Genomic DNA, 144179 nt, shown 5'->3' on the forward strand with positions numbered 1-144179 from the left:
TTTGACACGGAACAAATCCAAAAGCCTATGCCATGTCTATAAGTATGAGCTGTGAAAGCATCAATGGCGATATGAGAATAGATTCTTTATTTATTCCTAAAAATTACTATTCTTTTCTTATTCATCGTTATCTGGCCGATTAGATTAGCAGTTTGTCTTTTTCTACCACTGCAGGTGCTAATGTGAGTCAATGCAGAGTTTCACTTAATCCCTTATAACTACGTTCACTGGATATTTTTCTAAAAAATCAAAATATGCCTGAGGTATTAAACCAAGGAATACATTGCAGAAAGAATTATGTAAATGAGTTCATTCGGCTAGGATTTGAATCAAAAAGAAAACAAGTAAAGAAACAAGTGATTTTAGGGTGCTTTTCCGCAACGGCATTTAGGCCAGAAGTGATTTTCAAAATTTGTCTTTTTCAGTTTGACAGAGCTATCCAAGGCTCACAATTTGAAACCTTTCTGGGTCCTTTAGCCCTTTAACTTTCTGCACAGTTGAGGAAATTGCTCAATATTAAGTTTTTCATAGTATGGCGACTCCTACTTTGTCTGCTAAGAAATGCTTTCAACATTAAAAAGTAAGTAACGATGAATCTGAATGAATAAATGGCAGAAAATGTATTCCTTATGCTTTGTATGCTTTGTTGATAATTTTAAATTTTAAAAATTTATTTTCATTTCTGGTATATTGGAGTTCAGCTTGGAATGAGTGTCAGCTTAGAATAAAATAAATATGGTACTTGAAATGATCAGCCTGTACCAGTTTTGTATTTCCTATTTGAAGTTCAATCCTCTGGGTTTTTCCCTACTGACATCACTTTAATCGTGGAAATGCTAATTTTCATATTATACTTGCTGCAAGATATCAGATTACAGCCTTTCAGTACATTCTGGCATCAAGACCAAGACCAGGGTATCTGTGTTTCTTCCCATCTTCTGTTTTACATACAGTACAGGATTGTGGGCAACTTCAGAAAGGCCTTGATAATGTTGTCAGATGGACCTACCTTCTAAATTTTCACCCACTTTGTTATTTCATAGCTCTCACTAAATGGTCCAGAATATATAATGATTGTTTGGTTTTTTTTTTTTTCAGCAACAATGCTATGCATCAGAAGGATTCTTCCCTGTTTTGGGCCAGTGTGGTAGTTTCTTAGAATGCCATAACTATCATGCAGAAGTGCATTCCTGTTCCTCTGGACTTCACTTCAATTTTCTCCTCCATACATGTGATGTTCCAACCACGCCAGCATGCCATCTGACAGTGAGTACTTTTTTTGAAATCATTTTGAGAAAAAGAGATTACTTTCTTAATTCCAGGTGCGCAAATTGACAAACCAGCCATATTTGCTGTGCCAGGGCACAAGCCACTGCCGTGCTTCAGGGAAGAGAAGGGAAGGGTGGAAAGGTGGGGTGTATGATGGAGACAGAAATAAAGTAAAACCTCGTTAATTCAAAGTCGTTGGGACTCAGAAATAGGACTTCGAATTACGTGATTTCGAATTAACCGCCAATTTGTAATTCAGAAGTGCCAACCCTTGCTGCATTATAAAATATTCTAAGGCCTGTTACTGCATGCAGTTAATCTTGATTCACAGTTTAAACCTTTCAAATGCCATGGAAAAAACTATTTCCAAAATGCATCCAAGAAAGTGCATTTTGAGTATTTTTTTTTTCTTTCTTTTCTTTTTTTTTTTTTTTTGTAGTTGCTTTACGTCGCACCGACACAGATAGGTCTTATGGCGACGATGGGACAGGGAAGGGCTAGGAGTGGTAAGGAAGCGGCCGTGGCCTTAATTAAGGTACAGCCCCAGCATTTGCCTGGTGTGAAAATGGGAAACCACGGAAAACCATTTTCAGGGCTGCCGACAGTGGGGTTCGAACCTACTATCTCCCGAATACTGGATACTGGCCGCACTTAAGCGACTACAGCTATCGAGCTCGGTCATTTCGAGTATTCAAATAGTGGACTTGTATAACTTACTGACAAACATAACCTCTCGCAATGAAAGAAAGAAACAAAGAAAAAAGAAAAAAAAAAGCACGATTCAAAGACGAGGAGAAATCTATGCTGGCTCCCATGTGCAAGTGCTTTATTCATTGGATTACCATACTGTATGCATTTTAGATGCCCTGTACTTGCACAGAAATTATCCGATGCCCTTAAAACATCGTGGGTAGTTAAACTTTCCTATGACGAGGGGAGAAAGTCTTTCACTTCCTTCTGTCTGACAACACAATAAAGTCATTCTATGCTTGTATGATTTCCCGCTATGGCACTTCTCTCGTACTTCAGAAATGTAAACAGTTGCCGCGCCACGAAATATTCTAAGACCCATTAATGCATACAGTCATCTTGATTCACAGTTTAAACTTTTCAAATGCCATGAAAAAAAACTATTTCCGAAATGTATCCAACAAGTTGCATTTACAGTGTTCAACTTGGATAAATCACTTACAAACATAACCTCATGCAATGAAAGAAAAATATCACACGATTCAAAGACAAGGAGAAATTATGCTGGTTCCCCTGTGCAAATGCATTACTTTTTGGATTACTCTACCGTTTGCATTTTTATATGTGCTGTACTTGCACGGAAAGTGCCCGATGCCCTTAAAACATTATGGCTTATCAAACTTTCCTATGATGAGGGGAGGAATTATCTCGTTTCCGTGTGCATTGCAACACAGAGTTCAGAATTGCACAATCCGGAAGACGTATTTCGAATTAAAAAATTTAAATAACATACAGAACCATATTTCACATTTCCACAAATGAGAACTGCTTCGAATTAGGTGGCACCCTTGGAAGATTTCCCAGCTGGCACTTTCTCCTTTAAAACCATAAGACCATTTGGGCTCAGCATTAGAAGAAAGCAATGCAGTTTCATTGGCAATGACGATATTGTTCAGTGCCTACGAATTGATTATATGAGCCACGCTTTTTCGTCAACTGTCGGCATCGCCAGTGTTTGCGGATTCTGTTTCTCCACACACTGCCTGCTGCTTGATATTACGGCGTTCCTTAAAACGCTGAATACAAAAGAATTCCGATTTCACTCGAACTTAGCAATTATGAAGCACACTGTAGTGTGTCTAAGTGCAGAAAGCTACCCCTGCACGTTCCGGAAGATGCGTTTTATCATGATGCAGATAAATTTTGAATTTAAATTACTCTGTAACATACTATTGTTTTAAAATGTAAAGGCAGTTTCAAATTAAAAGTCTGAATTTTGGTAATGGGGCCGACATTGTACTTTGAATTACGAATTATCCGTATTTTGAATAAAACAATTTAAATAACATACAAAACCGTATCTCATGTTTTGGGAATGAGAGCTTCTTTGAATTAGGCGGCATTTCGAATTAATCGATTTCGAATTATCGAGGTTCTACCGTAGTGTTCTGTGCGTATGCACAAGTTTCCTCATTCGACTCGCACAGACTTGCCCTTGTCTCGTACAGGCAATATCCACAGTTAGTTTATTAAACAACCATAATTGCACACACATTACAAGAACACACTGTAATAAGACACACTTGTCAGTCAAGGAATACAGCAATCATTTCTCCTCTCGTCTGTTGGTCGCAGTAACGTTCTTTATTATTTAACATGCTCGAAGGTGCAACGCTGCCACTCCTCGATTGTGTATACCTTCATTCACAACATTGTAAATGGAATGACATATGAACGAAGTAAACAATACTCCGTGTTCATTATGTGTGGTGTGTTGCGAACGATCTGGAAAGCTGCCTGTGTTCTTGATGCAAGTTCATCTTCTCTTTCTATGGAGTGTGCATATTAGTTAATTTGTGCAGAATAAATTGTACACTGCCTACTGGAGCTGGGAAGCCGCCATGTAAAACGAACTAGAAACTTGTGCATTCGCACCAAGCATCACCTCTGTCTCCCAATCCCCCCCTGCCTCCTTCCTCCCCTTCCCTCCTCTGACACATAGCAACAGGCAGCAGCTGGTTCTCTGGTATATCAAATATGTCAAGTTTGTCAATTTGAATCGCACACCTGGAAGTAACAAAGCAACGTCATTTTCTCAAAAAGAAAAATTTTCTCTGCCAATCAGATTGCACCATTGTTCTTAACATACCACAAAGAGTATCCCTGATTTTTTCGTTGGTAGAGTTCTGATACATCTTGTGTTACTAGCTTCTTACCTAGATGGCACTTTGAGTTTCATTTGATTAAAATGATATCCATTGTTGGATTAACACGTTCAGTACCTGTTTCTGAGCGGGACACTTGAATGCCTGGACCAGCCATTTTCATGCCCAGCCCTCTTGATGTGCATCACTTAATACAATTTACAATTACTCCTAAACTATAAATTTTAGAAAAATGATACTTTGTGCTTAGCTCTAGTAAATATTTAGGGTGTGATATCTGGTGTCACAGGTTTCAAAATACGTCTAATTTTATACAGCCTATCTATATTTTCAGCATAATGATTACTGTCACCGAAGTGAAGAAATGAAATAATGTGAAGGAAACGTATTCGGAACATTGTATTAGAAAATATCGGAATGAAAAACAGGGTCTTCGGTCCAGTACATTTTTATATCAGGATTTTGGACTGATCAGTTTCCACTATTGCATGATCGAATTCTTTGTGAAAGGCCGGGGCACCGCACTTATCACTTGACTCACATATAGATTAGTCTGCTCACACACATACTGATAAAATTCGTCATTCATGAAAATACTCACGTAACTCAAAATATCCTGCTTATTTTCTATTTGAATGTTTATACCAGAATTCTCTGTAACTGGTGGAACGGGTGGACAATAACTAGGATGATAATGTATCGGGCACTTCACTTTTCTCTATAGGCCTATCGGATTCGGGAATCGGAATTTCCTCGTCACTCTCACTTTCACTATCTGAGTCTATTTTAGGAATAAGTTCATCACCAGAATAACCATTGTGAACAATATCTAATAATTAATCTTCTGTAAGAAACTTTGTTTTATAAGCCATTATACTACACTCGGTAAGAACGACACGCACTGCATTGGAATCTCAAGTACCGTCTTGACGCGCGAGGAAGTGCTGAGATATTCCCGCTAAAACAGCTAAGATAAACATGAGCCCACTCATCGCGAGGGTAATCTCAAAAAGGTCAACCAACTTCCTGCTACGACCAGTAACGCTGACTAAGGTGTAAGAATGCATAGATGACGAATATAAACAGCATTGCTTCGCGCAGAACATTAAACGTCTTACGCCGACCACGGTCTGCAATGAGTTAATATAACCCAATAATATTAGTTCATAGAATAGCTGCCTCTGTGGATCAGCGGTAGAGTGTCGGCCTCCAGATCCCAAGATAGCGGGTTCAAACCCGGCAGAGGTAGTTGGATTTTTGAAGGGCGGAAAAAAGTCCATTCGACACTCCATGTCGTACGATGTCGGCATGTAAAAGATCTCTGGTGACACATTTGGTGTTTACCCGACAAAATTCATTAAATCTCAGCCATAGACGCCCAAGAGAGTTTCGGTTTACTCGGCCTGCCATCTAGTGGGGGCCTAGAGTAAAACGGAACGTCGAAATTGACGAGCAAACAGCCAGATGGCGTCAAATTGAAATGTCTGCACACGGTAGCTGAGGTCATACGATTATTATTATTATAGAATGTTAATAAGATCTTATAAATAGGTACTCATAGAATAGAGTTCTCTTAGTGGATAATAAATGTGTGTTGTGATGGTTAATTGTCTAGAACTGTGGTGAATCATAACTTTTTGTCGATACTCCATAATGCTTAAAATACACAAAAATTATGCTTATAACAACAAATATTATAGAAAATAAGTAACCCACTGCTATTCATCATCAATTCCCTAACTGACAAACATGTTTTAGCAGGTTCACTTTTAAAAATTCAAAATGGAGGGATGAACTACAGCCCTGATGAGCTTTGGTTTACCAAGCAACCGCTGATCAACCTGGAGGCCTGGAGTTTATGAGTTTATGAGGTTATGCTTGGTCTATGTGATGAATCCCCTTGCCAGTTGTTCTCGGCTTTCTAGATTGAGGTTACTATCTCACCATCAGATAGTCCCTCAATTGTTTTCACTTTGGTTGAGTGGATCTTCAATCAGTTGTTAGATCCTCATAAAAATTCCTCTCCTGACCGAGAATCAAAAGAGGCAGGCTGTCTAGTCCTAGACTATGAGCAGCTACAGTAAAACCTCGATGCATGGTTTTTCAAGGGGGGAGATGACGAAGGATGTGGAAAATGATAAATGTGGGTGACATAAAATAGGGAGAAAGGAAAATAATAAAATATGGGTACTGTATTTGGGAATTTTTTGTCATCTAAATAATAATAATAATAATAATAATAATAATTGTACCGGGCGGTACACCTCTACTCTGTTTATTTAAAAGTTGCGCCAGTTGAAACTCCTCTTCTGGAGGAAGGTTGAACTTTATCTATTCTATTAATTCTCTACTTTCTCAGAAGATGTCACCACGTGGAAAATTTTGAGTTTTTGAACTGTGTCACTTTTGATGTGTTTTTGTTTCGCTTGAAGTAAGAAGTGTGAACTTTCTCTTCTAGAGGACACTACTGAAGAATTACAATAGTGCAACCTAGTGCGAAATCAAAGAACTATTTTGTTGGAGAAATTTTTATTTCAAAAGTTTGTTTCTTGTTAAATTTCTTTCTGTTATTGTTTAAGTTGGCTGTATACCCCTCTTTTTCCCCTTAGTTTGGATCTAGCCAATCCCGAATTTCTTTAATTAATTTTCCACCAATAATGTGTTTCTTTTTCCTCTATGTAGGGGTTTCTTTTCCCGAACCAATAAAGATTTTGTGGGAGGGTGTTTTATTTCCCCTAACGCCTAGAATCTTCCGCGAGAGGATATAAACTGCTGATTTTGGGGTCTCCGGGCCTTTTCTGTTCCATCTTTCAGTGTATTAAGTACATAGCAGGAGGCGGGAAGCGCCTCTTTCTTCGGCGGCGTCTACAACAAGGTAATGGCCAAGTAATAACTTCTTTCTTTGCTTGCTCAGCAGTTTAATCTTCGGGGCGGGTTCTAGGCCTTCCACCATGTAACCTTCCTTTAAAATGTAAAGACTACTGGTACCTATCCTATCTTCTAAACCACATATTGGGATAGAGAGTGCTAACCCTCTCGAGTTCCCACTCATATTGTTTTGAGGTGGACTTATTTTTCAAACCAATTCTTCCGTGATGTAATGTAAATTGTTATTTTCTGAAGTCACCTCTGTAGTATGGGATTAGCCCTTGCGTTAGCGGCCCAGAGCCAGATTAGGTTTTAAAAGCAAAGTGTATTAGGAGTGCAAGTTCGCCTCCTCTCAAGTTGTATTTTAGAGGTCATGTATTAATCTTTTCTCACCTAATAGACCTCAGTAGGTTGGGTATTTTACCCCTGTGTATATGTCCTTTGAGGACAACTTGAAAGTTGAGTTTGGTGTGGCCTGGGAGAGGCTTAACTTTAAGAGCGAGTGGCTCTTTTCTAAAACTGAGAGTTGTATGCCTCGAGGAGGCTTTGCTGTGTAATTTGGAGCAAGGGCTCCAGGGTTTGAGTGGGGTCTTCTGCCCCTTTGGTTGAAATTGGTATATCGTAAAGGTGAGCTAGTTGCTCAAGAATTGTGTTTTCAGGGCTCGAAGCCCAAATTCTTTAATCCCTGTAATTGTACATTTCAAGTTGTATTTCGGCTACTAAGTACCTGTTCTATTTGTTGTTACCTAATTTTGAAAAGAAAATATAACCTTGTTAAATTTTAAAATTTAATTTCTCTTTAGTAGCTTGAGACCTATTCACCACCCAGCACCTTCTTTCATGCTTAACTACCACAAAAACTCGGTAACAATAATAATAATAATAATAATAATAATAATAATAATAATAATAATAAAGTTGCCACGTGGTAGACGATCTGCACGCTCTTGAAAATATGGCTCTACCTAAGATGAATCCTAATGCAGAAGTCGACGCACACACACACAGCTCCTGAACTGTCGGACTTAACCAACGAAAGTTAAAATCCCCAATCCGATCGTGACCCCTTGAACTGAAGGCCAACATGTGCTAACCATTTAGCTATGCTCATACTATACATAACAGTATCAAAATATTACAATCATGATATACGCGATGAAAATAAAAAGTGTGACTTTAACGGTGTTTCGTTTCACTTTTCCTTACATCTCGTAGTAATTGGGAAACCTTCAAGGTTGTAACAAGACAACTGGGCAGGGGGCAACAAAGTGGTCAACAGGCCTCTAGTATCCCACACACATCACAAGGTACGACACGATTAATAACACTGTGACTAATTAAAATGTACCCAGTGCACGCTGTGACTACTTTTAACTGCGCAATTTTCTCAATAGCAACACAGAAAATGGTGGCAAATTTGAGTTTTACAGTGCCTCCGTTTTAATTCTTGTAAATAAGAATACTTCTAGGAGCCGGCCGGTTAGTGGGTCGAGGAGAAGCGTTGGCGGCAGAAGCTCATAGCGATGTTGCGTGTGAATAACTTGCGCACAGCACTCCAGCCTACGAGATCTTTGCTCAAGAGTAGCAACTCGTAATCGCTCGTACATTCTTGCGTAATAGGTTGCTGCTAATATATGCTAGAGTATTCAGTTGTCTCTTTAGATTCAAAAAACTTTTGCATATATTTTTCTTATGCACGATTGATCCATGCAAGGAAATTGTAGCCGAGGACAAATATTTTTTTGATGATAAAACGATAGATGCAGGGAAATTTAACATTGGTTTATATGGGACATTTTTGGGATCGAAGAAATTGAATGATGGGTATGGGAAAATGACAGTTCTGGGAACGATGAGTCGAGGTTCTACTGTATTGGTTTGTTCATTTCCAGTATTCAGAAGCAGTGTCTGTGTCATCTGCAGACCTGAGGTGCCGTTGCTGTGTTTCTTCCCATCTTCTGTTTTACATACATTACAGGATTGTGAGCAACTTCAAAAGGGCCTTGACAATGTTGTCTGATGGACACCAGATAATGGTAAGATGGTCCGGTCATTACGGATGAGTTGATCCACACACTGCAATGTGGTTGCAGTTGACACCTCCGCAGGATGACCAGGACACTCCCCATCTCTGATGCTTTTCTTTCCATGGTGAAACTTCTGGATCCAATTGAACACAGCTTTCCGTGAGAAACACTTTTTACCATAGACGGGATGCATTTTGTGATGCACTTCTTCTGTGGACAGTCCTTTGGCCCACAAAAAACGCACAACGGCACGCTGTTCTTCTCGTGTAGAGTCATGCAACACATGTGCCATCATGCACCAACAGCCTCTGACTGACTGAGTGCCTGCGAGATGTCGAATGACAAGCATACATATACTGCCATCTGCTGGCAAAACTTGTGTGCGTAATTTCAAATGGTATAAGGCACACGCATGTTTGTGACTTATTTATTGACTCACCCTCATATGAATAACTGGAGGCTTAATGTCCATTAATATAACCCAATAATATTAGTTCATAGAATGTTCATCAAATATCAGTACTCATAGAAAAGAGTTCACTCAGTGGAAAATAAATGTGAGTTGTGATGGCTAGTACTGACACAATAGTAATAATTGTTCCACGGTTTCTGCAGCGGGATAAGTAGCGCCTGAGGTGAATGGGTGGACAAGGAATTAACGAGAGCAGAACTTAACACAACAGATTTTAAAATTTTATTTCTTTCCTTTTATTTTTCTAATTTAAAATTGATAAATAGAAACTCTGAATGAATAACAATATTAATGAGCTCATCAGCGCTAGCAATAATAAGGACTTAAAATTCCGAAAATCAGGTACAAAATTTACAGTATCTAACAGTTTGGTTGATTTACATAGAAAAGAATGTTATTGCCCTTGACAGGAACAATATTTTACAAAGAGCATGTTTAGTAATGATAATAACAATGTTATTTGCTTTACATCCCACTAACTACTTTACATGGCAGTAAATCTGCTGACATGAGGCTGACGTATTTGAGCACCTTCTAATACTACCGGACTGAGCCAGAATCGAACCTGTCATGTTGGGGTCAGAAGACCAGCGCCTCAACCGTGTGAGCCACTCAACCCAGCAAAGAGCATGTTTTGCTCTGATCATTTATATGACATAGGAGTTTGCACTCCAAAAGGTATCATAGTCCTCGCAGAGGCATCAATTTCTTGTGGCTTACTTAAGTTATACCTGACAACCTATCGTTTGTCCTCAATTAAAGTATCACTCAGTCCACCCCCCACATAAATAGAGGTAGCAAAGTGACGCAGAGGGACGATGAAAGTAGATCGTGATTGAAACTGACAGGAAACAGTCAGTAGCTGAACTTGGCTTCTGAGAACAATAGACCAGTAGACAATAGTATAGCAAGTAATACTAAAATTGATACACATAATTATATTAAGACAGTGATAATCTTAAATAAAAGGGAGTTTATTCAAGTGAAAAGGAAACACATAATAAAAATTGCCTTATCCTCATAAGAGAGAAGAAAAGAATACAATGGGATACGTTACTTATGTATAACATGCAGGTACATCAGAATATGTATGATTGACCCACGTTAGGGTCTCTCTTTCGTTTTCTTTTTTTTTACACTATCATCAGAATGAAATTAGAATGCCATCGAATTAGGAAGTTGTCTCTCTCTCATGCAGAAAAAGGCTATTACAACAGCGTATTAGAGTATTACCCTTTTATATTTTGGGTCAGTGAAGTGACCTCGAATCAAAATGTCTTCCTCCTTTTTACCACATTACTTCCCCCCCCTTTTTATGGTGACAACATTTCCCAAAGAAAAAGAATCTATTATCCTTCAGGCACGAAGAAAACATTATCAAATAAGAAGTAAGGTGTGGGCAGGTGGGGAGGCAAGGAAGTATGCATAGAATACATACATGGAGAAAACATAACAAATATGAAATTTCCATGGTTACTTTCAAAATACAAAAATGAAGTTAAAAGATGGCAGGGCCAAAAATAAAATGAAAGAATGGCTGGGGAAGCCAGAAACAAGAATGAAATTTTAAAAAAGATACTGAAAATAGGAAACCTGGGGAAAAAAAACCAATGTAGATCCAGATATCAAACTCATTCACACAAACACACATAGAGACCAACACACAGAAGCGTAGGGTGGAGGGACAAGAAGGTAAAGCATATCGTAATAGTTCACAAATATAATCAAAACAATCAATTTGCTCGTGAATCCAGTCTGGTAAAACAATCACAGAACCAGGCCAATAGGGAAAATATGCACCAAACGAGTAACAACATATCACGCAGTCAAAACCCTCGTTATCAGTACACATCCATACCACACACCAAGATTGGACATGAATAGTACAGAGTGGATGAGCAAGAAAACACCAAAGGGTGTCAGAATCGAGAAAAATATAGAATGCCCATGCGTACACAAAATAGGTCTCCTTACGTGTATACATACACACGAACCAATCAAATTGAGCAGGAAACATAATGGGATTTACACTACATAATGGCAGACATACGAGAATATAAGATCAATGAGAAAAAGTCTGCAATAAAATTAAAGTAGAACCAATACGTAACCCCAGAAAACATGTAAAGACAACCATGGCAACTCTTGGAAGGACCAAAAGTAGCAAAATAATAAGTAAAAGAAAATAATTACCTGATGGATAATAAGAACAAGAAGACTCAAAAGAACCGTGAGTTTCACAATACCACATTTAAAATGGTTAAAGTATCCATTTCCTTTTTCAAAACTGAACAAGAATAAACAAGAGGGCAGATAAAAAGGACAAGACTATGCAGAAATAAAGAATGATGAATCTGGGAGCAAGAGTGCCATCCGTCTACATAGAGATGAGTTGTTCGATAATGCAGACATACTCTTTGGATGATCAGCCATATTGTCTTGCCAATACAATAAATCAGAAGGCGCGATACATGTCAAAGAAGGGAAATAGTATAATGAATAGTAAGGTGTGGTTGAAGTATTTACACCAAGTAACCCCGATATGGGCTTATCTATTGGTCGACAGTTTATAACTCGCTGTTCCTAAAGGGAACTAACACCAGAAACAATTATCAAATAAACAGGGGCATGATTGCCAATACTAACTGGCCTTAATGTAAAAAGGAAAGGTTGAACATGACTGGCCATAAAACAACAGGCTAGAAGGCGAAACACTTGCACTCCTTAGAGAAATAGTTAAAACCCTAAGTGGGCTTATGGCCCAATGATTCAGAGGCTAAACCTATTCTACACTGGAGTGACTAAGTAAGAAATATTAAAGCCAAATATGATTAAAGAAATTTAGAGGTTTTGATAACTGTAGTCACCCCATGCAGGCCCCGATGTACAAATGGGCGGACTGGGCCATTTGCCCAGGGCGCCAGTTTTTGAGGGGCGGCGGCTGGCGGATCGAGTAATTATGGCCTGCGTGAATTACGTCTTAAATTCATTACACTCAAATTAATTTTACATTCCACAAATTATTCCAATTATTTTATTAGCCTATATAAAACACTTTAAACTATTCTAACTTTAAAACCTGAATTTAATCTATGTATTTAAATTTTATGAAGGAAATGTGTCTTGTTTCTAAAATTATTTACTTACATACAAACCAACAGCTTTTTAAATAAAAATAAAAACAGCCTGATTCTTATTTGGCTGTTACCTTTATTTGGCTTGAAAAGTTTAATTATGAGAATTAACTGTATTTGCATAATGTGCTGTTTTAAAACTCATAATCTTGAAAACTGTAATATTTAATTTGTAAACAATTATTTTTTTAGAGGAACAGGAAAACGAGCAGGGGGTGGGGGGCGACTAAATATAGTTTGCCCAGGGTGCTAACTACTTGAAATCGGGCCTTGACCCTATGCCAAGTTGAATGGGAACCGACAGAGGTTAATGACTCTTTGTTCCCGTACATTACATATTTCCCAATAGGGAGTAGGCCAGAGTCCTCAGACTTGCCAAAAATTCTAAATTTAAACCACCAAATTTAGAAATCCACATAAATAAAAGAGGATGAAACCTTCCCCTCAAGCTATCTTCAGGAGCTATCACATAGCCATGAGAATTCTGCCATTACCTTGAGTTGCTGAGCCTTCCTAATGCCGCCCATGACCCTGCCTCCTGGTTCACATCAATTCACCCTCCTCACACTGGAACAATTCAGACAATACAGTCCTAAAGCGCCCGGCTTTTATAGTATGTTTGAAATGAAGCTTCCAGAACTCTTTACTGATAGGCTGAAGTCCCGCACACACCCCCAATTTTAATTGGCTAGAAAAAATATTTACAAGTTTCTGATAGATTGATTACTTTTGAAGAAGGGACCAGCTGAAGTGTTGACTACTTTGATACATAAACAAAACAATTCTCATAACATAAGGTTTGCCAACTGCAAAAATAAACATTCTTTTATAAAATACTTAGAGTTCATGCTGCTAGACGGAGCAATTAAAGCGATGATAGAGACATCTAGCAGTTGAATACCAAAGTATATTGTAGTACAGCAGTTCAAGTTTGTTTACATAAATGGCCTTATAGAAGGCACGCAGTTTAACTGGCTGAAGAAGGAGTACCTCCGGTGCAACAACAACAACAGTAATAATAATAATAATAATAATAATAATAATAATAATAATAATAATAATAATAATAATAATAATAATAATAATACACAAAGACCTTATACCATCCAGTTTTACCAAGTGTCACTGCAGAGGGCACTCAAAACTACAAGGGAAGTTCTGGAGCGCTTCATAAGAGTCAACTTATGGAGGAGTTAATAGTGATTTGTTCACAGTTTATTGTCCATCTGCTCATTCTTCCCATCATTGTTCTTCATCTTGTCTTTTCTGAGTTTCATCTAGAGTTATTTCAGCAAAGATAATTAAACATTTTTGAGAAAAGTATGCATTAAAAATGTACAGAAAGGTGGAAACAGGATGACCAAGATAAAGCTATCTAATACCCTTTCAACCTTAGAATCTTCAGTTGCAGTAATTTATTGCCCAACTCATTCATTCCAAATACTTAAATCTTGAAATTTGCCCTGTGTGTTAGAGAATGCAGTATTACTGGTATATGGTGGTGTTGGTAACCTCAGTATCTCATTTTTATGTTCTGTTGCAGTGTAAGGAACCTAATGGTTTCTTCCCATTTCCTGGAGTATGTGCTTTCTACATCAGGTGCATCAAAGGTATCCCTTCCCTGCATAAGTGTCCAGGTGAATTAGAATTCAACGAAGTGCTTGGCCACTGTGACGTTACTCCTCAAAACCACTGCAAACCTCAGGTAAAATTTTCAGAACCATATTGACCTTGAAAATACATGTTGACTGTTATGAAAATATAATATCCTCTTTCTTCTCTCATACAAGAAATGAATTCAGACTCATGAAAACATGTTCTTCTTCATCATCATCATCATCATCATCATCATCATCATCATATTCTTCTCTTCTTCTTCTTCTTCTTCTTCTTCTTCTTCTTCTTCTTCTTCTTCTTCTTCTTCTTCTTCTTCTTCTTCTTCTCTCATACAAGAAATTACAAGAATTTAATATATACTATGGAAACTTCTACATAATCCAATTGTAAGAAGGAATAGAAATGCATATTACAGAGTGGAATGTGCAATTAGAAATAGAGCACAGCATATCATTTATAATAGGTATATCTTTTACCATGTTATGTAATGAGGTCACAATAGTGTTGATATTAAGTGTTACAAATCACAGGAGATGAGAAGATAGCTGAGGAAACTGGAAATAGATTACAACAAGCAAATGGCTTCTAACAGATTATGAGGAATATACTGTGGAACCAATAAATTCCAAAGAAATGCAAAGAAGTTTTGTATATTTCCTTTTATGCACTGATGTTAGAATAGAATAGAATTTATTGTCATTAAACAATGTACATTGTATTAGACAAAAGTCCAACAATCCATAAAATGTATGTTCTTAAAAATCATGAATATACTATACTATTAAACATTGTTCATTCCCTTGGAATATGTACTGTACTAACTATTTTAAGCTATACTACAAGTAATATATCTACATATTCATATATTTACTAATTTATATGGAGCTGCACCGATTTTTCATCAAATTCATGTATACTGCAAATGCTGTTTCCCATTTGCCAGTTTTTTTAGTCTTTTGAAGAAAGAATTTCCTACCAAATCGTACAAAAAAGAGCCATCAAAATCATGTATGGATTCCCCTTCCTCAAGCCGTCACATTAAGTTTTTTAGAGTAAAATATTCTACCCCATAAGCAAATTTTCATCATCAGTCTTTATGTATAAGCTAGACAGGAAGTTAACCCACTCTGCTGTTATCTTCTTCCATTTTAGTGAAATTCACAGATATGAAACTGAAGGATCATTAAGGATGTATCCCTCTCACTCCAATTCAGTCAAGTACGGAGTGAAAGGCATAGAATTGTCAGTGTTTAGGGAATATAATGTATTGCCTCCTGTTATAAAGAACTGTCAATTGGTTAAATGTTTTAAGAAAAAACTGAAGGAATATTATTCCTATACAGATACAGTGAAACCTTGTTAGTGTGTTCCTCATTAACACGTTTTTCCGCTTAGCACGTTGTAAAATCGAAGTCCCGATTCTCATCGTATTAAATCTGTATAAAAATACCTCACTTATCGCGTCACAAATTTTTGCTATTACCACTTTTAATGCTAATTTTAAGGACACTTTCTCTCAAAGCACTGATACTTTGTCAACATATGAATTTTTCATCTAAACAGTGTTATGTGGCTGAAGATGTTAATAATATACGAAAAATGTACCACTTTTAACCAATAAGTTGCCTTAAGCAACTAATGTATCGACAAGGTGGAAAATAAAAAATACTTAGTTGTGAAAGTGCGAAGTGTACGCAGTTATTCGGTTTTTGAATGCAAAAGATACTGAACCGATTGAAATCCATGCTAGTTGACGGAAGTGTATGGTGAGTCGTGCATGGATGTCAAGAATGTTCATAAGTGGTGTAGAGAGTTTGCAGCCAGTCGGACTGAAATTTACGACGAACAGGACAATTTTTGGGCTCATTTGTCACGGGTGACGAAATCTGGGCATTCCATTTTACACCTGAGACCAAGCAACAATCATGCTAGTGGCGGCATCCCTCTTTGCCAAAGCCGCGGAAATTCAAGCAAACGACACTCTGCCGGTAAAGTCTGCTGGCAGCGAGCTGGTATGACATGGGCATACAAAAACTGTCACTGCGTCTACAAAAATGCATCGACCGAAATGGTGATTATGTAGAAAAATAGCTAAATGTTAAAGCTGTAAAATGATGTAAGCCATTGTAGAAATAAACAGGTTTATGTATATACAAAAAAATAGGAGACCTTATTTTTGGGATTACCTTCGTATAAATAAACAAATAAATGTCTCCTAATTCCAATGGGAGCTTGTTAAGGAGTGTCACTCCTTTGTTATGATATTTGTGCATTTTCTTTAATCTAACATGATGAGTATCTATATCATTTCTGCTTCTTGTATATGCTGATGTATCTCCTTCCTTTATGGGTAATTAATCAGGTTTTCTTTAATGTCCATTGTTCATTGGTAAGTATATACTGAAGGAAAGGGTCATTATTCCCAGTTCTTAGAAAATGGCCCTACATGATTGCTTGTCTGAAATTCCCTGTATGCACCTAATTGCTGTCTTTTGCCATATAAAGATTTCCTGAACACCGGTGGAATTCCCCTGCATAATTGTCCCATACTGTAGATGTGAATGAAAGAAAGCATAGTAAGCAGATATTATTTGACGTCTGCTAACACATTTCTTCAGTTTTTTGCAATAAAAATATCACTCAGAACAGTTTCTTACATAATTGTTGTGTATGAACATTCCAGCTCAATTTTGAGTCTAAATGGAATTATAACATTTTCACTGACTTGATAGAGGCAGCAGGTGAACACACAACAACAAAACAATATAAGAGTAGAGTTCTAGTGGCTGAGATGAAATTCCTTAGAGGAATCATAGGGAAGACAAGAAAAGTAGAAACAGAAATGAAGAAATTAGAAAGAGAATTAGAGTTTCAAGACTACAGGACATGATACAAACAAGTAAACTGAAATGGTATGGATACATTGATGTGATGGGAGTTCCAAAGAAAGTATTTGCACTTAAAACCAACAGGAAACCTTCTACTGAATGTTGTAGAAGGCAGTGAAATACCAGCAATTGCATGTTACTGTGTTTTAACCAAGATATGCCAAAGTCATTAGTTTTATTGCTAATGTAATGTTAACCTTCAGGGAACAACATACTACTTTGATTTTCAAATCGGTAGCCCCCAGAGTATTAGGGAATTGGGGTCCCATTACAATATTTTCAATACTAAGAAGGATCTGAGAGAGGACACTTGTGAAGAAGCTTAGACCATCTGGTAGATGAATCTCCATCAACAGCATCAGTGCCATCACTTCCTGTGAACATTGTGAACAAGTTTAGATTTGAATCCAGTCTTCTGGGATGGAATCTAGTGATTAGAAATTGTACTCCACCACTTCTCCTACCCTTCCAGCCAACATTCTTAGGATGAAATATATCTTTTTCCAACCGATGGGTCTAGAACCGGCTAACCCTGCTGTGAGACCATAGAAACATGACGCCTTAATGATCATGACCACCAGGTGGAATATGATGATGGTAGCAGGTTTTTAGTTAAATGAGCTCTTGTGCCTTTCAGCTTTTGCCCTAAGATTCTTTAGGCTCTCTTCCTCTATCCTCACTTCACATCAATCATCATTATTTCTTGAAAATAAAAATGATCTGCTTTTCTTTACATTGTCTGTATCCCTTTCAGACTTGAAAGAAAACTGGCAGTGTGAATTTTTGTTTGTACGTCAAACACTGACTAAAATCCTCTTAAATAGATATATTTTTAGTTTATTCTACAAAATAAAAATTAACATCTGAGAAAAAGCACCCACACAATTGTGCGTGTCAGGACTTAATTCACTACTTACAAAAAGAAAAATTACCTCAATGCATGTGAATATACATATGTACAGGATCAGATGTTCTATTTTACAGTGGGGAATAATTTAAAACAATTAAATCTTCGTTCAAACACAAGTAAATATTACATTTTCTACACTGACGACTAGTTTTGCTTTTACTGCCCTTTTAGCAGCAGCACCTTGTCGTCGTATCTGAAAGAAAACTGGCGGTGTGAGTTTTTGTTTGTACATCAAAAACTTACTACAATGCTCTCAAATACATGTTTTTACAGTTTATTTTACAAAATGAGAACTTTCAGCTAAAAAAGAAGGAATCCACACAATTGTGCTTGTCAGGACTTAATTCACTACTTACAATAAATAAAAAATTTAAAAATTCAGCTCAGTACATGTGAATATACACATGTACATGATCAAATGTTCTATTTTACAGCATGGAACAATGTATTTTAAACAATTAAAATCTTATACATTACATTTCTCACGTAGAGTACGAGTTCTGCTTTCACACTCCTTTTGGTGGCAGCACCCAGCACTCTTGCATGCATTGCCTGTAGGGAAACCTAGCCCACACACTTGTGCATATCAACATTCAGAACCTCATGGTATTACGTACGATGTTGTAAGTTCACAATTTACGTTCGCTAAACAATTTACACACTTCATTGATTATATTCTGATATTCAGTAGAGCTTCTAGATGGATGTGAATGCAATAAATAAATACTTATTTTAGGCATTACTGCTTCCCGCCATCTTGTCGATGAACTGTATTTTTAAACTCTTCTTCCTGCCCCCTGGTGGTTAAGCGCTAAATAAAAACAACTGAAATACATGCTGCGTGTCCCGCACAAGCATTGCAGTCCAGTCTAGCGCCAAGAAAGCGTCAAATAAGCTCAGACATAAATAAAATATGAACCCGCACAATTGTGCGTACATGGTCTGAAAGGGTTATGTTATTCGTGATGAACTAATTTACCATAATTTTCTAAAAATAAAAATTAATTAATTAATTTTATTTATTTATTTATTTATTTATTTATTTATTTATTTATTTATTTATTTATTTATTTATTTATCATATGATGAATCAAAGTTATTTACATACACATTTTAATACAAAGTTTGTGGACAAATGTGCACAGTCACAAGCTCGTACAATCTTACAATTCTAGATGTAGTTCTCTGACCCATTCTATTGCTTCAACTGATATTTGATGGATGTCCATTAAAGTTCCTCTGAAAGCACGAAGAGGGAAGTCAGTGACAATGTGGTGGGAAGTCTGCAAGGTGGCACCACAGTCACAATTGGAGAGGTGGCCCATCCCCATTTGTGTAGCAGATGTCCACATCTGCCTTGTCCGGTTTGGATCCAGTTGATGATCCTCCACTGACGTTTGGGAAGGTCAAATCCTTGTATTCACTTAGCAGGGTCTTCCACTAGATGTACTTGATTACTGAAGACTGCTTCCACTGGATTTTCCATGAGCTGGTAAGTTTGAAGGAGGTTCTTTCAAGGTTAACTGCTGTGCACCACAGTGGTTTCCTTGATTTCAAGCGTTGATGTTCTGTTTATGCAATATCTTGGTGAATGACTAGCTCTGGATTCTGTTGAATGTTTTCCTTTACCTTTAGAAATGCTTCTGATCTTCTTAGGGCTGGAGGTGGAATATTGCTGAGAACAGGTAGCCATGGTGTGCTCATACTCCGAATATATTCTGTGATTATTTGCACAGCTTGGTTGAGTTGTACATCTATTTTCTTAGTGTGAGCATTATTGATCAGGTTGGGCAGCAGAATATGATAGGGCTAAGGCTGTGGATCGTAGGATATAAGTATCAGTTCCCCATGATGTACCAGTAAGTTTTTGTAGAATATTATTTCTAGTTTTGATTTTAGCAGCCACATTAGAGAGATGTTGCTTGAAGGTCAGACTTTGATCTAGTGTTATTCCCAAGTATTTTGGTGTACTACAATATGGGAGTACTTGGTTTCTGAACTTATCTTCTGGTTTGACAGTCTGTTGTGTAGGTAAAATACAGATACCACTGTTTTCTGGGGATTTAGGTGGTGGCACCATTTCTTAAAATATACATCCATGGCATTGAGATCTGTGGATAAAATAGTTTCAGTGTGAGGAAAGTTGGAGCACTGAATCAACAAACAAATGTCAGCATAAATTAATTTTATTTGAAGTTGTTTCCGGTAAATCATGTATGTATAGATTGATAAGGAGGGGAGCCAGGACAGATCCTTGAGATAAACCATCATTTAGTTTAAACATTCTACTTCTGTCATTACTGAAGTAGATCTGGAAGTATCTATTAAAATTAAAAGTATATATCTAAAGTTCATACATGGAATCTGTGAAGCGGCAGTGAGAAAACAATACTCCTTCACAGGCAGCATTATAGATAGCTGGTTCAATGGGAGTTGGTGGAAAATAGAGTGGGAGATGGAACATAACATGTTAATGCTACACATTTGACTGTTGGTATTGAAGCAGTGAACATGTCAAAATGCATCGATAAAATATGCTGAAAATAGAAAGCTGTGCACTAACATTTTTTCAATAGTGGTAACCTAAGAAAAGTCAGGTGCATCACACCAGAGTTACGAAGGTTATGCCGAAAGTATTTAGCAGCGCATAAACCGTAATTCTGAGGACAATGCGAATATTTTCATTTGAAAGAGCGATGTTTTTCGACCTTGAAACATGCACGCGCAACCCCTCCTAGCGGTAGTTCCTCCACAGTGAGGGAAGAAAGTACAGGCAGTGCTGAGTTAGACACGGTGCAAGATGGATCTGTCGCGCCACAATTTTCGAGCAATGATTTTTTATGATTATAAAAAGAAATTAAGTGCTGAAGAATACCATTCTTCAATGCTGCACGTTTTTGGTGAGGCTGCCCATTCTAGAGCCACAGTTGGAAATTGGTTTCGCGAGTTTTCAAGGGGTCGGCAGTCAATTGAAGGTGAACCTCGTCCCGGCCGCCCAGCAACAGCTGTGACTCAAGAAAACATTGATGCTTTGAGGGAAATGATCAAAGCAGATCCACATCTTACATTTTGTGACATTGAAGGGACCTTAAATACTGGGTCAAGAGCAGCGCAGACCATTGTTCACGATTATTTAGGCCTTACGAAGAGATGAGCCCGTTGGGTGCCACATTCCCTGTCAGAAAGCCAAAAGGAGGAGAGGGTGGACTGGTGTCATTTCATGCTAGAAAAATTCAATGGAGGGGAGTCCGAAGACACCTATAATTTAAACATAGGAATTTCATTTTGTCCGTATTGAACTGAGAAAGGATGTTAGGAAAAACTTAAAACGGTCCACCTTTTCAATACAAAAATGTTATATTTATTTATAACATGTATTTGCACTTGGAACTAGTTTCGACGCTGTGTTTGCGTCATCATCAGCCAAAATGTGGGAAATAGGCAAGATGTAGGCATTTATATTACACAAGGCGTTACATTAAACAATACACATCTTATAAGGAGATAAAAACAGGGATGAATATAGAAACAAAAGAATCGTTGAGAAAACAAAAGTTATACATATTAAAAATAACCTTAACTACATATCTTGCAGTGCGAAAGTGTTCTTCTTGAATGATTCCTGAATATAAAAAAACACACGCGCACACATTTCTGGAGAGCCAGCAGGCAGGACAAAGTAAAGTGAAACCTTAAGAGTTCTTCTGAGAAGAGTTCCTCATTTTTTCTATGTTCCGACTAACCATTTAGCCATGGAGCTGGACACAGAATCTGTGAAATACAGTTACACTTAACATCACACAGGAAAGGGCAGAGCCTGACAGTGCATGCTCCCTTCACTTTCTTGCAGCTAGTCTCAAGAAGGAAGCAGGCAAGGTAAGGTGCCTTTGAGGGTCCCAAATACCATTTTACTTGATAACACAGATCTGCACAGCATGTACGAGGAGTGAAGGAGAATTTCCTGTTATGTATGTTTATCAGGAACTCAAGGGAGACTTCATTAGTTAGTCGGAACATAGAAAAAATGAGGAACTCTTCTCAGAAGAACTCTTAAGGTTTCACTTTACTTTGTCCTGCCTGCTGGCTCTCCAGAAATGTGTGCGCGTGTGTTTTTTTTATATTCAGGAATCATTCAAGAAGAACACTTTCGCACTGCAAGATATGTAGTTAAGGTTATTTTTAATATGTATAACTTTTGTTTTCTCAACGATTCATTTGTTTCTATATTTGTCCCTGTTTTTATCTCCTTATAAGATGTGTATTGTTTAATGTAACGCCTTGTGTAATATAAATGCCTACATCTTGCCTATTTCCCACATTTTGGCTGATGTTGACGCAAACACTGCGTCGAAACTAGTTCCAAGTGCAAATACATGTTATAAATAAATATAACATTTTTGTATTGAAAAGGTGGACCGTTTTAAGTTTTTCCTGACACCTACAATATCGTCACAGGTGATGAAACATGGGTCTACCATTATAACCCTGAAACAAAGAGACAGTCTTCTGTGTGGTGCTTTCCAGGGGAGGAACCACCCACAAAAGTTCGACGAAGTCGGAGTTCCGGAAAGAAGATGATGGCAACTTTTTTTTACGAAAATGGGACATCTCACCTCTGTGACCTTGGACACACGTCATAGAGTCAATGCTGAATGGTATGTGAATGACTGTCTTCCCAAAGTCCTCGCCACTTGGAGGTCACAGCACCCAAAGTCCAAGAGTGGGCACCTTCTGCTGCATCACGACAATTCATCTGCACACAGGGCTGCCAGAACAATGGACTTTTTGGAAAGGGTAAAAGTGCGAGTGTTACCTCATATCCCCTATTCACCTGACCTGGCCCCATGTGACTTCTTTGTGTTCCCTAAGACCAAGGAAAAAATACATGGGCAGCGGTTTTCGTCAGATGAAGAGGCCATTGCAGTGTACGAGAGTGCACTAAGTGACATCCCGAAAGAAGCTTGGACTGAAACGTTTTCTAAGTGGTTTCAGAGAATGGAAAAATGTATACGTGCTAACGGAAAGTATTTTGAAAAGTTGTAATTGTAGTTTTGCAAATAATTCTTTTTCTCACACTCTGCTAAAAACTTTCGGCATAGCCCTCGTACATGCTGTGCAGATCTGTGTTATCAAGTAAAATGGTATTTGGGACCCTCAAAGGCACCTCACCTTGCCTGCTTCCTTCTTGAGACTAGCTGCAAGAAAGTGAAGGGAGCATGCACTGTCAGGCTCTGCCCTTTCCTGTGTGATGTTAAGTGTAACTGTATTTCACAGATTCTGTGTCCAGCTCCATGGCTAAATGGTTAGCATGCTGGCCTTTGGTCACAGGGGTACCGGGTTCGATTCCTGGCAGGGTTGGAAATTTTAACCATGATTGGTTCATTTTGCTGGCACAAGGGCTGTGTATATGTTGTCGTCATCATCATTTCATCCTCATCGTGACGCACAGGTCACCCATGGGTGTCAAATCGAAAGACCTGCACCTGGCGAGCCGAACATGCCCTTGGACACTCCCGGCACTAAAAGCCATATGCCATTTCATGTTTGGTTTTTTTTTTTTTTTTCCACAGATTCTGTGCTCAGACTTGAATAGTTTGAATAATAAAGCAAATTTCTTTAATCATGCTCTTTCTTTTGTTCAGTGTCCAAAGGAGGATGGTGCCTTCCCAGTCCCAAATCACTGTGGTATATTCCTACAGTGCAATAGAGGAGTACCCTCTGTGAAGCGCTGTTCTCCCAACATGCACTTCAATGGAATAACTGGGCGATGTGATACACCAGAACGAGCCAAATGCATGCCTGCGGTGAGTCGTAGTGTTCTATTTCCTTCCATAAGGTTTCTTTATTTACCTGGCTAACACCTGACTCCAACCAGGTCTTTCTCTTTATGACTGGGTTCAACTAAATCCAAGGAAACAAACATGAACCAGTGAACAATGTTACATTCCATATAAAATAAGGGAGAATATGAGGAGAGGAGGACTGTAACATGATTAGCGACTCGACCTTGTATCAGGAGAGGTGAGTGTCGCCTTCCACTCCTATTTTTGGGGGAAGGTAAGTAACTTGTCAGTCATGCTGCTGACCGTTTTACAGAGGACATATTGGGATAAATATGCATTTATAGGAAATAAGTGAGGCATAAGTATGGTTAATGTGTCCATTATAATGCACATTTATCTGAAATGTGCAGCCTGGAATTTATTAGTGACTGAGGAATTTTCTTTTCTTATATCCATGTTTTGTTTTTATTTCATTAGTGCGAACACTCTTCTGGGGTATTTCCTTTCCCCGGCAGGTGTGGCATGTACTACCGTTGTGACGACTATGTTGCAACTGTCCTCAGCTGTATTAAAGGACTACATTTCAATGCCCGCACACTGGTCTGCGACTGGCCAGAGTCAGCCCATTGTGAGCTGGAGGTAGGTAAACTGCTAGCATCAAAACTATGTGTTAAATGGTATTTTTTGTTTATGAGGTCATCAGTCTGAAGGGTGGTTGGATTAGTTACAAAAGTACTACTTTCAGTTATGTGGATAGAGAAAGGAAAAAAATTTAACAATCTTTGGCAACACTGTACTGTCATTGTAAATAATGGAAAGGAACAAACAAGTGAGAAATCAAGTAATATAGAAAGTCACAAACTTGAAAAGGAACATATACGGTGAAACCTTGTTAGTGCGCTCCTCATTAACATGTTTTCCCACTTAGCACATCATAAATTCGAAGTCCCGATTCTCATCAAATTAAATTTATATAAAAATAGTCGCTTATCGCGTCACGAATTTTCGCTATTACCGCTTCGTACAATCACAATTTTCCTAGACCTGTAACTGTATTCGTCATCCCTTCTGAAAGAAACTTGTTTTCCAACTTCGGTAAGAGTCGTCACCACAGCTGCGTAATTGTGGGAAAAGGCCTTTCTGAACTTCAAAGGATAAGTTGCCCCAGAAATGTTCAGTTTTGCTTGCTGGTTAGCAGCGAGATTGCTGAATAGCAGAGTGAGCCTGTTTGTGCCTGTATTTCGTATTCCATTCAGAAGGTAGAAATGTATCTTGTGCTGAGTGAAGTGTAGCTAATATTTGTTGCATGATGCGGTAGCCTATATATGGATTAGGAACATAATCATGTGAAATTGACTAGTGTGGTGCGCATTTGTCTTGTGATAGCCTAGTTATGGACATGGAAAATGTGAAATTCCTTAATAACTTAATAAAGACAAAATTAAAATCTCATCAGAAAGTGGACTGGCATAAGCGCGAACCTCACACCTTCGAGTTTCGACTTGATCACTCAAGTTGGTTGAAGTTTGGTTCAATTCAAAATGGCAGTCAAAGTCATTCCTCGCAGTTGCACATGGTCAAATGTAACCTCCAATTCATTGTCTCAGAATGTGACCAGAAAATAATGTTTAATAACCCACTGTTCCGAAATAAAAGGTTTCTACTGACATTTGTTGTAGAAAGAGTGTGGTACACAATAATACTACTACATTTTTGTTGGCCCCTGTGCACATGTTTCCATATTTGTTGTCTGGTGTTTTTCCCACCTTTCGATATTTCCCTCTTATCTTTAGAAATAGTACATATGCCTATAGTTTTCACTGTACCTGTAGATACACAAAATAAAATGCCCTCGTGTCGGAAAGAATTGTATCTGGTGTTTCCATATCCCTGTTGGATAGTTTCTACTCATATATTCATTGTTATATTTTCTCACTCAACACGTTCTTTTTCCTTGTCTCCTGCAGAAACGTCTTAACGAGGTTTCCTGTAATGAGTTAAACATGATGACAGGTCAGCATCAGAAGAGTATATAGACCTGTAGGATTCTTTTCTCTCTTATGTGTCTGTCTTGTGTTCCTACTCATTTACTCTCTGTATTCATCTTTATTGTTGTCTCTTCCCTCTTCCTGTCTTTCTCCTACACTTCCCACAACAAGATGAAGTACACTGACTGACAGAGCAAATGCAACACCAAGAAGGAGTGGTCAGAACTTTATGCCAATTGCAGGGTAGACTGACGTCACTGAGGTATGCTCATGATGTGAAATGCGCCGCTGTGCTGCGCACGTAGCGAACGATAAATGGGACACGGCGTTGGCGAATGGCCCGCTTCGTACCGTGATTTCTCAGCCGACAGTCATTGTAGAACGTGTTGTCGTGTGCCACAGGACACGTGTATAGCTAAGAATGCCAGGCCGCCATCAATGGAGGCATTTCCAGCAGACAGACGACTTTACGAGGGGTATGGTGATCGGGCTGAGAAGGGCAGGTTGGTCGCTTCGTCAAATCGCAGCCGATACCCATAGGGATGTGTCCACAGTGCAGCGCCTGTGGCGAAGATGGTTGGCGCAGGGACATGTGGCACGTGCGAGGGGTCCAGGCGCAGCTCGAGTGACGTCAGCACGCGAGGATCGGTGCATCCGCCGCCAAGCGGTGGCAGCCCCGCACGCCACGTCAACCGCCATTCTTCAGCATGTGCAAGACACCCTGGCTGTTCCAATATCGACCAGAACAATTTCCCGTCGATTGGTTGAAGGAGGCCTGCACTCCCGGCGCCCGCTCAGAAGACTACCATTGACTCCACAGCATAGACGTGCACGCCTGGCATGGTGCCGGGCTAGAGCGACTTGGATGAGGGAATGGCGGAACGTCGTGTTCTCCGATGAGTCACGCTTCTGTTCTGTCAGTGATAGTCACCGCAGACGAGTGTGGCGTCGGCGTGGAGAAAGGTCAAATCCGGCAGTAACTGTGGAGCGCCCTACCGCTAGACAACGCGGCATCATGGTTTGGGGCGCTATTGCGTATGATTCCACGTCACCTCTAGTGCGTATTCAAGGCACGTTAAATGCCCACTGCTACGTGCAGCATGTGCTGCGGCCGGTGGCACTCCCGTACCTTCAGGGGCTGCCCAATGCTCTGTTTCAGCAGGATAATGCCCGCCTACACACTGCTCGCATCTCCCAACAGGCTCTACGAGGTGTACAGATGCTTCCGTGGCCAGCGTACTCTCCAGATCTCTCACCAATCGAACACGTGTGGGATCTCATTGGACGCCGTTTGCAAACTCTGCCCCAGCCTCGTACAGACGACCAACTGTGGCAAATGGTTGACAGAGAATGGAGAACCATCCCTCAGGACACCATCCGCACTCTTATCGACTCGGTACCTCGACGTGTTTCTGCGTGCATCGCCGCTCGCAGTGGTCCTACATCCTACTGAGTCGATGCCGTGCGCATTGTGTAACCTGCATATCGGTTTGAAATAAACATCAATTATTCGTCCGTGCCGTCTCTGTTTTTTCCCCAACTTTCATCCCTTTTGAACCACTCCTTCTTGGTGTTGCATTTGCTCTGTCAGTCAGTGTATATCTGATAAGATGGCTCCTAAATGAGTGTTTAAGTCTGACCTCTTGAAGCTGAAACAGGCTCATCAGAGGCTGAGAAGAAATGGATGTATGGTTGGTGATGAGAGAACTCATCTGTTTGAAGACAGCAGTGTATTAAGATATGATGATTTTTGTGTTTTCATGTTTATCCTTGTCTCCTCTTTTCTTGTTGCTTCCTCATCCTACATTAGATCTGTCATTGTTTTCATGATATTATGTGTTCCTTTCATTCTATATGCAACTACAGGGTGAGCAAGAAGTTCCTGTACGCCTGTAACTGTTTAGTATCAAATGTTATTTATGCAGATTTGTACCTATATTACGTTTGTTATTTACACAGGTTGGTAGTTATATTACTTGTTATTAATTGTTGGAATACATATTGTCTCAGTTGAGTGTTAGTGTGAAGTCATGGCAGATGTGAGCGTTAAAGGGTTACCCTATTGAGAAGCGGTTAATGGCAAGTATGTGGGTACCTAAATTAAAACACATAGGACAGGCAATGAGACAGATTATGGGAGCATTCCAGGAAAGATTTAATGAGGCTCCACTGTGAAAAGCAACACTTATCGATTGGGACAGATGTGCTTTTGCCTCAGGCAGTGTTAAAGACAGGCCTTGGAGTGGAAGGAAGAAGATAGGAGAAAAAATCATGTGCTGGAGTCTGTGCTTTGATTGAACAATCTCTTATGAAGGTGATGTGTAAACGGGCTTCGAAACTCAGTATACTGAGGACAACAATGTGAGATTACATTAAAAAAGATCTTAAGTTCAGACCTCATCGACCGTTGTTCGTAAATGAGTTATCGGATAGAGACCGGAATGGGCATGTTTTAGCATGCCATATTTTGTTAACTAAATTCCCAAATGCAGTGAGCCATGCCAAGGTTATATTTTCAGATGAATGTGCTATTTATTGCAGCTCACGTGCTAGAAATGTTGTGTGGGCCAAAGAGAATCCTCATTACAGAGTTGTGTTAGAAAGAAACCCACCTCACGTAATGATATGGGCAGCGATGACATCACAACATCTGCTTGGACCATGCTTTTTTGAAGGGACTGTCAATGGCGAAAAATATTTATACATGTTACAAACATGGTTAATACTCTAGCTTGTGGAAAGGGGCCTCACAGAACACATATGGTTTCAGCAAGATGTACTCACTACGCTCTTGCAGTGCGCAAGTTCCTAAACAAATATTTCCGAGGACGGTGAATAGGTTGTGGTTCACTAGTAACACCAGCTCCCTTGAAATGGCCACCAAGAAGTCCTGACCTCACCACATGTGACAACTCGTTATGGGGAGTCACATGTCGTTATGCTACAAACAAAGAACTGTGCAATGCTGTTGAGGATGCATTTCGCACTGTAACAGTGAACATGCTCAGAAATACAGTATGTCAAGAAGAACATAGAGGCGTATAGAACTGTGTTTATGGCATGATGGGGAACAGACAGATATATTGGAGACTTAATACATAAGTAACATGACCCAAATAACATTTGATACTAAACAGTTATAGGGGTACGGGGACTTCTTGCCCATCCTGTAGATTTGTCACTTGTTTGTTCCTTTTCTTTACTTATAAAGAAATGCCATGTATATATGATTTTTCAAATGGAAAATTCTAAATTCCTTTGGGGGGAATTAGATATTTTTCACCAATAGAGCATGTCAAAAACATATCAGATGTAAGGCTTTTCAGGCGTTTGCTCTATATACCAGCGTTTCGTCTTAGGTCTGACACTAGACTCGTCAGAGTGGGATGTGACAGACCCTACCCACTGTCGCTGGGTGTATGCAGGTGAGCTATCAGAAGCCTATATATGAGGCACAGTCTGATAACTGCATATGGGAGATAAATCTCCACAATGGAATTATTGCCCGCCTAGCAATTCTGAATGGAAAATTCTAAATTCCCATGGAGGGAATTAGATAGTTTTCACCAATAGAGCATGTCAAAAACATATCAGATGTAAGGCTTTTCAGGCGTTTGCTCTATATACCAGCGTATGGGTCTGACACATCCCACTCTGATGAGTCTAGTGTCAGACCTAAGATGAAACGCTGGTATATAGAGCAAACGCCTGAAAAGCCTTACATCTGATATATGATTTTTCAGCACAGAGCACTCAGTTTAATGGACACATTTGGTGTTTACCTGACAAAATTCATTAAATCTCAGCCATGGATGTCCAAGAGAGTTTCGGTTTACTTGGTCTGCCATATAATGGGCCTAAAGTGAAACGGAATGTCAAAATTGATGAGCACACATCCAGATGGCATCAAATTGAAATGTCTGCACACGGTAGCTGAGGCCATACTATTATTATTATTATTATTATTATTATTATTATTATTATTATTATTATTATTTAGGAGCTAAAGTTTGCCCATAAAATTGAAAGATCAATAAATCACCTCTCTTAGGAGTTCCTTTGACAATAAAAGACTTTCATTAGTATTGATATACAGTAGACGTCCGCTATAGCGAGTACAGCATATAACGAGAACTCAGTAGTAACGGCAGCCTTTTCCTGTTCCTTGAAAATTCCTATGTTAAACTGTGCGTTATCCTTCAATTACAGTGAGAACCCTATCACTGAAGCACCCATTATTATGAGCAATTTAGCATGCGTTATTTTTTCCGTTTCTCAATATTTATGCACTCCAGCAATTATATTGAGTGTGATCGATCATCTTTGGTTTTTTTTTTTACGCTATGTGCACTAGCGAGCTCTCTCATTAATATTCAAACACTTCTAACACAGCTTAGAGCACTCGCAATAGGAGGGCAGTCACAGAAAGTTGCGCAAAAATGAGAAATGGCCTTGAATTCCTGAACTTTACAGGGTAAACAAGTTGTTAGCCTCAGGAAAGTTCAGTTTTGCTCTCTGATTTTCATCAATATTGCTGAATAACCCAGAAAGCCTGTTTGTGCTTGTATTTTGCATTCTATTCAGAAATTAGAAATTTATTCTGTGTTGAGTGATACAGTGAAGGGTAGTGAATATTTTTGATATTTTTCAACTGATAGCCTACGTACAGATTAGGAACATAATCGTGTGAAGATAACTGGTGTGGTGCATATTTGTGTAGCCCAGTTATGAATATTGGAAAAATTGTGATATTGCTTACTAATAAAGACAAAATTAAAATGTAGGAACTAGACAGGCATCCGCATCTTTCAATGGTGGTGCATATGTTGAAACTCCGTAACTCGAGTCGGTCAAAGTATTTTCGCATTTGAGATCACGGTCGAAGTAATCCTCTTGCACATGACTGGGTTTAACCTCCAAATAATTCATGGTCGAAGAGTGTGACCAGAAAGCAGTGTTCCTTTCACAAGGGATGACAAAGACATTTTTGGTGCTAGGAAAAATGTGAATCTATTACAGAACTATTTAAAATAGTTTTACTTGAGCCCGCTTTGTCAATACACCTTATAATGATAGAAAATTATTTATTTTACCATACATGTTTTGGGAAATCATCCATTCTCTTCACCAGTAATGAATCACGATTATGGTTAAGTTTATCAACAGGAAAAATGTGATTGTACTAAGGGATAACAGTGAAAATTTTGACCCGATAAGTGAGGCATTTTTATATAAATTTAAGATGACATGAACCGGGACTTTGAATTTACGATGTGCTAAGCGAGAATTCGTCTTTATGAGGAAATCCACTGAGGAGGTTTCAGTGTATTTTCTCGTGTCTACTTAAAGTTTGGCAAGGCTATTCGCATGTAAATTCATAGCAAAATGTTTATCATTACTCTACTGGCGCTCTAAATATGTAAGTTAAGTTAGGTTAGATAATGATATTTGAATGTCTGACTCGTTGGCTGAATGGTCAGCGTACTGGCCTTCAGTTCAGAGGGTCCCAGGTTTGATTCCCGGCCGGGTCGGGGATTTTAACCTTAATTGGTTAATTCCAGTGGCCCAGGGGCTGGGTGTTTGTGCTGTCCCCAACATTCCTGCAACTCACACACCGCACATAACACTATCCTCCACCACAATAACACGCAGTTACCAACACATGGCAGATGCCGCCCACCCTCATTGGAGGGTCTGCCTTACAAGGGCTGCACTTGGTTAGAATTAGCCACACGAAATTATTATTATTATGATATTTGAATAAGAAAACTAAAACGTTTGCCTCAGAAGCCACTGGAATGATACTGCTCCAATTTTACAGAATGAAATTGAACATACGCATTCACATTTTCTCGGAATTAGAAAAATAAGTAACAAGTAAGTCGTTGTATGGAAATCTGCAAAAATGTAAGTTTTGAACAAACTGATTGCCGTTTCATACCGAATTTGGTGTGTATGTGGTTCTCCCTACCCCCCCTCCCCATGAAAAATTGGATTTAACGACAATCCGATATAGCGAATAAATTTTTCGCCGTTATGGATTCTTGCTATAGCAGACTTCTACTGTAATTTATGGGATCGATTTTATATATTCATACATACCCCTTTTACAGTGGATTCAGCTTAAAAGGAACATCAAGTTGTAGTTGCTTACCACTTTATACCTTTCCTTTGTAAGTATTGATCAAAATTACATAAAATATTTGTAAAAAAGCAATTACTCTGGATCTGATCAGGCACCTTTGAATGAGACAACCATAGAGTTAGTAAATGATTCACTGGTGGTAGCATTGGCGCCACTGTCTACGAGAGAAACAGTATAGCGAGCGGAGCATGTTGAAATCGGAGCTGTTTGGCAAAAAGCTCATTCCGCCGTACTCATCAATGTAAATAGGGGCCTTTCAAAACTGTGTGGATATACATAAGGTTTAAAATTCTTACATGTAAATATTTTCAGATACTACAGTATACTTGTGATGCTTCTCTCCAGTAAAAAAGAAAGCCCTAAAAGCATGAATACAGGATTAAATGCTTAATAAAAGAGGACAGTGTTCAGGTGCAGTTAAGTAACAAAAATCAATTTACTGTTCATATTAAGTCTTGTAGCAACATACATTTAGAAGGAGGGCTCGTATATTCCGCTATTTTTTTGTGTAAATGACCAGAAATTTGGTATAATTCTGCCCAACGACCGAAAATGTCCTCTCTCGTACGAAGCGGATAGCGAGATTTTAGGCCTAAAAACGCTGGCGAGATTTTGGGGTAAAGTAGACAAAATGTTATCATTGCCGGTTTACACCCTAGCTTTCTGAGCCCAAGTTGACAGGTTCGAGCCTGGCTCAATCCGGTGATACTTGAAGGTGCTCAAAATTCTTTTAAATAGATAGATTTAGCAGCACATGAAAGAACTCCAGTGGGAAAAAATTCTGACGCCTCAGCGTCTCCGAAAACCGTGCAAGTACTTAGTGGGACGTAAAGCCATTTTTATTATTATTATTATTATTATTATTATTATTATTATTATTATTGGTGTTTTCTAAACATGATTAAAAGTGAAAATATGACACTCGGTTGTGGTTTCGGCCTATTATGGAGTTTTTATTTAGCTTTCCTGAAATGTATGATTTGTTTTAAGATTTTCACTTGTAAAATGATTTCCGTTAATGGAAAGGGAGCGTGGTAAGTTATATGATTGAGAGAATTGAAAACATACTTACAATAATTTTTACAATTTGATTTACATCGCACTGACACAGATAGGCCTTACGGCGATGATGGGTTAGGAAAGGGAAGGAAGCGCCCGTGTGCGTAATCAAGGTACTGCCCCAGCATTTGCCTGGTGTAAAAATGGGAAACCACTGAAAACCATCTTTGGGGCTGCCGAGAGTGGGGTTTGAACCCACTATTTCCCGAAAGCAAGCTTACAGCTTCGTGGCCCTAACCGCACCGCCAACTCGTTCAGTCAATAATACATTATGCTTGTATATAGTCCTATCTGACATTTAAAGGACGACAAAAGTAAAGGACTCAGATGTTCACACGGTGTGGCACATCTAGTCTCTAAATTGTAAAATGTGGTAAGGTCTGAATGGGGATTGCTACACGTATTATATGAAGGTAAAGCGACAAACTGTATATATAGAAAATATATCCAATAGATTTTAATAGGCTTACTATAAATACACACAAAACGTGAAAAACGGACCACAATTCCAGGCTATCATGCACATCTTTTCTTATTTTCTTTTTTGTATCAATTTGCTTATGTCGCACCGACACGCATAGGTCTTGCGATAACTACAGTAGAGTCTCGATTATCCGACTTAAACGGGACCTGGAGTACGTCGGATCACCGAAAATGTCGGATAATACGGAGTAACTTTGAAAATGGACAGAAACAAACAGGAAGGCTATACTGTATTATGTATTACGGGACTCTATTTATTGACTTATTAATTCAATTGTACAGTAGATGCAGTACTCTTTTCTTACTACGCCTGTAGCCAGGTGCAGACGTCTTGGCTTGGGCTGCAAGAGTTTTGATGTCATCATCTTGAAATTCAGCCCAGTCTCATCACAATTAAAACTCTGATCACCAGTTAATCCTTCAGCAAGAATTATTTCTTGAAATTGTCTTTTAAATTTCACAACCTCATCGGATTTAGCTGACAGTTTTTCTCCACAGATATTAAGCTGCCCAATGCCGTACCGTTTTTTCCACCGATCAAGCCACCCAGCACTGGCAGTAAAATTAGGGTCCCTTTATTAAACTCCTTCTGGATATACACCGCCATTTCTTGCAGAATGGGGCCAGATATTGACAAGCCCTTTTCCTGGGTTTTAGTGAACCAGAGAAATAGTGCTACACTTACTTTTTCGTACTCACATTTTTCATTGTTTTTTTCTCCTAATTTTCAGTGCATCACTTGTTGCTCTGGTAGAGCACCACTTTTCAATTTATTCCCTCGTATGTTTCCAGTCTCCCACTGTAACACGTCCAACAGCATAATCTGAAGCCATTTTTTGGAGAGTTTCCCCTTTGTCCAGTCTCTTTAACCCACTCTACTTGTCTTCCACAGATACAATCACTTTCTTACGTTTACTCGCCATACTCACAGAGGATATGAAAACTATAACATCCGCACCCAACCAATACTACATTGAACAATCCTACCGCATGACTGCCACTGCTTGTCCCACAGTCGCACCCTCCACACCCCGTGTCCCAGAATTGCATCCATCTAAAGTTCAAATTAAGACTACCAGTGTCGGATAACACGGAGTGTCGGATAAGCGAAGGTCGGTTGAGCGAGACTCTACTGTATAGGACAGGAAAAGGCTAGGAGTGCGAAGAAAACTACTGTGGCCTTAATTGAGGTACAGCTCCAGCATTTGCCTGGTGTGAGAATTGGAAACCATCTTTAGGGCTACCGACAGTGGGGTCTAAACCCACTATGTCCTGAATGAAAACTGACAGCTACGTGACCTAAAGCCTGCAGCCACTCGCTCGGTATCATGCACATGGCCATTCAGTGAAAGGAAAATGTCATCCCTGATATTTCGTAAAACATTAATTTCAGTCTTTAAGGTAAGATCTAAAGAATCTCATTCACGCCGACAAGGGAATCAGTCGTGAAGTCAGCCCAAATAGGCCAATTCACATGACAATGAGTGTCATGCAAAGTATTATTTTATACGTATGGAACTTAATTTCAAAGAAAATACCTGTGAAATGATATGCTATGGCTCTTTGTGAACCTCTCTATGCAGCCATAAGCTGCACAGGAGACTGACATTTTCCTTCAATGAAGTATATACTTCAATTTATCAGGAAGCTCCAGTAGTGACAGTGCCAAACAATCAAGCTTTTGCCAAACAGCGTGCTCGTTCAACTTCGCACGCGACTTAAGCGCCAATGCTACCTCTAGTGTTTCATTTATTAACTCTATGGAGACAACGCCATCCATGATTGTGTTCTCTAACCAACAATAGTTTCAGACTAGCTGGAACCACTTCTAGTTCTTCTTCTTTATGATTGCTGCATAGAACATCTTCACCAGTTTCTTCTTAACTTTGAATTTGGTGGCCTGGGTCATCTTCTTCTGTGTCTAATTGTTTCTACAGTTAAATTGAAATAAGTATGGTAGTTCAACCTATTCAATACAAGTAAATAAGAGATGTAGAGATTACATTCTTATTTAATTAAAAATGGGAATGGTACCGTTTTTGACCCCAGTCTGGGTCATCATCAGCCGATTATAACTCGAAAAACAATGCATAAGTAAGAAAGAAGTTAAAGGTCAAGTCCACACAATATCAGTTGAAGCGGCGATATAAAAATGACGGGGGTAGGCACTGTTCAATTTAGACGAAGTTTCTAGTCGACGTTGACAGCAGTGCTGGGTGCACCACTGTAACCTCGAAGGATATCCCCCTATTAATGCCCTTATGAACGGATACACTTACTTTAATAACACCGGGATATCCTTCATTTATTGTTACAAAGGAAGATTGTTCCTTCTGTGATACGACGTTGACAGGCACATCAACAATTAATCAATTTTGTTTGCATCAGTACTGTGATATTTTCTTGTAATGCGTATTTTACTATGATCCATGATGGGACTACTAACAGGCAATGGCTTTTTTTATGTCATCTTTTGTTTGACACAAGTGCAGTTTCAAAATTGTTTTTAAGTGCCATTAATCTTGTGACCTACTAGTTTTTATTCAAATCCTCTTGACCAATTATCAAATGACTAATGTGTGGACTTTTAATGTGTACATTAGTGTATTTTATGCATTTGTATTTGTAGCCTTAACTCAGGAGGATCAATCCCTACCATTTTGTTTAATACGTCACTATGTTCTTGTCTAAACGGTGTACCTGCAAACAAGATGTTGATAAAAGAACTGGGGCTGCTCATGCAGCATTTGGACGGTTAATGCACAGAGTCTTCATGAATAATGACCTAAAACTGCATACCAAACTCATGATGTACAAAGCTGTTGTCATTTCCACGCTGCTGTATGGCTGTGAAACTTGGACACTATCGCCGTGATATAAAAAAAAACTGAGCGCTTCCACCAACAGAAAATGAGATACATCTTGAATATTAAGTGGTAGGAGTACGTAACCAGCATGGCAGTTCTCGACAAAACGCAGCTGAATAGCATTGAGGCAACAATCATCGCTCATCAACTGAGATGATTAGGCTATGTTCACCGCATGAGTGATACCAGGCTTCTCCGCTGAATTCTTTATGGTGAACTTTGCTCTGGCAGTAGACCTCATGGAGCCTCTCTTAAGCATTTTAAGGACCAGCTGAAACACATCATGAAGACAACTGGTATAGATATACAGACATGGGAAGAACGTGCTGTGGACCGTTCACTCTGGTGGAACTTTATATCCACCGCTGTCAACTTGTTCGAAAGAGAATGCCGCAGACATCAAGAGGCTAAGCGGCAAGCAAGAAAACTCCGTCAATTACAACCCCACCCTCCTGCATCCATTCAGTGTGATTTGTGTGGGCATATGTTTTATGCCAGGATTGGTCTGTTTAGTCATCGCAAACACATCCATAAACTGGTTGACCTGCTCAATGTATGCAGGAAGAAGTTATATATACTCGGATCAAGTTACAGCTGATGATGATGATCCTAATTCTAATTTTATGATTAATAGCTGAGGATGACCGCTATGTACGATCGAAACTAGTACTGTTTGACAGTAAACTGTATTGATTAGGTGGATAATAAACTAAAATTTTTGTAAAAAGTAAGGTCCGTGACTCGCTTCCATATGTAGGAATAGGATTTTAAGAATTTCTTCTCAGATTCTTATTTGTTAGTACCAGGTTAATTTCTTGGAATAAAGGGATCTGTTTATGTTGAACCTGACAGACAGATTTCAATGGAACATGACTGAGTCATCAATTAACATATCAATTAACAATTTTTCCATAAAATTGATAGTAGGGTTATATTTAATTGTGGAAAAATTGCTGGATGACTTGGAGTGGTTAGCTGATGTTGGTGTAGGATGCTTTGCATATAATTCCATTTTAAATTTACATAAAACATCTTATCCCAAAATGAGATTTCTGATGATACAAACAGAATTCCACACTCCACAAACCTATTTTGCTACCACGTACACTATATGAATATCTATACTAATATATAAAGAGAGACCGTGAGTTTGTTAGTATGTAATGGGTAGGGCCTGGATTCTTATGCAATTACATATTCCATTCCTGTATTTGTAGATGACTGAAAACAAAAACTGTCAGCAAATTGTGTTTCTGATGTGTTTCCTTTTACATTGTTTTACATATTCTTAGTAATATAACATATTATGTGAAGAATGTAACGGTTTTGTATATAAGTAATTAATTATTTAAAAATGTTTAAAAATTGTGCCAACTCATTTAATTTTCAGACTACAGTAAATAAAATAAAATAAAATAAAATAAAATAAAATAAAATAAAATAAAATAAAATAGAATAAAATAAAATAAATAAGATCAAATCAAATCCTGTTCTAAACTTGACTTCCGCAGCCTGGACGTTGACTAAGTGGAACCAAAGTAAGACACAACCACTTGAAATGAGGTTCTTGAGCAGCATACAGGGAAAGACAAGACAAGATAGAATATGAAATGAGGAAATAAGGAGAAGTGTGGGAATGTGTAAACTTCAAGAAGAGATTGATATAGCAGAGCTAAAATGGTTTGGACACATGATGAGAATGCCAGGAGAGAGAATACCACAGAGAACATTCATGGATAGAGAGACTGGAAAGAGGCCTAGGGGACGGCCTAGAATGAGATAGAGGAGTTCTGTTGTGGACTGTATTGCAAATAGAGGAGTTGATAGCAATAAAGTACTAGAAAAGGAGTGGTGGAAAGATAGAGTAAAGTGGAGGGTTTTGGTACACTACCCTACCCAGAGAGAATCTGGAAAAAGGGAATGGATGAAGAAGAAGTAAAATAATTGGCAAATTTAATCTCAGATAGAATTGCTTGGCTTTAAAATTACTTTAAAATTGGGATTTCTAACCCTTTGTCTGTTAAATACAGTAGGTCCAAGGGCCTCAACTGCATACAACAGCAGCAATCCTTTCTCAGAATCTGGGATGGCTAGGTGCCTTTCGTTGGTCAAAATTTCTAATAAACTCCTTGCAGCCTTGATTATTCAAGCTCTTTAACTGTTTGCAAGATTAGTAAAAGAGTCCTCTGAAAACATTCAACCCAGCTAGTTTTTTTTCTCTTTTAAGCATCGGTGACCTCCTGCAATGTTGAACGGTCCTTCTCAGCCTACAAGTGAATTCTATCAGATCAGTGCCAAAACATCAAAATGAAAAACAAAGAGAAGTAGTTGTCACACTGCACATCACAATAAAAAATGACCATGTAATAGGGGTTCAAGACCGATTCTGTATTACCTTTATTTAGTAACATTTTTTATTTCATTTTCAGGGTATGAAGGCATCAGGAAGTTAGATACAACGATTTAGTGTGTAATATAGTCCATGATTTACAGTGCATAACATTATTTTTAAATATGTTTAAAGTATTTTGATTATGCCTGTAATTCGATTTAAATTAATAAATGAATAATATTAAACAATGACTTTGTCATAAAATTTGGATGTTTAAAATAATTTTATTGTCTTATATCATAACCATGAGTCATAATAAAAGGAATATATGGACATTTTCATAAATTTAGTGCATTAATACTATTACATATTTAATGAATATTACTTAACTTATTTAATTACATATTTCACTCATATTTACTACATTGTTATGTATATATTTTGATATTAAATAAAATCTGCACGCTAGTAGTGGGTAATCTCAGAAACTATTGGACCGATTTTGAAATTGATTTCACTATTTGAAAGATAATGTCATTTCGGGTAACATAGGCAGTGTATCATCCTGGAATATCAAAGTGTTCCTGCAAGAACTGTTATTGAAGGAAAAAATATCAGCAATAATAAATCTTAAGTTTGCATGTTTGCCTGTCTGTGCTTTTTTTTTTTTCCCCCCACATAAACACTACTTGACTGATAGAGCTCAAATTTGACAAACTTATAGCTGATACCTTTGACTACTTACTATCTTTTAAGTGTGCTATGTCTATATAGCCGAAGAAAATGTAAAGCAAGTCGGAAGAAAACTCATGCTTGAGACCCTTAAAATTGAATATGCTGCCTAAACAGTTAGTCGTATTGAAAAATGGAGCATACCAAGTGAACTTGAAATTTGATTTCTCACAAAAATATTTATATGAATTTTCTTCATATCTCTAATAGTTTCATAATAAAAGGAATATACAAACATTTTAATTTTCATTTTGGTGTATACAACTGATTTTGCTTCAGTTTGAGGACAGTGTACGAGTGCCATGTATGAGTCTATCTCTTTTTAAATGCCTTTGATGGGCAAAGAATATAAATAGATTAAACAAACGATGAAACAAAAACACAAACGCACTCAGTCAGCTATCACGGCATGGAGGTTCACTGCAAAATACTGCACTAACATAACAGCAATCATTTTAACCTCTCACTCTGTCACAGCCTTCCTGTTTCTGAACATCCTCCAAGTTGTTTTGACTAATTTTAGCGATATGCCTTGGAAACATACTGTTTTTTTAGGGAACCATTTTACACAATATCTGTACTCTGAACAATTATCCGAAATGTATTCCAATAATAAAATATTAATCATTACAATTCTTTGTTTCGATTTGTACTTATGTGGTTGCATACTAAAAAGCTTCTTTATTTCATTAATGTTGCTATCATGCTGGTTTTCTGTCGATTGGCAAATCCTTTAGGACTTGGAAAAACCATAGAGACAGTCTTTCTGAGGATGTACAAAGAGCAAGTGTCTGCCATTAAAATGACAACTGTTGAACTTGATTGTGAAGGGGGCCTGCCATTATAATAAACTCTATTATGACTGGCAGTAAGCAAGAGAGCCTGCCGTTACAATGAAAACTCCCTAATATTGTCTTCACGTGAGAAACAACATATGGCGACCTCCCCATTGTGTTTCTCGGATAACACTAAGAAAATAAAATCCTACTCACAGTGTGTACACTACTTCAACTAGAATTCTGTGTACAATGTAGAATTCCATAGTGAAGCACAGATACATCAGCTAGTATCAAAATATTAGGGTTATAATACTTCTGTATCATTTATAATTTAAGCTAAAATATTATGCAGTATAAAATCTTGGCCATCTATGTATAAACGTGCATGGTATTAATATACTGTATTTCTCTGAATCCAAGATGATGGGTTTTTCCTCAGAATCTCATGTGAAAAAGCAAGCGCTGTCTTGCATTCGCGACCTAACAGTAATGAACATCACTGGCAGCTACCACAAGAACCATGCTGCTTACCTTCACCCCCCGAGTGCGCATGAAACTCAACCTTCAAAATTTGCGTCTTTATTAGGTCTATAGGCCACATCGCTAGACGCAGCAACCGGTTGTACGGTGCCTCTGTGTAACGTCATTGGTTCTCAGAAAATAGTGAAGAAGGAATGACATTCCACTTGGCGGAAGACAGGCTTGCAGCGTGGGTGACCGGGCGAGTGACAGTCCCATGAATAGATTTTAAAATGTCCCTGTATTAGCCTCCACAAAAACGTTTCTCAAATCAGCAGAATGGCATCAAAACATGCGAACCTTCGAATGCTTAGAAAGCCCATGGCTACTCAGTAACATATTTGCTGTACCTGACACTTAGTAAAATTAACAGTTTTACAGACTGCTGGAATATTTTCCCGATGGATCTTTGTATTGTAGAGACGTAGGTATTGCCGGCAAATTTTCAATGGGTTCTCTTTGATATTGTGATGCCAATTTTAATTTAATGAAATAAAGAATAATTGTACAGGCGCAAGAAAATACAGCACAGTTAAAGTCAATGTTCGACGTTGGCGTGAAGACAAAGGTAGTCTAAAAATGCGTACTGTGTAAGAAAAGAATTAATGTGATTTCACAAAGCACTTTTTTAAGCCTGATTTAATTTTTTTGAAGCAAAAAGTGGGGGTCGTCTTGCATTCAGGATTACCTTGGATTCAGAGAAATACAGTACTTTTTAGCACAAATGAAGAAACTGTCAGATTCCTGTTCAGAATCACTCATTTTGTTATGCTGTGGACAACATACAAGACAATGCCAGGTGTGTAGCAGTGTTCGGATGTCTTAATTGATAATTCTACGTAGTTTCACTGCAATGGATGCCTTTGATAAACCATATTTGATTTTTTCTTTTGTAAGTGCTGATATATAAACAATATTTTAATGCAGAATGACTCTTCTTCTCCTTCCTAGTATTTCCCGCTGGTGCAGGGTCCGTTGTTCTAATCTTGGCTCACCAATTTGCACGGTCTTAGGCATCGTGTGGTCTTAAGTCCAGAGTCTTCATATCAGCGTTCAATGTGTCATGCCAGCACTGCTTTGGATTATCGCGCGGTCGTTGCTCATTAATTTCAAAGGTGTGAGTGAAATTGGCAACTGTTTCAGGTGCAGCACGCAGGACGTGACTATACCACAGGAGGCGGTTTTCCCGTGCCTTCTCAGCGATGGGTGCAATGCCCATTTGCTGGTGAATGGTGTCGTTTTTACATGATGCAGGAGTGTGATGCACATCGACCAACAGAGCATATGGATATCCATTCTGTGTAATTGGCGCTCTGTATCTTTGTCAGCTGGTTGACATTCAACACCATATAAAGCAACAGGACATACTACCATGCAGTATATTTTGGACTTCAGATGTAGTGGCAGCCCTCTGTCACAGAGTACGCCTGTGACTTCCCTCTATCTCATCCATACTGCCTTTATCCTACTTCGAACTTCATCATGTATCCCACCATCAGTCTATAGGCTAGATCCTAGATACTTGAAGCTTACAGTCTTCATTAATGTCTCTCCATCAGCTTGAATTGAACCATTGCTTGGGATGGTTTCCAGGTTTTCAGACTTCTTTTTGTTCAGTCTAAGACCGTATTGTGAGAGACGGCTTGACACTGCAGTACACTTCTGGTGATATCGGCAAGTGCGACATCATCTGCATAGAAGAGGGTCCAAGGGACTCTCCTCTGCAGATCCCATGTAATTGTGTCCATGGCGAGAACAAAGATCAGTGGGGACAATGTGGAGCCTTGGTTTAGATCAGTTTTCACTGGAAAGCTCTCTGAGATGCCAACAGCGCAACATACATGACTTATGGCAGAATGACTGTCACCAGTATATTTTCAGTTAAGTTTTTCTTCCTAGTCTCTTAGGATTTATTCAGTTCAGTCCAGAAATGAGTACCAGATATGATGTTCTATTGCAATTGGTCAGGTCCAACCCAGACAGTTCCCTTGTTAATCCTGAGGTTATGGATAGCAGAAACCTTTTCCTTCCACCTTTCAAGGACCTTCGTGGCTTATATGGAGATCATTTTGTTTTGTTTTGTTTTGTTTTGTTTTGTTTTGTTTTGTTTTGTTTTGTTTTGTTTTGTTTTGTTTTGTTTTGTTTGTTATTTTGCCATGTCTCTTCTAGTTTACTAATCATTATATTCAACACTGTTTTTCAGTGTCCAAAGCTGAGTGGGTACTACCCAATTCAAGCAACGTGTAGCTCTTATCTGAAGTGTGATCATGGACGTCCTAAACTTGTGACATGTGCTGATGGGGAACATTTCAATTATGAAACCAAACGTTGTGGTACACCTGAAAACGCCAACTGTCAACCATCCGTAAGTATAAGAATATGTTACTTACTTTATTCTTGGGAATACTTTTACAAAAAAGAAATGGTATTACCTATCATACAGCATCATTGTCATCGTCATCATTAATGCAATGGGCCAACTAAGGACAATGACATTTTTCCGCTTAAAGAGGGTTTTGATGGTCACCCAGTAACTGGGCATCCTCTGGCTATGCTATTCCTTTCTCTCCTTCATTCAGAGTGTTGATTTGTAGATTGTGCTGGAACCTCTTTTGTCTTAGTATCCTTCTCTCTGTGATGTCACTTGCTGTTACTCCCAGTTTCTTTGATCACTTCTGATCTTCATATTCCAGTAGGTGAGAAGCCAAATGGTAAGTCTAGTTGGGTTCATCCTTGACGTATGTCTGTAGAAGGTTGGATGTCTTCCTGGCCATGTCTGATTTTTTTTCAGTGTAATTGTACAGATCTGGTTGGTTTTCCTTCTGTATTTGCCATCTACTTTGATTGGTCCCAGATTATTCATTCATTTCATTCAACTTCGCTAATTGGCCAACTAGGGACTACGATAAGCCTCACTTTACATTCTGGCATTTGTTCATTTATCGCTTGATCCACATCGTCTTCATTAGCTCACTGTATTTAGCACAATGTTCTTCTGTCCATTTCGCACTAGTTGCTCGTTTTTCATCCCAGAAAGTCCCAAAAGTCTTGATGACTGCTCTGAAAAGATTTCGGTCTTGTGCATCTTCTGCTTGTATGCCCAGTTCTTTAAGATCTTTCTTGACATTAATGTACCATGGCATTGCCGTTTTTGGTTTTGAGTCAAATATACTGAAGATACGTTTCGTACATCGAGAGTCTGCCATCCGTTGTATATGACCACAGAAGCAAACTCTGCCTTTACAGATTGTGTCTGTGATCTCCTCCATTTTAGAGTATACTTCTTGCCTGAATTTTCTAATGTAGATGTCATTTCTGTAGTTTGGGCCAAGTATGGTGTGTAGGATCTTTCTTTCTTCCCTCTCTAAATCCGCAAGCAAACATTTCTCAGACAGGATAAGGCATTCAGAAGCATACAGGGATACTGGTTTGATGACAGTGTTGTAGTGATGAAGTTTTGTGTTCAGAGAAAAGCACTTTTTGTTGTATTTGTTCTGGGTAGTTTGAAAAGCGACTTCCATTTTCTTGATTCTTGCTGCTATGGCCTCTTTGTCAAGTCCATTTTTCTGGATCCATTCCCCAAGGTATTTAAATTTATTAACACGGTTTCTCGTTCCATAGTTGGTGTTTAGTTGGGCCGTATAATCTCTGATGTTCGACATTACTTTTGTCTTTTGAAAAGAAATTTGTAAACCTGTTTGTTATGCTACTTCCTTCAACACATTGATCTGTTTTGTTGCACTTTCGCAATTTTCTGTCATGAGGGTTATATCATCAGCGAACACTAAGCAATCTATTTCCACTCCGTTTTTCTTTGTCCCAATCTTTAAGGGTTTGTGAAGGTTTCTTTCTTTTAACGTCTTTTGCCACTCCTGTATTACCTCTTCAAGTACGCAATTGAACAAAAGAGGTGACAGCCCATCTCCCTGTCGAATGCCTGTGTTGATCTCAAAGGGTTCAGACAGACATCCTTGGAATTTTACTTTGGATTTCTTATAAGTTATCGTTGCCCTTATTATTGCCAGCTTGACTCCCATTACTGCAAGTATGTTAAGCAACACATCATGGTCGATGGAGTCATATGCTTTCCTGAAGTCAACAAATGTCATTAGATAGGTTCGACCTCTCAGCATATGGTATCTTATTATGGTTTTTAGGTTAAGTATTTATTCTGCACTTGATCGGCCTTTCCGAAAACCTGCTTGGTATTCCCTGACTTTGTGTTCAACTTGCTGTTCTAGTCTTTCAAGGATGGATAGTGACGGGATCTTGTAGGCTTCTGACAGAAAAGAAATACCACGGTAACTGTTCACATCTCTTATATATCCTTTCTTGTGTAAATGATGAATCAAAGCTAGCTTTCAGTCCTCTGGTAGTTGTTCTTTTTCCCATATATCGACAATGGTTTGGTGTAGGATGTCAATTGCTTCTTTTGGGGCATGTTTCCACAGTTCCGCAATCATGGCGCAATCATCAGGAGCCTTGTTATTTTTCAGTTTCTTTATGTGGTATTTGATTTGATTTCATCGCGATTTGGTGGCGAAGATGGCAGGTTTTGACTCACTGGTTTGTTTGTTTTGATGGGGTTGGCCAGTTTTTCACCGTTTAAAAGGTTGCAAGTTATAAATCTCATTCTGTATTGACGGTTGTCACTTTACAAATAAAAGTATTTATAAAATCCTCCTTATCAATATACATCAATTCATCTGTTAGATGAAACAAAGTCTATACATGTTTCATCCTATTCTCAAGGCCATCTTCAGTAGCAGAACAATAAATTATTACATAACACAAACAAATTAAAAATCATGATGAAGTGAAATGACAGTAATCATAATTAGTGAATTAAAAACTTATTGAGGTACAAAGTCCTCTTGTCTGATAGGTCGTTCTTGATTGTCAGATAAAACTTGCTGACTGTTAAAATGAAAACACTGTGCTAAGCAGTGTAGTGAGACCGTCAATACCATGGATTAAAACTTGTGTAACATTTGTAAGTAAAAGTTGCCGTCTCGAATGGAGATGACCACCATCCCTTGCTATACACACATAAAGTTGACGAACGAAGCTGTCCATTACTTTCACCAGCATTTCAGGCGGAATTGCCTGGACATCTTCATGAATGCATCGCCTCTGAGTCTCTAAGTTGGGCCGGGCTGAGTGGCTCAGACGGTTGAGGCGCTGGCCTTCTGACCCCAACTTGGCAGGTTTGATCCTGGCTCAGTCCGGTGGTATTTGAAGGTGCTCAGATACGTCAGCCTCGTGTCGGTAGATTTACTGGCATGTAAAAGAACTCCTGCGGGACAAAATTCTGGCACCTCGGCGTCTCCGAAACCCGTAGAAGAAGTTAGTGGGACGTAAAGCAAATAACATTATTATTATTATTATTATTATTATTATTATTATTATTATCTCTAAGTTGGGGATACGTGATGTAAACACTTGGCTCCTGAGGTACACCCACAGAAGGAAATCGCAAGCACTCAAATCACGGGATCTAGCCAGCCACGGTTATGTCCCCGAAACGTGAGATAATTCTTCCCGCGAACACTGTACGTAACGATGATAAGCTAAATCATTGTGGAGAATATGGCTAACTCTTCTGTCTGACATGTGTAAAACTGCAGCGTGTTTGTTTATTGAAGGTCTAGGCCTCCTGTTGATAGCATTCCGTACACTCTCAATGCTTTTTGGCGTCCGCAGTGTCCTTGGCTTTCCCGGTGGCTTCTTATTCATGGCACTGGCAGTAGCAAGAAACTGCTAACTCACCTCAGAATTGTGTGGCATTCTGGTACTCTTCCAAGTCTCCTAATATTGAATTTCTGTCGAAACTTCTGCTGCATAGCTACCACACTGTCACCACTTTTGAAATATGCTCCAGTCACATAAGCGCGATGCGACGCGGTCCAACGCTCCATAGTAACTAAAATGGCATCCTTCCTGCTACACACTACCCTGCTCGGTTTTATCCCCACTGCAGGGCCGTACATGCTACTAACCGTTGAAAGTGGTAGATTGTTTCTGCCGGACCCTGTATATATCGAGGAAAAGAAATACTGGTTACTACTCAAGGATTTCATGACAATGAATCCAGTAAGATATTGACTGATAAAATAATTACACCTAATTCTACAGTACTTAGGCATATTCTGATTACTAGGGAACAGATTTTTATGTGCTAAAAAACTTGAAAATATTTTTTATTTAGTAATTTTTTTAAAATTTTTCTAAAAATGGAAAAATATGTATAAAATTTCAAAAATATTTTGTTTCAGAATTGCAATAATCACTCACCAGTCCTGCTGAGGCAGTGGTGGATTAAAAGAGTTCACTATTGCAATGAATTATGAAAACTTTTTCCAAGTTTTCCATCACAAACCGATGTCGGTTGTCTCGGAACAATACACAATACCAGGAAAAAGACCGTTCAACGTCAAAAGTAGTCTTGCATATTTCATCAAAGAATGTCACTGGCACTCAAACTTTCAATTTCACCAACTTCTTCTTGCTCTTCCAAAACTCACTATCACCGAGCTCGATAGCTGCAGTCGCTTAAGTGCGGCCAGTATCCAGTATTCGGGAGATAGTGGGTTTGAACCCCACTATCGGCAGCCCTCAAGATGGTTTTCCGTGGTTTCCCACTTTCACACCAGGAAAATTCTGGGGCTGTACCTTAATTAAGGCCACGGCCACTTCCTTCCCACTCCTAGCCCCTTTCTGTCCCATCATCGCCATAAGACCTATCTGTATCCGTGCGACGTAAAGCAAATTGTAAAAAAAAAAAAACTATCATGTGACATCATAGAAAAATATTCCTAGTGACTTACCGCGAGAACCACTATCTTCATTGTGATAGACTTTGAAAATTGTCAAAAATATTTGTCCGGCTGCCATTAATTCCCATGAACCTCCATAAGTATGAAATCACAACATATCAATGAATTTGTTGGCAGAACTGCTATAATTATTGCAATTACTATCATTTTATATCATAGAAAAATCTTCCCAGTGACTCACCATAAGAACCAGTTTCTCTTCATGTACCTCTCGGACCAAGGCTTGAATGACATATAAAACAAAGGATATTGCCCTAAACAGGCAATCTCCATCATCAATAATTGAAATGATTGTATGTGCCATCATTGCACCATTTATGTTCAACATTTTAATAACCATACTCATTTTTTCATTTATTAGAATGCCAAAAATGTTACCAATTTAATACACATAAGTACTCAGAAATTACAATACGTACGGAAAATCAGAAAGTTATGAATGTAGAAATGTTATACCCAGCAGCATATGCTTGTTGAGGTTGTAGCACTTGTGATATTGTGTCTCAAGGCTACTGCCTCCCACTGAACGACCCAATACTGCCGAGAAAAGTCCCTTCTTAGCAAGTCTCTACATCACAGAAGGAAGCTATTAATGCACACTTTAACCATGCTGCAGTTAACCTAACTGTTGTTTGGTAAAAGTGGGGATAAATTTCACATGTATAGCATTTCATGTTTGCATGGAAAATATAACTTTTCACCCAGCAGGTAGGCTGAAATTATTAAACCTCTAGTAAATATATCAATCCAATTACGGAAGTTCATTAATAGTAAGCATGCTCACCCAACCCTTTATGATTCCTTTAGGACTGGGCGAGTTGGCCATTCGCTTATGGTCACATAGCTGTGAGCTTGCATTCGGGAGATAGTGGGTTTGAGCCCCACTGTTGGTAGCCGCGAAGATGGTTTTACGTGGTTTCCCATTTTCCCACCAGGCAAATGCTGGGGCTGAACCTTAATGAAGGCCATGGCTGCTTCCTTCTCACTCCCAGTCCTTTCCTATCCCATTATCGCCATAAGACCTATCTATGTCGATGCAACGTAAAGACAATTATTGTAAAAAAAAAAAAATTCCTTTAGGGAATGAACATCAAAAAATTCCTTCTTACTGAGTCTCTACATTATAAAAAAAACTACTGACCACATTTCATATTTATAGCTTCAGCAGTTTTTGCTTTACAATGATCTCCAATACAAGTTTTTATACCCTTTAGGGGTTGATTAAAAAAAAAATTTAATTATTTACATTTCGAAGTACTTTTATCAGGATTTAAGTAAATAGACACGTTAAATAACATTTCTCTATATAAACTTTGAATTACAATAAATAAACTTTATCTATCCACCTTTTCAATACAATAACTTATTTATTGTAATTCTCAGTTCAATACGGACAAAAAAATGAAATTTCTTGCGTTAACATAAGCTTTGAACCCCTTTATGACCCCTACAAGGGTTCAATTTTGAAAAATCATTTCTTAGTGGGTCTTTCTTACATTAAAAAATGAAGCTGCTGACCAAATTTCATATTTATAGCTTCGGCATTTTCAGCTCGGTAATGATGAGTCAGTCGGTCAGTAAGTCATGTTACAGTATTTTATATAGATTAAGCAACAATATGACCAAGATCAGAGAGGTGTAAAATATGACTTTTAAGGCAAAATAAATACCCCACAATTTCCTTCTGAAGACTTATATGTATGTTTTTATAGAAACCAAAATAAAGCTCTTAGAACAAATATGACTTGCCATAGAAATCTGCTCCTGACTTAACGCACACAGGTGTATTATCAACAAATATGGCACACCAAGGCCCTCACATCCATGAGCGGGTAGTTTCTCTCATGAACAAGCAAATCTAACAGGCTGGATGATGCAACAGCATCCCACAGAGTACGGCGATGCATTGCTTACCGAACTGGTAACAGGGCAATCACTTGATCGCTGAGGCCTATTCGATCCTCTTCATGAATGACGTACAGGTATGCCAGGCTGCATGTTTTCGTAACAGCTGAAAGACGGCCTTGAGATGCCTTCATGAGGCAGGATTGCAATCCTGGTATAATAATTTTGTGTGGCTATTTCTAGCCGGGTGCATCCCTTGTAAGGCAGACCCTCCGATCAGGGTGGGCGGCATCTGCCATGTGTAATCCTGGTGAGTGGCTAAGAAACAAAAGCCAAGCACAATGTACTATGTGGTTGGTCAGATGTCATATTCTCTGATGAGAGCACGTTTTCCTTAGTGAATGATGGGCCAGTACACGTGTTCCACTCTTTCAGCACCTGACACAATCCAGCATACATTGTGAAGCATGAGTACCCAGGCCATGTATCTGTTATTTGTTGGGGTTGGATAAACTCTTGTGGAATAGGAATGTTGTACAAAACTGAGCAACTTATCATTACCAGGCAATATGTAGCAATGGAGACCTTGTCCAATCCCATGCCATATATGAGCAATCCTTTTTGGGATGTTGTTAGTGTGGCCTGGGACAAGTTGGCAGGTGGTGACAGGCCAGACGCCTGGAAGAGGCCTTGCACAGTGGTGATAAAGGATCCGCTTACTGAGAGGACCACCTAACGCCCCTTTTCAGGGCCACAAATAAGCCCACATGTTGTCAGTAGTGGCATGATAAATAAAACAAAGGAAGTTTTGTAACTTGCCATATAAATTAGTGTAAGAATAAGAAAACATAAAAATATTTTACCTTACTGATACTTGAACTCTTGACACCAGAGACAAGCAGCAGAACTTGATTTAGCATGGATGGCTAATGCCCTGGCTAAGAGAGTCTGCACGTTCTGAGGCACTCCACAAAACAATTACACAACTACCAGACAATATATATTGCAGACATTACAATTACAACATTATGACTAATGTGGGGACTGTACGTGTATATTAAGTCCCAGGCCTGTGGCGTTATAAGGACAACAAAATAAAACATAATATGGCAAGCCCACGTCCGCAAATGAACATTGACCTTGTCTTGAAGATAAATAAGTGCCGTGTGGCCTTTAGAGAGGCGTGGTGCAGGTCTTTTGATTTGACGCCCGTAGGTGACCTGTGTGTCATGATGAGCATGAATTGATGATGAAAACATCACATACACCCAGTCCACGTGTGAGGGGAACTAACCATTTATGGTTAAAATTCCCAACCCTGCCGCGAATCAGACCCGGAACCTCCGTCATCTTGAAGATGAGAATTAAGAAATAAAGTGTCAACAGTAGAATTTCAAGTACGTTCTGACTACGGTAGACACTTTCTTCTCCTTGTTTCCGAATTTCGTCTCCCATAGACCGCATTGAACCCAAGTCGTCTTCTTATTCTTATTATTCTTCTTCTTTTCAGATATGACTAATTTGGGTCTACATCTTGGTGGTTTCTCCTGGAATGTTTTGATGTTGTACACTCAGCTTCTGAACTCTTTTCTATTGTGAATAATATCCATTCTTAAGTCCACATTCTATTGCATCTCTTTTTACCTCTTTGAACCACTTCGTCGAAGCTTTCAGTCCAGTGATGTACTTGAATATTTTCTTAGCTGTTTCTTATCCATTCTTTCTAGATGCCCATAGAATTTTAGCCTTCACTTTCGCATGGTGACAGTGATTTTTTTGGTGTATTTGTAGAAATCATGATTTTTTTATTTCTCCACTCCCCATCAGCAATTATTTTGTGGCCCTAAAATTTTCCGTAAGATTCTCCTCTCCTTTTTTCCAAGTTCTTGAAGTTCACCCTTTTTATTCATTATCGGGCTCTCTGAAGTGTAGAGACCCTCTGACTTTACCACTGTGCTGTAGTAAGACCTTGTAAGATCTTGCTCTTTTGTTGTATCTGTTCTGGGTTAACCTTAAGCTAATTCTAGTTTTCTAATTTTTGCCCTGTTTGCCTCTTTATCCAGTCTGTTAGGTTCTATCAATTTCCCTAGATATTTCAATTTCTCAGTTCTTTTTACAGTCCCAAGCTTCACTTTTATGTGTCTCTCCCCTTGATGTCCATATTCCATGTATTCCATCTTCTCATATGAGACTTTGAGACCCGTTTTCTTAGCGATCTCATGTATAGTACTCAGCATAATTTGGGCATTTTCTTGGTTGTGAGCCAAGAGAGCAAGATCATCTGCGAAAGCCAAACACTTAATTTCTAAGTTCTGTCCTTTCCTCCCTAAATGTATTCCCCTTATTCCTTTCACTTCCAAAGCTTTTTCCCATCTTCTAATGATTTTTTCTAGAACAATGTTAAAGAGAATTGGTGGTAGGCAGTCCCCTTGTCTGACTCCTGATTGTATTTCAAATGGTTCAGAAATTTCACCAAAGCATTTGACTTTTCAGAAAGTTTCTGTCAGGGTTTGTTTTATTAACATTCTTGTTTTCCTGTCAATTCCAAATTCCTCTAGGACATTAAATAGAGTCTGCCTGTCAATTGAATCATACGCTTTCTTAAAATCAACAAATATTACCACGGTGTTCTGGCTTCTCAAAGCTCTTATTCTGAGAATGCACTTCAGGTTAAATATTTGTTCTGCACATGATCTTCCTTTTTTGAATCCAGCTTGGTACTCACCAGCGAGATGGTCTGCTTGTTCTTCAATTTTTCTCATTAGTACTTTAGAGAGTATCTCATATGTGATTGGGAGTAAAGAGATGCCTCTATAGTTATTGATGTTTGTCTGGAGACCTTTCTTGTGAAGTAGGTGTATAAGAGCACACTTCCAATCATTGGGGATCATTTCATCTCTCGAGATTTCTTCTGTGATGGCATGGATTACTTTTGCTGCAGTTTTTCCTCCAAACCTCCACATTTCTGCAATAATTCCACATTCACCTGGTGATAAGCTCACTTATTATTTCCTTGATCTCTTCCTGACTCAGTGGCTTGGAATCTTAGTTATCCTGAGATAGATTTTTCATATCCAATCTTTCCACAGGTTATGCACAATTCAGCAACATTTTGAAGTAATATGCAAGAAACTGGCAATTTTCTTTGTTGTTCGTTACTACACTACCATCCTCCCGCTTGAAACACAATCTTAATGGCTGGTATCCCTGTAGTTCCTCTTTGAAGGTTTTGTAAATTGTTCGAGTGTTGTTCTTTCGAAAATCATCTTCTATCTAATCCAACCTACTTCTATCATAATTTCTTTTCTGTGATTGTATGATCTGAGCTGTTTTCTTCCTCACTTCCCTGAAAGTTCCCATCTGTCCTCGGTTTTGTTGTAATGCCGCCTCTTCCATCCTTGTAGTCTTCTGTCCAAAGCCTCATCACTTTTCATTCTACCACCTGTGTTTTTGTTTTCTCATTGGATTCCCCAAACCTTCAGCTGCTTTAAACATTGACTTCTTGACCTCTTCCCAGCTGTTCATATTCATCTGATAATTTTTCCCAATATGTATCTTTGTTTTGTTTCAGAGTATCTGTATCAATTCTAAGATTCCTCTTGGTTCTTTGTTTGGGTTTGTTTGGTTGGAATCTTACTTTGATCTCCGAGAGGTAGTGGTCCGAATCTATGTTTAAGCTTTCTCTTACCTGGATGTCAAGATTTCCCTCTGGTTTCTGGTCTATGTGCTTTATTTCAACAATACCTATTTTATTATGTGGTACATATTCTAAGTTAATGATATGTATACTGAGTTAGTGAGTCTTTGACAGCTGGACCAGGTGTCACACAGCGACCTCGAAGCATATCCCCATTTAACACCCTTAAGGAAAAATGCAAACTCACTTTAAGAATGTCGGGATATCCTTCAAACATTCCATCATTGTTGATTGATCATTTTGGCTACTTATTTGTTTTATGAACTACATACGTAAGATTCATATTATGATCATTAGAGCCCGGATTTCTATGCACTATCAAATCTCAAAATATGCATGCATTCATGCACTATCATATAGCAAAACATACACAATAAACTGGAAAATATGCACTATCAAAATTCAGTTCCTTTTGAAACATTGTACAATGACGAATTTCTCCAGATTGTCTTGATTTAAGCTCATCCGTTTATCTGTCAGCACCTTCTTAAGCTCAGAAAATGATCTTTCTATGTCACAAGAAGTGACAGGTGCATACTTAAATGAAGACATATGGGACAAAGTGAAGTTAAATTGTACATCTATTGCATTTTCACCACAATACGTCTTATACAAGCTTGACAAATTCAAAATCAGGATTTGACGGATCATTTTGTTCAACTTATATCTAGCTCCCGCAACTACTACTCTGTACGATAATGACAGACACATTTGAATGTCCCCAATAACTGTTAATGACTGCCTGCTGCGATAACTAGAGATCCAGGTAGGAAAATCGAAGATAACAACGGAAGAGGATTCAGTGCAAAACCAAGCTTTGTAAGCTGCTAGCTCAGTAACGCAGCATCACAGAAGTGACGTTTTGTTTTGCTCATCTAACATAGATAAAAAATGAGCTGTTAATGAGTAATGCACAATTTATGGTTTGATTTATAAAAATGCATAACTAGGGCAGCTTATTCCTAAGAATTACAGAGATTGGCATGGGTCCTTCTGCCTTACGTCAATGTTTACTCAAGCAACAGATAAGAAAGTGTTTGGTTAATTGGATTATAGGTCCTCTACCTTTTGTACAAAATTTGGTTGTCTTATACGATGCCGGGAATACATTCTCTCCGTCTTTTAGAAATAGACATATTGTATAACATGAAAAAAAGAGTCCCAAATTCTGCAAACCAACATTCATAAAAGGCAAGTTAACATCATATATGTGCCAAATATTCGCTAGTAAATCCAAAATATTCAAAATATGCACTATGCATGAATTTTCTCATAATAAGGCCAAAACATGCAAACATGCAGGAAAAAAGAACGGTTAATACCAATATAATGGTCCGTTATTGGCCATTATAAATTTTCCAGCTAACTCATTCTTGGTGTCCTGCGTTTCGGCCTCATGTGCTAAGTTAGGCTCGTCAGTTGGGACTTAGCACACCACCCAAGCCGCAAGGCTAGTGCATACCATGGAGGCCACTACATAGGCTATTTGAAGCCACCAGCAGTGCCAATGCACTATGAGAGCTATGTCTCATTTCCAAAAATAGATGCCTGCCTGGCCATCAAATGATGTAGATGTTGATTCCCATAGGGAACCTAAAATATTTGTCCTGAATGAGCAAATTTATAATACCAATATAATGGTCCGTTATTGGACATTATAAATTTTCCAGCTAACTCATTCTTGGTTGCCTGCATTTCGCCCTCGTGTGCTACGTTAGGCTCATCAGTTGGGACTTAGCACACCACCCAAGACGCAAGGCTAGTGCATACCATGGAGGCCACTACATAGGCTATTTGAAGCCACCAGCAGTGCCAATGCACTATGAGAGCTATGTCTCATTTCTAAAAATAGATGCCTGCCTGGCCATCAAATGATGTAGATGTTGATTCCCATAGGGAACCTAAAATATTTGTCCTGAATGAGCAAATTTATAATACCAATATAATGGTCCGTTATTGGACATTATAAATTTTCCAGCTAACTCATTCTTGGTTGCCTGCGTTTCGCCCTCGTGTGCTAAGTTAGGCTCGTCAGTTGGGACTTAGCACACCACCCAAGACGCAAGGCTAGTGCATACCATGGAGGCTTACTTACTTACTTTGCAAGTTTTCATTCCCCACCCTGATGGGGTGGGGCGGGCCACCTAGAGGGTGTCGCCCTCTCTTTGGCCAGGATAGATGACGGGGTTGAGAAGGAGTGAAAAAAGAGGGAGATGGGGAAAAGGTGGTTTGAATAAGTAAAGGAGATGGGATAAAGGAAGTGTAGGTTCTCTAGCGCTTTATTGACAGATTTACATTTTCTGTGTTTATTGACAAAGTTGCATACATATATACAGAGCTTTATGGATGTTTATGAGAGTTACATGAGCGATTTTACAACCAGGTTGCGTATGGTGATGTGATGAAGTGACGGGTTTCGTGAGGTGGGGGAGGATGTGAAGTGCTAGGACGTGATACAGGGATGAGAAGTTTACCAGGGAGGTGAGTAGGAGACTTAGGAGGTTAGATGGAGGAGGGGGTAGTGGGAAGATTGCAGGTGCGAGTGGTGGATAGTTGCTGGGTGAAAATGGTGGAAAACGGAAGTGTGGACTGGGAGGTTGCTGAGGGGGTGCAGGCCGGGGGCGTGTGCGGTGGCGGGGTGATTTATGTTGGTTAGGAGTTGGGGGCAGAGAGCGGGACGGTTCTATCCTGAGATGTCGGCCGTTGAGGTATATCCCTTGGGTGATGAGGCGCTGGACGTCTTCGGGCGTTGGTAGTTGCAGGCGTACTAAATATGTAGGGCCATCATCGTTGTGGATCCTAATGACTTTCTTCACCGGGATTCCTGCTTTTTGGAGTTCTTGGAGGATAGCTATTGGTGGTAGGTTAGGTTCCACGCCACAGGCAACACAGCTGTATAGGTTGTTCTGGCTGGGTGGTGAAGTTAGCGGTCGTACATTATCTGGTGTTGGTGGTTGTGTATTGTCTGCTTGAATTGCTATTGCTTCATTTGGCGGCGTTGTTACTTCTTCCTGCGGGCCCTGAGCGTGGGAGGGTGGGGGGTGGTATGCTATTTTGGGAGAGGGGTGGGTAGTAGTTGTGGTGGTGGTAGGGGTGTTGGAGGTAAAATGAGAGGAGGTGGAAGTAGTGGTGGTGACGGTGGTGGTGGTGGTCTGGGAGGTGTAAGGAGAGAGCAACTGCTGTGGGTGTGATGTGCCAGTAGTGGGGGTGGCTGTGGCGTACTCCTTCATTAGCCGGTCGAGTAATTTCCCTGGGGTATCTTGCACTTGATGTAGTTGTCCTTCGATATAGACCCCAATGTCTAGAGCGCTGTAGACGTCCTCTAGCACTAGATAATATAATAGTACTTCTCTTGTGGGTTTGTCGAGATTATAAAGTCGAGCGGCAGCGTAGACGCCTGTGGGGCGAAGTTCCGTAAGGATGTCATCTGCTGGAATTGCTGGGTCAATATCGTGGGCAATGCAAGTATAGTCCATTAGGAAGGGGGGGGGGGGGGGGCGACTTCCTCTTGGTGTCTGGCCAATTGTGCTTTTTTTGGGTCAGCTGGGCGCGTAATTAGAGGTGTGGCGCCACCCGGCCGAAGAAAAATGTTTGGGGGTGTTTTTAGGGCTATTCAGTCCACTTTCAGAGTTTGGTGATGTGATCCGATCTCCCTCCACTTGTAGAGATGGGATCCCCCCATGGAGGCTGCTGCTGCTGCTTAAATGCTTTCATTCCCCACCCTGAAGGGGTGGGGCGGGCCACCTAGAGGGTGTCGCCCTCTCTCTGGCCAAGAGATGCGGGCGGGTTGGGGAGATGTGATGGAAGAAGGAGGTGGGTAAAGGATGTGGAAAGTTAGGAGATGGGAGGGGAAATGCGTCTATTCCTAAGTATTTATTCTTTATTGAAGTGAGAATACAGTTGTGATTATGTCAAAATGAGCTGTGAACAAAGAGGAGAGAGGTTATACAAGGTGAGAGGAAAATAAATGAAGGGCAAGGGTGTTATAAAAGGAGGAGAAGCTAACAAGCGAAGTTAGAAGAAGGCGAAGGATATCAAAAGAGGGAGGTGGGGGAAAGTAAGGAGGTGGGGGCGGGAAGAGATAAGGATGAAATGATGGAGGAGGTGGTTGGGGAGGTGGGGCCGGCCGGGGACTACTTCGAGGTGTGGAGGGATGAGATGAAGGTGGTGGAGGTGAGCGAGATGGTTCTATGCGATGATGACGGCCGTTGAGGTGGATCCCGGTGGCGATGAGGCGTTCAACGTCTTCAGCAGTCGGCAGATGAAGGCGGACGAGATAGGTGGGTCCAGTGGAGTTATAGATCCGAAAGGCTCGGCGCACTGGTATCCCTGTCTGGCGGAGTGTTTGGATGATAGATGCTGATGGAAGACTGGGCTCCACACCGCAGACGACACAGCTAAAGGTGGTAGTGCTGGTGGAAGGCGGTGGGACCAATGGTGGCTGTGCCAAGTTGCCAGGAGTATCTTGATGGGAATATCCCTCTTCAGATGACGGAAGTGATGAGCGCTGGGGGTGTGTGGGGTCAGTGGAGGGAGGTAAGGGGAACGGAAATGTCATGAGAGGGGAAGGATGAGTGGTAACAGTAGTAGTGATAGGAAGGGAAGAGGAGGTGTGAACTGAGGTGGTAATGGTGGAGGTAGCAGTGGTTAGAGTAGTGGCAGAGGTAACAGGAGGGAAGGACAAAGGGGGCGGGGGTGAGCAGTAGGGAGGTGGTGTGGTCGTAGCGGGCGGATCGATGGTTCCAGGCGGAGGGTCGTCGGTGTCCGGTAGCTCAGCCAAAAGATCCTCTGGAGTAGGTTCAACTGTATAGAGATGGTTGTGGATGCGTGCGCCATTCTTGATGATGGTAGAGACGTCGGCTGGAGTGGATAAATAGAGAAGTACATCGGATAGTGGTTGAGCTTCGTCGTCGACTACCCGGCAGGCACCATAGGCACCCGCCGGACGAAGAGCAGCGAGGACATCTTGGTCTGAGAAGACGAGAGGAACGTTGCGGGCAAGGCAGGTGTAGAGCATTGTGGGAAGGCCGACCTCCTACGTGGTGCCAGCCTATATGCTTTGTTGTCTCGGCAGGGTGATAAGTAAAGTTGAGCAGTCACCCGGCCGAAGAAAAAATATGCGTTGCGTTGAAGCAGAGGAGAGCAGTCGTCGTGTCCCCAACCAGAGCTCTTGAATGTTAAAAGCCTCTTGGAGATCCCCCATGGAGGCTGCTGCTGCTGCAGAGCTTTCATTCCCCGCCCGAAGGACGGGGCGGGCCCCCTAGATCGTGTCGCGATCTCTCGGGCCGGGAGATGTGGAGAGAACAGTGAGAGGTGTCAAATGAAGAAGAGGGAAAAACGGTGTGAAAATTTGGAGATTTATACAAGAGTGTCGAGAAGGAAGTTTCGTGGGAGTGTAAGGTGGTGAAGTGTTGAAGCGATGTGATAGAGGACAGTTGTGAGGTGTCGGAGATGTTCAAGGGTCGGTGGTGGTGGGAGGGAGATATTAGCAGAAGAAGGAGTGGGACGGACATAGATAGAGCGTTGGAAGGGAGGATGATCAGGCCGGGTATGGCGACGAGAGGTGGAGTGGTGATATCTAGGGCGGGGAGGTGAGCGAGAGGGTTCGACGGGATGACGACGGCCGTAGAGAAGTGCTCCGCTGGAGATCAGGTGGGCGACGGCTGCTGCGCTGGAAAGCTGAAGTCGGATTAAATACGTCGGACCGGTGGAGTTGTAGATACGGAATGCCCTCTTGACGGGTATGGCTTGAAGGCGAAGTTGTTCTTCAATGTAGGTTGCCGGGATGAGTGGGCTTACGCCGCGGACGACGCAACTGAAGACTTCGTTTGTGGCTGATGTGTCTGATGGTGTTGGAAGTTGATGAGCGGCTGCTGCTGTTACGACGGACAGTGGTGGCGGTGATGTCGTGGTCGGCAAGGCAGATGTAGACAGCGTAGAAGGGCGGGTGAAGTAGCGGGGAGGAATACGTAATAGTCGAGGTGGATCAACAGGAGGTAGCGCGGGGAGAGAGGTAGATAGAAGCGGCGATGAATGGGACGACGTAACAGTTGTGATGGAAAGCGAGGAAAAGGTGTGAGCAGCGGTCGCAAAGGTAGTGGTGATGGTCGTGGTCGTCATGGTGGTTGGTGGTAGGGAGGCTGACATCCAACGAGGAGTCGGCCTATATGCTTTGTTGGCTCGGCGCGAGTGGAAAGTAAAGATGTGTAGCCACCCGGCCGATCAAAAATAACAGGAGTGTCTTCTGCGACGAATTGTGGAGTTCACTTGAGGTTTACCCAGATTTGAGATCCTGTGTATAGGAGCCTCCCATGGAGGCCACTACATAGGCTATTTGAAGCCACCAGCAGTGCCAATGCACTATGAGCGCTATGTCTCATTTCCAAAAATAGATGCCTGCCTGGCCATCAAATGATGTAGATGTTGATTCCCATAGGGAACCTAAAATATTTGTCCCGAATGAGCAAATTTATAATACCAATATAATGGTCCGTTATTGGACATTATAAATTTTCCAGCTAACTCATTCTTGGTTGCCTGCGTTTCGCCCTCGTGTGCTAAGTTAGGCTCGTCAGTTGGGACTTAGCACACCACCCAAGACGCAAGGCTAGTGCATACCATGGAGGCCACTACAGACATAGCTCTCATAGTGCATTGGCACTGCTGGTGGCTTCAAATAGCCTATGTAGTGGCCTCCATGGTATGCACTAGCCTTGCATCTTGGGTGGTGTGCTAAGTCCCAACTGATGAGCCTAACTTAGCACACGAGGGCGAAACGCAGGCAACCAAGAATGAGTTAGCTGGAAAATTTATAATGTCAAATAACGGACCATTATATTGGTATTATAAATTTGCTCATTCAGGACAAATATTTTAGGTTCCCTATGGGAATCAACATCTACATCAAAAGAATGGTTATTTGGAATCGTTAAGGCATGAAACGAATATTTGCAATGTTTGAGAATTGTAACCAGCTTATTTAAAAACATGCATTTGCAGGGAAATATGGGCTCTAATGATCATCAATAGACAGTGATATGTATGTTACTCTCATAAGACTCAATGTGTTCTAGATTAAATAATTTCTTCGCAGCTCAATTTAAACTATTTATTCTTGAACCTTTTTAACAACCTTTATCAGGTTGTTTGCCTGTAATTTGTACATAACCTTTTGGTTATTTTAAAACATTATCAATTTGTATGTCACAACCTGTACACAATTGGAACATTCCTATCAAGTTTTAAAATTAGTTTATTCTCATTATTTCAGAAGACTAGAGTCAAGTGAAAATTCAAGAATTTTAATGTGGACTAAAGTGTTTCACAGTTTATTTATACTTTTATCTCATGGTTTACAAACCCCATTTATTTAGTGATTGTGTCTTTATTTTAGTTTAACTTGTGTAAATGAATAGCTGAAGATGACCGAGTCATAGGTCAAAACTAGTCGTATTCGCAAACAATATATGTATTGATTAGGTGGAATAAAACATCAATTTACAAACCAAGAATGTAAAAAGTGAGTTACATCCATCATTTCTTTCTTTCTTTCTTTCTTTCTTTCTTTCTTTCTTTCTTTCTTAGTTTGTTTACCTCCGGGGTCGGTTTTTCCCTTGGACTTAGTGAGGGAAGCCACCTCTACCACCTCAAGGGCAGTGTCCTGGAGCATGAGACATTGGGTCGGGGGGATAACACTGGGGAGGAGGACCAGTACCTCGCCCAGGTGGCTTCACCTGCTATGCTGAACTGGGGTCTTCTGGGAGAAGGGAAACTTGGAAGAGATAGACAAGGAAGAGGGAAGGATGCGGCCGTGGCCTTAAGTTAGGTACCATTCTGGCATTTGCCTGGAGGAGAAGTGGGAAACCATGGAAAACCACTTTGAGGATGGCTGAGGTGAGAATTGAACCCCCCTCTACTCAGTTGTCCTCCTGAGGCTGTGTGGACACCGTTCCAGTCCTCGGACCACTTTTCAAATTTCGTGGCAAAGCCGGGAATCGAATCCGGGCCTCCGGGGGTGGCAGTTAATCATGCTAACCTCTACACCACAGCGGCGCCTACATCAAAATACTTTTTCTTCTCAACCACAACAACACTATGCATATATGCCCTTTTCCACATCTCATCAAGACTGTGAATTTTGATTTGTACCTACACTCTTGAATACTATGAAGAATATTATAAGGATGAAGTCTTGTATATTCCTACAGCTAAGTGAACTAATTTCTTACAACAAAAGTGTTTTCAGGAATTTCTAAAAACAACTTTTCATAGTGTCAAACTTCTGTGTTTTAAGACCATCTTTAAAACCACAGTTTCAAATACTCTGTTCTACATGCAATATGGTTGAAAATGACCTTTAAATAGGTTGAAACTACTCCCATTAAATGTTTATGTAATAAACAATATTTAATTTGTATTGAAAAGGTGGAATAACTCACTTATTATTTTAATTTGGTTTAATCAAAGTTCAATGCAGACCCATAAAATGAAATTCATTTCTCTAGATGATACGTCCATCAATACAGGCAAAATATTAAAATTATTGCTTACACATATTTTATGTCAAAACTTGATGCTCCAGTCCTGACAAAGCCCTGTCCAAATTTTTATTAGTAAAACAAAATGTAAAATGAAATTGTGTATGGCTTTTAGTGCCAGGAGTGTCCGAGAGCAAGTTTGGCTTGCCAGATGCAGGTCTTTTGATTTGACACCCATAGGCAACCTGCGCATCATGATGAGGATGAAATGATGAAGAAGACAACACATACATAGGTTATAAACTTCATGGTTCTGATCCGTATTGAATTGTAAGTGCAGTACAATTATTAAATTAATGTAGTAATGGTCCACCTTTCAATACTATAATATGTAATATTCTAAATTACATTAATTAGGGACTAGTTTTGGCTGGGGCTGGCCATCTTCAGCCTTAATGTAAAACGTCTAATAACTAAACAAATGTACATGCGCACAATTGACATAAAACAAATGAAACAAATATACGTATACAAACTGACATTAAAAACTGGGATGAAATTATGATTAAATTTGAAAATAAACTAGGTTCTAACATCTTGAGTATGCTCATCATTGAGACTATTTCAAGTATTAATTTATATACATGGAACTGTTAGTTCTAATACTGCTGATCATTAATAATTCAATAGCAAATGGGAACTGGTAAATGTTGATCCCGTAGTTCATCACCAAATCTATTTGAGTGGTGTTAGCCATATGCAAGCCATTGGACACCGCTGTAAATAACCACTAGCTGACGGAGAACTGTTAGATGTTGTTTCATCATCAATCAAAGTAATAAAATGAGATGCTCTCGTGGTACTTGTTAAATCATGCTGAAATGGTGTTGGACATTGTCAGGATGGCACATGAAGATGTGGATAACACAGATACATTGTGTATGGTGTAAAATCTGCAATTCATTGTGGTGCCCATGAAGTTAATCTGAATAAATTAGATAAAATTACATTAATGAATTGAATGAGAGAATGTGTTAGATGGCATAGGTTATATGAGACTTACCTCTCAATACAGCATGGGGTGTGTGGCCTATTGTTGTGCTTGCTTCAGACTAACTGTTGTGAGATTCAAATGAAAAGGAAGGAGAGGGGAGGGGAAGGTCCTGAAGTAGAGGAGGTGACGGGAAGGGGGTGGGTTGGGGAGAGGGGGGAATTAAGTCTGGGCTGAAGGATGTGGGAAAAAGGATGGCTGTTGAGGAAAGGTGCTTTGAATATTATGAAAAACTGAATTATGACATCAATCAATCAATCAATACTGATCTGCATTTAGGGCAGTCGCCCAGGTGGCAGATTCCCTATCTGTTGCTTTCCTAGCCTTTTCCTATTTAATTTAATGTGTCAGCGGCGCGGGTGGTATCTGAAGCTTCGTGTTGCACCAAAATGTTCAGTGTCACATTTTTATAGCTCACAGAAATAACAAGAAACTCTATTATCGTTAAGTAATGAACTACATTCCTAGTAAAATTGTAATATATCTGGCAATTACAACCCAGGAAATAAGAGGCCAATTATACACTGTAACTACAGTTACTCTTAATAATAACGTTATTGGCTTTATGTCCCACTAACGACTTTTTAAGGTTTTCGGAGACGCCGAGGTGCCGGAGGTTCTTTTACATGCCAGTAAATCTACTGACACGAGGTTGACGTATTTGAGCAGCTTCAAATACCACCGGACTGGGCCAGGATCGAACCTGCCACGTTGGGGTCAGAAGGCCAGCACCTTAACCATCTGAGTCACTCAGCCTGGCACAGCTACTTTTGCCTCACTTGAATTGAAAATTTGCCCTTCTGTTTTTTCATTGAAGCAAGATGTTGGTAATATTGTGGGTAGTCTGGTATAGCGTGGAAAAGAAATTACCCAGCAAGTTGGCCGCGCGGTTAGAGTCGCGTAGCTGTGAACTTGCATTCGTGGTGTAGTGGGTTCGAACACCACTGTCGAAAGCCCTGAAGATGGTTTTACGCGGTTTCCAGTTTTTACACCAGGTAAATGTTGTGGCTGTGCCTTAATTAAAGCCACGGTCGCTTCCTTCAAACTCCTAACCCTTTCCTGTCCAATCGTCGCTGTAAGATCTATTTGCATCGGTGCAACGTAAATGAAATTTGTAAATTAAAAAAATGGAAATGAATTACCTTTGCGAGAGGAGAGAAAGTAGGAATGAAGTAATCTCCGCAGAGTGGCGCAATCTATCGGGGACATTTGGAACTGTTTCACGGTAGGGGACTTGTTAGTCGCGTGCAACTCCCTGAGATCGGTACTGGCGAGTATGCTACCTGGTGCTATGCAGGCTCGTCCCTGCTGAGGTGCATTGCGCCGCGCGGTCTGCTAGGGAGTTGCCATAGGAAAGCAAACCCTCTGAGTTTGATTCCAAGTCTCCAGCGTTTGTTGGTCCGTTACAAAGCATTAGTACAGCGAACGACCGAAGATGGTTGATTTTAACATGTTTTCGAATATATGCTAGGTTTATTAAACTAAAATATTAGAAGAAAAGACGACGAAACAAGTGAAAAATTATTGGGAGTTGTGCAACGCTGCAACAATACCGCGCCCCGCCCCTGTAAAATGTAATACCGTACTCAGAGAAACTAATGAATATGGATTGAAAATAAATTCACAAAAACTACACTTGTTGGTTTGATGTTACTGAAAATGGGAATTAGAAGGTCAAAAAGGATATTTGGGTTTTCTGAAATTTCATTATTATTTGGGCTGAAATATTGATCTAAATGTATGAAGCAGCTTTCGGTAATGTTAAGGAGGGGTCCTTTGTTGATGATTTTGAGAATTTCCATATCTTGTTTTATGTCTATGAATTTGTGATCATAACCATGCATTTGCATATGCATACAGCTGAAAATTTATTGTATTTCAGGGCATTGACATGTTCTGAGTACCTTATATTAAAATTTCTCCCGGTCTGTCTGACGTAAGAAGAATTACAACTGTTGCAAATGATCCTGTATACTCCTGATTTTGAATAACTATTGAACTTGTTTATGGATGTGGCATTATGTAAGACTTGTGCATTCCAATTGTTTGTTTTGAAGCTACTTTTACATTGTGCTTTTTAAAGATGTTGGTGACTTAGTAGATTTATTTGTTGAAGGTAAAGATAGAAAGAGAGGAGTTGTTTTACTTATCTTTCTTCAAGGTGGTAGAAGGGCGGTATTTATATTTATTGATTATTTTTTCTATGAAGAAACTGTTGTATCCATTGGATTATTGGATTTATCTATATTACGAATAGTGTTCAACTCATTTTGAGGTCTCTTTTGGACATTGGAACACTGAAGGCTTGGTATACCATGCTGTTGTATGCTGCTCGTTTGTGAATTTGGGGGTGTGAAGAATCTTGACGGATTGTGGTGACTGTTTTGGGTGGGTTTTCTGAAAATCTTATATCTTAAATAGCTTGGGTGTCTGATAATAGTTAGGTCTAAAAAATTTATTTTCTGTTCAGTTTCGGATTAAAGTGTGAATTTTATATGTGGGTCAATGTTATTTAGATTATTGAGAGTGGTAGCTGCATTTGCAATGCTCTCATCCATAATTACTATGGTATCATCTACAAATCTTGCCCAGAAAAGTATATTGTTAAAGTTATTATTATTCTCAATTTTGGTGTGTTCCAAAAAATCCAAGTGAATCTTAGCTAAGATACCCGAGGCTGGTGATCCCATAGCCAATCCTTCTTGGTGATAAATAACATTATCAAAAGTGAAATAGTTGTTGCTTATAACTAAATTAATTAAATTACAAATTTTTAACATTCAGTCCAATCATTCTCTCCACTCATTCGATATTGTAAACATGTATCCTAGCATACAAACCTCCAAAATATACCCCATCATTCAAAATAATTTAAGCAAATACAGCAGCTTAAGTATACTAGAAATACAGGATCTCATGTCTGTGCTTAAATTAGTTAGCTAATGGTTATTTACAGCAGTGTCCAATGGCTTGCATATGGCTAACACCACTCAAATAGATTTGGTGATGAACTACGGGATCAACATTTACCAGTTTCCATTTACTATTGAATTATTAATGATCAGCAGTATTTGAACTAACAGTTCTGTGTATATAAATTAATACTTGAAATAGTCTCAATGATGAGCATACTCAAGATGTTAGAACCTAGTTTATTTTCAAATTTAATCATAATTTCATCCCAGTTTTTAATGTCAGTTTGTATACGTATATTTGTTTCATTTGTTTTATGTCAATTGTGTGCATGTACATTTGTTTAGTTCTAAGATGTTTTACATTAAGGCTGAAGATGGTCAGCCCTGGCCAAAACTAGTCCCTAATTAATGTAATTTAGGATATTACATATTATAGCATTGAAAGGTGGACCATTACTACATTAATTTAATAATTATATTGACAACACGCACACCCAGCCCCCGTGTCAGCGACATTAACCAATTATGGTTAAAATTCCTGACCCTGTCAGGGATCAAACCTGGGGCCCCTGTGACCAAAGGCCAGCACACTAACCATTTAGCCATATAGCCGGACCATAAAAGAAAATTATAATTTTGAAAGTTTGCAGTTAGATCATACATTTTATTTATCAAGTTTTCTTTCGGTCTAATAGTTACTATGTATAGGTATTTTCATGAGTTTAGTATGAGTTTAAATTATTTTAATATTTTGTGGAGATTATTATCTCTTTATCTTGTTGCAGTGCATTAATGGTGATGGTATGTTCCCAGTACCAGGACACTGTGATTCGTACATTCGTTGTCACGATAGGAAGCCTTATATAACCACCTGTCCAGACGGCCTCCTCTTTAACAGAGTTTTAGGTGTGTGTGATCTTGCAGAAAATGTCTTCTGTTAATCAAACTGATGGTAGGTGCCCGTGTTAGACAATGGACTTCAGAAATGGTAAAAACATATTTCAAAGATATATCTTTGTCAGAGTAGCATTAACCAGAATGAATTATACCAGTTTTCATACAGTTTTAGGACAGATTACAAATTTACAATGCTAGAATAAAAAATGTGTCCAATTCTAATTAAATTTATATGACTATAGAAGGGAATGTTTTTAGTGCAGTCTCAAAGTTTTGAAATTGTATCATTTTTTGGGCTGGGTGGGGGAAGTTGTGATCAAATTTGTAGAAGTCTGGTCCTATGCATTCAGAATTATGCTAGGTTTGTTTCCAAGGTTTAAACTTTATTTTAAATTATCATATATATGGAAAACATAAGTTGTTGTCCATATTTTGTATTGATTTTTATTTGATGCAAATGTTTTTGAAAATGTTATGTAGGTTAAACAAGTTAAAAGAATAAACTGTAGTATTATTTGCCAGGCTGGGTAGCTCAAATGGCTCAGTGCTAGCCTTCTGTGCTCAAATCGATGTTTACAATCCCGACTCAGTCCGATGGTATAGAAGGTCCTCAAATATGTCAGTCTCATGTTGGTAGGCATACTGACACATAAAAGAACTCCTGTGGGAAATTGCAGCTCCTTGATGTCTTTTAAAACCATAGAATTACCTAATTGTCTCTGGTTTCAGTACAATCCTGATATTTTTTATCATCATCATCTTCCTTCCAAGTATTGGGCCATGTGTCCCGTTACGGTCTAGCATTTTTCTTTTTGCAAGACTTGAAAGCAATCAAATGTCCTTCCGAAGGATTGCTAGCCTGGAGGATAATATTTTAAATTAATATGCGGTATTGCAACATAAAAAAATATGTTTTCATAAGTTATCACAGAATATTTCTTAAATTTTTTTATCTCTAAATATTTCTGAAATGTACCAAATATTATTGAAATGATTACTACAAATTTTGAACATTATGTGAGTCCACAACAATAAATGCAAACTTCATGGTGCTACAGTCCTAAGGAACCTTGACCGCTGCTCAGGTCAAACACCTCCAGATTATACAGTGATGCATGTTTAAACACAACAAATAATCTTTGCCGTTATTCTTGGCTTTCAACCAGCTTTGCTGTCTCACTGTCAGGTAGCTATTCAACTGCTCTCACATAGGCTGAGTGGACTTCAACTTGCCCTCAGATTCAAGTCAAAATCTTTGATCTGGATCGGAACATACCCGGGGCCTTTTGAGTAATGTACATTAAAAGAAGGCCCTGCATTACTATTAGTTTCTGATTCAGAATTATAGGTCACTGAAATCAGTGATCTCATTCCATAAATGAGCACTTTCAAGTATTTTGCTTGTTCTGCCGTTAGATATTCTCCAGCGATTAAGACAAAAATGAATTTTTACATAGTATATTGGAACCGGCCCTGTGGTGTAGGGGTGGTGTGCCTACCTCTTACCTGGAGGTCCCAGGTTCGATTCCTGGCCAGGTCAGGTATTTTTACCTGCATCTGAGGGCTGGTTTGAGGTCCACTCAGCCTACATGATTACAATTTAGGAGCTATCTGACGGTAAGATGGTGGCCTTGGTCTAGAAAGCCAAGAAAAATGGCCAAGAGGGTCTGTTGTGCTGACCACACGACACCTCGTATTCTGCAGGCCTTTGGGCTGAGCAGCGGTTGCTTGGTAGGTTATGGCCCTTCGGGGCTGTTGCGCTGTGGAGTTGGGTTTGGTTTGGTATATTGGAGCTGAACAAGCAAAATGAATGATGATGATATGCTTAATCATATTGTAAAACAGTAAACTTTCATAACCACAGATGTGATTTAAATGTTTCTCTGGGAACTTTAAGGGGATTGTTTATGTTAAAATCATAAAGAAATTGGTAATTTAACTTTTTTTGCTAGCCTCCCGAGTGGGAAGTGATAACGCCATCTAGTTTAGATGTTTCCTCTTCAATATGTGTGTGCGTTGTGAAGTAAACAGTAAGGCCATCACATGAATCAAAGATGATGAGGAAGGAATGTGATAGAAGAAATAAATGAAATAAAATCAAATGCAATGAAAGACTGACAAGGCTAGAAGAATAGAATAGAGCTAAATATGGAAAAAAAATGTATAAAAGGAAAAAGAAAGGAAAAAATTGTTTGATAGTGGGATAGGGGCAGACTAAAATGACGTTGAGGATACATCTGTGAAAAGGAGTAAGAAAAAAGTGAAAGACAAAATTTTTAATGGCTAGCAACCATGTATAACTTAATTGATAGCCAGTGTCCCTGTTGAAATTATTAGGATTTGTACATCTTTCCACAACTTCCCATGTGATTCTAGACCTGTAATATTTTATGAGAGTAAGAGCTCAAACATCTTGGAACATGATATCATGACCCAATAATAGGGCGTGGTCAGATATTGCTCACTTGTCTGGCTGGTTGAAATGGATATTTCTTTGGTGTTCTTTGACATGAGTACCAATGGACCGGCATGTTTGGCCAATGTATGCCTTGCCGCAAGTACAGGGAATTTTGTATATTCCAGGGTGTAATAGTGGGGACAATTTGTCCTTCCTCTTACCTAAACTGTGAATAATTTTATTGATGGTGCCAAACAAAGTTTTTAAATCATGCTTCCAGAGGTCATGGCAATCATGGTGTTGTGGATAAAAGGAAGGTAGGCAGTTCCCTTCACATCTTTGTTCTGTGAACTTTATGTAGTCATTTCTCTGGAATGCAGAGCTCTATAAATCTGCACATCATTGTAGCCATTACCCTTGAATGTGACTCTGAGTGTGTCCATCTCCTACTAGATAGTTGATGGCTCACAAATTCAGTTCATTCTCATGGTAAGTGTCATGAGAAAGCCCTGGTTTTGTGCTGGATGATGGTGAGAATCTGCATGGAGATAGCAATTTGTGTGGGTAGGCTTATGTAAGATGGTGTTTACTATGGAGGCATCTGGTTTCTTTCTTATTAGAACATCACAAAAGGAAGGCATGTATCTGACTTCCATCTGGAAAGTGAATTTAATTAAAGGATGCTGCTGATTTAGGTGGTTTAGAAATTGGTTAAGTTTCTGAGGACCTTCTGTCAAGACCACAAATGTATTGTCAATTCAACTGACCTCCAGAAAAGTCTTATGAAAAACTAACATTCCCACTTTGGTCATTTTACAAGGCTTCTTTGTGTTAGAGGTATTTGTATTATCTTAATATTCTGATAAGTTAAATACAAAGAGGTATTTGGTTTGTGAAGATTATTATGATGTATATCTTACCATTGTTTTGTTTAACAAATGACATATTATAAAACTTGTTAGAACCATATGTGACACTGTAAAAGCAAATTATTGAAAAGAGGACCTGTTTTCTGACTGTTTTATATCTATATTTATTATGTTGTAAGCAATGTAAAATTGTTAATGTTGCTATAATAAAATCCATTTGATTTTACATTTTGTAATTATATTTTACCTTTGCTGTAAAGAATCAAGCAATCTATTCATATCTCTTTCTTAAGAAGTTTATACCAAGCACTTATTGTAATATAAAAATATGTCACAACCACATCTCCGTTGGCTAATACCATAGAAACACACCATCATCATCATCATCATCATCATCATCATCATATGCAGTTTCCAGCTGTTAGCTAGGTCTGCTTGGAACCTAAGCCTCTCCATCTCCTCTTGTCTTCCCACCACTTCTCCCTCTTCACTCTTGCCCAGTCCTCTCTTCTTCTCTGTCATGCTCTTCTGCTCCTTTTATCCACCTGTCTCTTGGTTGTTTTCCTGTTCATGCATCCTCCTGGGTATACTTTCATCTGTCATTCTCTTCATGTGTCCATACCATCTAGGTCTAGATGCCTCTATCCTGTTCTGTAGTGGCTCTTTTACTATATCTCTAACCTTCTCATTTCTCATCTTGTCCATTCTTGTCACTCCTATCCTGCTTCTCAGAAATTTTGTTTCACTTGCCTATATCCTAATCACATAATAGTGAATAATGTACTTCTATCCACATAGAATTGATATCAGAAAAGGCATCTGGCTGTAATTTTAGGATTAATCCACATTAATTCTGATCCCAGATGACTGGAAAAAGGTCAGGGAAGAAGAATAAGACATATTTCAAGAAATAATAGTCTTTTACACATCAACCACTAATATGAACTCTTAACTTGAATGCAATTTATCTACCTTTGCCGTGTGATAGTGCTCTAGCCTCTGGTCCAAGTGGCATTGGGTTAATTCCAAGGCTCTTTCTTTAAAAGAAAGTTTAGGTACTTTCGTCTGAGACTCGGCTTAATAAGTAACCACGAATTTGAAGTTTGCATCCTAAGAGAGTAGGAATAAGTTTGGTCATGTGAAAGAGACTAACTACAGGGAATATTTACATTATGAGAAGACTTTCTTTTGCATCCTCAGAAAGGAAATTGAGGCAGTGAGTGAGAAAGTGGGCTATGCCAGAGTTGGGTGCAACTGAGATATTTAGAGTTTTGTATTTGCTCTAATAATGGGAAAAACATTCCTATTAACATATTATTTATTGTTTACCACTTCAAAGCATACATTTTAAACTCTTTAGGAAAATTACACTGACTGACAGAGCAAATGCAACACCAAGAAGGAGTGGTTCGAAAGGGATGAAAGTTGGGGAAAAAACAGAGACGGCACGGACGAATAATTGATGTTTATTTCAAACCGATATGCAGGTTACACAATGCGCATGGCATCGACTCAGTAGGATGTAGGACCACCGCGAGCGGCGATGCACGCAGAAACACGTCGAGGTACAGAGTCAATAAGAGTGCGGATGGTGTCCTGAGGGATGGTTCTCCATTCTCTGTCAACCATTTGCCACAGTTGGTCGTCCGTACGAGGCTGGGGCAGAGTTTGCAAACGGCGTCCAATGAGATCCCACACGTGTTTGATTGGTGAGAGATCCGGAGAGTACGCTGGCCACGGAAGCATCTGTACACCTCGTAGAGCCTGTTGGGAGATGCGAGCAGTGTGTGGGTGGGCATTATCCTGCTGAAACAGAGCATTGGGCAGCCCCTGAAGGTACGGGAGTGCCACCGGCCGCAGCACATGCTGCACGTAGCGGTGGGCATTTAACGTGCCTTGAATACGCACTAGAGGTGACGTGGAATCATACGCAATAGCGCCCCAAACCATGATGCCGCGTTGTCTAGTGGTAGGGCACTCCGCAGTTACTGCCGGATTTGACCTTTCTCCACGCCGACGCCACACTCGTCTGCGGTGACTATCTCTGACAGAACAGAAGCGTGACTCATCGGAGAACACGACGTTCCGCCATTCCCTCATCCAAGTCGCTCTAGCCCGGCACCATGCCAGGCGTGCACGTCTATGCTGTGGAGTCAATGGTAGTCTTCTGAGCGGACGCCGGGAGTGCAGGCCTCCTTCAACCAATCGACGGGAAATTGTTCTGGTCGATATTGGAACAGCCAGGGTGTCTTGCACATGCTGAAGAATGGCGGTTGATGTGGCGTGCGGGGCTGCCACCGCTTGGCGGCGGATGCGCCGATCCTCGCGTGCTGACGTCACTCGGGCTGCGCCTGGACCTCTCGCATGTGCCACATGTCCCTGCGCCAACCATCTTCGCCACAGGCGCTGCACCATGGACACATCCCTATGGGTATCGGCTGCGATTTGACGAAGCGACCAACCTGCCCTTCTCAGCCCGATCACCATACCCCTCGTAAAGTCGTCTGTCTGCTGGAAATGCCTCCGTTGACGGCGGCCTGGCATTCTTAGGTATACACGTGTCCTGTGGCACACGACAACACGTTCTACAATGACTGTCGGCTGAGAAATCACGGTACGAAGTGGGCCATTCGCCAACGCCGTGTCCCATTTATCGTTCGCTACGTGCGCAGCACAGCGGCGCATTTCACATCATGAGCATACCTCAGTGACGTCAGTCTACCCTGCAATTGGCATAAAGTTCTGACCACTCCTTCTTGGTTTTGCATTTGCTCTGTCAGTCATTGTATTTACAGGGTGTAATTCCATCATTTAACCTGCTCCTTAGGCCCTTTCCACCTGCAAACAACCATACAAAATAGCCTTGCATTACTACCTATAGGTTCGCTAACAGTACCTACCCAAGAATTGCCTTCATTACCTGGTTGCTATAAAACATTTAGGCCTTTATAACAGTCCAGCTGCATAGCTAAATGGTTAGCATGCTGGCCTTTGGTCACAGGGGTCCCAGGTTCGATTCCCGGAAGGGTCGGGAATTTTAACCATAATTGGTTAATTCCCCTGGCAAGGGGTCTGGGTGTATGTGTCGTCTTCATCATCATGACACACAGGGCACCTACGGGAGTCAAATCAAAAGACCACCTGGCGAGCCGAAGTCTTCGGACACATCCCGGCACTAAAAGCCATACGCTATTTCATTTCATTTTCCTTTATAACAAATATTTGGAACTTCAGTTGATTAAAAAAAATTGAGCTAATTCCAGAGTAAACAAAACATTTCAGAACCTTCAGATACCCGAGTCTTCCTCCACATCCTCAGCTGTGCTAGAGTCATCTGCCTGGAGTGCATGGCATATAGTATGGTGATTCTGCGGTATGTACGGCAGAAGAGACATCAAGTCCTTGTATTTAGCTTTATTAATTCTTCTTCCTACAGGATATAGACTTTCCAGTTCTGAAGGAATTAATATTCTGTTCAGTGCTTCCAGTGGTGCTTGTGTTTTTTCTCTGCGAGGCCTCCCAATATATTGTATATACTATTTGCACTTCCTCCCATGGACAAAGTTCAGAATAGCTGGTTTTGTACTGTAATATACCGGGTTTATTACTGTCTATCCTGAGAATGGCAATGATTGTTATTGAGAGTTCTTGGGATTAATGCTTTCACGGCCCGTACTTATAGACATGATATTGTATAGGATTTTGGGCTTGTGCCGTGTCAAGAAAACAAGGCAAAATTCTTAACGTTTCGCAGAAAACTGTGCTCTGCAAAATGTTAAGAATTTTACCTTATTTTCTTGACATGGCACAAGCCCAAAAGCCTATACAATATCATGTCTATTGAGAGTTCTTGTCACCCATAATTTACTGTAGTCCGTAAGATCAAATTAACAATTGAAGGATATGAAAAGTGCTGCGTGAATGTGGTCTTATTGTTAACTATGAGGTCACCTGTACTGTGCAGGCAGAGATAGGAAAAATCAGCTACAGCTCCCTACTTCCTAACCCTGTTATAGGCTTATCATGTTCTAGTTGAACAATCCATCGCTGGCGGTTTATTGAACAACTTACAAACCGTAACGTTAGCAGGAAAAGTTAATTCAGTACCAGTCACAACCAATCAGTCACGGAAAGTAATCGAACATTTCCCTGTATACATTTTTCTGATTCCACTTTGTGTAAATGAATATTTGTCCAAATTTGCCCCCTTGAATTCAAACGTTATCTTCATATTATGATCTTTCTCACCCATGAAACCTCCACTCAAACTTATTCGTCTGCTTATGTCATCCACACCATCTGTCTGCTGACAGCTCCAAATATACCGCTTATTCGAACAGCTCCTCGCCCTTCTCACAAGTCTTCCCAGCCCGAAGTTTGCAACATTTTTGTAACAGTACTCCTTTGTCAGAAATAATAGAGAACAACTCGTGCTGCTTTCCTTTGTATCTCTTCCTGTTCTCGTATCAAGTAATCTTGGATGTGGGCTCCATGCACTGTAACCTTGCTCTCATAGTGCTCTTACTAGATACTTAAATACCCTCTCCTTTACATCCTTACTACAACCCCTGTAACATTATGAAGAGATCTGCAACCTTTATTTACAACTTTGTTAATATTATAACCCCAATGGTGATATTTCCTTGTATTAACAGCTCTGGTGTTGGCGAAGATTCTTTCGAATACCGTGGACTGCAAAAATCGCCAATAAGACAGTTTTAGAGCTCATTAAGCCCCATATATCATTGGTTGGTATGATTATGAAGCTGAGACGCATACTTTGGCAACATTAGGTGATCAGATACATTGGAAAAAACAATCACGTTAGGAATGATCAGCGGTACAAGAAGACCAGGTCGCCAGAGGACTCGTTGGTTAGACACAATTAAAACAGACACCAGCCTCACCCTTAAACGACTAAATGAGGCAGTGTGGAACATGACAACTTGGAGAGCGATGGTTCATAGAATCACCAATGGTCAGATTCGACTGAATAGATAACATCATCATCACTTACAGTAATCCCCATGAGTTACTTTCACCCCACCAACACAGTAATTTAGAAACAAGACGACTTACCATCAGACTTTTAACCCTGCTTACTATTATACATTTTCGAGGTCTTTTAGCAGTCACTCACAATCCTGAAACTTATTTACTGCTCTATACAGTACATCATCATTCAGTTCTTTATTCACATCATTTATATAGGCCTACATAAGAAAACATAAAAGTCAAATAGTACTACCTTGCAGGATCCCCCTCTTAATACACAGTTTAAAAAAAATAGGGAAACACGTTTTGTAACGTCTGGTATGTGAACGTTTATTTGGTAGATGGGGTTCCATAGGTCGTACAGCATCGAAGTTATACTTCATCTGTAGGCGTAGCCGTGCATTAAAATGTCAGATGACCCCTCAAAACAAAGTGAATAGCGGTGAGTCCGTGTGTCGTTGTGAGGTTCACAGACTACTGCAGTCATTTGAGCACGTTGTACGTAAACCAGCACATCTCACGAGACATCTTAACGAGGTTCAAGTCTCAAGGGCCGTCACTTTGATCCAGGAAGGATGGACTTTTCGTCGCGTTGCTGTGGATCTCAATGTCTCTCCGTCAGTTATTCAACGCTTGTGGAATCGCTACAATGAGACAGGCCAATTCACAAGGAGGGTTGGACAAGGTCGTGGACGCATGACAACCCCACAGGATGACCGATATCTGACCATCTCTGCGTAGCGGCGTCGTTCAGCAACTGCCAGAGAACTGCAACAAGACCTCAGGAGGGTCACTGGAGCCAAAGTGTCTGACCAGATAGTAAGGAACAGGTTAAGAGAAGTGTCCTTACGACCCAGACGTTCTGTTTGAGTGCCCCGTTTAAAGCAGCAACATCGCGCAGCTCGCCTTCTGTTTGCCCGTACCCACGTCAACTGGCAACTTCATCAATGGAGACCTGTGTTGTTCACAGGCGAGTTCAGATTTCCCCTGACACAGCGTGATTGACGTCAACGTGTATGGATACGCCGTGATGAGCAGTACATGCCAAATGTTGTCCAGGAAGGCGACCGATTCGGACAAGGTCCTGTTATGGTGCGGGGAGGCATCAGTGTTGTTGAGCGTACGGATCTTGTCATCGTCCGTGGTAATCTTACCGCTGCGGGGTACATCGAGCAGATTCTGCTACAGCATGTGTTGGTTGCTGTATATGGTACTGGCCCTGAATTTGTACTCATACACGACAATGCCAGGGCTCATGTAACGTGCATCAGCAGATCTGTCTTGCGAGAACTGAACATTGAAGAGATGGAATGCCCAGCAGTGAGTCTCGACTTTAATCCCATCGAGCATGTGTGGGATAGGCTTGCCAGAAGTGTTCGTGGGTGTCCTGTTCCACCACAGACTCTCCAAGACCTTGAACAGGCTCTCATTGAAGAATGGGACCTGATACCACAACGTGACCTCCGTCGACTTATACGGACCATGCCACATAGGTGCCAAGCTGTGATAAATGCTCATGGAGGACATACACCATACTGAAGCTCGCCAACTGTGATAAAAATCCACCCTGGCGGGCTGTTATCGCTTTGTTTTCCCCCCTATTTGGACATTTCCGTTTGTTGTTTGAAAATGAACGCGAATCCATCGCTGTTCTTTTATATAGGCCTACTTCAATGCGAAAGAATAAAGGTTTAGCTGGTAATATACGTGGGTGTGAGGTATTGTTTTATGGAGCATGGCATACGTCAAAAAATGTGTTCCCCTATTTTTTTAACTGTGTAGTTACCTGCTCTAAATCTCTGTGTACCGGGCGAGTTGGCCGTGCGGTTAGGGGCGCGCAGCTGTGAGCTTGTATCCGGGAGATATTGGTTTCGAATCCCATTGTCGGCAACTCTGAAGATGGTTTTTCATGGTTTCCCATTTTCACAGCAGGCAAATGCTGGGGCTGTACCTTAATTAAAGGCACGGACGCTTCCTTCCAACTCCTAGGCCTTTCCTATCTCATTGTCGCCATAAGACCTATCTGTGTCGGTGAGACGTAAGCCAATAGCAAAAAAAAAAAAAAAAAAAAACTCTGTGTTCTATTTTCTGGGAGTTTAGCCACCCTTTAAATCATTCTTTTATTTAGTCCAATGGCCCTCATTTTCGTCAGTAGTTTCACGTGATATACCCTATCAAAACTCTTGGATAAATCAATAGCGATACAGTACATTTGACCTCCTTAATCTAAAATATCTGCTGGAATCCTACAAGTTGAGCCTCACTGGAATAACCTTTTCTAAACCCAAATTGCCTTCTATCAAACCAGTTAATAATTGCGTAAATGTGTCTAATATAATCAGAAATAATGTTTTCCCGGAGGTTACAAGCAGCACATGTCAAGCTGACTGGCCTGTAATTATCCGCTTTATCTTTCTCACGTGGACGCCGATCAACAGAGTTTGATGACTGCGAGATTTTGCATCGTAGAAAAGCGATCACAACAACCACTACAGTCGCAAGATGACTTGTTACAATTACCATTGAGCACTGAGTAATATTGTCAGCGATGTTGGCTTTGAGCTTGTAGAATAGAAACGTGTCAGAAAATATTATAAAACATTGGAAACTGCATTTTATCCAACTTTTGTTGTGTATACTTTGGTAGATCTAATGTTTCTGGAGATATTAGGAAGTTAGTAAAAAATCTTATAAACGCGAATATTTCCGTTGTTATTATTCCTTGTGCGATAAAAAAAAAGCGCATGGAACAGGAAAGGGAGTATATTTTGCACAGCTCTTTCCGATGCAGCTAATATTAACGAAGCAGTGGCGTCAAACCTTCAGCGTTTTTAGCTGTAGCTGTAGTCTACGGAGAAGCCTGCTGTGTTGTCAAGCCTGCTAAGCTGCTTCACAAGCTACTGCCCTGGTCTCTGCTACTGCTAATGCTCAACCCATGACCAGTGCAGATGGTAGCCTAAGGTTTAGCAAATGAAAGTCCGGCTTTGTGGCTAAATGGATAGAATGCTTGCCTTTGGTCCGATGGCCCCGGTTCAGTTTTAAGAATCAACCCCATCATACTGTTAATTCCCCTCGCTAGGGGATTGGGTATTTATGATGTATTCGCCATTCATTTTATCCCCATTAGGTCAACACCAAGCCTATACAGGTGCCATGTCCCATTATTATTATTATTATTATTATTATTATTATTATTATTATTATTATTATTATTATTATTAAATAAAAATAAATTTTTCAGCGGTCGTACCCATCGTTCACTGATTAATTAGCTTCCTCAGGAGATCAGTGGCGGTGTCCGACCCATGATTACGGGTTCGATTCCAACCAACAAAAGAAAACAATTAAATGAATAAATTCCACGAGAAGTATTACGCCCTTTTATATCACTCATCACATGAAGATACTATACCTAACCCAAACTATGAGGTCTCATTATCTTAATAACAGATGTTTACGTAAATCCTGATGTGATGAATTTAAAAAATCACAATTGTCCAAAGAATGCTCCCAATCCTTATGAATTACATTCACAAGTACAACTTAAAAAAGTCGCTTAGCCCGCCTCAATTGATCAGCTGATGCGCTTGGCGCGCTTTCTACAGTACGGCCTGTATATTACGAAGGCAGTGATAGCATTCGCTCATCACGTGCCTGCCCGCCCGCTTGCAGCCCTGGGCACCCGCGTGAGCACCTCTGCTTTAGAACACAATATGATTCCGTTACCTAATAATGCCACGCTGCTTACGAAACCAGCTCTTTAAAGCTAACTAGAGGAAGAAGGAATTACTTCTCGTGAGGTCAAAATCGAACTCTGGAAGGTAAAATAATGTTAACGAAAGTGAAATAAATACATACAGAGCCCAAATGTTTGGATAGCACACCGGCAAAAGTGGAGCTAAGTGATATTCGACCAAACAACACTTTCTGCTTAAATAGGGTAACCAGATTAGTGATGGGACATTCGATTCATTTTACTGAATCGATTCATTTGATTCCGTTCACGTTACTGAATCGATACAGTGATCCGATTCACGGCACATTAGTCACCGCTCCTACTGCATCTGTATGGTATGTACTGGTAAGACAGCAGCAACAGCATTCAGTGCTCGCAGCTGCCATCTGGTCTTCATACTATGAACATGATCATAGTTTTTTGGTAGTGTCATCTGTGGAAAAATGTCCAAACTTCTTGATGTATAGCAAAACAAAACAAGGAGAAATTCAGTCAGTTTAGTGTAATAATTTGATGAATACTAATAAATAAAATATATAAATAAATAACTGAATAAATAAAATTGAAATAAATTAAATTAATAAAAATATTTAATCGAAATGTCCATAGTATGGGCGCCAGAGTTCACCAGAATGGATCCCTCGAATTTTGATACAGCATGATAATTCCTTATATCCCAGGGCGTGTACATAATGCTGCGTACTGGTACATCTGCTGCAGGCCTTACCTAACCTCCTGAAAACGACTAAATAGGTAGAAACTGCACCTAGGTTCATCAATAACTCCACTGATTCTAAAATAGCTAACTATATTCTTAACAAAATCCGTGCATGAGTACCTCATCAACACACACAATTATACATATAATACACACACAAAAGATTGCTGGAAGACTCCATATTTACAACAACAACAATAATGAAAACAGTGGGAAAACGAAAGCGAGAACTAAGCTACCATTTGTGGATAGTCCGATGATCGAGCTCGATAGCTGCAGTCGCTTAAGTGTGGCCAGTATCCAGTATTCGGGAGATAGCGGGTTCGAACCCCACTGTCGGCAGCCCTGAACATGGTTTTCCGTGGTTTCACATTTTCACACCAGGAAAATGCTGGGGCTGTACCTTAACTAAGGCCACGGACGCTTCCTTCCCATTCCTAGGCCTTTCCAGTCCCATCGTCGCCATAACACATATCTGTGTCGGTGCGACGTAAAACAAATAGCAAAAAAAAAAAAAGTCCGACGAACAATGTACATATATGTAGATAAATACCCTTCACTGTCTCTTTATCAATACGACTTGTCGATTCTCATAATCGGGAGTTATAACATCACACAGATACTGTACCACGTAATACTGTGTTCACAGACTTAAACACTTGTTGTAAAGCTATATACATTTGAATATCACACGCTTGTCGATCCTGAACATAAATTATGGAAAGTCTGAGATAGCTTTCACCAACATATAATGACAAGCCGCCACAAGTGCTACAATACTTAATGCGTAAACACTCCACAATTTGTCGATCAGTCACTTTCCACGAACATAACAAGACTACGTTCCACGAACGTTTGAAGTCCAGTTCATTGTAGCCGTGTCACTTGAATACCGTATATCCAGCACTATTTCCTTCTCGTACAGTGTGTCAGTTGTGGTTCCTTTCCGCTGTGATGTCCAAGTTTATATAAACATCCGTTTCTCCCTTCCTCTCATATGATACGCCGAGATAGATCCTCGCCAACCAATCATGGTAGATCCTCTTGTCAAGACCATGCCCTGAACTTCTCCATGGTCCCAAGTTATAAACAAACTCTCGGGTGTTCCACATGAGTCATAGAACTTTCCTAGTACAACAACAAGCTCAACTCATCAGACCGGGATGCCCGCATGAGTCATACAAATTACCAGAGTCCAATATAGCAATGTTTTTCCAGTACAAAACAAATTACTCATACCTACATATGTGAATATCTCCCAGCTCACAAATATAAATGACAAAATATACAAGTGAAATAATAATAATAATAATAATAATAATAATAAATCAAAGACTGACAATAATATCTCTCTCTTCTACATTTAGTGCGAGGGTGTGATATATGTACTATCACATTAGGAAACTTCACAGTTACAAAATTACTCAATATTTTAGTAGTGACATCTTCTGATTAAAGTTCCAACTTCATGTGGTATGAATTTCACCTTTTGACCGATAGAGGAGTTTATAAAGGCGGTTATTTTGAATGCGCTAAGTTGAGGTGTACCTCCCGGTACCATTATTATTATTATTATTATTATTATTATTATTATTATTGCAATTGATAGTTATTATAAGATTACTGTTATTGCGAAAATGTCCGGCTCCATGGCTAAATGGTTAGCGTGCTGGCCTTTGGTCACAGGGGTCCCGGGTTCGATTCCCGGCGGGGTCGTGGATTTTAACCATAATTGGTTAATTTCGCTGGCACGGCGGCTGGGTGTATGTGTCGTCTTCATCATCATTTCATCCTAATCACGACGCGCAGGTCTCCTACGGGAGTCCATTCAAAAGACCTGCACCTGGCGAGCCGAACTTGTCCTCGGACACTCCCGGCACTAAAAGCCATACGCCATTTCATTTCATTAGGAAAATAAGGTGGTTTAATTTAATTCTGAATTTACAAAGTTGATAGGTTTTTATTAATGTTTTCTTATATTTATTGTTAGCAAATGTGTGACAGGAAACATCTTTAACATCACTTTCATATAAGTGGTTATCACCATTATTACTTTTTATCTTCGCTTGACATCCAGAATCAGTATATTGTAGGTTATTCATTTCATTTTATGTCCGACTCGTTGGTTGAATGGTCAGCGTACTGGCCTTCAGTTCAGAGGGTCCCGGGTTCGATTCCCGGCCGGGTCGGGGATTTTAACCTTCATTGGTTAATTTCAGTGGCACACATAACACTATCCTCCACCACAATAACCCGCATGGCAGATGCCGACCACCCTCATCGGAGGGTCTGCCTTACAAGGGCCTGCACTCGGCTAGAAATAGCCGCACGAAATTATTATTATTATTATTATTATTATTATTATTATTATTATTATCATTATTATTATTTCATTTTATTGTGAACTTTTTTTGTATTGTGCATATTATGCTGCCACCAGTTGTAAGCCACTTGTAGCAGAAAGACTCACTAACCCGGTTAAATAATTAAGTCACAGCCCCAGCATTTGCTTGGTGTGAAAATGGGAAACCAGGGCTGCCGACGGTGGGATTCGAACCCACTATCTCCCAAATGCAAGCGCACAACTGCGCGACCCGAAAAATAATATGTCAAAACCATGAGTTACTTTATATATATTTATTTATTTATTTATTTATTCTGTTTTATTGTTAAGATGGAATATGAAACATTTCCTCTTCTAGTTTCCAATAAAATCACCAGTTTGCAAGCCACGACAAAGAAGTGAGCAAGTTTGATGTTGTGATCTAAGAAGGATCGTGACAATGCCGCAAATTAAAGCCAACTGTTTTCTCAGTTCTGACGTTGATCACAACATGTAGTTCAAATTTTACGACTGTCCTAAATTCTACGACTTCCTTTCTGGACAGCGACTGTTGTCATAATAACTTCGTGTGGCCTCTGAAGGATCCTGGTGCAGGTCTTTCGTGTTGACGCCGTTCAGGCGACTGCGCGTCTATGAGTATGGGGCCCCCCAGCCATCGGAATTAACCAGTGAAAGTTAAAATCCCCGACCTGGCCGGTAATTGAACCTAGGACCCCTGGACGAAAGGGAAGCGCGCTACCATTTAGCCATAGACCCGGACAGCGACAGTTGCTGAAATATGAATAATATTGGTTCACTGATTGTCATGCTATATTGTTTTTTTATGTCACTGAATGGTGGGTGTAATTAGCTGCCATCCCCGGAGGCCCGGGTTCGATTCCCGGCTCTGCCACGAAATTTTAGAAGTGCTATGAGGGCTGGAACCGGGTCTACTCAGCCTCGGGAGGTCAACTGAGTAGAGGTAGTTCAATTCTCTCCTCAGCCCTCCTCGAACTGTCGTAAGAGGTGACTAAAAGGGGCCCCAGGAGCTCTTTACTTTGGAGTTGGGTTGGCAACTACGGGGCCCTTAGGTGAGTCCTAGCATTGCTCCCAATTACTTGTGCCAGGCTCCTCACTTTCATCTATCCTATCCGACCTTCCTTGGTCAACTCTTGTTCTTTTCCGACCCCGACGATATTAGAGCACTCGAGGCTTAGGGAGTTTTTCATTTTCACGCCCTTCGTGGCCCTTGTCCTCCTTTGGCCGATACCTTCATTTTTCGAAGTGTCGGATCCCTCCCATTTTCCCCTCTGATTAGTGCTATATAGAGGATGGTTGCCTAGTTGTACTTCCTCTTAAAACAATAATCACCGAGCTCGATAGCTGCAGTCGCTTAAGTGCGGGCAGTATCCAGTATTCGGGAGATAGTAGGTTCGAACCCCACTGTCGGCAGCCCTGAAAATGGTTTTCCGTGGTTTCCCATTTTCACACCAGGCAAATACTGGGGCTGTACCTTAATTAAGGCCACGGCCGCTTCCTTCCCACTCCTAGCCCTTTCCCGTCCCATCGTCGCCATAAGACCTATCTGTGTCGGTGCGACGTAAAGCAAATAGCAAAAAAAAAAAAAAAAAAAAATAATAATAATAATAATCACCATCACCACTATCCTCGAAGTGGTTTTCCGTGATTTCCCACAAATGCCGGGATGGTACCTTACTTAAGGCCAAGGCCGTTTCCTTCCCTATTCCTTCCAATATTCCCATCCCCCCACAAAGCCACTGTTCAGCATAGCAGGTGAAGCCGCCTGGGCGGAGTACTGGTCTCCCTTTCCAGTTGTATCCTCCGACCCAAAGTCTCACGCTCCAGGACACTGCCCTTGCGGCGGTAGAGGTGGGATCCCTCGCTGAGCCCGAGGGAAAAACCAACCCTGGGCGGTAAACAGATTAAGAAAGAAAGAAAGAAAGAAAGAAAAAATTATATAAATAAGTATCGATTCACATCCTTTTATAACGAAATTACATGATTTCTTGTTGTTAATAGTTAAGCCTACATTATTTCTTTAACGTAAATACTTGTAATTTTGCCTGGCGTTAATACTGAGTATTGGGCCGATGACCTCGATGTTAGGCCCCTTTAAACAACAAGCATCATCATAAACAAGCAAGCAATACTGAGTATTGCTTCTTGAATGAAGTTTAAGTATTATGACAATGGTGAAGCAAATGGCTAAAACCTAAGTCCACGTCTCACCACTTTCTAAGTCTGATGTTCGAGTCAGCCTAGCTTAAGTTATCTGCGGAATCATTGTATTTAGTTGTTGAAACGTTCTCTTTGGAATATCTTTTCAGCCTCTTATACACTGAAACAGTGTTATGTCTTCACATACGTTCTCTGAAATTACGTATTTCCGGGGCTGCTCATTTCATTACGGTCTAGTACGGAATTGACTCTCGGTTCGAGTGTTTGCGCGAGTGTTCACCGTCAGTGCGTTCGAATGCGAATTGGAAATTTCACGTACGTTCTCTGAAATTTCATGTTTCCGAGACTGCTCCTTTCATTACTTTCTAGTGCGGATTGACTCTTGGTCCGAGTGTTTGTGCGAGTGTTAACCGTCAGTGCGTTCGAATGTGAATGGGGAATGTGAAAGTTTAGAAGATTTGGCGTGTGGTGAGTAATATTATTTTTATTTATAACATAAAATATACTTAACGTTAATAGGAATTCGTATTCATGAAAGCAGTGAAATGTTACGTCTATCCAGCCTATTGTGAATTCGATTCATACTGTATTTGGTATAATAGAATTGTGGTATGCTCGTTTTACCGTACTGTGAAGGGAACTTTGCTGAAAGGGGAAAAAGTATAGCTTAAAATCCGTCTAATAATGAATGTATTATTCCATTTCCAAAATTGTGTATATAATTTGACTGACATGCAATCGGAATGTTTTATTATAGGTCTACTTCCTAACATAAAATGGTCCATTACTGTAAGGTTTTAATATTGTGTGAATTAATATCATGTTTTATATATGGAACTGAGTTAGTCATTTTATTACTTTTTAAAGAGATGTTTACATATTATTACTCAACTCGGCCATTGCTCCATTGAACTTGCCAGTATGGGATTATGAGCAGGTCGGATGCGTGAAGTGTGGACGTTTGTGACCACTTAACTATGAGAGGTATACAGCATTTGATTCCATTATCTTCATGGTGGGAAGGGGAGGAAAGGGTGGGCGGAAAGTCTTTAGCTAACATATGTTCAGGTAAATACATAGAATGAAGATTAATGTTGGTTCATAATACAATAATATTTAATTAACTTCGAAAACAGAAAGCTGTTTGTTTGTGAGAATCGTGGTAATGCGGCTGTTTGTGTTATTCAGAGATGTTAAACAAAAGTGCCAGAACTTTCAAAAGTCACGCCAGTCTATGAGTTGATGCATTAACCTACTTACTAAATGGTCAGACTGTCTTCGGTAACGGCAGTGCATTGCCGCTACCTAACCCTGTGGCAGTGGGTTCGAATACACTCGCGGTATCCCCTATTTGTCGTAAGAGGAGAAAGAAAGGGTTGATTTCTCTTCTACTTTCACTTAGGATCAATTTCTTGGTGTCCGCCTCTGTAGCGTAACGGTTAGCACTATCAGCTGCCGTCCTCGGTGGCCCGGGCTCGATTCCCGGTACTGCCAGAGATTTAAGAATGGCAAGAGGGCTGGTAGGTGGTAAAAATGGTACAAACAGCTCATCTCCGTTGGGGACGTGCCTGAATAGTGCTGTGATATTGGTGATTATTGTTTTAAGAGGAAGTACAACTAGGCAACACCATCCTCTATATAACACTAATCATATAACACTAATCAGAGAGAGACATTCGAAAAGTGAAGATATCGGCCAAAGAAAGGCAAGATGGTGGTGGTGATTATTGTTTTAAGAGGAAGTACAACTAAGCAACCGTCCTCTATATAACACTGATCAGAGAGAAAAAATGGAAGGGGTCAGACACTTCGAAAAATGAAGATATCGGCCAAAGGAAGACAAGGGCCACGAAGGGCGTGAAAATGAAAGACTCCCTAGCCCTCGCAAACCTAATAGCGTCGGGGTCGGAAAAGAACAAGAGTTGACCAAGGGAGGTCGGATAGGATAGATGAAAGTGAGGAGCCTGGCACAAGTAAGTGGAAACAATGCCAGGACTCAGCTAAGGGCCCCGTGGTCGCCAACCCACGCTCCAAAGTTTAGAGCTCCTGGGGCTAGAAAGGCAAGGGCCACGAAGGGCGTGAAAATGAAAGACTCTCCAAGATTCGCAAACCTAATACCGTCGGGGCCTGAAAAAACAAGTTTTTTTCTGATAGTTACTTTAAGTCGCACCGACAGATAGGTCTTATGGCGACGATGGAATAGGAAAGCCCTAGGAGTTGGAAGGAAGCGCCCGTGGCCTTAATTAAGGTACAGAAGCAGCATTTGCCTGGTGTGAAAATGGGAAATCACGGAAAACCATCTTCAGGACTGTCGACACTGGGGTTCGAACCCACTATCTCCCGGATGCAAGCTCACAGCTGCGCGCCCCTAACTGCACGGCCAACTCACCCGGTGGGAGAAGAAGAATTGACCAAGGGAGGTCGGATAGGTTAGATGAAAGTGAGGAGCCTGGTACAAGTAAGTGGAAGCATGCCAGGGCTCAGCTAAGGGACCCGTGGTTACCAGCACACGCTCTCAAGTTGAGAGCCCTTGGGGCCGTTTTTAGTCGCCTCTTACGACAGGCACCGTGAGTGTTATTTTAACTCCCCCCACCCACAAGGGGGGGGGGGGAGTGGCTGTCGTAAGAGGTGACTGAAAGGGATATTTAACAGGGTCTCTGAACTTGGGAGTATTGTTTGGAGACCATGGTTCCACAAGCTTTAGTCGGGTATTTTTTCCACCTGCTTGTGCCAGGCTACTCACTTTCATTTCTCCTATGCGACCTCTTTTGGTCAACGCTCGTTCTCTTCCTAACTTGACAGTATTAGGTTTGTGAAGGGAATCATTTATTTTATTTTCACGCCTTTCGACAATCTTTCCTTTCTTTTGCCGATACCGGGCGAGATGGCCGTGAGGTTAGGATCGCGCAGTTGTGAGCTTGCATCCGGGAGATTGTGCGCTCGAATCCCAGTGTCGACAGTCCTGAAGATGGTTTTCCGTGATTTCCCATTTTCACACCAGGCAAACGCTGCGTCTGTACCTTAATTAAGGCCACGGCCGTTTCCTTTCCACTCCTAGGCTTTTCCTATCCGATGGTCGTCATAAGACCTATCTGTGTCGGTGCGACGTAAAACAAATTGTAAATGTGTTTTGCCGATACCCTCATTTTTCAAAGTCTCGAAACTCTTCCATTTCCCCTCTCCCTCCCGAGGGGACGGTTGCATATTGTACTTCCTCTTAAAACAGTAATTACCACTGCCTCTCACTTTAGAGTGTGATGATGATCACAGGGTCACCTAGAGGGGTCTAGCAACTTACTTGTACCGATCTCCTATCTGCAGAGTTAAATACAGTATGATGGCTGTGCAAGAGTTGACTTCTTCCGTCGACGTATTCCATTAGTGAGTCAAACCCGATCAAAGAGGTAGTTTTCTCGAAGTCAAGAAAAAATGGGAGTTTGGTGAGCAGTGGTGGATTGAATATTTCTGTGCCCCTCCACCAAAACAAACAAATAAATAAAGAAGAATGATCAAATACTTGAAATACTCGTAACTAAAATATATAGAACACCGTACAATTAAATTTTAGAACTACACAAAACCAGAGATTTCAGAACCTAATAGCTTTTGGTGATGAAAATATACTCACCAATCACAGATCACATTTTCAAAAATACAATAATAATAATAATAATAATAATAATAATAATAATAATAATAATAATTTTCACTTTCAGTCTTTCTTTCCTAATCTGTTTACCTTCCAGGGTTGGTTTTCCCTCTGACTCAGCGACGGATCCCACCTCTACTGCCTAGAGGGCAGTGTCCTGGAGCGTGAGACTTTGGGTCATGGGGATACAACTGGGAAGGAAGACAGTACCTTGTCCAGTAAGCCTCAACTGAACAGGGGCCTTGTGTTGGGGATGGGAAGTATAGTTGGGCACTATGTCCCTCTTTCGACACACTGTGCCGGTGCACAGTTATATTCCGCTGTTCCGGAACACCGAGGGTCAGTTGTTCGAATCATTCTCAAGTGAGACCGAGACCGTGACTCGCTATCCCGCCAAGAGCGCCACTATGCACTACCCTTCGCCCTTCGCCTGTTAGCTGACTGACTGTCGATACCGCCAGTGTGCCGCTACGTGCTGCAGTGTTCCGTGGTCCATGTTCTGTCATATCCTCTTTGTTCTGTGAGTTACGTTGCATCGGCAACTGGCCTTCGGTACATGAGAATGTGTTTTCATTGAAGCCCAGTAATATATATCGTACGAAAGACTGTAAACTTTGCACAATGTCGCACCGGAGTCCTGTTTACGACTTTCTTTACTAGAATAAAACCAGACAAAGTGAAATGCAATTTATGTTCTTCTATTTTGTCTGCAAAGGGATCTTCAATCGGCACAATGACAAGACATTTCAAACTGAAACAACTCAAAATTTTTATTTTCATATTCTGCTTGTATAGTTTCATTTTTAATCTCGTTTTCCGCTTGTATATGATGTTTAATTTTTATCTTCGTGTTTTGCTTGTATATTGTATACGTAAATAGAGTACTGACGAATCTTTCTTCAACTTTGCGAGTATATTCTTAATTGGTGAAAGTAACATTGTGACATTTGTAAACACATCTACTGCCAGTGTAATTGTGGCAGGTGTGTTTCACAATGAATGAAAACATTCTTACCACAAACACAACATTTATACATGATATTTTGGTGCGCATTTGAGTTTCGAGTGCTTTTTCACGTGCCGTGAAGTTTTATCCTGGTCCTAATTACTTATAACACAGGCCGATACATTCAACTGGATTAGTTACTTTTAAACACCTGTACTGCCATTGTAACCGTGTTATGTGTATTTCATATCGACGGAAAAAATCTTAACCCAAAAGCAGCCTTTAAGCGTTATTATTGGGCGCAAATTTCAGTGTTCCTACTGTTCCTTCACATTCTGTGCAGCTTTATGCTGGCCGTAACTACACACACTTCTGGCAACTTCTGGCGCGGTGAGGAAATCAACGGGGAAAAACCCACTCCTCATTTCTCTAGTACGCCTAGGCCATCTGTGACAGGTGATGGCGGAGCCTTAGGACTGACGACTGAACATTTATACAACTACACACAGTACGTCTGGTACAGGCTCATTCCTGCTGACGCGGAGCATGTCATGTTGCCTCACGAAGTTCTCTCTACCGCGCAGTTACTGTTCCATGTGCCGTGTGACGGCACACTGTATCGAAACACTCCACCTCAAGCTCCTAATGTTTCGGAACAACTGACTGTTCTGGTCTGCCTAACCCTAATGGGAAGATTGGAAGGGACAGATAAGGAAGAGGGAAGGGAGCGGCCGTGGCCTTAAGTTAGGTACCATCCTGGCGTTTGCCTGGAGGAGAAATGGGAAACCATGGAAAACCACTCCGAGAATGGCTGAGTTGGCAATCGAACTCCCCTCTATTCAGTTGACCTCCCGAGGCTGAGTGGACCCCATTCCAGTCCTGGTACCACTTCTCAAATTTCGTGGCAGAGCCGGGAATCGAACCCGGCCTTCCGGGAGTAGCTAATCGCGCTGACCACTTCACTACAGAGGCGGAGATGATGATGATGATGATAATAATAATAATAATAATAATAATAATAATAATAATAATGTGGCCCGAGCAATATTTCGATTTTATGCCATCTAAACTGCCTTCACGTAAATTTTGACTTCCTGTTTGGGCGAGTTTTGCTGAGGTAATACCAAATGTGTCACTGATATCTTTCACTTGCCGACACCATACTACATGGAATGTCGAATAGACTTTTTTCTGCCTTTCAAAAATGTGACTACCTCAGCCGGCTTCGAACCCACGATCTTGGGCCCCGGAGGCTGACACACTACCACAGGTCCATACAGAGAACGCTTTTTTTTTAAGGCGTGGCGGTGCAATACCCGCTTGATCCATCCTCCATCCATCCTTTTCCTGTCATATTCCTTGACGTCCAGTAATGATATTCTCAGCGGACCCAGCTGCTCGACTTCATCAGGGCCGCATTTTATATTGGTCCCCTCACCCCACCTCCCCCTTCACTCACTCAAACTCAAAGCCGTTATTGGAATCGAATCTGAATGCAATGTATCGATATTCCGCGCACGTTTCTAATGCCCTTCCCCACCCCATCCTCCCAGCCTCCCACCCAGCGACTCCTCCTGCCACTTCCCAATAAACCCGGAGCATTACGAAACGAACCAAACCCTTCCTTCATTTTCATAATCCTTCCTTGAAGGATTTAGCGCACTGGAGAAGGAGCTAGAGGAGGACGACGAGACGGGGGAGGAGAAGACGATGAGGAAGAGCAGATGAGATTGGATAAGGTACAGTGAGAGGAAGTTTCAATACTACTCGAATGTCAACAAGAATATTGCTATGTCTTGTCACATACAAGATTAGATTTATCCTACGTCTTAATCCTATTCGCTGTTTTATTTCTCTGCAGGAACTTCCTTACTGGAGCACGGAACGTTAATCATGTGCTCAACTTTGCGGTTGATAATTTTTATTCAATTAAGCGACTAATTGCAATGTGTCATACAGGGTTGCCAACCTCGGATTACAGAAGTCTCATACCAAGCCATTAAAATTATGGAGTTTTAAAATCAATATTACCGTACGTTTTAGAAAGAACCACTTTTAATGAAGAGATTTATTTTATTACTCGTCGTCAAGATGAAGATACGAAGACTTCGGCATTCAGTCAGCGGAACTTTATTGCCTGAATTTGTCTGTAGAAGGGGGAATTCCCTAACACGAGAAATACGAGACACCACAGCTCCACAGGTTCGACTCGATTCTTTGGGAAGCTCTAGTATCTTTGGGCAGTGTCATTAAAGGCGGTGGCCAGGGGCTACCATTGCCGCCACCGCGGTTTGTTGCTGAGAGAACTACACTTTCACAGGGTTTCTGTTCTTAGCATGTACATAATGATAATCATCATTAGCTTGACCACGCTAAGCGTACGGACACGAGAAAAACGTATGGGCGATATAATCAACGGATTTCAAAATGATCGTATGTTTTGCCCGGTACAACCTAAAATCGTGTATCGTACACATCTCAAATTGATAGTGTGTTTTATCAGGATCGTACTTCGTACCAGTCTCAAACTGGTATTGGCTTGACAAAACTAAGTCCTTTTCCGACTCCAAGGACGCGAATTTCGACCCAATTACAGTTTCAAAAAGACGAGGGCCACGAAGGGCGTGGAAATGAAAGTCTCCGTAGGATTCGAAAACCTAATACCGTCGGGGTCGGAAAAGAACAAGAGTTGATCAAGGGAGATGGGATGGGATAGGATAGATGATGGTGAGGAGTCTGGCACAAATAAGTGAAAGCAATGTCAGGACTCAGATAAGGGTTCCATGATCGCCAACCCACGCTTCAAAGTTAAGAACCCCTCGGCCCCTTTTAATCGCCTATGGCGACAGTTAGGGGATACCATGGGTGCTATTCTACCGCTCTCCACAAGCAGGGGGTCTTCAGACATGCACAAAAGAACAACAGCGGTTTCTTATTCGGTTTCCGAGTAACGAAGATGTGAAACCTATTGACATTCATGCACGAATAGAGAGGGGCTCATTATGGTGATCCATGTTCATCAAGTTAGCTAAAGAATGTGGTGCTTCCTCCAGGATTATCGCCAACGTCTGTGGGATCGGATATGGCACTTGGAAAAGAAGAAGAAGAAGTTACAGCAGCAACATCGCAAATGCTCGACCCTATTGTGTCCGTGCAACAGTTGCGACCGAAAAAGGCATGTCTCCCACATCCACCATATTCACCAGACCTCGTCGCTAGTGATTACCACACGTTTGGGCCACTCGAGGAGCCACCACCACCACCATCACCACCACCACCACCACCACCAATAATAATAATAATAATAATAATAATAATAATAATAATAATAATAATCATATGTCTGACTCCAAGGTTGAGTGATCGACGTACTGGCCTTCAGTTGAGAGGACCCTGGGTTCGATTCCCTGCTTGGCCGAGCATTTTAACAGAATGTGGTTAATTCGTATGGCTCGGAGACGGACGTCAGGAAGGGCATCCAATCATAAAACTGGGCCAAATCCACGTCTTGTGGAGATAACAATAAACTGAGAAAGAGACCAATAATAATAATAATAATAATAATAATAATAATAATAATAATAATAATAATAATAAAATTGACAAATAACAAAACTACTCAACCTGAACTTACCATTGGTATGAATAAAATTGCAAGAGTAAAGGAATTTAAGTACTTAGGTGAATGGATCACTAAAAATGGCATTGAAAATAAATCAGTAACTTCAAGAATTCAGAATACGCAAATTTTCCAAATCAAACGTACGAAATAAAAATGGTATAAGCAAGTAGAGAAAGACCGCACTGAATTAGGATCACCAAGTCTGCAGGATAGAAATGTAATCAGGAAAATTGTTCACACAAGGGGATTTGAGGAAGCGAGAAGAAACCAACACTACGAACCTGGTCGGAGGAACACAAATTACAACAATCTATGAAAATGAAGAACTTTTGGGCAAGGAGGAAAGCTCAACAAATGTTGATTCTGCGTGGTCCTACGTGACCCATTTGCGCATAATAATAATAATAATAATAATAATAATAATAATAATAATAACCTTGAATAGACACTCGTACGTAACACTGTTCCATATCAGAGCATTTGATGATAATTTCTTGTATCGTTATAGTACAGTCACCGATATTACCCAACACAGTTTCTAAACCACATTAGCTGAATGATACATTTTGTAAATACCCACCGTGGTTCGTAGTTAGGCGACGTGGCCATAGCAGTTGTTACGGTACCGAGATTCTGAAATCAGTGTCATGGCTGAACGTCTATTTGTTCAAGTTTGTTGTTTGGAACGGGAACGTAAGCCTCAGGGTATCGGAAGTCCAACGAGAAGGAACTCTTGCTAATCCCAGCATCGCACTTAACTCGAGATGTTTGTCTTACGGCTTATTCTCTCTTGATTAATTTGGCATTAGAATTACTTGGATGGAGCTATAGACTGCAAACAACTCCGGCAGGCAAACACAAGGGAGAACGAAAGAATGGTCGGAAAATTACACTAGTATGGAAGGGATATTTCATTGGGTTGAATGTAGTAGTAGTAGTAGTAGTAGTAATCACTGAGCGTATATAATATTAATGATTTTTTGTTTAACTCTATAATGCTTTGTGGGATATAAATAATTATATACTCTTCAAAAATGTGTATATATTTTTAACAGATGGTATCGGCCAACGAGCTGCATATTGTTTTCTGAGTTCTGTGAAATGTGTAGTATGGTGTTATCTCAACAGATGTCGGTACTCGTATGACTCTCATGACTAGCATCGCATATGATAGTTAATCAAACTGGCCAGGGCACGCTTAACGTTTGAGGAGCGGAAGCTCATTTTAAAATCGTGACACACTGGCTTAAGTTCAACGTTCGTGGACAAGGAACTTGGTTCGTGGAGGCCTATCCAACCAATACAAACCTTGCCTGGTAGCGTGTTTGACATGGAAACAGGCAGATACTCCTTGTATCACTTCCCACTCTTCCCTGCTATCTACATATTTCTTCTTAGAAATAATAGCATGTCGGAGGCCATGTAGATTGAGTCATTGGTCACGCGGGGGGAGCGGGCGTCGCCCCCCCCCCAAGAAGAAGAAGAAGAAGAAGAAGAAGACCTCCAACACGCTTGAAAATTACACGCCTTTGTCATAAGTTTGAGACGCATATAGGTGGGCCGGCACAAGGTTGCACTTGACAGTTGTAAGTCATGTTGGCACCACTACAAAAATGAAATGAAGAACGTCACCCGTCAGTCAGAATCACCAATCCACTACTTTTTATGTCCAGATACAGCTACGCATTTTATTCATGTTAATTCGTATTTAATTCCGTATAGTGTTCATAATCTTTTATTTGCATACATAAATATGAGCATTTAAAAGATATAAGGTTTAAGCGAGCTACAAAATAAATGCGAACTGTTTTCAGTTGATTGTTGTTGGCAATATAGGTAGTATAGTGGTGCCATCTATAAGTAGCTTGACTACTGTATTGAAGTGTTGCCGTTTTGTCTGTCGCCGCTAGCACGTGGTCAGGTGTGATTCGCGCGTTTATGAAAGTTTTGTTTTCATTGTGTGATAATTGTGCAATTTTATTTTAACGAATGCAATGCGATGTCTCGGAAATGACAACATAGTCATGAAGCGCGAAGTGATGATCCTCTGAGCCGCGGAGTGTCCCTTAATAGTCAGGCATTAGAATTAGTGCGGAGAACTCGTGAGTTTTACCAAATACAGTAGAGACAATACACGACACTGAGCGAGATATCGAGGGACAGCTATTGGAGCTCACTCTAGCGGATAGACCTGAACGGTACTGATTCTGTCATAAGAGCACGTGTATTTTTGTGTGAAGTTTTTGGTGTTATTTATGCGTTTTCAGTGAGTTGACATAACTAAATAGTAGCGTGTGTCATTCCTTGATATCTCCTCTCAACATGAGGGGAAAGGTATGTGCTGTGTTTGGCTGCAGTACTAACGAAGTAGAGAAAAATGCGCGCTCGTTCTTCAGGTTCCCTCGTGACAAGAACATGTAAGTAATATTGTGTTTGCATATATGTTCTTCCAGTGACAGAGATTTTTATAGTACTTCATAATCTTCTGACCTGCTCGACCCATGTTTTAACGGGCTTAAAATATAATACGCATATTTTATTGTATAGTGCAGCAGTTAACCTTCAATACCGATGTGTTGTTGTAGGTGTGATCTGTGGGTTTTGAAATGTCACAGAAGCGATTTGGATAAAGTGTACAAGAAAGAAGGGGCGTTTACGCTTGTATAAGAATTATAAGATCTGTTCAGATCATTTCCAGGCCAGCGACTTTAAAAATCCTCGACTATACAGCCAAGGGTACCGGTATGTGACATTTTTACTCTAATTGTACGTAAATATTCCTCAAAGCATCACTATCGACAACATTTTCAAACTTTTCTTTCTTTTATCCCTCTTCTCAGATTAAAGCCGGGATTTTATAGATTTTCTTTCTGTTAGTAGGCTTCATGTTAAGAGGAAAATTGTCCAGCTATTAAATGTTAATTCATTGCATCAAATGTGTAAGGAATGTCCCGATATTTTTATTGACAAGTGTCTTAATGTGATGATACATTGTTTTTAAATGAGGAAAAAAGACAAATCCAACCGTAAGATTTCAGGCAGGTATGCTAAAGCTAAAAAAGTAATGCCTAAATGAAAGATCAAGCTATTTCACAGCAGTCCATTTCACACCTTGTTTATATGTCTGATTTCAGTCTTTGAATAATAACCTTTTAAATAATTCTTCATTCATTTATCCAGAATTGCTTTAGCAACTTCGAAGTTAATATCTCAATACCACTGTCTTTCTAGACGTAATTTATTTATCCATTTCCGTATATACATTTCCATTGATATTTGAATTTAGCGCGATTTGTTCAGGTCAAGTCACTAGGAGCGCCACCGTCGAATTGTCTCCCATTTTAGCAAGGCGAAATCCGTAAGTGTCGTGTATTGTCTCTACTGTATTTGGTTTTACGAGAGGGAGACGAAATTCGTACGCTTGTATAGCCGTCTCTCCGTTCCTGTAGATCATGTTGTGGATCGCATATCTCAAACATTAGGGCTTTCAAAGCGTACTGTCATTCAAACAGGTGTTCGCCTCCAAGAACAGAAGGAAAAAGTGACTGGGGTACATAGCAGTAGCAAAAACGGGGCTGATAGTAGGGACTTGTTTCACAGCACTCCGGGAAAGAAACGAATTAAGCTATCTCCTGTAACAGGAATTAATTATTTCCAGGCTGATGCAATACGAAGACACGAGTACGATTTTTACAGCTCAAAGTCCCTTCTGTCATTGTTATGGACAATGCACGTTACCACTCCGTAATAATGGACAAGACCCCTTCTTCAAGCGCCCGTAAGGAACTGTAAGTGGAATGGCTGCAGTAAAGAAATATCCCAGCGCATATGTGTATGACTAAATTAGTCAACACCGGGTGAGTTGGCCGTGCGGTTAGGGGCGCGCAGCTGTGAGCTCGCATCCGGGAGATAGTGGGTTCGAATTCCACTGTCGGCAGCCCTGAAGATGGTTTTCCGTGGTTTCCCATTTTCACTCCAGGCAAATGCTGGGGGTGTACCTTAATTAAGGCAACGGTCGCTTCCTTCCCATTCGTAGGCCTTTCCTGTCCCATCGTCGCTATAAAACCTATCTGTGTCGGTGCGATGTAAAGCAAAAAAAAAAAAAAAAAAGAAATAGTCGACGAGGTAGCGAAGGAACAAGGGTACGAGATTATTAGGTTGTCGCCGTACCACTGTCACTTCAACCTCATTGAGTTGGTACGGTATGGGGTGAAGTAAAACATTACGTACGCACTTATAACAAGTCCTTCACAGTTACTGAAGTGGAAGGACTGTTCCGGGAGAGTATTGCTCGAATGGATGCGGCTTTGTGCAGGAAGAAATTTAGCCATGTCGCAGGATTCATTAATTCGGCAATGGCAATACATGGCATCATCAATGACTCTCAGGAGTTGATGATCTGCCTAGACGATGATGACAGTGACAACGAAGGCGACGGTAGTGATGGCAGTGAACTGGAGGCTATCGAGCCTCTGCCTTTTTGAATCCGGTATGAAAATAAGGTTTCTGAATTTTCGTAAATTTTATAGAATTTACTTGAAATATTTTGTGTTAGCACCGGTGTATATTATTCTAACATTTATTGGTGTAGGTGTATATGAAGTGAGATCCTTGTCGGCCGATTTCTTCAGTGTTTTCTAACATCGCGATAATAAGAGCTTCGTAGTATATTTATCTCGTATAATTTTGTGTGATGAATAATCGGTGAGTTGAAAGTTCAATTTTTGTCGGCAGATTTCATTTGTATTGTGTATCATCGCGATTACATTAAAAACATATCTCCCATGTTTTTAAAAACACATGTGTCGTGCAATCAGCTGTTGTTACGGCGGCAACATCGTTTCGTGCGCCATTGCAGTGTGACCAACATTGTGCGCAGCTGTCATGTGCAACCTTATGCCGGCCCACCTATAGTATCATTTGTAATATGCACAAGGAGAGATCCGAAAGACCTCGTACACCTACAAGTCCTACTTCTTCGGTTATGGTTTTAGGAAAGTTTGCAATGTCGGCTCAGAAGTCGGCTACGCAATGTAATAGCGAGGCACGAGTTAGCACTTAGTGTGTACGATGCATTCTGTATCCACTAAGTGGAGTGTATGTATCAAGAGACAAGACGGACTCCAATCCTCAGACCGTAATAAAAAAAATGGCGGCTGAAGTAGCCGGATTGCTGGTATTGGCTAACACGAAAATATAATGTACATATTAAAATGGCGGTAAATTAACATGATAAATGTAACATCATAGGGAAAATCACTTTTACACGCATGAAAACGCATCGCCAACAAGAATCACATATCTATTCTACTAGAAAAGAGACCAACAAGCTGATTATTTAGAAATTTCAATTCGTCAAATAACGCTTTTTCTTAGATTTCACTTTGCTGGATAGCTGAAAATACATGATAAAACTGTTAAAATGATACTTCTAACATCATTTTGAATGTTTCAAAATAAATTAAGGTACGATATTGCTCGATTTATTCGCTCTCATGAGAACTGTGAAACACAATTTGTTGCCTTAGTTTTGAACTGGTGGACAATTTCTTAAATTCAGCACGCAACGAATAGGAAGTACACCCGAAATAATAATGTTATTGCCTTTACGTCCCACAAACTAAATTTCTTACGGTTTTCGGAGACGTCGGAGTGCCGAAACTTAGTCCTGCAGTAGTTCTTTTACATGCCAGTAAATCTACCGACACGAGGCTGACGTATTTGAGCACCTTCAAATACCACCGGACTGAGCCAGGATCGAATCTGCCAACTTGGGGTCAGAAGTCCAGCGCCTTAACCATCTGAATCACTCAGCCCAAGTTCACCCGAAATGATTATATTAACCCAATGAACGGCCCTGGTAATGTTAACATAAAGTTGACATATGGCATAACGGCACTTCACACAATGATAGTAACCTTAGTAATGAAACGTTCAGACACTAAAGATATAATAGGTTTTTACCCATTAAAGAACATGAGTGCAAAAACTCTATTGACTAAACATTGATATTTAACTACATGCACGAGCTTCAGTTCAGCGCATTCTGCTTGAAAACAGATAACCACAGCATGAATCGGAAGGTGTTGGTAGTGTAAAACCCTACGTTACAAACCCAGCTAATCCCTCTAAGTCACTATTTCTTCTGTGTAACAGTATACAGATTGCTCCAACTGTTTTGTTATACTCCACGATCCAGCCAAACATTTCCGCACGCAAAGCACAGATTATTGTAAAATAAACTTGCATCTAAATCACTCGACACTTTAAAGCACATAGACATTGACGGAATAACACACTATCAATTATATTATATCTAAATTAATATTTTTCGAGGAACACGAATAACTTGGATGTAGAGAAATGGCTTCCCTAATCTCAGACTTATTCTCAAAATGATGTATGCACGCTATAATTTTGTCATGGACTTCAAAATAATCACGATGTATATTCCTAATCCATTTCTATCTGAATGTTCTATTCCGCAGGAAACTTAAGAATAGTTGTATGAGAGGCATTGCCATAGTTAGATTAGAACCTGGTCCACCTAGTGCACTCATGTTCTTTAATGGGTAAAAACACGATCAAAACAAGCACATTGTCACTTTACTGAGTATAATTAAGTTACAGATCGTATGTGTCCACTGACTCATATAAATACACTCGCACACTTATATACTACAAAGAAACTGACATTTATCGTCAACTTTCATAAAATTACACTGACTACATACGATAACAACAAACCAAAACAAACCCAGATTTCCAACAATTCCGGCTACTCGATTCGCCATCTTTGAACGATCGAGAGTAGCATTAAGGTCTGAGGATTGGAGTCGGTCTTGCAAGATAATTACTAGGGCCCGGATTTTTAGGTTCTTAAAAACCACTGTTTTTAATAGCTCAAAATAGTTTTTAAGTTTTTAATAATCATTTCAATCATTGCAAAAGTTATACTATTCATTCAAACATTTTTGTACTTTATTGCAAACTTCACGCTTCTCTAGCACAAAACTATAGCACTTATTTCAAAATATTCTCTAAATATGGGACAGAATGGCCTAATGAATGCATTTCAAACATACCAACTGGAATAAAAAATAACAAAGAATAATTATGCGCAAATGCATTAATGGTTCATGTAGGTTAATTTTTTGTCATTTTCAATGCATCAAGAAACAAACATTTTCAGAAGCACAGAACACAGCTTTCACTCGCTGTTACAGTACCGGTCAAAAGTTTAGGATCACATTAAAAAATCATGAAGTTCCATCTACAACCTAAAACTTTGCTACTAGACCTCTGTATTTTTTCCTGAGCTCTCGCATCTAATATGATATACGTCGCATGATTTCAGTGATTTACGCCAAATAGTGTATAAGTTATACATTTTTAACTGTTGGAAAGTCACGTCAGAAAGTCAACATTTTTGGAAATATTATGTACTATATACTGTAATCGGCTTCAAGTATCACCAACAAGGTTCTTTTATAGACTTAGCAATAGTTGGGGGTCATTTTGGTATAAATAGAAAAATTCCGAAAAAATGCGGCACCGACTTTTGTGCTTTTATTTTTGGTTTCAAATCAGCTCTAAAATGGTCAGTTTTTCCTTGTTCTTGTCATAGGTCTCAGTGTGAGCTATCGTCATATCAGAAATGTGTTCTTGGTTGCCATCCACAAAGTGCAAATGGAACAGCTATCAGGCCAGATAAGTTTCATGCCGATAGCTCGTCCTGAGACCTTGGGCCATACATGACAAAGGGAAAGAAAAATCAACCATTTTGGCCCTGGTTCGAAAAAAATAAAACACGCAAGAAAGAAGGTGCCGCAGATTTTCGTAAGTTTTATAATTATACTAAAATGGCCCCCATCTATCTCTAAGTCTTCAAAAAAATCTCGGCGGTGATACTTGCAACCAATTAGAGTGTACAGTACATTATATAACCAACATTTTTGATCTTTTGTTGTGACCGTCCAAGAGTTAAAAATTCATAAGTTCCACATTATTTCGACTAACTCAATGAAATCAGGTGACATATATCCTATTAGATGTAAGAACTCAGAAAGAAAATTACAGATACCTCGTGGGACAATTTTAGGTTCTAGATGACATTTCGTGATTTCTTTACGTGGTCCTAAACTTCTGACCGGTACTGTACATTGTACAACTAAATACATTTCCAGATTTTTCAGAGTAAAACTTGTTCTGTTATCTCTCAAAATATTCTTATAGCAGGAAAATGTACACTCCACACAACAAGAAGACACTGGAGTAAACTTCATTGAAGCAATAGCTCTCGGTCCCCATGGTACCTCGTCAGCAACTTCTCCCTAAAGTATTGCAGAAACATTGTTGAAAATCCAGAGTTCCGCTGCAGAATTTTGGTGAGCTTGAGTGAATAGGCTGCACCCACTGGTCCTGGTATTTCCTTCTTCGAAATGGAGTCCACAATTTCTACTGCATCTTTTGATGACAATGATGCCGATTCAACTCGCTCAATAGCTACAGGAAAATCAGCAAAATGTGCCCTAATAAAGGCAAGTGAAACAGCGTTCTTGTTCGTGAGAACTGTTTTAGCCTTCGCTATGCAGTGTGTCTCATCGACATCAAAATAATTTATAACATCTTTAATGTTTTCAAAGCGATTGGCATAGTAGACGGCTGCATTGAGCCATGTCCCCCAACGAGTGATGATGGGTTCGGGAGGAAGAGGAGTTTGAGGCAACATTTCCTTGAATGTGAGAATGCGGTTAGGAGCTTTAAGAAATACATTTTTCACAGAAGAAACAATACTGTTTACTCCTGGAAAATTATTTCTAACCTCTTCAGCCAATCTGTGTAAGCCATGGGCTATGCAAGTTACATGTAGCATGTTAGGGTAGAAACTCTTCAATACTTCACCAGCTTTGATCATAAGCACCGCACTGTCATTCAAAAGAAGTAAAAACTTGTCATCCTGTTTTTCTCTTGACTAAACAATGCGAAGAGCATCTCGAACAGTGCAAGCTATGGTGCTATGGTTAGTTTTTTTCCAGCATTTTGCACAGTATAATATGAGGTTTACCAGGCTCTGTGGCATCTAATTTACCTACCACAACGTTTGCGATATAACGACCACAACTGTGTGAGGTCTCGTCCACCGAAAGCCAGATGTAACGATCACCTCTTACGTCTTCGATAGTTTTCTCGTACAGTTTTTCCAAATAACTTTTTCTCAACGTGGATTCGTCTGGTAGGCCTACGTTACGGCAACTGATGTCCTCAAGAGATTTCTTCAACACAGGATTATGTAGTGCATTCCACGGCACGTTTGCTGAAACCAGCGCTTCACATAAACGGATATTAAAATTATCCACCGTTGAAGTGCCAGGAAAACTGGAAATTAGTGGCTGGTGCGATGGAAAATTGCTCCTTTTTTATAGCAATGTTGCTGATATGTCTGTAGATTCCTTGTGCTGCACAAAATGTGATTTTTGGTCACATGCCATCTGCAAAAATACGTACCGTAAATAAAATAATTATAGTTTATTGTAGACAAAAGGTATGTACTATTCGCTCAACTTTCATTTTGTGGACTCCCTAGTACTATTACTCATCCGATGTTTACTTTGCAGCATTCGTCTTATGAACTTTCAACCATAATATTTATGTTTAACTCATTTATAATTTTCTATAAAACTTGCTTTTCACTACAGTAGTGGGGATTCTTCATTAGAGGTATGTTTAATTCCTTACCTGCTTTTTGCAGACTTGACAAAGTATAATTTTGGCATCTGTAGTGAAATCCGGATCGTTACCAATCCACTGGTGAATCAACCAACTTCGAGATGACTTGCCTTTAGGCATCGCTATTTCTGAGATGCGTAAGCTCCTTAAACTTTTTTTGCTAGTTTTTTACGTCGCACCGACACAGATAGGTCTTACGGCGACGATGGGACAGGCAAGGCTAGGAGTGGGAAGGAAGCGGCCGTGGCCTTAAGGTACAGCCCCAGCATTTGCCTGGTGTGAAAATGGGAAACCACGGAAAACCATTTTCAAGGCTGCCGACAGTGGGGTTCGAACCTACTATCTCCCGAATACTAGATACTGGCCGCACTTAAGCGACTGCAGTTATCGAGCTCGATAGCTCCTTAAACTGCCTTCAATAATTGATATATAGGGAAAATTAATTTTAGTCTGTCGCTCAATAATGTGTACAGAGCTGAACAGCTCAGTAGCTGGCGGTAGTCGACCGTACACAATAAATGAGAGATGTACTGAAGCTGGCAAGTTAAGCGGGCTTGTACCTGATAGGTATAGATCAGTGAACGGCAGGGATTTGTGCTGTACCCTGGTGGAATAGTATCGTACCACGTTGTTTCACTCGCACAAGTTCTACTTGCAAACCACTTCCGGTTAAAAACCATGAAGTCGTTTCAAAAAGTCGTGCATAATTCTTATTTAAAAAAAATCATTCACTTTCATTAATATTTGGTACTTCTATTTCAAAATAACGTAATATTTTCTTGAATAGTCCAGTCAGTTTTTTTTAAAGGTTTTAACGTCTTATTTGGCCATTTTTAGGTTTTATAAGATTCGAGTAATTTACTCGGATGGCAATGAAATGGATACGTAAGTTAAAATACTGCAGTTAGCTAGCAAGGAATAAAATAGTTTAAAATAAAAAAAAACCGAGCTCTAATTATTACACATATTAATAATGAGGACGATCGCCGAATGAAGTTTTGCCAATGGTTTCAGCATACAGTAAATGAGGATGAAGAGTTTCACGAATTTTTTTTCCTACTGGTATAACGTCGCACTAACACACTGAAGTTTCCGACAACGCATGGGGAAAGGATAGGACTGGTAAGGAAGCGACCGTGCCCTTAATTAAGGCACAGCCCCAACATTTGCCTGATGTAAAGAAGATCCGGTGGTCTGATGAGGCCCAGTTCAAACAACGGAACAGTGAATCGTCATAACTGTGTTTACTGGGCACCAGAAAATCCACACGTTCATGTCAACAAGGCAGTCAATCTACCGGGAATGGATGTCCGGTGTAGACTGTCATCCACGCGTTTAATAGGACCCTTCTTCTTCCAAGTTACACCTCTGGACTTTTACCTTTGGGTGACCTTGAAGGATGCCGTGTATCGCAGGAAACCACCTACAAAGAGCACTAGGAAAGTTCTGCAATACGCAAAAACGGTTGGCTTGACACCCCTGTTATGGTGAGGGATGAAAAGAGGGGTGAAAACCAGTCTAGAAGACAGCAAGGCGCGACCTTCACACCAGTTGTTACCAAGCAGTTGGACTGAAAGCAAGTCAGTGTGGTCTAAAGGTGAATATCACGCAATTATCCGCTACAATTTTGCTCGTGGATTACTGTTGACCAGTGCCTGCAGGAAATGACTCCTGTGCTGGGAAAAGACTGTCCACATGGGACAACAATTTTCCGCTGGTACAAAGAGTTCCAGAGAGGAAATTTTGGGGTTGAAGATGATCCTCGTTCTGGGCGACCGTCTGAATCGGTGACTGAAGAAAACATTGAAGCTGTGAGGAAAATGTTTCAGTAAGAGAGGCGGTTGACATATCGGCAGGTAGAAGAGACCCTCCACATCCCTGCACCAGCTACTCATTCAATTCTACACGACCATCTACACGTTAGAAAGGTTTGTTTCCTTTGATTGCTCCATTCACTTTCAGAGGAACAAAGGACACCTCGAGTGAAATGGTGCCGTAAAATGCTAAAACAGTTTGAAAATGGGACTTCGCGTAACATCAATAGCATCGTTGCAGGTGACGAAACTTGGCTTTATTATTACGACGTCCCAACAAAATCCCAGAACAAGGTGTGGCTGTTTGAGATGAGGGTACTCCCGTGACTATGCGAAAGTCAAGGTCAGTGAAGAAAAGAATGATTGCAGTATTTTCACTAAACGGGGCATCCTGACTCGGGTTGTGATAGAAACACAAAGGACAGTTACTGCGAAGTGGTACAGTGAGACTTGTCTGCCTCAGGTCATCCAGGCTCTCAAGCAGCTCCGTCTAAGGTCACGGCTCAACACTTGGCTCTTGCATCACGACAATGCTCCAGCACATCGTGCTAATGTAACAATGGATTTTCTTGCCAGATCAGGGTTAACTGTGCTTGATCACCCTCCATTCAGTCCTGATCTTGCCCCATGTGACTTCGCACTCTTTCCAAAAGTGAAGATGAAGCTGAAAGGGCGGCGTTTTGCATCCGACGAGGAGCTTCTGGCAGCCTGGGATCAAGAGTGTGAAAATCTAACTGAAGAAAAGTGGCAAAGTTGGTTCAGTGACTGGTTTCGACGAATGGAGAAGTGTATTGAGTGTGGTGGAAATTATTTTGAAAAAATCTAAAGCGTTCACTCACATTGCAAAACTTTCCTAGTGCACTTTGTACATTGGAGCTCTTCGCCAAGAAATTACAGTATGTGCAGAAATCCACGCAGACACGTTGACCCAACGTTGTTCAAGCAACCTTTCGCCGTTGAGGCGTGTGTCTGGCCGCTAACGGCAACCATTTTGAGCACCGAAAGTATTGGAACTCGCGCAGGAACCTTGTGCCAGAGAGCTGCGCAAGCTTTTTTGGATTAACATCAGAACATGATTTCACTATTGGAATTTTGATGACTGATTCTAGTTCACAAAGACGTTGCATTTCTATTGCAAATTCTGTGTATTTTGATATCTTTGTGGCCATTGTTGTTTGAAGACTGGAGTGTTTGGACAAGCAATTTCTATGAGGAATGCGGATAATTTTGCTTTATCGATTAGAATAATGTCTGGCCTGTTGTTGCTGTGACATCGGTTAGGACATCTCTGCCCAGAGAAGCCGTATGAAGAGTTTCGAGAACGGGTGGAGGTATGTATTTCCAATATGCAGTTGATGACTGAGAAATCCACATCGAGCGAGTTGGTCGTGAAGGTAGGGGTGCGCAGCTGTGAGCTTGCATTCAGGAGATAGTGGGTTCGAACCCCACTGTCGGCAGCCCTGAAGTATCTTAATTGAGGCCACGGCCGCTTCCTTCCCACTCCTAGGCCTTTCCTATCCCATCGTCGCCATAAGACATCTTTGTGAGGTAAAGCAGGTTATAAGAAATCTGCATTGTACAGAAAGGTTCTGGTGAATGATTTTAGCTGCCTGATCATATCGGTACTTAAACCAGTGCTGGCCAAGTGTGGGCAGCCAGAGATGACGTGCTGTTTGCTCTCTGTATTTCTGGAACAGCGAGGGCAGTTGTCTGTGACAACTGTTGGGTTATTCATGATGAATCTACAGAAGTTCGTGTAGCAATTATTTGAATTTGGATGGCTAAAACAAAACCTTTTGTTTCTGGGAAAAGACCAGAGTAGGTCAGCCAAGCATGCGACGCAGGCGTGTGGATATGAGGCTGATCCAGTTCGTGGAGGTATTTCCCGTGCAGAGGATTTTGCTTCAATGCGGCTATATTCATCTCCTTTGTAGGTAAGGTAGATACATGCATTTCCGGCAACGATAGAATGAGTTGTGTATAGTTTGTATCAACTCTGCAAACAGCTTGAAAACACGATGTTTCTATTCTGGAGTGGAACTATTCTCGTAGATAAGAATGATTTCGGCCGGGCCGAGTGGCTCAGACGGTTGAGGCGCTGGCCTTCTGACCCCAACGTGGCAGGTTCGATCCTGGCTCAGTCCGATGGTACTTGAAGGTGCTCAAATACGCCAGCCTCTTGTCGGTAGATTTACTGGCACGTGAAAAGAACTCCTGTTGGACAAAATTCCGGCACCTCGGCGTCTCCGAAAACCGTAAAAGTAGTTAGTGGGACGTAAAGAAAATAACATTATTATTAGAATGATTTCGAAAGTGTAAGGCGTTCGGCTGCAGATTTAGGATGATGCATATGGTATTATTATTATTATTATTATTATTATTATTATTATTATTATTATTATTATTATTATTATTCAAATTGTATTTTACGTCGCACCGACACAGATATGTCTTATGGTGACGATGGGATAGGAAAGTCCTAGGAGTGAGAAGGAAGCGGCTGTGGCGTTAATTATGGTTCAGCCCCAGCATTTGCCTCATGTGAAAATGGGAAACCACGGAAAACCATCTTCAGGGCTGCCGACAGTGGGGTTCGAACTCACTATCTCCCGGGTACAAGCCCACAGCTGCGCGCCCCCACCGCACGGCATTATTATTATTATTATTATTATTATTATTATTATTATTATTATTATTATTATTACTGTTATTATTATTTTGTTCAGTCTAGCACAGCTGTTTTTCTAGCGGCAGACTATCACAAAACGCCCGGAAAAAGAAATCATCAGGATAACCTCTGTAGCTGACTTATCAAAGCTATTAGTACTGTAGTAGATAACTCAATCATAGCTGCAACTGTACCAGACTTACGCACGGCGTTTTACCAGTATCTAACTCGTCCTATTACTATTTTTTTTCTGCCGAAAGGTCATTTTCGAAACTAAAACTTATAAAAAAACTTACAAGGAGACGTCCCAATACAGACGCACTGAAATTAGCCTCCTCAGAGCCGAATGTGAACGGGCAAGATCCACCGATGTCAGTGAAATCATAAGTACTAATGCATCCTAGAAAGCAAGCCGCATGTCCAGTTTCGTTAGACTTTGATATGAGTACAAATAAAAAATATAAAAACACAAGATATTTTGCATTCGGGAGATAGTAGATTCGAACTCCACTGTTGGAAGCCCTTAAGATTGTTTTCTGTGGTTTCCCATTTGCACAAAAGGAAAAGAAAGACTACGGTCACTTCCTTCTTCTAGCCGTTTCATATCCCATCGTCACCATAAAACCTATCTGTGTTGGTGCGATATAAAGCAAACTGTAAAAAAGAAAAGTTTTAGATTTTTTAATCTTACAGTTAGTCTTTTGCTCATAATGTACTATATTAAAATAATATAATTTGTATAAAAGTTTTGTTTGTGTTTGCTGCAGTTAAATTTGTTTTATACAACTAGCATTTCTTCAGACGGGCCCGTATTGTATTCGTTACGTTTCTGAGGCCGACACTATCACTGATCTCTTCTGAAATAACATAGTTTGAAAGAAACTAGTTTGACCTCATTACATTTTTTTTTTTACAACGGAATAACATAAATGCTGTCCTTGCTCTTCACTTTTCCATGTCCTGGAAGACTTACGATAGTACTCCTATCAGGAGAACTGTCGAAGGCACTCGGATCGCCCAAGTTAATTTCTTGCTTTGACGCTTCGTAACATCCTGCAGCATTGTGTGGTAATATGGTGACATCATTTGAGTGTGTTCTTGAAACTGAGACTTGCGCAGTGTTCTTCTTGAACATCTCGATATCACATTCAGGTAGGCAAAGAGTTTAAGTTTTTCTACTTAGCTTCTTTCAAACGGTCTTGCCGAGATTACCTATTAAATTTATAACCAGCTTGTATGAATGGAAGAATGAATGAGGTTAGGATTTATATTTTGTTATATTATTTCACTATTCTGTTTTATGAAGTTTATTTGATATGTGGTTAAGTGTAAGAGAGGGCCGTGAGCCTCAACTGCGCCACAAATGAAGGCATGAAATAAATAAATAAATAAATAAATAAATAAATAAATAAATAAATAAATAAATAAATAAATAAATAAATAAATAAATAAATAAGATACATTTGATGGTTTACAGTATAGATAGATACGAGTTATTTTTTTATCGTTGTGTTCTGAAAGCGCGACTTGTAGAAATATTATTAGTACGGTATTTCTATCCATGTTGTTAAGACGTAACACGCAGAGGATATGCGGAAGGTTATGAGACACTGTCTTACAGTGACTTACTTAATCCCTTTAATTTCCAGATGAAACAGGGTGTCGACTTAATTTATCCAGCGTGTTCTATCTACTGCCAATGCTTTCACACCTCCCCATGTCTTGTTGACTCCAGCTATCTCCCTGTCTAAGGTCCTCTTCCAGGTGATCCTCGGTCTGCCTTGCCTGCGACTACCTTGCGGATTCCAGTTCAGTGATATTTTATTGTGGTCTTCTCAGGGTGTGGCCGATCCACTTCCATTTTCTTTTCATTCCATGTTGCTGTACGGGACTTTGACCTGCGGCCTCCCGCCATACTCTCATAATGTACCTCAAGCACCGATGTATAAAAGTCTGTCGTCTTCTGGTAAGGTATTTGTCACTCTCCAGGTCTCGCTTCCATACAGTAAAACAGTTTTAACATTTGAGTTGAGCCTTACAGTGGATCTTGTAATATTTTCACTAGTCTTGTCTTGCAAGTAAAATGAACCAGGGAAGTGGTGGAAGGCGGTGAAGTGTAGATGATACAGTATATGATTAGGTGACTAAAAAAATACACACTGTCTTACAGTGACTTACTTATTTCCTTTAATTCCTAGATGAAACATAGGGCCTCGACGGCATTTCTCCAGCGTTTTCTATCTGTTGTCAGTGCTTCCACCTCTCCCAACCCCCTTGTCTTGCTGACTCCAACTATCTCCTCGGCCTGCCTTACCTATGACTACCTCTATCTCTTCTTTGTAGAAAATAGTGTGGTACATTTTAAATACAAATGAATGAATTTTGTTGCAATGTGCAGACGCTCAAAAAATAAAGAGTCTATGGTATTTTATGTTTCTTGGATATAACATTTTATCAGACATACTTTTAAATATTATCGAAATATAATTTACCTCCGATGTAAATAAAAACCCTGCGGATACATATAACAAACATATGTAAAGATTCATTGTTTCCAAGAAAAATGTACCTGAGAGGAATTTATACAATACCATGGGCTCATTCATTTTTTCTGAGCGACTGTACAACTATGTGCATTAAACTTCGTATGAACAGAACTCCCTCAATGCGACGTCTCTCATCTTGTACACGAGTCTGAAGGTACATAAGTAAAGTAAACAATTGACATCATGTTGCAGTCACCGTTCCTTAAACTTGTAGCTGCCTCTATAGCTCATTCCATGTTAAGAGAACAGTATTGCTCTTAGGGACCTACCCCCTCTTAGACAATGATAATTCCTCGTGATTAAGGAATATTATACCACAGTCTAATATATATTAGACTGTGATTATACTGAACTTTATATTGTACTAGCAAGATACCCGTGCTTCGCTACGGTATTATACTGAAATTTATAATTGAATGCTTATATATATATATAAAGTAATTTGTCCTGACTGACTGACTGACTGACTGACTGATTCATCATCGCCGAGCCAAAACTACCGGACATAAAGAAATGAAATTTTGGGAATACATTCATATTAAGATGTAGGTGCTCCTAAGAGAGGATTTTTGGATATTCCATCACTAAGGGGGTGAAAAGGGGGGTGAAATTTTAAAATGAGTGTGTCCATATCTCAAAACTTCAAAAGTTTACAGATGTAAAAATTGGTATTTAGATTCTTCTTTAAAAATAAGGAAACACGTATTTTTTTGTTTTCAGAAAATTCCAATAGGAGGGGTGAAAAAGGGTGAAAAATGGGTTGAATGCCTTTAATCAGGATACCGGTACATATATCTCAGAAACTGAAGGTATTACAGACCTGAAAATTGGTACTTTTGATCTCTTTTAAAAATCAAGGAACACGTATTTTTTGTTTTTGGAAAATCCAATTAATGGGAGGGTGAAAAGGGGGTGAATTTTTAAAATGAGTGTATCTATATCTCAAAACTTTGAAAGTTTACAGATTTGAAAATTGGTATTTAGAATCTTCATTAAAAATAAAGAAACACGCATTTTTTGTTTTCGGAAAATCCCAATAGGAGGGGTGAAAAATGGATTGAATGTCTTTAATGAGGATACTTATATTTCAGAAACTGAAGATATTACAGACCTGCATATTGGTGTTTGGGATCTCCTTTAAAAATAAAGAAACGCGTATTTTTTTGTTTTTGGAAAATCCAATTCATGGGGGGGGGGTGTAAAGGGGGTGAATTTTAAAAATGAGTGTATCTATATCTCAAAACTTTACAAGTTTATACATGTAAACATTGATATTCAGAATCTCCTTTAAAAATAAATAAACACGTATTTTTTTGTTTTCGGAAAATCCCAATAGGAAGGGTGGAAAAGGGTGAAAAATGGGTTGAATGCCTTTAATGAGGCTACTTATATTTCAGAACCTGAAGATATTACAGACCTGAAAATTGGTATTTAGGATCTACCTTAAAAATAAAGAAACAGGTATTTTTTCGTTTTCGGAAAATCCAAATAATGGGGGTGAAAAGGGGGTGAATTTTTAAAATGAGTGCATCTACATCTTAAAACTTTAAAAGTATAGAGATGTAAAAATTGGTATTTAAAATCTCCTTTAAAAATAAGGAAGCGCGTATTTTTGTTTTCGGAAAATCGCAATAGGAGGGGTAAAAAGGGGTGAAAAATGGGTTGAATGCCTTTAATGAGGATACTTATATCTCAGAAACTGAAGATATTACAGAACTGAAAATTTGTATATGGGATCTTCTTTAAAAATAAAGAAACACGTAATTTTTGTTTTTGCAAAATACAATTAATGACGGTGAATTTTTTGAAAGACTATATCTACAGAATATCTGAGCTACGTAAAATGTTACAGATGTAAAAAGTGGTATTTGGAAAAAGTGGTATTTGGAATCTCCTTTAAATGTAAAGAAACATAGGTCATTTGTTTCATTTCTTTATGTCCAGTAGTTTTGGCTCGGCGATGATGAATCAGTCAGTCAGTCAGGACAAGTTACTTTATATATACGTAGATTATGAAAGAAAGAAAATGGACGGGGCATGTCTACTGAAGCTGTTCTATTTCAAAAATATATTCTTAGGGAGGAAGCACAATGGCGGTAACAGCCATCGCTTTGTTGCCTTCCTTCATTTTCCTTCTGAGTTGTTCCAAGGTTGTTCTGGTACATATTCCGTGTAATCCGTTACGCTGTGAATCAGCGGCAGCTTATCACTGTTGTAGAAAAGTCATCTATTTATTTGTGTGTGTTCTAATATGCTGTACTGTACAGGTATTGTTACTGAAGATTTTGATGCTGTGGTGTGCAGCGATACATCACAGCATGACTTGTACTGATATGATGTTTATATGTGCTTGGTTTTGTTATTTAGCTTTCATTTCTCGTTTTTTAAGCGCATTTAATTTTTGCCACAATTTTGCCACTTTTTTCACAAGCGCATTTAATTGTTATCGTTCCTTTCGTGGGGTGAAATGACGGCACAGTAGTACCCGGCGTTGCCTGGGCAAATTTATTAAATGCAATATACTGCATCCCCCACCACGAGCCTATAAAATTATCTGTCGTCTATTTTCTTCCAGTTTGCCTTGAACTTCAATATTGAGTTTTGGTATGTGCAGTAGTTTATCCTTGTTGCTGTAAAACCAAAAATAAGCCCCACCCCCCCTCCTCTTTTACAACCCCTGTACCTTAGATTTAAAAAATGCAGCGTAGTTTCGTCCTTCTTTTATTTTGAACTTAAGTACTGAGTTTCGCCAATGGCAATGTCTGGGTCCTGCCGGGCTGTGTGGCTCAGACGGTTGAGGCGCTAGCCTTCTGACCCCAACTTGGCAGGTTCGATCCTGGCTCAGTCCGGTGGTATTCGAAGGTGTTCAAATATCTCAGCCTCGTGTCGGTAGATTTACTGGCACGTAAAAGAACTCCTGCTGGAGTAAATTCGGGCACCTCGGCGTCTCCTAAAACCGTAAAAGTAGTTAGTAGGGCGTAAAAACAAATTACATTATTATTTCTTGGAGTCGACACTTCGTTCCCTAATGGTGACTGTTCTCCGATCCGATAGTATTTGGTTCGTGAGACTAAAGAGTCTCTTTTTCTCCCTTTCATGGCCTTTTCTTTCTTTACCTCTGATACCTTTCTTCTAGTTTTGCTTATTGTGATGAGAGTCAGATCATCTATTGTCTCATTAGTTTGGTCTAGAAAAGAATCACAACTTCTACACATTCCAGTCAGATGGGTGACGTAGTTAATGAAATAGCGTATGGCTTTTAGTGCCTTGGCTCTCCAGATGCAGGTCTTTTGATTTGACGGCCATAAACGACCTGCGCGTCGTGATGAAGACGAAATGATAATGAAAACGACCCATACACCCAGCCCCGTGCCAGCGAAATTAACCAATTATGGTTAAAATTCTGGACCCTTCAGGGAATCGAAGCCAAAGGCTAGCACGCTAAACCATTTAGCCATGGAGCCGGACATGGGTGGCGTAGTATTGTAGCGTTGAGTGATGACTGAAGGACCAGCATATTTCGAAATATTCTCAAATGATCCCAGGGACTTTCAATTTGGGAGTGTGGGTTGGCAACCACGGGACACTTGACTGAGTTTAAGGTTGCATTCGCTTACTTGTACCAACCTCCTCACTTTTGTCTTTCCTATCCGACCTTCCTTGGTCAATTCTTGTTCTCTTCCGACCTCAAGGTCTACGGGGAGTTTCATTTTCACACTCACCGTAGCCCTTCCCTTTCTTTTGCCGATAACCTCATTTTCAAATTAGGGATGGCAACGATTTATCGGTTTTTATGAAATACCGATATTTTCCTTTCGATTTATCGATATATCGATATCGAAATTTTGATTCGATTTATCGAATAATATATCGGTTTTTCCATTAATATATCGTTTTTCTTTGAATTATTATTTTCATTAACAACATCCGCACTAGAGAACGCCGATAATTCTGCAAGAGATGGTGCTAGTGAAGGTGGAATTGCAACCTGGAAATATCCAATCTAATCAATACCTTGCTCTGAGCCTCTGGTAGGCCGGACTATAATTCGAATACAAACGGTGGAATATGTAACACAGTTGCCTCCGCATGGCAGTTTACACAGCGCGAAATACGTTCTAGTTCCAGAGTCACCGCTAGACTTCGTGTTAGCCCTCCACCATTTAACAACACAGACTATATGGAAACTGTGAAAGAAAAAGGTAAGTTTAGGTGAGATAAGCCTTAAAATTCATTATAAAAGGCGTTGATTTGTGTATTCAGCTTGTGATGAGTACATGGTTTATATTTAAACGTAAAGTTATGAAAATAGAAGCCTCCGCGAGTCAGGTGGCAGCGCGCCAACTTCTCACCGCTGGGTTTCGTGGTTCAAAACCCGGTCACTCCATATGAGATTTGTGCTGGACCGGTTTTTCTCCGGGGAACTCCGGTTTTCCCTGCCATCTTTCATTCCAGCAACACTTTCAAATATCATTTCATTTGTCAGTCATTAATCATTGCCCCAGAGGAATGCGACAGGCTTCGGCAGCCGGGAAATTTCCTATTCTCGCCTCTAGATGGGGCTTAATTCGTTTCATTGCTGACCCGGTCAAATGACTCTAAACAGGCTGTGGATTTACATTAAGAAAATGTTTTGTGCATATTGATAAATATACAAGAGCCGAGAGAGTATTTATTGTAAACATTCTATTCACAAGATGTTTATTGCGCGTGATAAACAATGGTTTATTGCTGTGCACCATTCTGCAAAAGTAAACTTCTGAAAGGTAGTGGCATTTATTTCCACGAGCAAATGTGGAACTACGAGAAAAATGGGTCTTAATTATGTCATGTCGCGGTGACGAGAAAAATAGCATGTGGCAACCTTCCTCGAAGTCTGTAGTATGTAGTGAACATTTTGAAAGCACGTGTTTTAGCATTTCTACTAAAACTAGTCGCAATCAATGCCAACACTTTTTTAAGGGTATTTGCATGGCAAGACTAGGTTACGTACTAATACTAAAATGTTTTAATTCCTCCCCTGAAGGAGGAGGCGGGCCTCTTAGATGGTGACGCCGTCTGTGAGGCCGGGAGATTTGTTACGGCGAAGGAGATGCTCGGAGATGGTGAGGGGGTTGGCGGCCGTGGCCTATACTAGGAACCCTCCCAGCATTTGCCTTATTGCAGGAGAATGGAAAACCACGTAAAACCATTCTCAGGAAAACCGACAGTGGAGACCAGCCGTGAGGTCCAGCCCTGTCCAGTCTCCCGAATACAGAGACGAAGAGCCACCCTTCCTCTGCTCGGTTGGCCGGTCGGAGTGCAGAGCTGTTGGACCACGGACCAGCCGTGGCCACTTGTGGGCCGAGACCCACTCTGCATTCATCGACGAAGGCTCTGTGAATACTGCAGTGTTTTAAAATATACTATGAAGTATTTTCATTTTTATTAGGATGTGTACTTTCCGGTTGCAATTATACTACCTGATTCGTATGAGCTCATCTTGAATTACTCGGTGATACATTTATTTTTCTTCATTAAACGTCATAGAAATATCACTTTCCTACTCAAAACGCAATGTTTTATATTTGTAATGTGATTTTATGTGCAAGTTACTATCGTAATGCCAATTGGAATCGTGCTGAGGAATGGAGGGAAAACCTCACATCCAGCGGCGATATTTGAACTGCTGCTACTTTATCAATTTAGTACTTGAAGAGACCGTGCATGCTGAGGCCTTTACTTATCTCGTAGGCATCGATAACACCTAGGGACGATCCGATACAACGAGCTTTCTAGCTCGTTGATCCGATATAATAAATATCGATATTTCATTCGATATCGACATGCCGATATTATCCTACTATCAAAACAAAATAGCGATATATCTCGATATAAAATTATTTCTTTTCCAAAATACAAGGATTTGAAATTATATTGAAGTTCTATAAATCGGGGATCTATTAACAATATGCAACTTGTTTGAAGCCATCAAGAAATATTTAATTTGTTTGTATCTATCTGTACATAATACTGAATGATTAAAAATTTTAATTTGTTTGTATATAATTCCGAATTTGATTGATTCCTTACTTTATAAGGTAAGGCGGCAGCTAAGAATTTAAGTCCGTTAAAATGTGCAGCATGCTTGAAGCCATCAACAATGTTTTGATTTGTTCGAATCTGCTTCTATGTATTACTAAATGATTGGAAAATTTCATTTGATTTTATGTCATTCTGAATCTGGTTTGCACGTAAATTTGAATGTTTCAACAAAACAGTTAACCAAGAGACGTAAGCGTGGTAAGACCTCTGTAGTGTGGTGGTTAGTGTGGTTAGCTGCCACCCCCGGAGGCCCGGGTTCGATTCCCGGCTCTGCCACGAAATTTCAAAAGTGGTACGAGGGCTGGAACGGGGTCCACTCAGCCTCGGGAAGTCAAATGAGTAGATGTGGGTTTGATTCCCACCTCAGCCATCCTCGAAGTGGTTTTCCGTGGTTTCCCACTTCTCCTCCAGTCGAATGCCGGAATGGTACCTAACTTAAGGCCACGGCTGCTTCCTTTCCTCTTCCTTGTTTATCCTATCAATGCAATGATAAAACCATAAATACTTGCACGGTAGATGCTGCATCATATTCTTAACTATTTTCAGCCATTTCTACTAATTTACGAGGTTTACAGTATATGAACATCAAGCATTACTGACACTACTTCTTTCACTCTAAAAAAGCTATTTATTCAGGATCTATGCCTCGACTGCTGTCTTGTGGCTGCGGGTGAATGAAAATTTGTGTTATGGAAGTATAACCCTAGCAACCGTGCAGGCTAGCGGTTATCTGAAATTAGCAGCCGTTGATGGATAATTTTCATGGATAATTAAACCGCGAATTCCAGTAGCAAGATAAACTCAACCAACCAGTCGCGTGCACAGGCAGAATAAACCAATATTGATATATATGTATTCAGCGGCGAAGCGTGAACTAGGTAAGGGGGGAGACAGAGATTTTTTTAAAATTTAAACTATTTTAATCACATTAGTGTATATATGGAATTTTGTTTTCGACGCATACAGATCTACATTCAATATTATATTAATGACTGAAACTAAGGCAAATCCTATAATAACCTATAATCCTACATGCACTCGTTTTATTTTTAAATATAGACTAAATGGGCAGTGGGAGTTGTCATATATTGTTATGTAGATTTAATAAGAGAAATAAGAAATAGATTTTCGTACAAGTCACCTTAAACAATATCCGCCTGTCCTTCATTTCAGCAAATATATCTATTACCCTCGACTTGAAGTCTCTGGTTGGTCACTGAATTCCTTAAATAGGTTTTAATTCGTTTCAAGGCATTAATAGCGCGTTCACTAGAAACTGACGTTAACGGAATATACGGCTCTAGTTAAGCAATTTTGTTGTTTCCGTATACACACACTGGAGTTCATTATTCAGAATGTAAGCCAGTAGTTGTGGGGGTTATAATACCTTAACTAATAATGGCGGGCAAGGAAATGCATTTACTTGAAGGGTTTTCATGCTGTCATTCATTTATTAGGTGCAAATTTGCTATATTTCGTATTTGAATATGATTATTTTATTTTAGACTGTCTTATAATAAAATAAATTCAAATTAACTACATTAAAAGCATGTCTGAGATGATAGCCAATAAGAGCACCTTTATACCTGGAATCCAAATACTAGCCAATGAGAGCAAGAAGAGACGCTGGCAAGTCTGTCTACTGGGCGGAGAAATCTCGCTATAGGAAAGTCATAGTTCCACAGTCAGCACCTACAGATAGCGTTAGTGTTGCTCTATCTGAAATCAAAGGTATCATACACAGAATGGACAGCGTCTACTTTCGCCTACGTGCTTCGTGTAACTGACGCGAGCCCTGACATTGCCGAAGTGAGACGGAAATAAGTAAAGCGGGGAATACGATAATGTCATGAATGTGAAAATAACTAATGTTCTAAAAATAATTGAATTAACTAGACAGTATTTCGTTCACAAAATGTTAAGGGTACACGCTGTCTACCCTGTCTCCCCTGACGCTTCGCCCCTGTATGTATTGAGATCTGGTGATGATATTGTAGTGACTCTTGGGTTACGATATATCGATATCGCTTGAATATACCGATATATTATATGCAATAAATATCGATTATCGAAAATAAGTTTTCAATATATCGAAATATCGGTATTTTTTTAAAAACTGCCATCCCTATTTTCAAACTATTAAACTTCTCCCATTTGTTTTCTCTGATTAAGAGGTGGTGGTTGCTCACTTGTACTGCACTTCCTTTTACAATAATCACTACCACTATTCTGTCTCAAAGGTATCTGTTATACGGTGACGGCAATGACCGATAAACCTCTAAAATTTTGGAAATTCCCAGAATGTGTTTAAAAATAATAAGTTCCGATCTAGTTTGGGATAATTTAGCTATAAATAATGTGTGGATCGAATACAGACTATGAGATTTATACTTTCCCTTAAAATAACCGCTACCACTACGATTCTCTCAAAGCGGTCTTGCTATATTTTGAAAAGTAAGTATATGGAGTCATTTATTTCTTAACACAATAAGAGAGAGAAGCAAATACACCAACAATATGCCATGGATAATAGTTCACAGAAGGTGTATGCACACATAGCGACATCTGTTTGGAGTTAAAACAGGTCCGTAAAATTGTCACGGTACAACTGACAATCTTCTAGGATCTGGGAACCTCATAAACGTATTTTTGAAAAGGAATATTTATTTATTTATTTATTTATTTATTTATTTATTTATTTACATAACAGGCTTTTCGTCAAATTACAATGTTCACAATGTAGAAATAAGAATTTCACTACTACATTTCTAACATTAAAATTGTATCTTAAATGATATATATATATATATATTTTTTTGTTATACCCAATTGAAGAACGTGTTTGAACTCGCTAGCTTGGTCTGATGGCTTCCCCTTCTTCTTCTAACCCCAAAATCTGTTCATGAATTCGCTGTGGTATTTTCTTCGTTCTTCTGTCCACTGTTTTCCAGTTGTCTTCTTAGCTTTTTCCACGAATGTGTGGTTTGCAGTTATAATTCCAAAGGGTGTATGATTTTTTATATGGTATCGTTTGTAGCGTTTATTTCTTGTAAAATTTCTTATAAAAATAACAAAATATATGTCTAGCTACTAAAAAGAAATTACAGTGGTGCGTAATACGAAGTAAACAAATGGTTATGGAATCAAATTATAAGAATAGGCTAAGGAGAGAGAGAGAGAGAGAGAGAGAGAGAGGGAGAGAGGATTCAATATGTAAAAGAATAATCTAAGAAGAGAAATAGAATGGTTAATTTTCAGGTAACTTCAAAACTTGCTTCCAAATAGAAGATAAATTTAGCAGTAGAATGTAGGGATAAGAAAGAAAAGAATGTAGGAATAAGAAAGGAAAGGACAGCTAGAAGAATGAAAGTCCGGCTCAGTAGGTAGTGTGATTGGCTGCCACCCCCGGAGACTCGGGTTCGATTCCCGGCTCCGCCACGAAATTCCAGAAATGGTACGAGGACTGGAATGGGGACAACTCAGCCTCAGGAGGTCAACTGATAGAGGGGGAGGGGTTCGATTCACACAACCCTCCTCGAAGTGGTTTTCCGCGGTTTCCCACTTCTCCTCCAGGCAAATGCCGGGATGGTAGGCTACCTAACTTAGGGCGACGGCTACTTCCTTCGCTCTTGCTTGTCTATCGCTTCCGATCTTCCCATACCTCAACAACGCTCCTATTCAGAATAGGAGGTGAGGCTGCATGGTCGAGGTACTGGTCCTCTTTCCCAGTTGTCTCAGCCAATATCTCACGCTTCAGGACACTGCCCTTGAGGCGGCCGATGTGGGTCCCCTCGCTGAGTCCGAGGGACAAACCAACCCTGGACGGTAAACAGATTAAGAAAGAAAGAAAGAAAGAAAAAAGAATGAAATCAGACATGCAGGCAATATTGGGATAACCTTCAATAGTAAATGGTTTATGAGAAATTGTCGCATGCCAGTCCAAAGTTAACCTTTTCACTCCTTAGTTCTTTTCAGCATGCATGTCCCATAGCAGTTTTTTTCTGGATGTTTCGACAATGGTTCAAAGTGGCTAAAAACACCTCGTGTTTACACAGTTACTGAACAGTCATGGAACGACAACAATAGCTCTATTACCAGAACTAGACAATGGTGTGATAAATGTCTATAGATATTTGCACTGCAACTCACCTTCACTACACCCATAAAAGTCAAGATCATCATCATTCCTTAAAATGTCTAAAATATAATCTTCCTTCATCTTCATCTCAGAAGATAGTTTTGAAAGAAGAATGAAAGGCGCAAATTATCTTCAAAATACGGTAAGGCGATTTATGAATCAACTAGCACCATTGTCGCGCGTAGGCAAGTGTGCGGGATTTCTGGCTATACGAATGACATACTTCCGTGCATTATTGACCTTATTATAGGGGTGAACAATTTGACGGTCAATCTCATTCCTATCGTTTATTTCAAATGTGTTTAAATTTTTATTTATATGCCAGGAGAATCTACTGTAATCTAAGAACGTTCTCCGAGGGAAAAGATGGCTCTTGAAAACGAACCCAGGAAAGATTAAAAATGGTCGGTTTATGATCAGAATAAGTACATCGAAAATCTACAGCCTGTTTCCAGTCATTCGACAGGGTTAGGAATGGAATGAATAAAGCCCCCATCTAGCGGCGACAATACGACTTTTGCCGGCTGCTGAAGCCTGTCGCACTACTCTGGGGCAATGATTAATGAATGACAAATGAAATGAAATGATATTGGACAGTGTTGCTGGAATGAATAATGACAGGGAAAACCGGAGTATCTGGAGAAAAACCTGTCCCGCCTTCGTTTTGTCCAGCACGAATGTCACATGGAGTGACCGGGATTTGAACCACGGAACCCAGCTGTGAGAGGCCGGCGCGCTACCGCCTGAGCAACGGAGGCTTTTTATAAGTACATTATGAACAGTAAAATAAATTGATCTCACCTCCTTTTACACCCCATCGCCGTTAAGTTTTACACCCCCCCCCCCCAAAAGAAATAATTAAAAAGATGTGTTTCTTTATGTTTAAAGGAGATTCCAAACACCAATGTTCACGTCTACTACCCTCAGTTTTGAGATATAAGTATCACCATAAAATAATTTACTTTTTTCTCACTTCCTTTCACACTCCCCCCCCACCCAAGTGAATTTTCCGGAAAAAATACTTGTTTCTTTAATAGTAAAGGATCTTCTAAATTCCAATTATCACGACTGTAACTTCTTCAGTTTTTGATTTATGTGTCCTCATGGAAGGAATTCAACTCCTTTTCACTCCCGTCCACCAAGATGATTCCGCCCCCCCTCCCAAAAAAACGCGTTTTTCTTTGTTTTAAAGGAGATCCAAATACCAATTTTCACGTCTGTAACAACTTTAGTTTTTATTAAATGTATGTATTATCATAAAATTAAGTCAATTTTTCAATTCTTGCACCTCCCCTACCGCCTTCATTGGATTTTCCGAGAATAAGTATTTCTTTAGTTTAAAAGCAGATTCCAAATATCAAATTTCACGTCTGTAACATCTTCATTTTTGAGATATCAGTAGCCTAATTAAAATAATTCAACACCATTTTCAGTCAATTTTACCCCCCTCCCCCACCCAAGTGGTATTTCCGAAAACTAAAAATACACGTTTCTATTTTTAATAGAGATAAAAAAATACCATTTTTCACTTCTGTAACATGTTAATTTTTTTGAGATATAACTTACTGTAGAAATTCTCATTTTAAAATTTCACCCCCTTTTTAGTTCCCCTTAAGTGGAGTTTCCAAAAACAAATGACCTATGTTTCTTTACATTTAGAGGAGATTCCAAATACCACTTTTTCAAAATACCACTTTTTACATCTGTAACATTTTACGTTGCTCAGATATTCTGTAGATATAGTCTTTCAAAAAATTCACCGCAAATTGTCACTCCTGTTTAACCGTCATTAATTGTATTTTGAAAAAACAAAAAATACGTGTTTCTTTATTTTTAAAGAAGATCCCATATACAAATTTTCAGTTCTGTAATATCTTCCGTTTCTGAGATATAAGTATCCTCATTAAAGGCATTCAACCCATTTTTCACCCCTTTTTACCCCCTCCTATTGCGATTTTCCGAAAACAAAAATACGCGCTTCCTTATTTTTAAAGGAGATTTTAAATACCAATTTTTACATCTCTATACTTTTAAAGTTTTAAGATGTAGATGCACTCATTTTAAAAATTCACCCCCTTTTCACCCCCATTATTTGGATTTTCCGAAAACGAAAAAATACCTGTTTCTTTATTTTTAAGGTAGATCCCAAATACCAATTTTCAGGTCTGTAATATCTTCAGGTTCTGAAATATAAGTAGCCTCATTAAAGGCATTCAACCCATTTTTCACCCTTTTCCACCCTTCCTATTGGGATTTTCCGAAAACAAAAAATACGTGTTTATTTATTTTTAAAGGAGATTCTGAATATCAATTTTTACATGTATAAACTTATAAAGTTTTGAGATATAGATACACTCATTTTTAAAATTCACCCCCTTTACATCCCCCCCCCACCCATGAATTGGATTTTCCAAAAACAAAAAATACGTGTTTCTTTATTTTTAAAGGAGATCCCAAACACCAACATTCAGGTCTGTAATATCTTCAGTTTCTGAAATATAAGTATCCTCATTAAAGACATTCAATCCATTTTTCACCCCTTTTCACCCCTCCTATTGGGATTTTCCGAAAACAAAAAATGCGTGTTTCTTTATTTTTAATGAAGATTCTAAATACCAATTTTCAAATCTGTAAACTTTCAAAGTTTTGAGATATAGATACACTCATTTTAAAAATTCACCCCCTTTTCACCCTCCCATTAATTGGATTTTCCAAAAACAAAAAATACGTGTTACTTGATTTTTAAAAGAGATCAAAAATACCAATTTTCAGGTCTGTAATATCTTCAGTTTCTGAGATATAAGTACCGGTATCCTGATTAAAGGCATTCAACCCATTTTTCACCCTTTTTCACCCCTCCTATTGGGATTTTCTGAAAACAAAAAAATACGTGTTTCCTTATTTTTAAAGAAGATTCTAAATACCAATTTTTACATCTGTAAACTTTTAAAGTTTTGAGATATGGACACACTCATTTTAAAATTTCACCCCCCTTTTCACCCCCTTAGCGACGGAATATCCAAAAATCCTCTCTTAGCGAGCACCTACATCTTAATATGAATGTATTCCCAAAATTTCATTTCTTTATGTCCAGTAGTTTTGGCTCGGCGATGATGAGTGAGTCAGTCAGTCAGTCAGTCAGTCAGGACAAGTTACTTTATATATATATATAGATTATATTATTGGCTTTACGTCCCACTAACTACCTTTACGGTTTTCGGAGACGTCGAGGTGCCGGAATTTAGTCCCGCAGGAGTTCTTTTACGTGCCATTAAATCTACCGACACGGGGCTGACGTATTTGAGCACCTTCAAATAACATCGGACTGAGCCACGATCGAACCTGCCAAGCTGGGGTCAGAAGACCAGCACACACTCAGCCCTGCCATTTATGAATCTGTTATCTGAACAGAGCATGTGATGAAGAACAAGCTGCAGCTTCAGACTGAACTTGGAAGTGGGGAGGAACGCATTGTTTGAAATCCGAGTTCATTCGGGATACATGTTGACATCCGAGTTGAGTCGGACATGGTATGGATAATGTTAAATTAGAAGATTTATGTTAATATTTAGTTTAATTTATTATAAAATATTTGCATACTATAAAGATGAAAACCTCTACGAGATTCGGTGTGATGCTTCTTAGTGTAAAATACATTCTTTAACCTGCCGGCTCTTTCATAAACGTAAAATGGTATACTTCCAAGTAACTGTTCGTCTTTATTTTTACTATTCAATATTTTATAAAAAATATAACATTATTCGCTCTTTGCGAATGGTTTTAACACCAAAGTGCGATAGCATTGTTGAGTAGAACTTGTAGCGTCTTGGCCCTATGAAAGAAAATATAGAAACTCATAGAACTGATCATTGAATTCAAATAACCCAAATGTGGTAATTATGATAGTTTTTGGTTTATCTGGAAGAATGCCTTGAATAAATCAATTTTAGAAAATAATTTTGCACCCCTCAGAATCTGTTAAGTCATCTGTGCTAGGAACGGTCTTGTCATTCAAATGTCTGTAATCCTCACATAGTGTTAAGGAACCATCCTTTTTGGTGACCATATGGAGTGGGCTTGCCCATTCTGGTTTTGATGGTCGAATTATGTTGTTGTCTAACACGAACTGGAATTCCTGTTTGGCTTGAGACAGACCTCATGGATCTAACTGCCTCGGTCTTTAGTAAACTGACGGTCCTTTCGGAGTAATGTAGTGCTTAATATTATGGGTCACTTTGCTGGCCAAAGGTCATTTCGTAATGCCAGGATACTGCTGAAACAACTTTGAAAATTCAATGCTTCCACAGATAGTACTCAAGGTATCATTGTTTGATACAGTCATCACTTCACCTGAGGAACCAATTTTGGTTATGCCATCAACCAATCTTCTTTTCATTATTATGGTTCATTTTAATGGAATTTATTTGATATAACAGAAGCCTCCGTGGCTCAGACGTCAGTACGCCGACCTCTTCGTGGATTCCGTGGTTCAAATCCCGGCCACACCATACGAGATTTGCGCTGGACAAAGCGGAGGTGGGACATGTTTTTCTCCGGGTACTCCGGTTTGCCCTGTCATCTTTCATTCCAGCAACACTTTCCAGTATCATTTCATTTCATCTGTCAGTTATGAACCATTCCCCCAGAGGAGTGCGACAGGCTTCGGCAGCCGGCACAATTCCTAACCTCGCCGCTAGATTGGGGCTTCATTCATTCCATTCCTGACTCTGTCAAATGACTAGAAACAGGCTGTGGATTTTTAATTTTCGTTTGTTATAACAGTGCCTCTAGAATTAATAATGTACCTTCGTTACTAGCAGGGGTGAAAACTGTAGCGTCTTGGCCCTATGAAAGAAAATATAGAAACTCATAGAACTGACCATTTCGTGAGATCAAGGACGTAGGGAGTAAATAAGAAAAAGAAAAATGGTAAAAATAAACATGAGCACGCATGTACATTCTTTAATACATGGAATGTTTAGGTATTTAACATCGGTTGTATTTAGTTATAAACACATTTAAAAATCAAACGTGCATCAAACTCATATTTCGGGTACACGTGTAACAGTTTAAAGTATGTATTTTATCATAAGACTAGCTGATGTACCCGTGCTTCGCTACGGAATTCCACATTGTATACAGAATTGTAAGTTGGGTAGCGTACACGTTGTGAGCAAGACTGTATTAAATTGCATAGCTCTTACGGTTACCCTAGAAACGCGACGGAGAACCCACCAAACGTCTTTTCTCATATGAAGACTGCGTTAGGGAATTTTCATTGTAACGGCAGGCCCGCTTGCCTACCATCATAAACAATCAGGTTGGGGAGTTTTCATTATAATGGCAGACACACACTCTCCATCTGCCTTTTTACATCCTCAGAAAGACTGTCTTAATGGTTTTTCCAACTGAAATGAACGTAGGACATTACAATGACGTCAGTAGGAATGGCGCGAGTAAAAGCAATTATTTCACATGAAATACTCGATCAACTGAAAAACCACACATTTGCTCACTTTTAACGAACAGTACTACGCTGCCGATCTAACAGTCCGAAGTTCCAGAGCTGGAATGACCAGGCCGCAGACAGCCGTGATCCGTGAAAACTCTTTTTTCGGGGGGGGGGGGAATAGTGAAGAGTCCCAGGCAAAAACTATGCCATTTTACTAATCTGTTTCCTAGGAGTACACGATGAGTCGGAAAATCTCAATTCACTACACTGGCGGCGGAAAATCTATCTAACTTGGAGGCAAATTTTTCCTCCAAGCCAGAGGAGAAATCCCCTTTTCACTGCTAATTTTGAATGAAATGAATGCAGAATTTAATGAAAGTGAAGAAAGTGAAGAGGAAGAAGCTCTTTTTAAGAAACGGCTCTTTTCAGGGTTGAATTTTGAGTTATTTAGTGAATTGTGGTGCTATAATTTGGAATATGCCTAAATTGTAATTCTAGACCAGGTCATACTACTACTACTACTACTACTATAACCGGCCGAGTCGGCCGTGCGCGTAGAGGCGCGCGGCTGTGAGCTTGCATCCGGGAGATAGGGGGTTCGAATCCCACTGTCGGCAGCCCTGAAGATGGTCTTCCGTGGTTTCCCATTTTCACACCAGGCAAATGCTGGGTCTGTACCTTAATTAAGGCCACGGCCGCTTCCTTCCAACTCCTAGGCCATTCCTATCCCATCGTCGCCATAACACCTATCTGTGTCGGTGCGACGTAAAGCCCCTAGAAAGAAACTATTACTACTACTACTAAATGAGCCTTTGCCTTAAGAGTGCACACTGTTCATTCAAAACAGCACGTTTGAGTAGGGATCGAATAGGTGCAATACTATCATGAGCCAGTGGGTTAGTACCAGCAGAACGGTATCAGAAAATGTATGAACCAGAGGAATGACATGCTAAAGAAAAAAAGTTTTCTAACTCCCCAGCTATTTCCCGCCAGTATTCAGTCAGGCTGTTATACTCGGTACGCAGCAGTAATTCCATCTATCCGAGTTGAGCGGCAGCATACGAGACAAAGAACATCACAACAAACAATGGTCAATGTAATGTTATTGTTGATCAATGTTATGCGCTTTCAATATTGTAGGCCTTCACATTTAGTTTTCTTCCGACTTTGAAATACCACTCTTATGATAGTCGGTACGGTAAAACTGAATAAAACATAAATGGTCAGAAATTGTACTCTCTGTAACTTTTGTTATGTAGTACTTTTCGATAGGACCAATAACATAGGTAGACCTATTTAAAAATTAAATTTTAGGCGTCTTCCCCTAAACTACAATTTCATACAAGGCGAATAAAATTGTTTAACTTAGCCTGTAGTTTCTTATTACCCCACTCTGTATACCGACTTTCATTAAATTCTGTTAACCCATTTTCTCGTGGCTCGGCGTTGATATGGACTTGGCAACAAAAAATACAAATTCATGAATATCTGTTTTATCAAAGCCGGTACGGTAACAATGTATGACATAAATGATCGGAAATTTAATTCTAGAATTAAATGTTAGGCCTACCCCTAAACTACCATTTCACTCAGTGTGAGTAAAATTATTTATAGCCTAGATTGTAGCGGCTCATCCCCCGTTTTCACATACCGATTTTCATTAAATTCTCTTCAGCCGTTTTCTCGTGACGCGTGTACAGACAGGCAGACAGAAATTACGGAAAAGTAAAAAGTGCATTTCCTTGTTACTATGGGCATGACCGATACAAAAATACCATTCTTTTCAAACTCTGAGCAATGTACAGACAAAACTCTTATTTTATATATATACATTTTAATAGACTGTAGAACAGAAAATCGAAGCCAAGGGAATATTATGTGGTGAGGCCAGGTTTAGTGGCTCAAATGGTAGAGCGCTAGCTTCCTGAACCTAAGTTAGCGGGTTTGATCCCGGCTCAGTGCGCTATATTTTTTGTTTTCATGTTTGTAGATTTATCAGCACGTAGGCCTAAGAGAACTCTTACAAGACTGGCAGTGCTATTCTCATTGGATTATCGTACAATGTCTCATCGTGGAAAGATTGTGCAAGATCCAGAGTTTGTGATTAAGTTCATAAAATGTGTTGAGAAATATCCTTGTTTATGGAATTAACACTGAAGAATTACAGCAAGAGTGATGTTACAGGTCTTGCATGGAATCCATACGAGGGTCGAATCATAAGTGATGGCAACTATTTTTTTTTTCTCGCGAACGGGAGACAACACAGAAAATCTAATATATGCATTTGGAAATATAGGGCATGTAGGCCTACTTAAGCATAGTGCCTGAAGACAAATTCTGACTTCAGGAGATTCTCGTTGGAAAATGACAGAACACAGGCCATTGATAAACATTGTTTTGTTATAGTATAGGCAGCATATACACAAGACTACGTACAAAGGACAGGTCTCCACTGGTTACAGACCTTCGAAATAATCACCCAAGGTTTCCACTGTGCGATGCCAGCAGTGGGGCAGGCGCTGAATACCATTCTCTGCATGTGTATCGCTACCGTGACACAGCCTGTTTCTAGTCATTTGACCGAGTCAGGAATGGAATGAATGAAGCCCCAATCTAGCGGCGAGGTTAGGAATTGTGCCGGCTGCCCAATATTGCTTAACTGCTGTGATCGGACGAGAACCGGTGCATTCAACATGGTATGGCCGTTGGCAAAAGGGAATTGAGCCAACGGCACGTGGTGTTCCCAAGCGGTCACCCATCCAAGTACTGACTACGCCTAATGTTCCTTAACTGCGGTGATCAGACGAGAACCCGTGTATTCAACATGGTATAGCCGTTGGCCACATACATACAACATACATACATACATACATACATACATACATACATACATACATCAGTATAGACCGTTACGCCTTTCAGCATTCAGCCTGCAAGTCTCTGTGAATTTACTAAATGTCGTCACAATCCTCTATTTGCCTCATGTAGTTGTATATCTCTTATCTTTAAATCGTTAGAAAGTGAGTCTAACCATCGTCGTCTTGTGTCCCTCCTACTTTTCTTATCCTCCATAACAGAGTCCATTATTCTCCAAGGTAACCTGTCCTCCTCCATTCGCCTCACATGACCCCACCACTGAAGCCGGTTTATGCATACAGCTTCATCCATCGAGTTCATTCCAAACTTAGCCTTTATCACCTCATTCCGAGTACCCTCCTCCATTGTTCCCAACCTGTTTGTACCAGCAATCATTCTCGCTACTTTTATGTCTGTTACTTCTAATTTATGAATAAGATACCCTGAATCCACCCAACCTTCTCTCCCGTAAAGCAAAGTTGGTCTGAAAACAGACCAATGTAAAGATAGTTTTGTCCGGGAGCTGACTTCCTTCTTACAGAATACTGTTGATCGCAACTGCGAGCTCACTGCATTAGCTTTACTACACCTTGATTCAATCTCACTTACTATATTACCATCCTGGCAGAACACACAACCTAAATACTTGAAATTATCGACCTGTTCTAGCTGCGTATCACCAATCCGACATTCAATTCTGTTGAAATTCTTACCTACTGACATCAATTTAGTCTTCGAGAGGCTAATTTTCATACCATACTCATTGTACCTATTTTCAAGTTCCAAGATATTAGACTGCAGACTTTCGTAACAGTCTGCCATTAAGACCAAGTCGTCAGCATAGGCCAAACTGCTTACTACATTTCCACCTAACTGAATCCCTCCCTGCCATTTTATACCCTTCAGCAGGTGATCCATGTAAACTACGAACAACGAAGGTGTCTAACCCCTGTAAGTACCCTGAACCAAGAACTCATTCTACCATCAACTCTCACTGCATCCCAATTGTCAACATAAATGCCGTTGATTGATTTTAATAATCTACTCTTGATCCCATAGTCCCCTAGTATGGTGAACATCTTGACCCTCGGTACCCTGTCATATGCTTTCTCCAGATATACGAAACATAAACACAACTGTCCATTCCTCTAAGAGCATTTATCAATTACCTGGCGCATACTGAAAATCTGATCCTGACAGCTCCTCTGTGGTCTGAAACCACACTGGTTTTCATCCAACTTCCTCTCAACCAATGATCGCACCTTCCCTTCCAAGATGCCAGTGAATACTTTGCCTGGTATACTAATCAATGAGATAACCGAGCTCAAAAGCTGCAGTCGCTTAAGTGCGGCCAGTATCAAGTATTCGGGAGATAGTGAGTTCGAACCCCACTGTCGGTAGCCCTGAAGACGGTTTTCCGTGATTTCCCATTTTCACACCAGGCAAATGCTGGGGTTGTACCTTAATTAAGGCCACGGCCGCTTCCTTCCCACTCCTAACTCGTTCCTCTCCCATCGTCGCCATAAGACCTATCATTGTCGGTGCGTCGTAAAACAACTTCTAAAAAAAAAAATCAATGTGATACCTCGATACTTGTTGCAATCCTTCTTGTTCCCTTGCTTGTAAGTAGGTGCAATTACTGCTTTTGTCCAATCTGAAGGTACGTTATCAACACAACTTGCCTATCTTACTGCTCTACGAAGCCATTTCATCCCCGCCTTCCCACTATACTTCACCATTTCAGGTCTAATTTCATCTATACCGCTGCTTTATGACAATGGCGTTTGTTTACCATCCTCTCCACTTACTCACGCGTAATTTCACCAAAATTATTTTCCTCCTCCCCGTGAGCTCCGTTGTTCGTGACACCACCATGAATATTTCCTTCTATGTTGAGAAGATTTTCAAAATATTCCCTCCACCTGTCCAGTGATTCCCTGGGATCCGTTATGAGTTCATCTGAATTACCCAAAACACTGTTCATTTCATTTTTCCTCCCTTCCTAAGATTCTTTACTACTGTCCAGAAAGGTTTCCCTGCTGCTTGACCTAGACTTTCCAGGTTATTACCAAAATCTTCCCAAGACTTCTTTTTTGGATTCAACAACTACTTGTTTTGCTCTGTGTTTTTCGTCTACGTACAACTCCTGTCTGCATCAGCCCTTGTTTGGAGCCATTTCTGATAAGCCTTATTTTTACACTTACCAGCCGCTCTCACTGTAGTGTATTATGGATCAGGTTTCCCCTACCCTCCCATGTATAGCGGTAAATAGCCTTATGCTTGAAGAATGAATTCATAACAGCTAAACCCATACTAGCACAGAAGTCCAGCAAACGCTTCCCATTCGTATTAGCTTCCATATCTTCCCCTCATTTACCAATCGCCCTTTCATATCCTTCAGTTCTATTTCTAATTCTCGCATTTAAATTGCCCATTATCACTATTATATCCTTACTGTTGACTCTGACTACAATGTCACTCAATACTTCATAAAAGTCGTCAATTTTATCCTCATTTGCACTCTCACATGGCGAATACACTGAGACAATTCTTGTCCTATTTCCTCCAACTGCCAAATCTACCCACACCATACGTTCGTTTACGTGCCTAACAGTAGGTTACAGCAAAAATTAAAAAAATACTGGGTGAGTTGGCCTTGCGGTTAGGATCACGCGGCTGTCAGCTTGCAACCGGGAGATAGTGGATTCGAATCCCACAGGCCTGAAGATGGTTTTCCGTGGTTTCCCATTTTCACACCACGCAAATGCTGGGGATGTACCTTGATTAAGGCCATGGCCACTTCCTTTCAACTCCAAGTCCTTTCCAATCCCATCGTTGCCATAAAACCTATCTGTGTCTGTGCGACGTAAAGCCACTAGGAAAAAAATACTAACGAAAAATTACTTATCTAGTTTTTCCTCGGGATGAATGAAATATTCTTTTCGAATCGTGTGTAACCGTCCAGGCTTCTCCAGCCATACTTTTACGCGATATCACTCGATATCAAGATTATACGCCATCGGCAATTATTTATATGACGTATTTAACTTCAATCATTTGTAAATAAGGTTTTTGGAATCATATTGTTTATATTAGAATATCATTTATTATTTAAATTATTATATTACGTAGGATACGAGTTCATTATGTATTGTAAATATGGTTAATGTTGAGACAGAGTTGTTGTCATTTCATCTCATACTTGTGTACACGAAAAAGTTATTCTTGAAGCGGGGAAGTTGGATGAGTCACTGGGTTAAACTCATGAGCAAAAGGCACTACACAGCTACCCATGTGCAAGGCTAGCAAGCCTGGATTCTATATCATCGCCACGCCTACTGGTTACTTGTGAAGAAAGAAGAGTGGGAGATGATAATGCGATCTACGAATCAGATGCTTCGTTATATTGAGATTTGTTTTTGAGCTGTTATCAAGAATGGGGAGAGCCCGAAGATATATTATCTAGCGCGGAGCAATCCTCGACATCACTACCAGAACGTCAACTACTTTATTATTTTTGAGACAGTGAGTGGTCGCTTGGAGACAGTTATTTTCGTACAGTGTGTTGTCGCTTCGACACAATACTTAGCTGCTGTGATGCTGTCGGATCAGGGTGAGACGAAACAAGCTTACGGCTTGTGATATATTCAGTAATTATTCTGGACGAAGGACTACGTTTAGTTCAAGTCCATGGCATTTGGTACAAGTCTGTATAGTATCAGTAGATTAGCTAAGTTGGATTGAGATTTCTGCTAACATGGAAAAGCTAATATTTCTGAATTTTCTCCTCCTACGATCACCGCTGATCAATTTTCACAAGTATAGGGCCAATGTCTAATTTAAAGACTAGGCAATTAGGGAGTGCTAGTCCAGATAGCCCAAATCACATCACAGAAGGCAGGAAGGATGTCCATGGAGCCAATTCTACTACGAGAAGTGGGGAACGAGTAACCACGGAAAATAGATGACCTCAACGGAAGATGCACTTGGTGAGCTTCAATTAGATAAAGCAAACATCAGTTAATTTCAGTAACGTAAATTCTTAAATCCCTCCACGCTTAAAGGAACTTTTCCGATTCATCTCATTTTTTGTATAATAAATTCATTTGTATTTTATATTGCGTTAATTTTCTTTCTTAAGCGATACTTAACGGTTAATTATTTAAAATCCTACCACTGTGATTTAAGTATAAGTCTCTATGCTAGTAAATATAAATTTTGCTTTACAGTTTTGTTTAAAACTGTAACGCTGGCGCCCAAACATTACATAGAGAAATGGGAAACCATGGAATGATAATTAATTCTATTTGCGTGGCAATTTGCGGGCAAGCCACATATAGTTTATATTTATATTCATGTGTCCCCAGGTATTAACTTTCGTCTCCCCAAGTGTGAAGTTAGGAGAGCGAACAGTTACACGTGTAATACCGGTTTGAACAGTGGTTGCAGTTTGCCCCATATTTCTGCAAGCCCTTCTGCTAACAATATCAACGGTAGTTGGTCTCCTGTAGAATTGCATTGGTAACTTCTGAAAACTGCTTTCTGAGTCTACGTGCATCCTGAAAAATCATTTTTGCAAGCTTGTAAACGAAATTGTAGATATAGGTTCAATAAGACTGTTTAATGTATATTTCCTATTGTAGGTTTAACAAGTATTTGACCGAGCTCCATAGCTGCAGTCGCTTAAGTGCGGCCAGTATCCAGTATTCGGAGATAGTAGGTTCGAACCCCACTGTCGGCAGCCCTGAAGATAGTTTTCCGTGGTCTCCCATTTTCACACCAGGCAAATGCTGGTGCTGTACCTTAATTAAGGCCACGGCCGCTTCCTTCCCACTCCTAGCCCTTTCCTGTCCCGTCGTCGCCGTAAGGCCTATCTGTGTCGGTGTGACGTAAAGCAACTTGCAAAAAAAAAAAAAAAAAAAAAAAAAAAAGAATTTTTTGTATTTCCCAAATTCACATGTAGCACTGACATGCATAGATTATCATTACGCTTATGCAAGACTAAGTACCCTTACTGTATATTAAGTTTATTTAACGTCACTACCTCGAATGTAAATTATTTATAGAGTTTTAAGTGTAATTATCCTGTGTAGTTAAATATAATTTGTATCCTAATGAACGTCTGTATATCATATGTATGTGTTTCTAATCATTGAATTTGTATCTGCCTAAAACACAATAAATAAATAAATAAATAAATAAATAACTAAATAAATAAATAAATAAATGAATGAATAAATAAATAAATAAATAAATAAATAAATAAATAAATAAATAAGTAAACATCGTACTCTACTGTTAACTGCACTAATATTAGTATGTGTTAATTATTGAATTCTCCATTCTTTTCAGAACAAATTTGTCGTGACAGGCGGAGAAACATTCGGTGTGCATTTTGTTCGAGCACAGAAATCGCCACGTAGTGGACCTGGTACAAAAAAATATATTATTTGGCTGAGCATTAGAATGTTCTTATCCCATATACTAAAAGCTATATTCGGTCTAGTAATTTAATCAAATTTGCCGATGAACGATCCGATGAGCAGAGCAGCTTTTTACCTGTTGCAGACATTAGTTCTGAAGTAGAAGGCGTACCAGAGGAATTGAATACAGATATCAGCGAAGAAAACATATCATTTTCCTTACTTGAAGATGATGTTTCTAGAACAAATAAGGCTGGTGGTAAACGTGTCTCCCAAACAAAACCTGATGTCGTCGAATCTCCCTTTATAGAGTGGATGAATATGAGAAGAGGAAGAAAGGAAGATGATGCAGATTTGTTGCTTCTTCGAAGTTTGCACCGGGATGTACAAAAGGATTTTAAAAACTAAAGTAATCTCACTTCTAGACGATTTGATAGACGAAACTGAACTAACAAGAGTGTCTTTTCCTTATTCTAAAATTCCCAGCACTTCCAAATCGATGTCCTCATTGAACCAAGAATTCACTTCGAAATAATCTCACATGGCCTAGTTGACTGTTCCAAACTACTTGCTTAGAACGGGACTAAAAGAAAAATAAATAATAGTTTAGGAAAATTTTATTTGATAGAACTTCATATAACCTGTACAGTTGTACTCTGTTCTGTTATATAATTTTTTTTTTTTCAATTCTAGATTAAACTTGTTCCAACAAATAGTTAAAGCTTCCAGTGCTAATTCTACACTGTGTATTTGATGCAATGGCAGAACTGTGCCCCGCGGTATGGAAATTGTAAGGATTGGTACAATACGACCTTTCTTTCTTTCTGTCTTAATCTACCCTCGAGGGTTGGTTTTTCCCTCGGACTCAGCGGGGGATCCCACCTCTACCGCGTCAAGGGTAGTGTCCTGGAGCGTGAGACTAGGGGTCGGGGGATAGAACTGGAGAGGAGGACCAGTACCGCGCCCAGGTTGTCCCACCCTTTATACTGAACAGGGGCCTTGTGGGACGATGGGAACATCAGTGGGGATAGGTAAGGAAGAGAGAAGGAAACGGCCGTGGCCGGGATTTGTCGAGGATGGTTGAGGTGGGAATCGGACTCCCCTCTCTACTCAGTTGACTTCTCGAGGCTGAGTGGACCTCAATGCCAGCCCTCGTACCACTGTTCAAATATCGTGGCAGAGCCGGAAATCGAACCCTGCCTCCGGCGGTGGTAGCAAATCACACTAACCACTACACCACAGAGGCGAACGCCATACAATTTATTTTATAAAACTTCATGTAACCTGTAAGGCTAGTATTTCTTTCTTTTTTTAACATAAATTTGTACTCTGGTCTGTAAAATAAATGGTTTATTTTTTCAGTTCTAGATTAAACTTGTTCTAACAAGAAGTTAAAACTTTCAGCGCTCATTCTACTACTAGCTATTATTTTCCATTTTAACCTGAACCTTGTACATGTTATCTATATATAAAATAACATGTCCTGACTGACTGACTGACTCATCATCGCCGAGCCAAAACTACTGGACATAAAGAAATGAAATTTTGGTGATACATTTATATTAGAGTGTAGGTGCTCTCTAATTGAGGATTTTTGGATATACCGGCGCTAAGGGGGTGAAAAGGGGGGTAAGTAAGTAATTCGTCTTTATTCGTGGCGAAGTTAGGGCTCAAGGCCCTCTCTTACACTTAACCACAATATTTAAAATGATTAACGTACATATAATATTTAAATACAACAGATCTTTTAAAATAATATGGTACTAATAGAAAATTTGGAGATTGTAATAAAAAACTATTATAGAATGTACAACACTACAATCTAAGTGTACATGGTAATAAATATAAAACTAACACTAGTGATAATAAGAGACGGAAACACAGAAAAAAAACCTATAACTGGCAAATATATTTCTAATTTTTATGAATATATGCTCATTCACGCACTCATTCACACTACACACATCGAAAAGTCAGCTAGAGGTATTCAGAAAGTGATTTCGGCAATCCATCTTAAATCTCCTACGAGAACGCAAATCCCTAATGGTAGCAGGTAGGGTATTCCACAGCCTCGCGGCAGTGACTACAAAGGAGCGGTTGTAGGTCCTGGAGTGACTGAGAGATATTGTTAAACAGGAGTCAGATCGTGTATCGTGGTTATGATAGGAGGAGAGGTAATTAAATTTTGAAGAGAGATAATTCGGTACACCTGTGTTTAGAACTCCATGCAGAAGAGACAACATGTGGAGACTGCGACGCTCATGAACACGAAGCCATGACAACTCCCTGTAATAAGGTGAAATGTGAGAACCATATCGCAGCTTAAATATGAATCGAATACAGGTGTTCAAACTCCGTTCAAGCATCTTGTTACTGTCTTGAGATATGTCCGTAAGTACAGTGTCGCAGTAGTCTAGAATTGGTAAGATTAGGGATTTTACCAGTTGTATTTTAAGATTTTTTGGAAATATAGTAGAGTAGCGTTTGAGAGGAAAAAGGGATTTCTGCACTTTACGGCAGGTATTTGTCACTTGTTCAGTCCAGTTGAGGGTCTCAGTCATTATAACGCCTAAGTTTCTTACTGACGTACAATAGGGCACGACAATGTTATTTGAAATAATTGGGGGTACATGTCTACTTTTTAACAAGTTGAGGTTTATTTTGGTACCAAATATAATAGCCTGAGTTTTGTTAGGATTTATTAACAAGCTGTTATTTTTTGCATAGTCATTCAGTCGTCGTAAGTCAAAATTTACTCTGTCAATGGCTACATCTATGTCTTGTGGATATGAGTGATAATAAATCTGAAGATCATCTGCATAGATATGGTACTTGCTATATTTCAATGCGTCCCCTATGTCGTTCACACTAACAACAAATAAAAGTGGGCCGGTGAACTTTTAAAATGAGGATATCTATATCACAAACACTTAAGATTACGGACGTAAACATTGGTGTTTGGAATCTCCTTTTAAAATAAAGAAACACGTATTCTTTTGTTTTAGGAAAATCCCATTAGGGAGGGGGGGGTGAAAAATGGGGGGAAATGTGTTGAACACCTATCATGAGGAGACTTATACCTCAAAAACTAAAGATGATACAGACATGAAAATTGGTATTTGGAATCTCCTTTGAAAATAAAGAAACACGTATTTTTGTGTTTTTGGATAATCCGATGAATAGGGGGTGAACAGGAGTGACGAACGGGGTGAATTTTTTTAAAAAAATACTATATCTGCAAATTATCTCAGACACGTAACATATTACAGATTTGAAAACTGGTATTTGGAATTTCCTGTAAAAGTAAAGAAACATAAATATTCTTTTCGGAAAATCCACTTAAGGGGAACTAAAAAAGGGGGTGAACTTTTAAAATTAGCATATATACAGTATATCTCAAAAACTTAAAATGTTGCAGACGTGAAAATTGGTATTTGAAATCTCCTTTAAAAGTAAGGAAGCACGTATTTTGTTTTCGGAAACCGGGTGAGGGAGTTGAAATAATTGAAAAATTAGTTGAATTATTTGTATGAATACCAAAAAAATCTACAGATGTTACAAACGTGAAAACGGTATTTGGAATCTCCTTTAAAAATAAAGAAACACGCATTTCGGGGGGTGAATCAACTTGGTATGGAGGGATGAAAACGAACTTGAATTCCTTTTACGAGGATCCTTATATCTCAAAAACTGAAGATGTTACAGTCGTGATAATTCTTATTTGGGAGCTCTTTTAAAGACGGGTTCTGTTAATTTTGAAAAATTCACTTAAGTGGGGAGTGTGAAAGTAAGTGAAAAAATTGAATTCTTTTTCTGGAAAATCTTATATCTCAAAACTGAAGGTTACAAACGTGGAAAATGGTATTTGGAATCTCCTTGAAAAATAAAGATACACGCATTTTTGAATGGGGAGGGGGAATCGACTTAACGGGCTGGGATGAAAAAGGATTTGAAATCTTTTTGTGAAGATGCGTATATCTCAAGAAATGAACATGTTGGAAGCATCAACATTTGTATTTGGAATCTTCTTTCAAAGTAAAGAAACACGCATTCTTTTGTCTTCGGAAAATCCACTTACGGAGGGGGGGGGGCGTGAATAAATTGAAAAATGTGTTGAATTCTTTGTACGAGGATACTTATATTTCAAAAACTAAAGATGTTAAAGACGTCAAAATTGGTATTTGGAATCTCCTTTAAAAATAAACAAGCACTTTTGGGGAGGGGGGATCCACTTAACGGTTATGAAGGGGAGAGGGGGGTGAAAAAGGATTTGAATTACTTTTATGAGGATACTTATATCTCAAAAACTGAATATGTTACATACGTGAAAATTGGTATTTAGAATCTCCTTTAATATAAGGGAACATGTACTTTTTTCGGAAAATACACTTAAATGGGGTGGTGTGGGGGAAGGACTGATCAAGGGGTTGACTTCTTTTTGTGGGGATACTTATGTATATCTCAAAAGCTGAAGATGTTACAGATGTGGGAATAGGTATTTGGAATCTCCTTTAAAAATAAAGAAACATGTATTTATTTTTTCGATTGAGAGAAGACTATTTCTCACATGTACAGTTCTATGTCGCATGGTCGTCTTAGTCCCAAAAGGTAATACTGCAAACATGGTTTACAAAGAATTTCTGGGGTACCTAAATGAAACTCAATTTTTGGGTGAGTTTTTATACTTCAGGAATTTTCATATAAGGTCTTAGTACAATGCCGGGGAATGATTACTTGATCAAATTACGAAATCTACGCGAGCGAAGCCGCGGGTAATTGCTAGTCTTTTGATAAAATTGCAGAACTGTGCCATGCGTTATGGAAACGGTAAGGATGGGCAGAATACCGCCTTTCGACATTAAACCACTATGGTAAACCAAAACATGATCTTCACTTGAACACTCTGCCACTAACACTAGGCATAAATTCCGTACCGGATAGGTGTGCAGCAAAGTTATCTTTAAGACAGATATCACACGCTATTGATCTTATCGCGCTGGTCTGCGGTCCGCCTCACAGTTGAAAGCGATACGTGTTAGATTCTAGGGTGAGGTCCTGCGTTTCACAATCGTATCAGAGGGTTAGTAGGAAAAAATAAAAAAAATAAAAAATTGAACCACTAAAGTTATTTTCGTCAGTATAAACTTCTTGCTAGAGGACGATATTAGGTTCAAGGAGCATGTTCCTAACCTGCACAATACTCAACAAATACTCCCCTATGTTTAGGTATACCTACTCTAGACAGTCTTTTACAACGTGCAAATGAAGACATGTTTCAAAATGTTCCAGAAATCAACTTCCAAGCAAAGACAAATTGTTTATTTTAGGAATTTGAAAGTAGTGTATTTATTGCGAGCTGCTGGTGCGAGAAACAGGTGCATTTTCAGCACTGGGTTTGCAGTAGTGGCGATTGGGGGAGGCGAGGGGGGAGACCGACTGCAACCAAAAAAAATCCATTTTAGCCACCTAAATCTTGGAATTATTGAAAAAAGCAATTTATAAAACACTTGTCTATTACCTAATTATTTCCTTTAATTTCTTTATATATATAAAAAAATACTTTTCGGAAATACGCACAAAATGTCATCCGATCCAGCTGATTTTTCAACGTCACAGCCGTTATTGGAGACTAGCGTAGCAGCGTGCAAAAGCGCGGTTAGTATGTAGGCCTAATGGCACAAAACCTTAGTTGCGCACATGTGTAATTGTTCCTTTGGCGAAAATTTTATTGTATAGTGTTGAATCGAAATCCCCCCCCCCAGAATATTATTATTGCAGTTAAGTTTGTATACTGTCACTGCCTTCGTGATGTACAGGCCGTACTGTACCTCCGATGACGTCACGCAAAGAGGCGAACTGTTTCCTCCGTCCGACCCGTGTAATGCAAGGACATGATGCGTCTGTACATGGTAATTACGAAATATTCACAAAAGTTGTATTAATATTGCAGGTGAGATCATTAAAACCTGTAATCGCATCATAACTCGTAAATCAAGTCTGTGTAATTTTGGGAGAAGTAGTTTTGAAGTGCGATCTACCCGGTCAAAGCTTCAGTGTTTTACTCGTCAATGTACCCAACAAATAATTAGCCTATTATGCATTAATACAAATATGGAACAACAAATGTGCAATAATAAACTTTACTTTCATACATCTAGATGGCCATAAATAGTTACTTCCCACATTCACGGAAACTGTCGAGGAATGGTTTTTACTCGCATTCATTTTGGGGAGAAAAGGCAGCGTGTACTCAACATTACGAGCCCAAGAAATAACGATATATAGGTTCCATTGGTTACTGTCCACTTTTATACTTTTTCTGTCTCAACAAAAAAAGTTTTGCTGTAAATCTGTGTAACAAGAAAGTCAAAAGCAGAACACATCATCAGTTCTGGAAAATGACTGAAACATACACCTTTATTCTTCGTAACAGGTATTTTTGGTTGGTATTTTCGTTTTTCATAAAGGTAACCTGCCCCCATACGAAGAAAATGAAAATATTAATGCAAATTTACTTGTATAGTTGTATTTCGGCGTGGTACGCACAAGTTCTTAGCATTGTGACAAATGTGAACTTTCACACACTGTGTTTAAATTTGTAGCACATTATATTTCCACAAAAACGTCTTATACGATAACAATTAAATGAATAAACTACACGAGAAGTATTTTTTCTTTTGCTAGGGGCTTTACGTCGCACCGACACAGATAGGTCTTATGGCGACGATAGGATAGGAAAGGCCTGGGAGTTGGCAGGAAGCGGCCGTGGCCTTAATTAAGGTACAGCCCCAGCATTTGCCTGGTGTGAAAATGGGAAACCACGGAAAACCATCTTCAGGGCTGCCGATAGTGGGATTCGAACCTACTATCTCCCGGATGCAAGCTCACAGCCGCGCGCCTCTACGCGCACGGCAACTCGCCCGGTACGAGAAGTATTACGTCCCTTGAATTTTCATTACTCACCACGTGAAGATACCATGCCTAACCTAAACTGTGAGGTCTCATTATTTTAATAACAGCTGTTTACGTAAATCCTGATGTGATAAATTTAAATAAAAACATGCAATATAATTAAATATAAATATTTGTCTCTCAACGGTCACAATTCTCCTAAGAATGCCCCCAATACTTATGGATTACATTCACAAATACAATTTGTAACATTCGCTTAGCTCGCCTCAATTGATCAGCTGATTGGCTTGGCGCGCTTTCTACAGTACGGCCTCTACATTACGAAGGCAATGATACTGTCAACCTTTACCTCTGTCGAAATTCGCTCCCATTTTTGTACCTATTCTGTTTTAATTTTTTGTCTATCCCCTACTATATTCCCCAGACCTCCGGTACTTTGTTTTCTAAGCATGTTTATGCCCCCCCCCCCCACTTCTAACTTCCAATTGCCGCTACTACTGTGCTGCAACAGTCAATTATCACGATCAGGTGTGAATATTAGTAATTTTGAGTTTTAAAGTTATTTGTCTGTTTTGTTTATCATCTTATCCTCATTTGTATGTACAGAGGTCTGTAATTTGAAGATATCAAGTGTTATTACAACTGATAGTAAAGTTCTATATATAAAAACTTGTTCCTTTTGTATTATTATAATTTTAGTTCACACAAAACAACATCAAAAAAGGCAGGTATTCAGTAGGTAAATATTTCGTTTTTCTCTATAGCCCATGTCATTTCGAAACAATTTTGTCATTTTGAACCTGTTTTGTTTTTATGTCACAAACTCATTACTGTACCATATGATATGCAAGTTAATTAAAATCATAATGTGAATTATTATATTTTACCTAGTTAGCTATTGAGTAGCATACTATTATCCAGCCGTTAGGGTTAGGATTTTTGTAAAACCCTGTCTGCTTTTTGTGGATGTTCCGAAACCAATCATTTCTCAAACATGCTTATCTTGACTATTTCTTTCATCACGATTCTAAGCGGAAAGTTCATACACTTTCCTTGTAAATCTTGTCTGAATGGGAAATAAATATAGTTAGTATTTCGTCCGTCGGACGGACACGTTAAGCCTTGAGCAGACCCCTTGGTGCTATTCGAGAGGAGTAGGCTGTATGTCGGCACCGGGTTTTACCCTCTCCCTTCCTACTGTCATATATCAAGTTATTCATTTCATCTCATTAACTCCTCTGATGAGGTTGGCGTCAGGAGGGGCATTCGGTTATAAAAACCCGCCACGACACGATTCAACTCACCTCATCCCCGACCCCGTAGATCAACGGGACAAGGGTTGGACAAACACAAACATTATTTCTCGCTCACAAAACGTTTAGCGATCGACATGTTGGCCAGGTGTGTAGTAATCTATTTCTCTTGATGCTTCGTAACAAAGGGGACGCCGACTCCAAACACACTTTCTTATTCATTCTGAGCACAATTAATGAAGTAATCATCTGGAAAGTGCCCCGCTATTCCAGCAATAGGACCTATTTCTTATCTTGAAACGATCGATCACTACCTTTCTCATTATCAGATCAAAAAATCACGCAGTTGACATTCCACGAAACTTCCTCTGTTTCTGACGCTTTCACTACGGACTTTTAGAAAGCTAAGATGTGTTCGATAGCCGTATTGGATCTTGATATTCCTTTTAATACGACCGACGAAGTTTGTATTCACATTGCCTTACTGCAAATCAGTGATACGATTCTCTTTCCGGCCAGAGATCTTCCGCGAGTGATGCATACATACGATGCCTTGAAGTCTAGCTTCTGCCATCTGTTGGAGGGCATGCGAACGACACAGCGAGAATGGGATTGTATGCGAGCAGATAGTTCCAGCAATGACCACCAGGAGCATAAGTTAATACATTGGTCACTAGAAAGCACTGCTTTAAAAGCTTTTGTTAGCAAAGCGTCTCCTTGTCAGGGGGTGTAACTCAGTGGTAGAGTGTCTGCTTCGCATGCAGAAAGTCCTGGGTTCAAATCCCAGCTCCTCCAAGTTTTTAAAATTTTCTTTAATAGCTATATTTGAAATACAAGAATTATCTTAACCACTTGTAAACACTTTTAACGTTGCAGATTGAAATCTGAAAACAGACTTCCGAAAAAAAAAAAAAACCTTAAAATTACATTACTTTCGGTATAACTTTGTTTCCCAGTTAGTTAACCAGAAAATTCAGAGACTATAAAAAGTATCAAGTGGTATGAGAGCACGAGAGAACTGCAGAAGCATGGCAATCAATATTTTAGTGTTATTGATTTCTTCTTTTTATTGTTATATCGTTTTAGCACCGAGTGGAGGGGCAGCGCGTGTTAACGCGTTACGGTTATGGATTCAAGCTGGTCATTCGGGAGACACGCGGGTTTGAACTCCACCGTCGGCTGTCCTGAAAGTGATTTTCTGTGGTTTCCCATTTTCACTTCCAGGCAAATACCGGGACAGTTCTTATTCATAGGCCACATACGACTCCTTCAATCTCCTTATCCAATTTCATTCAGTATCATTCATTTGATTTTCATTAGCTATTCAACTGAGATTGGCATCGGACACCCGGCCCTAGGAACATACCTTACAAATTCATATCACCTCATTCCATTCTCACACATGCCCCACTTTTGTCCTTCCCAACCCTCGTAGGTTATTCACCTACCCAGTAGGTAGTCTACACTCATCAGTCATATCTTGACTACAAGATAAATTAATTTTTCGTGAAAAACTGTTAACCGAGCTCGATAGCTGCAGTCGCTTGAGTGCGGCCAGAATCCAGTAATCGGGAGATAGTGGGTTCGAATCCCACTGTCGGCAGCTCTGAAGATGGTTTTCCGTGGTTTCCCATTTTCACACCCGGCAAATGTACCTTAATTAAGGCCACGGACGCTTCGCGATTCGCTGTGTATGGATTCCATCACAAAATATGCGACAAGACAAGACATCACGACCCTACTAATGACTGTACTTGCAAATTGTGCGACCGGTACCATCTTCGAGAGTCATGAGATGTCGTGCATTGCAGTTGCGACCTTGTCCTTGATGTGAAGTGTGAATGTGGTTCCTGTAGTCTGTAGCGTCATTCCGAGGTATTTAAAGGATGCGACCGTCGTTAATCTTACGTTCACTCACTACATTATAGACATTATTATTTCCACCACGATGTTCAAATTTTCAGCTTGGAGAGGGACTTGATGTTTGCCCAGTGCTTGCGCATGTTTCTCCCTTCTTTCCTTTGTCCAGAGGGCGCCTGTTTTCTTACAAGGGGGTCTGTCCTGAAACCCCTTTTGTTCGATTATTCTTCTGAGAAGTGATCGGTTTCTGATGTATTTTTCAGTTACTCCCAATTCCTGTATGTCTTTCTTCTCTTCTGTTAGCCTTGGTGTCCCTATCTTCCTGTTTTTCCAGTAATTGAGAAACCGCTTATAGGCATTATTATTTTCTTTCTTTCTTAATCTGTTTACCCTCCAGGGTTGGTTTTTCCCTCGGACTCAGCGAGGGGCCCCACTTCTACCGCCTCAAGGGTAGTGTCCTGGAGCGTGAGACATTGGGTTGGGAGATACAACTGGGAAGGAGGGCCAGTACCTCACCCAGGTGGCCTCATCTGCTATGCTGAACAGGGGTCTTGTGGGGATGGGAAGATTGGAAGGGATAGACAAGGAAGAGGGAATGAAACGGCCGTGGTCGTAAGTTAGGTACCATCCCGGCATTTGCCTGGAGAAGAAGTGGGAAACCATGGAAAACCACTTCCAGGATGGCTGAGGTGGGAATCAAACCCCCCTCTACTCAGTTGACCTCCAAAGGCTGAGTTGACCCCGTGACCCACTTTTCAAATTTCGTTTCAGAGCCGGGAATCGAACCCGAGCCTCGGGGATGGCAGCTAATCACGCTAACCCCTACACCACAGAGGCGGATATTATTATTATTATTATTATTATTATTATTATTATTATTATTATTATTATTTGATTACCCATTAATGTAGAGTTGTAGAAAATGAGTTTTAATATGGAATAGTTCTTCCAGACTCATGTCTACAGTATATAACTTTGTTTTTCTTACGTATGAGGAATGTGTTCTGAAAGTTTGGCCGTACTTTATTGCTTTAATCCATGATTTCTTAGTTCTTGGCAAGGATATACATGAAAACTAGTTCCAGGCTTGTTTTTAACATTTTGCTTTACATCGCACCGACACAGATCTTGTGGCGACGATGGGATAGGAAAGGTCTAGTAGCGGGAAGGAAGTGACCGTTGCCTCAATTAAGGTACAGCCTGGTGTAAAATAGAAAACCACAGAAAACCATCTTCAGGGCTGCCGACAGTGGGTTTCGAACCAGCTATCTCCCGAATGCAAGCTGGACAGCTACGTGACTCAAACCGTGCAGCCACTTGCTCGCTGAACTTTATTTCTAGAGCCTTGTTTGCAAAACGGCGCGCCTCTGGCGTCAAACATAGCATCCTCAGCGCCCACAGCTGCCAGTGTCTATCGGGCAGGCGTTTTATTATTTTTGTTGGCTAAGTGCAGTCCAAACATAAATTAATTTCACAGTGATTAGAAATGTATTTAAAACAATTTTATAGCTGTTACTGTGAAACATACTCTTTCAGATGAAGTA

At 39.8% G+C, this 144179-nt stretch overlaps 1 protein-coding gene, 1 non-coding gene and 1 pseudogene across 2 annotated transcripts; 2 read left to right on the forward strand and 1 right to left on the reverse strand.

The window, feature by feature from the left end:
• The first annotated feature begins 14273 nt into the window (after positions 1 to 14273).
• On the forward strand, positions 14274 to 67140 carry LOC136880977 (protein obstructor-E). The gene is made up of 5 exons (XM_067153545.2): positions 14274 to 14330; positions 23683 to 23844; positions 24301 to 24462; positions 42931 to 43092; positions 66334 to 67140. Exons 2-5 carry the CDS (start codon positions 23782 to 23784, stop codon positions 66487 to 66489), a joined length of 543 nt encoding a protein of 180 aa, XP_067009646.2. The 5' UTR covers positions 14274 to 14330; positions 23683 to 23781; the 3' UTR covers positions 66490 to 67140.
• Positions 67141 to 127053: 59913 nt separating this feature from the next.
• Positions 127054 to 127172, reverse strand: LOC136881353 (5S ribosomal RNA; annotated as a pseudogene).
• Positions 127173 to 141498: 14326 nt separating this feature from the next.
• TRNAA-CGC (transfer RNA alanine (anticodon CGC)) lies at positions 141499 to 141570 on the forward strand. The gene has a single exon. It is a non-coding gene; the product is annotated as a tRNA-Ala (tRNA).
• Positions 141571 to 144179: the final 2609 nt, after the last annotated feature.

Source organism: Anabrus simplex, chromosome 9, assembly GCF_040414725.1.
Source record: "Anabrus simplex isolate iqAnaSimp1 chromosome 9, ASM4041472v1, whole genome shotgun sequence".
NCBI classification, from domain to species: domain Eukaryota; kingdom Metazoa; phylum Arthropoda; class Insecta; order Orthoptera; family Tettigoniidae; genus Anabrus; species Anabrus simplex.

Excerpts from the sequence above, each read along its gene's own strand:
- LOC136880977 (XM_067153545.2), top strand. The coding sequence starts at position 23,782 with ATGCACTTCAATGGAATAACTGGGCGATGTGATACACCAGAACGAGCC. Across the intron at positions 24,463-42,930 it reads CAGCCCATTGTGAGCTGGAG|TGTCCAAAGCTGAGTGGGTA; the intron begins GTAGGTAAACTG and ends ACTGTTTTTCAG. Across the intron at positions 43,093-66,333 it reads ACGCCAACTGTCAACCATCC|TGCATTAATGGTGATGGTAT; the intron begins GTAAGTATAAGA and ends ATCTTGTTGCAG.